At 40.1% G+C, this 131010-nt stretch overlaps 1 protein-coding gene across 1 annotated transcript; it reads left to right on the top strand.

Moving 5' to 3' along the window:
* Positions 1 to 63405: 63405 nt before the first annotated feature.
* LOC127570793 (cytoplasmic dynein 1 light intermediate chain 1-like) lies at positions 63406 to 122386 on the top strand. The gene is made up of 13 exons (XM_052016625.1): positions 63406 to 63802; positions 63895 to 63968; positions 76887 to 77003; positions 77819 to 78049; positions 87462 to 87631; positions 92287 to 92380; positions 94895 to 95030; positions 97757 to 97868; positions 98614 to 98673; positions 100106 to 100150; positions 101668 to 101788; positions 105137 to 105247; positions 121504 to 122386. Exons 1-13 carry the CDS (start codon positions 63639 to 63641, stop codon positions 121611 to 121613), a joined length of 1545 nt encoding a protein of 514 aa, XP_051872585.1. The 5' UTR covers positions 63406 to 63638; the 3' UTR covers positions 121614 to 122386.
* The last annotated feature ends 8624 nt before the right edge of the window (positions 122387 to 131010 follow it).

The following is a 131010-nucleotide window of genomic DNA, read 5'->3' as shown; positions in this document are numbered from 1 at the left end:
AAAAGGCCACCCTAACCTTTCTGCCAAATGATTATGGAGCCTTTCATAGACCATAGAACAGTACAGCACAGGAACAGGCCCTTTGGCCCATGATGTTGTGCCAAACTAATTAAACTAGTAATTAAATGCCTAATTAAATTAAGCCCTTCTGCTTTATGCAATGTTTATATCCCTCCATTCTCTGCAAATTCATGTGCCTATTAAACACCTCTATCGTATTTGCCTCCACTACCCCCCCAGGCAGCGCATTCCAGGCACCCACCACTCTCTGTGTAAAAAAACTTGCCCTGCACACCATTTTCAACTTGCCCCCCTCACCTTAAATTCCACGCCCTCTAGTATCAGACATTTTGACCCTGGAAAAATATACCGGCTGTCTACTCTATCTATGCCTCTCATAATCTATAAACTTCTGTCTCCCCTCAGGCCTCCACCTCACCAGAGAAAATAACCCAAGTTTATCTAACTTCTCCTCATTGCACATGCCTCTGATCTAAGCAGCACCCTGGTAAACCTCCTCTGCACCCTCTCTAAAGCCTCCAAATCCTTCCTATAATGGGGTGGCCAGAACTGAATGCAATACTTCAGATGCGGCTCTTAACCAGAGTTTTATAAAGCGGCAACATAACTTCCCGACTCTTGAACTCAGTGCCTCGACTATTAAAGGCAAGCATGCCACTATGCCTTCTTCTACCACCTTTTCAATCTGTGCAGCCACTTACAGGCAGCTAGGGACTTGGACCCTAGGTACCTCCATACATCAACACTATTAAGGGTCTTGCCATTAACAGTGTACTGTCCCTTTACATTTGATCTCCCAAAATGCAACATCTCACATTTGGCCAGATTAAGCTCCATCTGCCCATATCTGCAATTGATCTTCCTCCCATTGTATTCTTTGGCAACCCTCTACGCTATCCACAACACCACTGATCTTTGTATCATCTGCGAACTTACTAACCCATCCATCTATTTATATATATCACAAACAGCAGAGGTCCCAGTACAGATCCCTGTGGAACACCACAGACCTCCAGACAGAATAAGTCCCATCGACCACTATCCTCTGTTTGCTATGGGTAAGCCAATTCTAAATCCAACGGCCAAGGGGATCCCATGCATTTTAATCTTCTGGATGAGCCTACCATGGTAGACCTTGTCAAACGCCTTACTAAAATCCATGTAGACAACATCCACAGCTCTACCTTCATCAATCACCTTCATCACCTCCTCGATAAACTCAATCAAGTTAGTAAGATACAATTTACCCCACATAAAGCCACGATGACTGTCCCTAATTAGGCCCATAGTTTTCCAAATGCTCATAAACCCCTTCATCATGTGCATGCCCTTAGCCCCAGCATCTTCTCCCAAGACTTATGCGGTTGTTCAAAGTGAGGGCATGGAAGCTGCAAATATCAAAGCAGGGACTCCTCACACAGGGCCCCATCTCCAGCCTTACATTTATGGCTCTGTGGGGCTGTTGAATGCTCCATCATCAAAGGCTGTCCTGGAAATGTTTGGTAAAGGTTGGACCCATATCCAAGTTTGTGGATATTTGACAGATTCATGCAAATGTATGGTAAGATTACCAAAGTCATTATATTTTCAGAAATGATTTTATCTGAACACAGGTGTAAAAGATCACTGTCCTAACTCTCAGCATCATCAGTTTTCAAGATTTATGGCGGCCATTATATGACCTTCACCAGGATCAAATCATTTACATTTTTGTACTTGACAGATCAAAAAAAGGTGGATTAAGTGATAAGTCAAATATTAATAAAGCTTGAGAATGACAAAGAAGGCAAACAGCAAAGCGAAGGCAAACCTGGTCAACTTAAGCTTAATTAAAAATTCTTCAATTAACATTATATTTCTTTCTTCTAATTTCACAGTTCTAATTGAACTCACGTTTCCTTGTCCAAATTCAAACAATGGTTCGCAGGTAGGAAGTGACAGTCAGGTGCCAAACAATCAGGAGTAACACTAGAGAAATGATAATAATATGATGGCTGGAGGTTTCATGCTCATGGAAGTAAGCACCTGGTCCAGGAAATCTTGCACAAATGATCTTCAAAGGAAATGGGGCCTAAACTAGTCAAGATTTAAACTACATTTTTATAAATTCACTAAATTCAATAAAGATTCATGAAGAATTGGAAATGACAAATATAGACTATTATCTCAGGGATGCAGCTATAAGTGGAGACCAGCAATTAAATAGAGATTATACCAATGCCATTAGCAAACACAACCCACGTAGTGGATCATGTCATAAATCAAATGTCAGTGCAGTCAAACAGATATGCCCACTCATTGTGAATTGCTATGGAAACAGCAAGAAATCATTGAAATTCCAGTGAAGAGACAAGTTAAGTATTAATTCCAATATAGACTCATTCTTGGTGCTATATGATTGTCTGTGACTGAAATTACAAAAGCAACATTTTTTGTCAACTCATGGGCTTTGAAATTTTACTCCTTTCTGTTACACTCGTAATCTGTAATAGAATACAAAATTGAATACCAAAATATCTGCTATGCTATATCGAATAATTATGCAGAACGGCCAATGCAATTTTGTCCTTATGTCATCATACCTCAACTGGCATCAGTAAAAAGGTCTCTAACTTTGCAAGTTCTCTCCTACTTTTGATCCTACTCTCGCATACTATACCTGGCCCATTACAATCAATTTATTCCAGAACTTTCTGAAGTGTTGTGGCACATGGTTCTACACAATGGCTTCTCTGCAAGTAAAGGCTTAAACGCAGTTGGGCTTGCGATCATCTTTGCTGCATTTGCTGTTCTCACTGTGGCTATTCTACTGATCATGGAAGGTCTTTCTGCATTTCTGCATGCCTTACGTCTACACTGGTGGGTACATAAGGAAAATTGTTAAAATGTGGAAAATAATCAGAAAGGTTTTGACCGGATTATGCGATTTGTATTTAATTCCTGTTCATAGATTAAGTAACAACTAAAATGTCGGTTATTATTGCAGGGTATACATTTACATTTCAACAATCCAATCCCTGCAAATTAAAACCAGATTACATGAGGGAGTATTTATGAAATAGACAATTAATTCTGACAAATAGTTGTTTAAATGTGAACCAGTGAAATAGTTGAGGATTTGACTACTAGGGCAGAACAATTGATTTAAACATTTATTATATAAAGTTTGATATATCACAATTATTGCAGAAAAAAGCTGAACTTCCTCAGCATTTTAGCAGCATCTGTAGAGGGAGAAACAGCATTAATGTTTAGGTCAATGACTTATCTTCAGTATTTTTCATTATTATTTCAGATTTCTAGCATTGCATGCTTTTCTTTGGAATGCACCTACGTATTTTTGTAAAAGTCATTCCTTTCCCATCATGCTTTTTCTGTTATGGCAAATGTAATGCCTTCCTCTCATTGTTAAAGCATATGCAACTTCCAAGGCAGTTGGGTCTGCCAGCATTGTCTTCTCTAGCTCCATCTACCACACACCTTTTAAAGTGAGGGAGGAGCCACCCCAATGTCTCCTGTCATTGTCTCTTGCATATGCTCCTTTTACCACAAATTGACCTTGATGAGTCCTGTCTGAAGCTTTCATTTTCTTTGTCTTTGCTCTGGTCCTAACATATTACAATCTGGTCTGATTATCCACAAACTATATTGCAAAAAAAACCTCTTTTATGGAATTAATCAGGAATGGGCTAGTAAATTGGTTTTAATTTTCCAATATTCCTTAGATTTTGGGAAAGATTCCCCTAGGTGGAAAATAGCAAGGGAGAGAATAAGTTGGAAACTGTGGGACAGATACTTTAACATCTGTCATAGAGAAAATATTTGGAGTTTTTAGAAAATAGAAACAGAAAAACTACAGCACAATCAGGCCTTCGGCCCACAAAGCTGTGCCGAACATGTCCCTACCCTAGAAATTACTAGGCTTACCCATAGCCCTCTATTTTTATTCAGCTCCATGTACCTATCTAACAGTCTCATCTTCTCTATGTCTACTCCCCAGCACCTTAAACCTATGTCCTCTTGTGGCCACCATTTCAGCCCTGGGGAAAAGCCTCTGACTATCTACCTGATCAATACCTCTCATCATCTTATACACCTCTGTCAGGTCCCCCCTCATCCTCCGTCTCTCCAAGGAGAAAGGCCGAGTCCCCTCAACCTGGTTTCATAAGGCATGCTCCTGCATTCCAGGCAGCATCCCTTGTAAATCTCCTCTGCACCCTCTCTATGGCTTCCACATCTTTCCTGTAGTGAGGCGACCAGAACTGAGCACAATACTCCAAGTGGGGTCTGACCAGGGACCTATATAGCTGCAACAATACCTCTCAGCTCCTAAGTTCAATTCCTCGATTGATGAAGGACAATACACCATATGCCTTCTTTGACCGCATGAGTCAACCTGCGCAGCCACTTTGAGCTGTCCTATGGACTCGGACCCAAGATCCCTCTGATCCTCTACACTGCCAAGAGTCCTACCATTAATACTATATTCCGCCAGCATATTGACCTACCAAAATGAACCACTTCACACTTATCTGGGGTTGAACTGCATCTGCCACTTCTCAGCCCAACTTTGCATCCTATCTATGTCCCGCTGTAACCTCTGACAGCCCTCCAAACGATCCACAACATCCCCAACCTTCGTGTCATCCACAAACTTACTAACCCACCCCTCCCACTTCCTCATCCAGGTCACTTATAAAAATCACAAGAGCAAGGGTCCCAGTACAGACCCCTGAGGTACACCACTGGTCACCGACCTCCACTCAGAATACGACCCTTCAACAACCACTCTTTTGCCTTCCTGTGGGCCAGTTAGTTCTGGATCCACACTGCAATGTCCCCTTGCATCCCAATGTCTCCTCACCTTCTCCATAAGCCTTTGCATGGGGTACCTTATCAAATGCCTTGCTGAAATCCATATACACTACATCTACTGCTTCTCCCTTCATCGATGTGCTTAATCACATCCTCAAAAATTCAATCAGGCTCGTAAGGCAGGACCTGCCCTTGACAAAGCCATGCTGACTATTCCTAATCATATTATACCTCTCCAAATGTTCATAAGTCCTGCCTCTCAGGATCTTCTCCATCAGCTTACCAGTCTATAATTCCCTGGGCTATCTCTACTCCCCTTCTTGAATAAGGGAACAACATCCACAACCCTCCAATCTTCTGGAACCTCTCCCGTCTCCATCAACGACGCAAAGATCATCGTCAGAGGGTCTGCAGTCTCCTCCCTCGCCTCCCACAACAACCTGGGGTACATCCCATCCGGTCCCGGCGACTATCTAACTTGATGCTTTCCAAAGGTTTCAGCACCACCTCTTTTCTAATATCTCCATGCTCAAGCTTTTCAGGCCGTTGCATGTCCCCACTACAATCCCCAAGATCCTTTTCCGTAGTGAATACTGATGTAAAGTATTCATTAAGTACCTCCGCTATTTCTTCTGGATCCATATACACTTCCCACTGCTGCACTTGATAGGCCCTATCCTTTCGCATCTCATCTTCTTACTATTCACATACTTGTAGAACGCCTTGGGGTTTTCCTTAATCCTGCCCGCCAAGGCCTTCTCATGTCCCCTTCTGGCTCTCCTAATCTCTTTTTTAAGTTCCTTCCTTTTAGTCTTGTACTCTTCCAGATCTCTAACATTACCTAGCTCTCTGTACCTTTTGTATGCTTTTCTTTCCTTTTGACTAGGTTTATTATAGCCTTCGTACACCATGGTTCCTGTATCCTCTTGTGACTCCCCTGTCTCATTGGAACATGTCTATGCAGAACTCCACACAAATACCCCCTGAATATTTGCCACATATCTTCCGTACTTTTCCCAGAGAACATCTGTTCCCAATTTAATCTTCCAATTTCCTGCCTGAGAGCATCATAATTCCCTTTACTCCAAGTAACTTATTTAGCAAATACGTCCTAGCAGCGTACTTAGAAAAATCTAGGTTATCAGGCGACAGGGTTTTGTGAAAGGGGAACAGCTTTGATAATTTATTGGAGTTCTTGGAAGAAGTAACATGCGTTGTGAATAAAGGGAACTTGTGGATGTGCTATAATTAGATATCCTGAAGGCCTTTAATAAGTGCTGCATCAAAAATTATTGCAGAAAATAAAAGCTCATGGCATGGTAGATAAGATATAGGCATGGACAGAAGATATAAAACAGAAAGTAGGCATAAGTGAGTCTTTTTGACACAATATAAACAAATGATGTGCCACAGGGATCAGTGCTGGGTCTCAACCTTTCACAATTTATATAACTGACTTTCATGAAGGCACCAAAGGTAAGGTTGCTGGATTTTGCTGATGACATAAAGATGTGGCAAGATAAAAAGGTATGAAAAGGACATAAGGAGGCTACAAAGCATAGAGTTAAGTTAAGTGAGTGGGCAAAGCATCATGCAATGGAATATAATGTGTGAAAATGTAACATTTGGCAGGAAAGATAATGAAAAGCACATTATTTAAATGGTGAGATTTGCAGAGCATTAAGATGCAGAGGGATCTGGTTGTCATAGACCACCATTCGCAAAAGGCTAGTTGGAAACTCCAGCAAGTTATCAGAAAGTTCGCAGAATGTTATTGTTTATTGGTGATGAATGAATACAAAAAGAGGGAGATTATGCTTCAGTTATATCGGGTACTGCAGCAGAGCAGAGAATACCCTGTACCCTGTGTAGAGTATTGTTCTTCTTAGTCAAGAAAGGACACATTAATGCCATTGGAAGCAATTTAGAGAAGGGTTTACTAGACTAATATCAAAAATGGGCTGATTGACTTATGAAGATTGACTGAACAGACTGGGCTTGTAATCCACTGGAGTTTGAAAATGGGAGGGATTAATTGAAACATGAAGGATTTTAAAGGGTCCCTGCCAGAGTGGATGTGGAGGTGATACTTCCTCTTCTAGGAGAACCTAGAACTAGAGGTCACTGTTTAAAAATAAGGGGATTGCCAGTTTAAGACCCTCAGAGGATCACAAGTCTTGGAACTCTCTTCCTGAAAGGGTGCTAGAATAGTTTTACAGCAGAAGTAGATAGATACTTGATAAGTGAGGCATTGAAAGATTACTGTAGGTAGATGGGAATTCTGAGCTGAGGTTACAATCAAATCAGCCATGTTAGTGGACCAGGCTTAAGAGGCCAAGTGGTCTACTCTTAATTTGTCTGGGCTTTAACTTGTTCAGGAAGTCACTGCACTATTACAATCATGGTATTACCATTACCATCCATTGTTCCATACATATGAACAGGGAAAACATTTGGTGTTGAACAACAGACAGTGATTGTTAGTTTTGTTAAATTTAATAAGCACCAGTGACTCACCACATCCACTCCAAGCAGTCATGTCTTCACAATTTTGTTCCACAACTTACACTCTACATTCACTGATCCCTCTGCTCAGAGACTTTTCTCCAGGCACTTTTCAACCATCTATCCTCTGCTTCACAAAAATCTCACCTCGTCCCTTCTATCCCAGCAACTATTCCCTCATTTCCAAGCTCCCCTCCTTTTCTTGAATGTGTTGTTGCCTTCTGAACCTGCCCTCATTTGTCCAGGCTCATATTAGATTCTCTCCAATAAAGTTTGCATCCTTCTTAGAGTACAAAGCAGCCCTAGCAAAAGTCATGGAAGACATTTGGTATTTACTTCAACCACAATTTATTATTTCTTTCTTCAACCTATGACACAGTCAGCCACAGAATCATTCTCCAATATCTGTTACCCTAGTTGGTGAAATTTCCTTAATTTAAATTTATTCAACCTATTTGATCAGAACAAGTGTTTCTTCTCTTCCAAACGTCACACCATTGCATCTCAATTCTCCCAAGGGTCAATTTCCACATGCATGCCACAAACATTCAGTACTTCCTCTCCTTCAAGATCTCACTTGATCTTGCCACAGTTTTGCCAGGGTACTTCTCTGATACTCAAGCTTAGATGAGCTGCAATTTCATCCATCTAAGCCTCTGAAAGCCTGAAATCACCAGCCTCACCCCAAACTATCTAACCTTGCCAAAAACTCCATCTCCTCTCAGGCTATTGTCAAATGTTGAAGTCAACTGCAAACTGAACAAGTTTGACCCTCTGTGACCTCGAGCTGAGATTTTGATTCCACATTCTCTCCACCATAAAGACATTTTATTTTTGCCTCTGTACCATAACACAGTTTTGTCCCTTCCTCAGCCAATCTGGCATTGAGACCCTCAACCATGCTTCTTTCATCCCTGGACTTAGCTATTCCAATGCTTTTCTTTGTGAGCTTCCCATCTTCCATCCACCTTAAACCCCATACCATCCAAAACTTTGCTGCTTACCTTCTATTATCCTGCATCCCATAACAAATCCCCAAAGGCCTGTGCATACTGATCTATATTCCTCTTATCCCTCTACATTTCCTTTGCTTCAGTGACTGTCCTTTTTAACTGAAGCTTCTGCAAGCAGCAAAACATTTTCCTTCATTAAAAGCACTATCTAAATCACAATCTAAAGTTGCAATTGCTAAAATTGCTATACTGTTATATGACAAGCATTGCCAGCTTAGGAGTTATATTCTCTGCTAAAAGAATGTCTTCTGAGGGAAGCAGATGTCTCTATAGATGCAACCCTGACTATTTTACATTCATCAGCGCAATGAATTGGACAACTTGGAATAGTATTGAAATAGTTTAGATTCTATAGTTTCTGCATTTATATTGTCCTTGAACATTGGCAGCAGAAACTAAACCCAGTAGGTATATCCTCCCCTTTCAATATATGTGAGCTCAAAAATGTGTTAAATCAATAAGTCTCTGCTCTGAAGCTGCAACTCACAGTTGAACCAAAGGAGGTGGGAGAGTACAAGGGAAAAGAGAGAACTCTTGGCTTCATGCCAAGGACAAATCTTTTAGCTTTCAACAAACAACAATGTGTGCAGTGATTCTGCCTAATCACCTGGAATTTTATCTTCAATTGCAGCAGCAATACTTGTTATAGCGAAGGTGACAGTCTCAATTAATTTCTGCCACAGGCTCTTTCAGGAACCCCAAAGGGAATATGGCAGCATTGCACAAAATTGACAACTTATAATTGTACTGAGGAGATGACAGATGCTCTGTCTTTAAAAATAGTGAGATGCCTCCAGTTACCCAAATCACTAAAGCTGTGACTTGCCTTCAGCAAGAATGTTACAACATTGCTGGATTTCTCTATTTTTCTTGTACTGCATTTACTATTATCAAAACAGCATCAAGGTACAAACTGGCCACATGCATCTCTGCTTCATTGTGTAGAAAGGCTGCAGTTTCAAACATGAAACCCTGCAATGATTGGCAAATTCCCTTGCCTGAACTCACAATGTTTTTATGTTGTATCAGTCAGCATTGTCAAAGCTTCTAGAAAGAAGTTTTGAAAAATGGTACCCAGATGAATAATGTTTTAGTCAAAAAATGCAGTTCATTGCAACACTGTGTTAACCGAATGTATGTATGAACCATTCACTGAGATAAATATGAAAGCAACTCCAGGACAAAAGACATGCTGTCTCAGACACATGTCATCATAACAATGTGTACTGAGTACAAGCTTAATATGGTGGATCTCAACAAAAGCAAAACAAGAATATAGAAATAAAATGAAGATAACTCTTATAAGCCTTTATATAAATGCATTCACATGAGGGAGCATTTTCAAAAATTTCCATTTTATATATTCTTCTCCTTCAACCTCAATATGGAAAGTATCAGAAAGAATATAGCACCGACTACTGATAACAGGAATAACTGCAGCTTAACAACATTTTCATTTTACAGAGGAAATCCTACTACTGGTCAACATTTCATTCCACAGAAAATATTTTATGTTGTCATTCCCTTTACTGGATTTGTATCAAGTTGCCTTCTTTTTTTTCTTGCAGGGTGGAATTTCAAAACAAATTTTACAAAGGAACAGGCTATAAATTTATCCCATTCTCTTTTTCAGACATATGTAAAACATAAATTAGCAATTAATGACAACTTTGTCCGGTACTTCTTACAATGTATGGTTATTGAAATGCTATAACTAGAAAGAATATTATTGCCCTATATTCAGAAATATTACAAACTACACATTTAGTAGTGTCCAACAGAATATAAAAGCATAACTGGTAGATGCAAGTACAGGTCATATTACCCTTCTGCATTCTTCAAGATCAAAGCTGAAAGATCCACTTTCCCACCCAATTCCCAAATGCTTGATGCCTTAGAGACTAAAAGTTTATCAATCCCAATTTAAATGTGCTCAAACAATTATTTGTTGCTGAGAATTCAGAGAAAATTATGTACTGTAAAAATTGTTGATAATGTATCTCATTGAAAATGCATTGTAGTCAAGTGCTTTAAAATGAAAGTATTCAGAATAATGTTAATTGTGATTATTATAAATTTTCTGTCCTGTTTAATAATGCAAGTACGCTAATTAGAAATGTCAGTCCTTATGATTACCTTCATGAATTGCTAACCTCTTTGTGAGAACTGTTTTCTATTCTTCAGGATATACAGTATATGGCAGTCACAACAGTTACTCTGTACCAGGACCTTAATAAACACAGTAACAACTAAGGCTTATTTAATGCTCCACACATATAACATTCAAAGTGATATATGTAAAATTATAGATTTTTATAACATGCGAGGTCATTAAATTCATTTTTTCTCTGCTTGATCTACGTTGAATTATTTGTTTAGTCCAATTTTCCTGCCATTCTCTACATCCTTTAAATCTATGTTGCCAGTGGTTACCTACTTCTATCTTAAAAGCTATTATGGATTCAGTTTCCAGCTCTCAGGATATTAGGACATTTTTGTCTAGAGCATCCAAAAGGGTGCATCAGGACACTTCAGGCACAGTTGAATGAGTGTTGCATATTTTCTTAATCCAATATGTGCCAACCCTGGTTGTCATTCCTCAGGCATTTGGACTTATGTTGTGATTGGGTGTATAAGGACATAAGAAACAGAAGCATGAATAGTGTATCTGTCTCCTCTCCCTGTTCTGCAATTCAATAAGATTATGGTTAATCTCTTACCTCAGTGCTACGAACCTGTACCAATCCCATATCCCTTGATTACTTTTATATGTAAAAAATCTATCCATCTTGGTCTTAAATAATCTCAGTGACCAGCCCTCCACATCCCTCTTCGGCAGAGGATTCCAAAGTTTCATCCACTGATGGATGAAGAAATTTCTGTTCATCCCTGTGCTGAATGATTACTCTTTGTTTTGAGACAGTGACCCGTGATTATAGACACCAACCAGGGAAACATTAACTTTACATCTACCCTGTCAAGCATCACAAGAATTTTGAATATTCCAATGAGATCTCATTCCTTTAAACATAAAATAAGTATGGGTCAACTCTGCTTAATCTGTCTTCATACAATAAACTCATCATCCCAGGAATCAATCTAGAGAACCTTTACTGGGCTCATTCTGTCCCAAGTACATGCTTCCATGGATAGGCAGATTAGACCTGTTAATCCAGATACAGTTGCTCCACAACAATATATAATTGGAGTAAGGCACCTTGACTCATGTGCTGAAATCCTCTTGCAATAAAAGTCAACATACTATTTGCCTTCCTAATTGCTTGCTGTACATACATGTTAACTTCCAATAATTTAGAAGTTAACATGCTCAAGTCACTCAAGTCCCAACACCTTTCCATCTCCCACCACTCAATTTTTTTCTAACAAAGGAGATGGTTTCACATTTTTTCACATTATATTTCATCTACCATATCCTTGCCCCATCAATTAACTTGTTTATATCCCCTCGAAGCTTCTTTGAATCTTACTCACAGTTCATACTGCCCTCTAGCTTTATATCATCAGTAGTCATGGATAAATTACTTTTGATTCCTTTATCCAAATCATTGATATTGATGGTGAAAAACTGGGGTCCCACCACTGACCCTCTGGCACCCCTCTATTCACTGCCTCCCAAACTGAACTGCTTATTCCTACTCTTTGTTCTAGATCTGTTCACCAATCTTCAGTGCACCACAGTATATTATCCCAAAATAAAGTGTGCTCTAATTTTGAGTAATAATCATCTGCGTGGCACCTTATTGAAGGCCTTCTGAAAGTCCACACACCTCTGTTTCTGTTTCTTATCATTTGCCTTTATTTATTCTACTAATTGCAACTTCAAAAAGCTCAAACAAATTTGTCAAACTTGCTTTTCTTTCCTAACTCCTTGTCAACTCTGCCCAAGCCTATTAGACTTACTTTCTAAGCGCTCTGTTGCCACTTCCTTAATAACAGATTCCAGCAATTTCCATCCTGCTGATATCAGGCTTACTGGTCTATAGTTCCCTGTTTTCTCTCTCCCTCCTTTCTTACATAATGAGGTTAGATTTGATGTGTTCAAACTATGAAAACCACTCTAGAATTAATGGAACTTTACATGATTACAGCAAGTGCATATTTCAATAGCCAACTGCTTCAAACCCCTAAGATGCAGGTCATTCTGCCCCAGAATATTGCCTTTCAATCCCACTAATTCCTCCTATGCTAATATTTTACTAATACTAATTCTTTCAACTCCTCATTCATTTCTATCTGTAGTTCTCCATCATTTCCAGGATGCTTTCTGCATCTTCATCTGTATCTTCTTTCATAAAGACTGACATAAAACATGTTTAATTTCTCTGCCATTTTGTCATTCCCCATATAATTTCTCCTGTAAGAGACTCACATTGATTTTTTCCAATCCTTTCCTTTATCCCACTCTTTAATATCAGGGATAGCCCACCTCTTCTTCCACTTTGCTTGTCTGTGGCTATTGAAAGCCCAAACTATGGTGCTAAAGGAGTATCTGAGCCTAGATTTTACCATGCTAAGTGCAGGAATTGGAATCGGTGACCTGCTTCTTGAGTCAGGGTGCAGGAGGATCAAGGATTTTGTCCCTTGAGGCAGAAGGGAGATGCATCTTGGTTACTTGGAGCTGAGGCAAAGAGAGATCAAGAAACTTGTTCCTTGACTCAAGAAAGAAGAGGAGTCATCATGAGGACTGAATCAGCAAATGAGGAAAGTTGAGTGGGGAGAGGGATGTGAGAGATGGAGAGAGATTCCTCCACCGTGGGCCTGGGCAAATCTCTTGATTCCAGGATTAGGAGGTTGGGCCTGGGCCTTGGTGGTTCAAAGGATCAGGAAAATGGAGGAATAGGGACCTCAGGTATGAAGGGCTCTCATGCCTTGAAGTGCCCAGTCAAATCTCCAAAGTGTCCCAAAACCAACCAGGAATAGATTTAATTAATTTTCCATTATTGAGAAAAAAAATTACAATTGCATAATTAAGTAGCATTATGGTACTGAATTTCCAGGCATCTGTATGGTAACAAAGATCAACAGATACTTAGATATTAAAGGAATTAAAGGGAGATGGGATTACCACAGGTAGGTGTTGATGAGCTATAAATTCTGTCATGATCTTACTGAATGAGGGAGCAGACAGAATAAGCCAAATGGCCTATCCTTGCTTGAAGTGCTTATGTTTCTATGAAAAATATCCCCCAACTGTCTGGTCCCTCATCATAATTAAATTATTTTCATTCCTGGTATCATTCAAATTAATTCCTTCCATACCTTTTCCATGCAGATGCCATCTTTCCTCAAGAGGCAATGTCCAAAACTGAGCACATTACTCTAAGAATAAGGTTGTACGGGTTTAGCATTACTTCTTTTCATTCATTCAGTGGCTTATTTCTCGTATCTTATACTTATAACAACGTAGAAAGAGGCCAATCAGCTCATTAAGTCCAGACCGGTCCCCAGGGGAAACTTAAAACTGCAGATGCCTCTTTTATTGATTATTCTTACATTAAGGAAGACAGTTAGTGTATCAAGGAGGAGTTCTAAAAGCAAGAGCAAGGAGTTCTCATGGACAGCATAGTGACTGAACTTTGTTCATGTGAGTGCCAATTTAATTTAGTTGGTAGTACTCTTGCCTCTCAGGTTCAAGCCTCACTATGGACTTAATCACCTAACCTAGGCTGATACACTGGTACTGAAATGAACTGTCAGAGGAGTCACCTCTCAGACAAGACACCAAAAATTGTCTGCCTGCTCATGTAGATGTAAAAGATGCATGGCACTATCTGAAGTAGAGCAGAGCATTCTCTTGATTGGTTCATCAACATTCAACCTTCAATTAAATCTAAAGGCAAATTAGTTTTTTACTGATTGAGAGGTTTTTTTTCTAAGCATGGACTGACTGCCATTTTTTGGGCACATTGCAACAGTGGCTTAAACTCAGCTTTTCCATTTTTTATAATCTGAGAATAATGACAAAAAGTTTTTTTTTAAAAAACTCAAAGATACTTACTGATACCCACTGAGATATTTCACCCCATTGAGCACAAAAATTCTGCAAAATTAATAGGAAACACTAGCTATGTGGTACATTTCAATACCAACATGAGGCAATACAAAATATAGCAATGTAAACTCAAATCAGCACTAAATTGAAGTTTTAACCTCCACTGCAATGCTGTGAAGAGGGGCTCAATAGAGATCAGGTAACTTCTCACAGAAAGAAGAGAGAAAATCTAGATGCTGATTCTTTGGCAAGTTTTGCACTTCTTAATTAGTCCCAATGGGATTAGTGAGAGGAAAAGAACCTAACACTGTCATACTGTTCCAAGAAGTAGCAAAGGGTAGAAAATATAATGTTAATGATAATGTTGCTTTCAGAAGTTCCAGGTTATTTTAATGTACAACTTTTTGTGGCAAATGCTTGTAAGAATGATTAAGGATTTTAATCTATTTATGTTAATCATAGACAATAAAATAACTACAGAGAAGCCTGAAATAACTGTGTTCTTATATGGGAAGGGTTATTTTTGTTTTCACTGTCATACATTTATTGATTTACTTCATTATTTAAGACTACAGTATTTATGATCCTTGTTCATTTTTAATGGTGATATTTCAAAGTATTTATTGTACTATTTAATCAGTTTATTTAGTATTTTGAGAGAAAACGTTAAAAAACAAACCTAAACAAAACAGACTGCTGGAGGAACTCAGCGGATCAAGCAGCATCTGTGGAGGCAAGGGCATGGTTGCCGTTTTGAGTCAAGATTTTGCATTCGGACTGGGACTGTAGAGGGAAGATAGCCAGTACAAAGAAGCAGGAGAGAGGAGTAAGGCAGGGACTGGCAGGTGAGGAGATGATGGACAGATGGAGCCAGTTGGGGGAGGGAATAGGATGTGTAGGCCAAGGGAGAAGAAACCCAGTGGATAGGTGTGTGGGTGATGGGCAGATGGAACCAGGCAGGGGAGTGTGACTAATCCAGGTAATTGGGAGATGGGGGAAGGGAAGAAGTGAAAAGAGAACCTAAGTGGCTGGTTGGAGTGGCAAAGAAACACAGGGGTTACGGGTTACCTGAAATTGGAAAATTCGATGTTCATACTAAATCCAATGTTTATAGGCTACCCAAGTGGCATATGAGGTGTTGTTCTTCTAGATGGCGCTTGGTCTCATTGTGGCAGTGGAGAAGATCAGGGACAACCAGGTTGGCGTGGGAATGAAGAAAGGAATTGAAACGCCATACGACCTGAAGTTCAAGATGGTCATTGTGGACAGAGCACAAGTGCAAGCGTGGAGCAGTAACACTAACCGACTTTTGGGGAAGAATAAATTCCCATCAAGGTTTTCTCAGTGACAACTCTCAGGTTTGCAGCAGTGGAACTGATGAGATGTGGATATCTAGTTGTGATTTCCCATACACAGAAAGCTCCTCACACCACTTTGAGCAGTTGTCAGATGCAATATTCAGTCGCATAACACTCCTTTTTCTAGACAGGGTTCGTCAGTCTCTCCATCTGTTGAATCTTACACCTCATTCATTTCATCAGTGTGTACAGGAGGGTCACATGGTTGGCTTTCACACACTGATGTCCCAGTGTTAAAGGCACACTACCCCAAAACTGTTTTTTTTCAAGTCCATCACAAGCAACGCCTATATCTGACAGGTTTTTCATTGCACATGAATAGTATGCACACATTAACAGAATAAGTATAGTTGCACAATAGTAAAGTTACAAATGACTTGCTGATAGATTGACTTGACAGTTTAGTGTCAAAACTGATTTCCATAGAAAGACAAGGAGCAATTTATTTCAGCTGAATGTCAGCAAAGGGATATTTTACTGTTGAAGTTATTAGACACAGGGAATGGAATTAAACTGGTTGTAGGAGACTCTAAAGGCATTTCAGGGATCTGCTCCCAATGTGGGCTGGAGTACTTTGGATAGTCTATGATCTTGACTGAAGAGAGCCTATAATGCCAAAAGGCTGAAAAAGCCCAAGCTCAGACTAAAGTGCACCTTTCTGATCTTCAGTGCAAGATATAAGATATAAAATACATCTATTCAAACTGGAGTTTAACACCTAGATTCTTTCATAAAACAGCTCAACAGAAAATCTTTTCTTTAACTTTAAAGAGAATGATAATAGAAATGGAATATTTAAGGTGCAAGGAATTATTTCACAAAACCAGTGCAGGAAATGCTATAATTATTGTGCCTTTAATGCACACAAGCTCTTGCAGAGTTAACACTAACCAATTTTTTGGGGAAGAATCAATTCCCAACAAGGTCTTCTCAGTGCCAACTCTCAGGTTTGCAGTGATGAGATGTGGATACCCAGTTGTGATTTCCCATACACTGTAAAGTCCTCACACCACTTTGTGCAGTTGTCAAATGCAAGCCATGGAACCTCCACAGGGATCATTAAAAAAGGACCAATAGCCTCATTTCAATGGCTTATTTCACATGCTCTGTTGATGTGCCTGGTCAAGAAGCGGGTAGGTCTCTCCCACCAGGATCCTCATCCTCCCAGATACCCTCTCCCATGCCTTATCTCACCCACAGCGGAAACACAAACTCACAAGCTCTGACAGTTATTCTTAGGTTACCATTAATTTAATGGATGGGAGGGGAAAGGGGGAGGGTGGGGTTGAATGGGAGTGGGGGTGGTTAGTATGGAGGGAGTGTGAGGTGCTGAGGGTATTAAAGGGGAGGGGGAGGGGGCGAGTGTCCTCAGGAATTATCCACCTACAGCTGCCCCTCCAACTAGCACAACATCCTAATGTGGAATCACCATTCCTTCAGTGATCCTGGAATTCCCTCCCCAACAACACTAAGGGAGTGTCTTCACCAGAAGGACAGCAATAGAGTCATATAGAGTACCACAGCACAGAAACAGACCCTTTGGCCCATCTAGTCCATGCTGACCTGATATTCTGCCTAGTCCCATCTACCTGCACCTGGACCATATCCCTCCAAACCCCTCACGTCCATATACCTATCCAAACTTCTCTTAAATGTTACAATTGAACCCAATCTACCACTTCCACTAGCAGCTCGTTCCACACTCACACTACCATCTGAGTGAAGAAGTTTCCCATCAGATTCCCCTTAAATAGTTCACCTTTCACCCTAAACCTATGTCCTCTAGTTCTAGTCTCATCCAACCTTAGGGGAAAAAGCCTGCATGCATTCATCCTATCTATACCCCTCATAATTTTGTGTACCTCTATAAGATCTCCTCTCATTCTCATGCACTCCAGGGAATAAAGTCCTAACCTATTCAACATTTCCCTATAACTCAGGTCCTCAAGTCCTGGCAACATCCTTGTAAATTTTATCTGTGCTCTTTCAAGCTTATTGATATCTTTCCTGTAGGAAAGTGACCAGAACTGCACACAATACTCTAAATTCGGCCTCACCAACACCTTGTCCAAATTCAACATAACATCCCAACTCCTGTACTCAAATGCCCTGATTGATGAAGGCCAATGTGCCAAAGCTCTCTATCAACCCTATCTACCTGCGATGCCACTTTCAAGGAACTATGGACCTGTATTCCCAGGTCCCTTTGTTCTACCACACAACTCAGAGCCCTACCATTAATTGTGTAAGTCTTACCCTGGGTTGTCCTCTCAAAGTGCAACACTTCACACCTGTCTGCATTAAATTCCATCTGCCATTTCTCAGCCTATTTTCCAATCAATGATTCAGGAACGTGTCTCACCATCACCTTCGTGGACAATTAGTGACAGGCAATAAAGGCTGGCCTTCCCACATCTTGAAAATGAATTTTGAAAGAACAAAACAAGCCTTGTAAAATATTGTTCTCCACCCAGAACCCCTCACTACACTAGTCCCTAAGTCCCAGACTGAAAGAGATCCTGTTTTTTTCTCCGGTGGGCATTCTGACACAGTCCTTCCGCTACCCTGGAGCACTGAAAAATCATGGCAGATCACTGGCAGGGGAGGTCAACCCTCCTCCCCCCACCGACCCCCTGCCTCACTACCTCACAGACACACACACACACACACACACACACACACACACACACACACACACACACACAGACAAAGGCAGGAAGATTCCATGACCAGCTTCCTGAAACTGCTGGACAGATGTTCTGGCCTATTGCAAGGGAAATTAGACCAAAGCTGTCCCAGCACAAACTGCTGTTGGGCTCTCCACAGCTAACTATGTTTTAATACTGCAGCAATACACAAAAAGTGCTGGAGGAACTCAACAGGTCAGGCAGCATCCAGGGAGGGAAATAAACAGTCAACGTTTGGGGCCGAGACTCTTCATCAGGACTGGAAAGGAAGAGGGCAGAAGCCAGAATAAGAAGGTGGGGGGAGGGGGAGGAGCACACGCAGGCAGGTGATAGGCGAGTCCAGGTGATAGGTGAGTCCAGGTGAGGGGGGAATGTAGTGGGTGGGGGAGGGGGAGAAGATGTAATAAGCTGAGAGGTGATAAAGGTAGAAAAGGCCAAGGGCTGAAGAAGAAGGAATCTGGTAAAACAGGTCAGTGTGACCATGGAATAAAGGATGGGGGAGGGGAGGAGAGGAGTTGGGCAGGTCATCAAGGCGGGGGAAGGGAGCCACAGGAATAAGGGAAGACTAAGGAGTGGGGGTGGGGGTGGGGGGGGAAGAAAAAGGAGGGGTGGGTTTACCAGAAGTTAGAGAAATTGATGTTAAGGCCATCAGGTTGGAGACTCCCAAGGCAGAATATGAGGTGTTGTTCCTCCAACCTGGCCTGGCCTCAACGTGGCAGTAGAGGAGGCCATGGTTAGACATGTCAGTGTGGGAATGGGATGTGGAATTGAAGTGGGTGGCCACCAGGAGGTGCACTGGATTGGTAGCTCTGCAAGTTCCATATTTAATTTTGACCTACAGATCAGCCGAATTACACATGACAACGATGCCTATCCCATCCCCTGATCTCATTCCCAATCCCCCAAGGCCGAGGTTTTGGGGGTGAAGAGAGGATTATGGATACTGAGAAAGTGGGGGCAATGGCTTTGGATGATCAGTGAGTTGAGCATCAGGGCCTGAGCCTTGTGTGTTTGGAACCATCAGGAACTGGATCATCAGGGTGCCTGGAACATTGTGGGATTGGGTCCCAACAATTTCTTAAGTCCCAGGATATAGGTCCTATTCTCCACTCCTTATCACCCACATTCCCAAGCCACTTCCCTGATCATCATCTCCAACCCCAGGCCCAAATCTCCTCAGAGATATCCCTCCTGGTTAGGACCAAGAGGGGTATCTCGGAGATAGCAATGTTTTTATCCAGACTGTGAACATCAGAAACAAAAGTCCTGGACAGATATATCACTTGATGAGAGATTAATTTAATCCTGCGGCAAACACTTTGATAGATTCAAATACAGTTCCTTCTACATTATTTTGTTGCGAGTATTAATATGACTATTCTGAATTGTTAATAGCTGAATTCAAATAGAACCAGAAGATACAAATGTATTAGCCAGTGCACTAGAAAAAGACACATAATAAATGGAATCCCTAACAAGCCATGTTAATGACTTATCACAAACATTGTGAGAAGTGAGCCTTTAAGGGTCAGTGTTAGAGATACCCAACAGATACATCCTAGCACTACATTCCCATGCAACTTTAATGGTTCTTGGAGCTTTTAATTTTTAGGTTTACTAATTAATGAATAAACAATTGATGTAACAGTAGATGTCTAACATCCAAACATGAAAATATTATCAAAGGCTCAAAGGGTTATACTGTGCAATGTATTATACTTAATTTTTGTCCATATGGTTGTTTATATTTTCAAAACTGTGAAAACATCTGATTCTTGTTAGAAGCTCCAGTCTACCTGCAACATTTCCAGGAGCTGATGGAGTTTGAAAGCAGTCTTCTAAATTCAGAGGAATTCTTAACCAACCACGTATCCACATCAATCACACAGTATTTTATTTATTCCATGGCTTGGATTGTCATCTTAACAACCCTGAGAAGAGCACTGTTGCAATCTTGAAAATCACATTAATGCATATAACCATTCCACTCTGTGTGAAAATCTTGCCCCTCAGGTAGCCTTTAAATTTCTCCCCTCTCACCTTGAACCAATGTGCTCTAATTTTAGACTCCCCCACACTGGGGGGGCGGGGGGGGGGGTGTGGAACTGATGGGAATGTGGTGAGAAGAAAATGGGAGAAGTGTTTGATTAAGACTAGATGAGTGGTTGATTGTTGAAGTGGACTCAGTGGGCTGAAGGGCCTGTTTCTGTGCTGTATCTCTCTATGACCCACTGACATGGCATCATTTTTAGTATCTGTCAGTGTAATCACTAAATGAAACTCAGGGCAGCACAATAGTGTAGCGGTTAGCGTAACGTTACTACAGCGCCAGCAATCGGGGTTCAATTGCCACCGCTGTCTGTAAGGAGTTTGTACGTTCTCCCCGTGACTGCTTGGGTTTCCTCCAGGTGCCCCGGTTTCCTCCCACATTCCAAGGACATACGGGTTAGTAGGTTAACATGGGTGTAATTGGGCAGCATGGGCTCGCTGGGCCGAAATGGCCTGTTACCATGCTGTATAAATAAAAGGTTAAAAGTTTAAAAATTTTAAATTATCAAATTTCCTAAGACATATAGCTGACAAGCTATTAGTTCTAAAAATGGGAATTAGTTCTCAGTAGAAACAAATTAGTTCATCATGGCATCACTCTGGACCTGCCTCTGCAGGAATGATGTTGTAGCCCTGGAACTGGTTGAGTGAGTATCTGGCAACTGGAGAGTGGGAAGAGCAGAGGAACAGGAGTGAGGGAGAGGAGGGGGCTCTAGTAGGAAAGAAAGGGTAAAATGGGAGGGAGCTGAAAGGCGAGTGAAGGAAGAAACTGGGTTGAAATGGAGGAAGGTGAGTGAGGCAGAAAGGGATTAAGAAGGAGAGTGAGGCAAAGGGAGGGTGATTGAAGGAGAGAAAGCTGAGACTATAGAGAGAGCTGAGAAGAAGGGTAGACAGAGAAAGGGAGGGAGACTAATGAAGGGGTTGGGGATGAGTAGCTTGTCTGTGGCTTGTATGTGTGTATGCCCTAAGTCCACGCTAAGCCTGGCCTGGCCCTAAATCATCTTGAACCTCCTTACCACTGGATCAAGACCTCACTCTATTAAGATCATGAGGTAGCTGTGTGCAACAGCCACCCGTTAAACAAAATCATGCACAAGTATCTACCAGCCCTCAAAACTGAAGTAAAAGCAAGTCTTTGCCAACCCTGAGGGATTCTCTAAGAAGGAGGATATTTAGGAGAAGAAAACAGAAGAAGAAGCAGTACCATGAATTGTCCCTGAGGTTAGGAAACTTAATAATCTCCTTTGATTCAACGAAGTATTTTGATAGCAACAGAAATAGTCATTGTTTCATTTGATCAAGAAAGGCACTCATAAACCTCATTTGAAATTGCATTATAAGCCTTTGAATCAACTGCAGAAATCCAATTTTATTGCTATTATAAAGCTGTTAGGAAGTCTGACAGTGGCTGGCTTCCACTGGCAGCAGTAATTTCTCTCTGAGGTCAAATCATAACGTAGCCTGGGTAACTTCATTTGGTTGCATGACATGCCACCCAGGCAAGCTCCACAAAGCTAAGCTCAATGCCCTCTTCTTTCGTGTGAAGGTTATCCCAGGAATGGACATGTATCACAGAAGAAAAGGACTTCATGTTCATAACGATAAGAAGCAAGTTGCATCCATGTATATAGGCATTCATCTTGGTGATTTGAAGTGACAGCTTTATCAATGGACCAAATCAGGTTAAGGAACTGAGAGATGAAAAGCTTGAACAGAATCTGTAGTCAATTTTATCAAATGGCTTCATTCAACCCTGATGCAGGGTTTTGGCCCAAAAACACCAACAGTTCCTCCCCCTCCCCCTCCCCCTCCCCCCCTCCCACCCTGCCACAGATGCTTTTCGACCTGTTGAGTTCCTCCAGCAGATTGTTTGTCACTCAGATTGAACTGGACAAATAGAACGACAACAAAAAGTACAAAATACTTGGGTGAAAAGGAAACATGCAGAAAAACAGAATCAAAATCTACTCAGCATGAGTATCTCATAGATTCTGTGCTTTCAACACAGGTTTGGAAACCCTGCATTCTGTAACACAGTGCCCCCATGTGGCTGCTGCTGGTTGCTGGGAGGCTGGCTCTGGACTTGTCACTGAGAGTTGGCTATCCTCTCAGAGTATTCACAATGACATTGTGCCCTTCGTGGCCTGGCTTCAGAACACGATCTACCACCTGGCATGCCTGCAGTCTGGGGAAGCAGGATGAACACAAGAAAACAAGAACAGGAGTAGGCTACTAGGCCCCTCAAGCCTGCCCCTACAATTCAGTATGATCATGGCTGATTTATACTGGCCTCAACTTCTCTTCTGTGCCAGTTCCCCATAACCCTCATTCCCTCGATCTGTCAAATATATATCTATCTCCTCCTGGTATATCTAATGATCTGGCCTCCACCACCCTCGGAGGCAGAGAATTTCACAACCCTCTTAGGCACAGTGTGTAAGAGCTGGCAACTGCAGAAGGAAAAAAGTGCAGGTTAGTCAGCATCTGTGAAAAGAGAAACCGAGGTAATGTTTCAGATCTGAGACATTTTGTCTGACTCAGAAGGAGGGAAAATAGGTTAAATTACACAAAAGGTAGGGGATGAGTGGATAGGACAAAGGGAATATACCTGATAAAGCAAGGCCAGGGTTGCTGTAAGATAAGCTGCAAATGAGGTCACGTGACTGCAATGTGCACAGGCAGAAGATGAGGTTCTGTTCCTCAAGTTTACATTGGGCCTTGTTGGAACAGTGCAAGAGGCTACACACAGATAGGAGAATTAAAATGGCAGGCAACAGAAGGCTCAGGGTCATCCCTCCAAACTGAACATAGGTGTTATTCCAACCAGTCACGCAGTCTGTGTCTGGTTTGTCTTAGATAAGACAACATAGTGAACACTGAATACGGTACACCACATTGGAAGAAGTGCAAGTGAATCACTGTTTCACCTGGAAAGACTGTATGGGTCCCTGGAGAGTAAGAAGAGATTAAAGGACAGATATTGCATCTCCTGTGGTTGCATGGGAAAGGGCTAGACATAGGGTTGTAGTTGGTAGAGATGGAAGAGCAAACCAGGAAGTCCTGAAGGGAATGGTCCCTTCACAATGTGATTGGGTGGTGGAAGCTTGTTGAAGGTATCAGAAATTGCGAAGGAATTTCACTTGTACTTGTTGGGCTGCCATTCAGAGATATATGTGGTAAGGGCTATCTTTGTCTTTGGCTAATATGCAAATATTATGGTCTACGGATGTGTGAAGGCTCCATTAATTAAGAGTGGTTGGAAATGAGTTCTCCTGGTCATAGATCAGCTGCTCTAATATATAGTGAAATCATAATCGACAGATTTCAGACAAGCACTGCTTTTCCTGGTGCCTGGGCTCACCTGCCCCTGCACCCGCCAGGTCCAGCACACTCTCCTTCACATCTGACAACTTGCCGCACTGAAGAGGCACTTGTTGTCTAGAGCACTTGGTACCAGTCCTGGTGATTTTCCTCTACACCAAAGAACCACTGTGAGTGTGATTGAGCAGACATATCATTGTGGCCTTCTGGGATGATAGTATAGAATATGGATGTAGGTGTCTCATTGGAGTCAGGGGCGAAGTGTATTGCTGAGTCAGCGAGTTAGTGAATGAACTGATAGTCCTAGAGAGAAGGAAAGAGAGAGGCAGAGGAGCAGAGAATCGGAAAGTGAGAGAAATGGGAACAAAGAGCAGAGGTTAAGAGAGGCATGGAGAGCAGCAGGCAAAGGGAGAGAAAGAGAGAGGCCCAGCGCAGCAAGATCATGACAAGGGAGAGACGCAGAAGGAAGTGGCAAGAGAGGAGAGAAAGGAAGCAGAAGCCTGTGTGTGTAAATGAGAGTGTGAATTGAAATGAAGTTGAGCTGCAGATATGATGAAAAAGTCTTACATTGTGTGGCAATGATATTTTTTTCTACAGTGGTAGCAGAGACCATCCTGCAAACCTCCTATCACAGTTGCCTGCAGGGAGCCTTGTTATGTACAATTCTTCCTTCCTGTGGACGATGTGATTTACAAGCCTTTCTGCGTCCCTGTCTCTAAACTTGGGAGTATGTTCCCTGCCCTCAGAAATCACTAGGAGCAGCCATGATGAGAAAATACATGCAGCTGAACAAGTGTGGGTGATGTGTGGTGTGCCTTCAAGGGTTGGTTGATGAGGTTTCAGCTCTATGTCTGTGCACTGGCAGCTGTGAAAAATTCAAAAAGAATTTTCAGAAGCTCCCACTATTTCTGAAAAAGCACGGCAATACACAAGGGTGCCCGACATTGTTGCTTCTAAAACAGCGCTAATGAACTCCCCAAATTTTTTAGAGTTCTTTTAAACAGCGTTTGGGAGATATGCAATGATGGTTTAATGCTGAAAAAAGTCACAGACAAATACTTAGGCCATGATATCAATTTAGACTGGAAAAAAGTGCCTGGAAAACCTATTGTTTTTATTTAGCTGTATGGGATTACAAGGAACCAAGCTAACTGCTGGGCAGAAATTAATCATTTTTCCCACAGCACCTTACCCCACTTTCAATCTATGAAGAGTTACCTGTTGTATCTCATACTAATGCCTTTGCACTGATAATCATAAGCATCATTCCATTTCACTTCCAGTGTGCTCTTCTATTTTCACTGGGCTCTGAATATGAGGATCGACATCTGTTGCAGGCAATATTTCATCATTTGTTCAGCAGATGAAATCTTGGGTCCAAAGCTCTGCTGGGATCATCCAGGGATCATTAATGGGTACCATATGAACATACAATTTAGGTAGAGAAGTAGACTTTGGGCCCTGAAACCTATTCTTCTAATCAAGAAGACATGGCTGATCTAAGTTTAACCTAAACTTTGCATTCCTGTCTGAGTTGCACTGACCTTTCACCTACTTTTTTGGTTATCTATCTCTGCCTTAAACATATTCAAAAAGTTTAGGATGTTTTGAGTGCCATAATAAGCAAGATATTTATAGAATATCACTGTCTGACGCAGCAGGGTGGAAAGTGCTTGTGATATTGCTTGCAAGATTGAAGTGGCATGACCTGAGATTTGTTTAGAGCTTACAAATCTGTTTTGACTTCCAGCAGCAGCTACAATTCCATCTGAGTGGGTGAAATGATATCAATTGAAATATATTGTTCAAAGGATCTGTAATTGAGTTATTATTCAACCAAAAGCATATAGGAGCTCAAACTATCTGCACCATCTTCGGGCAGTCATTATTGTTTTCAAAAGCATGGCAAAATATATATTTCATTTAACCATATTCCATTTTTAAAAATCTACAATTGCTGGACACCTGAAATAAAACAGAAAATGCTGGAAACACCCAACAGTTCAGGCAGCATCTATGAAGTAAGAAACAGCATTAACTTTCAGATCAAAGGCCCTTTATCAGAAATCATTCCATTGTGTTTCCTTCTATAAGAGCAATTCCCTCTGAGACTCCTATCAATGACCAAAATGTGAAATTTTCTCCAGTTCGTTCTGAGACTATTGACCTTATATATTAACCATGCGGTTTTTCTCAGTTTCTGAGGAAGACATCCTTTTGCCTTAGTGACCAGGAATGAATTCAGTGCTCGGGTTTATGAAAGCATGCTGCCCCCTGAGCTCACTTCCACTTTATAGATTCCAATTTATAGGTGCACTTTACCCATTTAACTCCAATAAGTTCGGAGAACTTAGATAAGACAAGATATCTTTATTAGTCACATGTACATCGAAACACACAGTGAAATGCATCTTTTTGCATAGAATGTTCTGGGGACAGCCTGCAAGTATCGCCACGCTTCCAGCGGCAACATAGCATGCCCACAACTTTCTAACCCGTACGTCTTTGGAATGTGGGAGGAAACCGGAGCACCCAGAGGAAACCCACACAGACGTGGGGAAGACGCACAAACTCCTTACAGACAGCGGTGAATTGAACCCGGGTCACTGGCATCATAATAGTATTACGCTAATTGCTACACTACCATTACCAGCAAAGTGAAAAACTGCAAATGTGACTTCATTGTTTAAGAAGGGAGGAAGACCAAACGTGGGTAGCTATAGGCTTAAGGTTAACATATATAAATTAAAGCTTAACATCTGTTGTTAGCAAGATGCTGGAATTAATAATCAAATAACAAATAGCCAGTCATTTAGCAAAGATTATTAGCAAGTTAACATGCGTTTATGAAAAGTAAATCGTGCTTAACATAAGTGCTAAAGTTCTTTGAGGGTGTAACAAGCAGAGTGGATAAAGGGGAAGTTGTCGACATAGTACATTTGGATTTCCAGAAGGCTTTTGACAAGGTGCCACATAAAAGGCTGATAAACAAGATAAGAGCTCACGGTATTGTGTTAGCATAGACTGAAGATTGGTTATCACATAGAAGATATTGTCAGAATAAATGGGTCTTTTTCAGGCCAGAAGAATGGAACTATTGAAGTGCTTAAAGGATCAGTTCTTGGCTCTCAATTATTTACAATTTATATTAGTGACCGGAAGAGGGATCCAAGTTTGGCAATAGTACAAAAATAGGTGGGAAGGCACATTACAATGAAGATATTTGGACTCTGCAAAAGAAAATAGATAGATTACATTAGTGGGTGAAATCTTGGCATATGAAGTTTACTGTGGGCAAGTGTGAGGTCATGCACTTCAGTAAGAGGAATCTAAAGGCAGACTATTATCTAAATAGAGAAAGACTGCAGATGTGCAAAATATAGAGATATCTAGGTGTTCTAGGAATTGCAAGAAGTTAGCAGGCATGTGCAGCAGGTGGTCAGGAAAGGAAATTATATAATGACCTTTATTGCTAGAGGATTAGGATTCAGAAATAGGGAAGTATTGTTTCAATTGTACAGGGAATTGGTGAAGTAACTTCAGCAGGCCTGTGAACAGTTTAGATCCTATTTAAAAAATGATGTACTGGAATTGGAGGCAGTCCAAAAGAGGTTCACTAGGCTAATTCCTGGGATGAGAAGGTTGTCTTCTTTGGAGTTTAAAAGAATGAGGGGTGATTTTATTGAAACATAAGATCCTGAGGGGACACGTCAAGATGTTTCCACAAGTGGCAGAATCTCAAATGAGGGAACATAAGTACAGGATTAGGGGCCATTCATTTAAAACTAAGGTGGCTAGGAACTTCTTGCAAAGGGTGGTGAATCATTGGAATAATATACCCTGGTGGGTAGTGAAGGCTAGATTATTGGGGGTATTTAAAGAGGAAGTAGATAATTTTTGAAAGATCAGGGAATTGAGTACTATGGAGAAGTGGCACAGAAGAGGAGATAAAGCCTGGGTCAGTTCAGCCTTTATTATATTGTATGGTGGGACAGGTTTGAGGGGCAGAGTGGCCTACTCTGCCCCTTAAACTTGTCCCACTATACAATATAATAATTCATACCCAACGTTGGCTCCTTCTCTCCAGCATCAGACTCCATACTGTGAAAAAAAAGTGATTTATTGCAAGACCAAAAATACACACTCTCTACACATAGCTGGATCCCAGATTGAAGAAACAGTGTTGAGGTTGAGTTGCAGTTCACTTTGGCACTTAAAAAATCATTAATCACAGCAATATTGCAATGTCCTAGCAAGATTTCTCATAACAGATTGGCTGTTGCAGATTCCCATGAGATATAACTTCATCCATTATATCACTGGTGGAATCAAGTGGCTAGTGGTTAGGAAACCTTCTTGGAAAGCTGCATATAGTTGGCAAATTGAAGTTTTCTCAGTTAATTTAGCCAGAGTTTTTGCTTCCTTTCACTTTTGTGCTACTGAACTGTATTCCCTCCTTCCCTTCAGCTACTTAGGATATTTCAGATATGTTGCAAGGACTAGGAATTTGTTCTGAGCTGTTGCAAGGAAATTCCTGCTCCAGCTCCAAAATATAAATGTAACAATTATTCATCTGTGGCACCATTGCCCATAAGATTTAACAAAAATCTAGATGAGCACTTGAATCCTCAGTGCATAGAAGATTATGTACCAAGTGCTGATAAACAGGATAGTATACAAGGGTACTTGGTAATCAGCATGGACATAGTGGGCGGAAGGGGCTGCTTTTGTGCTGTATGACTCTATAACTCCAGTATCACATGCTGTAAGCACAGATCTGTACAGTGGTTTAAGTTGGCAGTGTATTGTAATGCATCTGATTATTAATCTACCAATCTTAAATGGCTAATTGGACTATGAAGTGCACTATCTACTACAAATAGCACTCTGATATGTATTTCCAGCATACAATTGTACAAAAAAGTGGGGAAAGATTTTGATATCAAATGGAAGGATTTTTACTGAAAATATAACGTGTGGAATTTTTGCAGCAAGTTGTATGCCTGCCCACGCATACGATATTACTGTCCATGAAACAGAGATATTTCCTTGACTCATCTTGTTACTGAGTCCTATGCAGCCTGCAGCCTAGTAAAGCATGTGATGGCTGAGGCTATTTACAGCATAACTTGTGGCTTTACTTAGTGATTACAAATTTGTTTTTCTGCACCGACTATGTATAGCACTCTCTCTGAATTCAGTAAAGTAAAAGAAAGGGTGGGGATAGGTTGGCAGATGCCAGTATCATTGTGGCAGTTTAATTTGAATTTAGTTTGCAGCAAATGAAGGAAGAAAATGGGGCTTGCATTTTCAAAATCCAAAATATATTATCTATCAAAATGTTACATGAAATTCTGTAACATCCATTAATGGTCAAACATCATATCTTAAAAAATTGGTTGGGCAGACTGGGACATTATTCCTTGGAGCATAAGAAACTGAGGGCTGATCTTATAGAGGTGTATAAGATCATGAGGGGCATAGGTAGGGTGAATGCACAGTCTTTTTCCCAGGGTCTGGGAATCAAGAACTAGAGGGTATAGGTTTAAGGTGAGAGGGGAAAGAGTCAATAGGAACCTAGGGGGCAACTTTCTCACACAGAGGGCGGCACATGTATGGAATGAGCTGCTGGAGGAATTCATTGATGGAGGTACAATACAACATTTAAAAGACATTTAGAAAGGTACATGGATAAGGAAATGTTTAGAGGAATATGAATCAAACACAGGCAAATGGGAATTGCTTAGATGGGTATTTTGGTTGGCATGGACAAGTTGGGCTGAAGGGTCTGTTTCCATGCTGTATGACTCTATGACTCTATAACTCTGGAACTCCAATGATAACAACCTACCATTCATACCAACATTTATTTCCTGCCACTATGTGAATTCTGTATCCAATTTACTACTCTCTCTTGGAATCCATGTTTTTTTTGACCAGACTGCCATGTAGGACTAAAGTACATGTTGCCCACATCAAACACAGCCCTCATTGCCCTCCTTGTTACCTTCTCACAAAACCCAATCAAGTTATTCAGACAGGATCTTCCTATGGCACATTTATGACAACTGTCCTTGATTAATCTGTGCCTTCCTAAATTAAAATTTATATTCTTCCTTAGAACTGATTCCAATAATTTGCTCACCATCAAGGTTAAAATACAATTACTCAGTTCATCCCTTCTTCCCTTCTTAACCAATTTTTCTCCAGTCTTCTGGCACCACTCCTGTAGCCATGGAGGATTGAAAATTGATGGCCAAACTTTACAATTTTCTCACTTACTTCTTTTAATTACTGGGTTATTTATCTGGGACCGGTGATTTATTCACTTTCAAAGATGCTAAGCTTTTTAATACTTCCTATGGTTATCCCATCCAATATTTTACAGTTTTCCTTCTTAATTACAACGCCAGCACTGCATTCCCCTTTTGTCAAGATAGCTGCAAAGTATTCATCAAGAATTTTACCCATACTATTCTGCCTGGATTAGAGAGTATGGATTATGAGGAGAGACTAAAGGAGCTAGGGCTTTACTCATTGGAGAGAAGGACGATGAGGGGAGACATGATAGAGGTATACAAAATATTAAGGGGAATAGATAGAGTGGACAGCCAGCGCCTCTTTCCCAGGGCACTAATGCCCAATACGAGAGGGTATGGCTTTAAGGTAATGGGTGGGAAGTTCAAGGGAGACATCAGAGGGAGGTTTTTCACCCAGAGAGTGGTTGGTGCATGGAATGCGCTGCCTGGGGTGGTGGTGGAGGCTGATACGTTGGTCAAGTTCAAGAGATTGTTAGATAAGCATATGGAGGAATTTAAGATAGAGGGATATGTGGGAGGAAGGGGTTAGATAGTCTTAGGAGTGGTTTGAAGGTCGGCACAACATGGTGGGCTGAAGGGCCTGTATTGTGCTGTATTATTCTATGGTTCTATGGTTCCTCTACCTCCACTCATAACTTACCTTTTTGTTCTCAAATAAGCACTGTTCTTTGTAATCCTATTGATCTTCATATATGTAATTATAAAACATCCTTGGAATTTCATTGATTTTAATTGCCAGTGTTTTTACTGAGTTCCAAATTTCCCTTTCAATTATGCCACTGTATTTCTTCTATTCCTCCAAACTTTTAGTGGTAGCTGCAATGTCTGACAAAAGCTTCAATGTACTCCCTTATTCTACCCTCAATTCACCTTTTCATCTAAGGGTTCCTAGACCTGGCAGCCCCATGCTTTTTCTTTGTGGGAAATGTTTATCCTGATCCTCTTGAATCTTCTTGAATACCTATCATTTCTCTAGCTTTGATTACCTTCAAGTAACTGCTTACAGCCCACATTTGCTAAATCACTACTAAGTCTAATAAAATTGGCCTTCTGCCAACTTAGAACATTTACTCCTATTTTATGTTGCCTCTTCCATAACTATATAAAATCTCACTGAATTATGATCGCTACTACAAAAATGTTCTCCCACAGATACACCTCTATCCTGCCCAACATCATTCCATAAAAATAAATCTAGAATATCCCTAACCCTTCTGCCCTCATGTTGGGCTTTCTACAGACGGGTTAGAAAAGTTCTCCTGAATGCAGTTTAGGAATTCTCTGCCCTCTATATATTTCACACTACCTGTAGGTTCATTTTCAATACCACAGAAGTTTATTGGCACTTAACAAAATTTAATACATCATTAAGAAGATATTTACATTTGTAGCTGTAAGATGTGATTTTCTGTGCATGTTTAGATGTTAATTACCACATAAATTATAGCAACTTCATGCTTTTCATTTCTACGGTGAGATTAAAGGCAAGAAGATATTTTTGTAGAGGTGATGGCATAGTGTTGAACCTGGTTATCAACTTTTTGGTGCTTACATTTGACCTCACATCTGGCTCTTATCAGAATTTGCAATGCAAGATGTAGATAAGTAATGGTCACTGTTATTCTGAGAGCAAAATATGAGCCAATAACAGATCCTTATATTTCAAAATTGATTTTAAAGTTGATTGTACCTAGAGAACGTTGAGGATTTTCTCTCCTCCAAGTGACATTGCCATATCTCAGTTGTAATTATAGGGTTTCAGTCTCTTATCTCCTCTGGTCTCTAGACATGGTAATGACATTTCAAAGTGTAATCAATCTGGCCTGAATCTACACTCTTGCCTATCTGGGCTATGAATTAGGTTACTCAAACCTTTTAATTATTCAAGCACAATATTTGGACACATTATTACTACACAAACTATTCCATTTTGGGCTTTGGATGTTGTACATGACAATATACTGATGCTCTGCGCACCATGGCCTTTCAGGGTACACATTGATCAAGTTACAGCTGGAGTAATAATATGCTTACATTAATCCAAGGGCACGCTATAAATGTTAAACAGGCACAAGCATTGGACATTTCAGTATCCTCAGTGTTGATAATTGATATCCCTGATATTCACTCAAGTGTTCTCTGGTGATTAAACTGTAACAGACCAAGGCCACTAATGACCTTTTGTAGAAACTGTGCAGCATCTGTTAATATTCACAACCCTTTGCAATTTATTGATCACATAAAACTTTAGTAATATAGCAAAATTCATATTATAAACAATGCATATCCATAAATATATTTCTGTCTAAAACAGTCACGGGAGTACTGTTGGAAACCTGACTATATTGTTTACATCAACTATCTGGCAGGCAGTTGTCCTCCCATAGTACTGACACCAAAAAGGATACAGTACTTTTGCAGTCTGAGGCATGATAAATTTATTAGCCCATAAAAAGATGTTCTAAAATGGGATTGCACAGGGGACCCTCCAATTTATTCAGCTGTCAATAGTGCACAATTTTCATTCCCATACTTATGGAAGTATTGTGCATGTTGGATGCACCAGCCTCAATCATTTTACCTTTACTGCATTGTAGTGAAAAGTAATTTCAGGAGTCTCAGCATCTGCTGAAACTCTTCTAGCCGCCAAATCAGCACAAGCATAGGATGATTACCTCATTTCACAGATGCAGAGCTCAGTGGAAGAGGTGGACATATGGAGAGAGGCCTTTCACACTGGTGGGCTTAAAAAGGAATTAAGAGCTGAAATGAAGATGGTCCTTAATGAAGTCCTACTTTGATGTGTGTTTTTGTAGGCTATTGAATTTCTTGAATTGCCCGTTTCAGCCTTCCATGATGTGTGCATCAGGAGAAAATGAGATGATTAGAATCAAGAATGGTATCATGAGAAAATGCATTACTATGATGATATGGGTTTCTCTTTATTGCTATTACTTCAGCGTATTTGAAATCATTGGGCTATTAGTATTTGTTGCTTATTGCTATGAGCCACTGTGGATATCTTCCCATTGCAGTGCTTGAGGGAAAAATCAGCTCAATGTTGGGAGATTAGGCCCTCCACCATTGCAACCATCTGTGGTACTTGTAACTATATTACTCTTTGCAGGCTCTAATATGAAAATTTCTTATGCTGTAGCTCATGTTTCAGAAAAAAGGGGATTTTTTAAATACACTTAACTACCTGCTTACTAAATGTTGAATTCTTTATAAAACTTTATTGTAAGTGGAAGCTGCTGTCAAGGCCATAGTTTACAGTATATATAGTTTTTCAAGTGTGCTGTGAGGAATTTTATCTCTTTTAAACCAGGAGTGCATGCTTTATCATCCACAGACCAAAATTTGAGTTTATAAACCTTGTAGTCAGTAACTACACTGAGAGAAATAAAAACAGAAAGTGTCAGGTCAACCATCATAAACGGAGTGAGAAATAAAGCTAATGTTTTGGGGTGTTGACCTTCATCAGAATCTCAGTGACTTGAAACATTAATTCTTTACTTATCCACAGAATGTTGTCTTACTTGCAGAGTTTTTCTAACATTTTCTGCTTTGTTTCAGATTTCAGGATCCTCGCTATTTTCCTTTTGTACCTACTCCAAAAAACCTACAGCAATGATTAGATATCTGCCTCTATTTCTCCATACAGCTTGGACCTGGGTGTTTTGTTTCCAGTGCCATGGTCTAAGCTTTCAAATTCAGATGAGTTCAGTTTAGGTCAAGCAGAATCCACTTTGTGTGCACTTAATCTAGCTGAGAGGCAGGGAATAAACCAGCTATATTGAATGCACTATTGAATATCAATAGTAAAATATTACAAGCACTCTATTTCTGTATTCTCTACTTGTTTCGGTGGAAGATTACAGGCAGATGAGTTTCAAAGTGGGGAATCCCAAAATGCAGTATTGTCCTTTATGATAGGGACAAACTTTTTTTGTGGAGGTTATCAGCAAATCTTCATTGTTTGTGGACGTCTACAAGATCAGTATGAAATTGAATATGGCTACTTTCATTGTGATGAAAGTAGCTCACTGTTAGTTTGTTCTTGACATTTAAAACAAAAACATTTGTCACAGTCTTTGGTTATTTTATTGTGTAAAATGCACATAAAGAATTACCTAATGTGTTATTTGTTATTAGATATTTAGGGGAAGGAGGGAGTGGTGGTTGGGGAAATCTCCCACAGCAACTTAAGACACATGACAACTGGGACCAACTCAACCTGGGCCAGTGGTTTCAGATGTGTTATTGACCACAGCATATGTAGATACAAGGTTCAAGTTTTAAGTGGCAAGCTTAGAACAAGAATTTCTTCTTTAAAGAGAAGGTCAAATTCTGAAATCACTTTATACAATAGGTGTACAGAACCTGGATATCGGATCGTTTAAGATACAATTAGATACTGGAATGGCAATGCTATGTATGATTTTTATGTCGAAGAATGTGATCAAATGGGATAAATCTTCAACCACTCAAATCCAATTTTGTGTTGTACATATGACATTATCACATTTGGCTTATGAGACAATTCCCAGATCATGTCAAAAGATAATTGTTGGTGACAGAAATGAAAAAAAAACAATAAATCAATAAGTATGGATGCATTTCATAGGCTCATTCTTAGTCACATTTTAAAATGAAGATGTTAACAAGCTGTACACCATCCCTGAGAGGGGTGACATTAAAGGTTATTTAATTACCTTTCGTAGAGGGAGCTCATTAGTCTCTTCAGAATGCCTTAATTTCCTCAGAGACAAGTTTAGACAATTTTTGAACTATTCATATAATAAGCAAATATGAATTATCCTTCAATAAAGAAGATCTATGATTAGATTCCTTCACATTGTTATAAATATAAGCATCAAAACTGCTGATGAGAAAACACCTTCTGTTTTGCTTTCTACAATCCTGGTAGTCTCATAATGCAATGGTATGGATTTGTTGGTTAATCAATCTCTCGCAATTATACTACAAAAGAACTAGAAATAACACAGGGAAAGTTTCTCTGGTGGAGAACTTTGCAACCCATAGGCCCAAAGTCACCTTTTCCTCAAGTGTGGTAACTTAAAACATATCAGCCAAGAAAGTCAATCGCATAATGCATGTTCACTAGGCATGACTCAACTGATTTCTAGAGTAAAACTGACCACCCCGGATGCATTGAGCATTATGAAGCATATGGTGTGCAAGGCAATGTCAATCCATATCCACTACTTAATTGCGTAATGTAGGCAAATAGGCTCTCTGGGATTGCAAGAGGTTCAGGGAATGGAAGATTGCACTCATGTGGTTCTATGGCTTCAAATGAATCTGGACTTTCTCGTGAATCACACAGGCTGTCAGAGGTAAAGGAGAAGTCTTCTCCAGCTCTGAAGAATGTACTCTGCTTGCTCTATATGTGCAGCATTGATATCTTCCTAATTGAGACTACCTTCATACAGACAGACACTGAACAACATTCAGCTGCATTCAATACAAAGCAGCCTAGTGCATTGCCAATCCCTTGAACCACCCTAACCACACTGTAGTCCAATATTTGCATGACTCCTTCAGTATATGCCATTTTCCAACAATATACCAGAAGCATATAGAAGTTTCCAGTCTAAAGGGGGTGGGGGCTAAAGGGTGATAAGCAGTGACACAAAGGCTACAAGTGCTGTAACCTGATAAGTAAATATGATAATGGGAACCATTAATGGAGAGATGATGGGAAAGATGGAACCAGATGGGAGAGAGGATACGGTGAGTGAAGTATGTGGGTAGTAGGTGGATGGAAGCAGGAAGGGGAGGGGGACTAAAATAGGTGATGGGGGGGGCTGGAGGTGGGTATGAAAAAGCAATCAAAAATGGGAGGACTGGAGCTAGATTGGAAGGGGGGGGGGCAAACACAGGAGGTAAGGATTACCTGAAATTGGAAAATTCAACATTCATACCATTGGGCTGTAGACTACCCAGGTGGAAAATGAGGAGTTATTTTTCTTGTTTGCACTGGGTCTCACCATGGCAGTGGAGAAGAAGAATTGAAATGGCATGCAACCGGGAGCTTGGGATGGCCACTATGGACAGAGCACAGGGGCTCTGCACACCGATCACCTAGTCTGTGCATGGTCTCAACAATGTAGAGGTCAGGATTAAAGAGGTTGGGACTTTTTTTAAGAGAAGACTGAGTGGGGATTTGATTGAAGTATATAAGGTGATGAAGACCATAAGATATAGGAGCAGAATTAGGCCATTCAGCCCAATGAAGGTCTGGACTGAGTGGATAGTGTGAGGCTGCTCCCATTAGTGGAGAGATTGAGGACTAGAGCTCACAGGTATTAAAAAAAGGAAAGAGAATCACGTCAACATGAGGACTTCTTTTAAAGTAGCCTGTGCTTGGAAATAAGAATATTCAGCCTGCAGACATGACAGTGGCAAGTTCCATTGTGGCCTTTAAGAGGGAATTGTATGAAGAAAAATTTGCAAGGCTATGGAGAAAGAGTAGGGTGACAGAAATAATGTGCTGCTCTGGTTGCAAACTGGCTTGGATATGATGGCCAGAATTGCCTCCTCTGTATTGCAAGCATTCTATTCTATAAGAAAGGAAAACTTCCCTTGTGCTTTTCCAACATTTTATTGACCTGTCCCGCTACCTTTAAGAATCTGTGAAAATGCACTCCAAGGTCCTTTCTCCCTTCATGCCTCCCAATAAACTACCATTTATTCTATGTTTTCTTGTCTTGTTGCACCTGCTCAAGTGTATTAATCCACACCTCTGGATTAAATTAATTTACTAATTTCCGGCCTAACTGACTAGTCCATCTGTACCTTCCTGCAGTCGATGGCTTTCCTTCTCACTGTCAACCGCACTTTTGTATCATTTGCAAACTTCTTTATCATGCCCTCTAGGCAAAATTATATTGCAATAAACAATAGACAAAGTACTAGTTCCTGTGGAACTCCACAAGTTAACAGCCTTTCAATTGCAAAAACATACTCAAGCATTACCCTTTACTTTCTGTCATCTTTGGACCTAATTTGTTATTCTCCCTTGGATTCCATGGCTTTTACTTTTTTAACCAGTCTCCCATGTGGGATCTTGACAATTCCTTGCTAAAATCCATGTTGACCACACAGCCACCATGGACCCTCCCTATTATCTCTTCAAAGAATTCAATCTAGTTGATCAGACAGAACTTCCCCATAACATGGCCACAATATCACTGATTAATCTGTATCTTTCTAAATGAAGGTTTATTCTGCACCTTATAGTGAATTCAAATCAATTGTCCACCACTGACATTAAACTATCTAGCCTTTGAATACTTAGTTTATCCTTTCCTCCCTTTCTAAACAATGGTGCATTGTTAGTAGTCCTCCCCTCTTCTGCATAAGTACCGTAACAGGACATGATAGAAAAATTGCATTCAGAGTCTCCATACTTACCTCTCCTACTTAGTTTAGCAGCCTGGGATATACGGTATATCATCTGAACCTAGCTTTTATCCATTTTCAGAGAGGCCCAAACTCTTAAAAGTTCCATCTTTACCAGGATTATCCCATTCAAAATTCCACTCTCATTTGACTTAACCATGACATCGGCATCATTCCCCTCTTTTGTGAAGACAGCCACAAAATAAATATTAAGAACCTCATCCACATCCACCGCCTCCATACTCCGGTTACCTATTTGGTTCCTAATTGGCCCCACACCTTCCTTAATTATTTTCTTGTTCTTTATGTATTTATTTTGTTTGCCAATATTTTTCCTTACCTTCTTTTTGCTTTCCTAATTTTCCATTTGTTTTAAATTCACACTTACATTTTCTATAATCTTCCTTCTATAATAAAGCCCTGCAAATTTGAAAGGAGAAACAGGATTGCCCATTTGCCCTCCTCATAATCTCACCTTCTTTAAAATGGGGTAAAACCTCAAAAGAATAATATTTCATTCCATATTCTGGCCTTTGTAGGCATGCCACTGGGATTGCTCACTAGACTTGATTGCAATGTGTCCAAGGTTGGCATTTAATATATTATATTTAGTGTTTAACATATAATATGTAAAGGCCACACATGCTGTTAATGTCAATCTAATCTGCCAACATTATTTATACCTGATATATATAAATTTTGCTGTGTATTTGAAAGGAACTGAAGAAAGACCAAAAATTAACTGATCCAATTTCAGTAAATATATCTGAATTTCAGTTTCAGCTTGTGATTGTAATAAAAACAGAAATTGCAAAAAACATTCACAGGTTAGTCAGCATTTGCGGAAAGAGAAACAGGATTAATCTTTAACTCTACTTTGGCAGATACCATCTAAGTTGCTCAGTGTTTCTAGCATTTTCTGTTAATATTTCAGATTCACAACATCTAAGTTATTATCAACTGTTGTAATTGTAATAGTTTTCCATGCTTCCTACAGAAAATCCTGCATTCAACCTGAATACTACAACTCCTTATTTTAAAATTTCAATTGCATAAAATTGCTGTTTTTTAAACACTATATAATGAAGATTTATCTTTCCAGGAGCAAAACACACTATCAAGCATTTCCAGTTCATTTTGCATCACGTAAAAATTTGACCAGACACTTCCAGTCACTCTTGTGACTGCATCACAATTCTGTATCAGTTCCACACTTAATGATGTCATTCTCCATGCAAATTTTCTTTGCAGGAGAACTTGGACCACATTATGCTGGGGTGTCCTTTGTATCCCAGTACAACTAGGTTTTATTCCTACAGCAATGGCCTGGAGGTTTGCAGGTAAGTAAAATGTTTACCTACATCTTGACCTATCTACACCAAATGTACCACTGTGGCAGCCCACACACGTGGGACTCGAACCGCCATCGGGAGCCGCGGGCGGACGCGCGGTAGCGCGTTTTAAACTACCCATTTGGGGTGGACCTTCCGGGAACAGTCGGACATCACATCTGCCCCGCGGGTTGCAGTTGCCCATGGGTAGAGAGTTTCACGCGCTTTTCTGTTCTTGGAGTAAAGAGTCTTGAGTTCAGCACCCTCTGCCTCCGTGTGTTTCTTCAGTAGCACGTTGCATATGGCCTTAATACCTGCTGATCTCCAAGCAGTCTCCCAATCCCCTTATCTGTGTTCTATGCCCCACCCGACAAAGCCCAAAATTTGAATCTGTATGGCCTGCTTGTTGATTAAATTTAAATTGTATGAATTAAAATAACACTTTTTATACAAGCTTGAATATCACTATGCTCTGCCTTTTAACATTTTATCAGTCCTTCCCTAACCGCTACTTTTTGTGCCCTGAGGGATTGTAGTTTATTGCATTTCAGATAAAAGGTTTGCAAGTCCTTGTCAAAAATGTAACTTTTGCAAACCAACTCTCAAAGCAATTACTTGAGTTGTGACAACCTATCCACAATAATTTGTGCGGGAACACTCGCCCTCTCCATCATACCTGGCTAGTCTCAAATGACCTTTAAAATGAGAAACTGTTATCAGCTCTGGTCCAATCAAAATATCCACAGGTGCAAAGGTAGCATCTCCCATTGTGTATATCTGAGGGCATTTCTTTAGAGAAGCAACTGAGACATTAATTTCGTGAGTGACAGTTAATTTTCTAAATCCAGCAAGACTTCTCTTGTAGTTTTAGTTCTGTTAACGTTTAGTTTTTAAACTGATAAAATAATGATGACAACCATGAGAACTGACCACAAGCTGCAAAAAAATAAAGCATAGCCCTTACAAAGGTGGCAATTCACGAATGAACCTGAGTACAGGCAAATGCATGGTGTTATATGGACTTTGTAACTTAACAAACTTGTAACTTAGCTGTGTTGAATGAGAAAAAACATCACAAAAATATATGAAAGCTTGAAGGGACAGAAATGATAGTACATTTCTAGGGGATTTGGGAGCTTGCTAATTTACATACTAGTCAATTTTAAGTAATTTTAATACTTTACAACTAAATATATGAACTAAAAGGAAAAGCAATTTCCCTTTGAATTTTCAAAGATTAGTCAGATTGTAACTTTACCAAAAGTCATACACAAAGACAAATCTCTCAATCCTACCCCAGAGTGCCACAGAGAAACCCAACCCTATCCAGACAAAGTTAGACATAGAAGAATTGTGTGGGAAGACACTACTCTGGTTAAATGGAGAAGAGATCATTCAAAAACAATGAGAATATTATGCCAAGCCTAGATCTATGGACAGTAAGTTTGCAGTAGTAAGAAGGAAGAATTGGGACTAGAAATTCATTTGCACAATGCCAACAAAAATTGTGAGTAAAATTCAAAAATCGCATTGATGCAATTTTGTGCATTATTCTGCATATCTTTGCACTAGTAACTGCATTGTTTTTGGCTAAGATTTTCTGGTTCACCCGTATTGTTTTTCCAAAATCATGCTCAACCAAATGACATCAACAGTAGAACAACAGCCAAAATCCATCACCACAAGATCGGTAAATTGGTTTATTATTGTCACATGTACCGAGGTACAGTGAAAAACTTTGTTTCGCATGCCATCCATACAGATCATTTCATTACAACAGTGCATTGAGATAGTACAAGGGAAAACAATAACAGAATGCAGAATAAAGTGTTACAGTTACAAAGAAAGTGCACTGCAGGCAGACAATAAACTGCAAGGCCATAACGAGGTAGATTGTGAGGTCAAAAGTCCATTTTATAGTACTAGGAGACCATTCAATAGTCTTATAACAGTGGGATAGAAGCTGTCCTTGAGCCTGGTGTTATGTGCTTTCAGGCTTTTGTACCTTCTGCCTGACGGGAGAGGGGAGAAGAGAGAATGTCTAGGGTAGGTGGAGTCTTCGATTATGTTGGCAGCCTTACCGAGGCAGCAAGAAGTGAGCCATGTATGTCTAAATAACAACAGTCACTGTTCACTTACAGAAGAATCAGGTTATACTGACACTGAGGGCTCAAAAGCATTGTTACTTAAAGGGTGAATAAGAAATGCCTGTATTCATAGCTAAACTGCTACATTTGCTCTCGCTGAAGACTGACACTTCCTTGCACCTCCTAACACAGTGGTGCAAGAGAAACTAATTTACAGTGTCCTTTTGATTAGAACAGCCCTCTTCATAGATGACATGGGGGTTGAAAAGATGCATCCCAGCCCCCACTGGCATTCATGGGGACTATGTTGCAGGAGGTACCAAACACCCTATCCAGTTAGATATGAAAATGCTTTCATCAGTCCTTCCCAGAGCAGCAATGTCTATACAAGTTATCTTCCACAAAGTAGTCCTCACTCACATGTGTGACTTCATAAAACCTCAAGCACAAGCTCACAAATGTGACTGCACCGCTCTCAATATCACCCTCACTCATAATTTCATAGTCTTAGGACCATTCTGGCCCATGCATGTTGACATATGTCACATGTCAAAATTGATCTAAAACTGGCTTACCAATAGGAGTCAAAGGATGATGGTAGAGGTCCTTTTTTGTGATTGGCTGCTTGTGACTGGTGAGGTTCTGTAGGGATCAGCATTTCAACCCTTGCTGTATGTAGCATACGTGATGTGGATGTGGAGCCACAATCAGTAAGTCTGCAGAATGAGAGGCTAGGTTGTTTTCATTGGAGCAGAGGAGGATAAGAAGGGATATGATTGAGGTATAGAAAATTATGAGGGGTGCAGATAGGTTGGACTGCAGGAAGCTTTTCCGCTTATAAAAGGTGAATAAAACTAGAGGACGTAGGGTAAGGGCTAAGAGATTTAGAAGGGATCTAAGGGAGACCTTTCTCCCCCCGAGAGTGGTGAATACCTGGACTACATTTCCAGAGGGAGAGGCCAAAGCAGAGTCACTGACAGCATTTAAGAAGTGTCCAGGTGAGCACTTGAATCACTTGAGGCATAGAAGGCTATGGCCCAAGTGCTGGAAAATGGGATTAATACAGATTGGTGCCCCCTGGTCGACATGGACATGGTGGGCTGAATGGCCTGTTTTCCATGCTGTATGACCTTCTGTGACTCTATATCACAACTTGCTAATCACAGCTGCTTCAGGAAGATTATTGATACCTTCTAATCCAGAGGACAAGACCTCATCGATTTCTCCATCAGCTCACAAGGTAGACTGGCCAGACATTTGCCGCCATTGCTAAACTGTAGCCATTTATAGATTGTAATTATGAGAATGGCAAGTCCATCCTGGCACTGTCCTGCAGACAGCATTTGGCCATGGCCTTGGAGGATTGCTTTGACTCTCTTAAACAGAGGACGTATCTCCTGTGATTCACTAGCCTCTCTAGGTTCCTGTTAGTAAACCTGTGAGCATGCTCCCTCCCCTCAGGATTCACTGGAACTGCCAGCTACAACTAAACATCAGTAACCGGAAGAGTGCTAGCAGTGTTGTGCAAGTGTGCCTTTAAGGGCTAGCTGATCAATTCTCAGCTGTGTGTCTAAATGCTCGATGCTGTGAGAAATTCAAACAGAGCTTTCTAGTTACACCTGCTGTTTCTGAAACAGCATGGCACTACACAAGGGAGCTCAACAAAGCTGTTCTTTAAATAGTGTTGTTGAACATGACAATCTTTTGAGAGCTTCTTAAAACAGCAATAGGGAGATATATAATGACAGCTTAAGAGCAAAACAAACAGCACATATGAATTTCTAAGCTTTGGTCTTTTCACAAGAACAGCATTTGTGTGTGGTTATTGAATTACACAAATTAGAAATATAAACCTGGAACAGTAACAACCTTTCAATTACTTTTTTTAATGTGAGTAAGTGCATTTCAAAACTGGGTTGAGAAAGACACCCTTTTTAATATGGCTGAACAATATCATTTTGGCATTATACCTTAATAAATTCTATCTATTGATGGTTGTAGTATCCTAAGGGGAGAAAATTCAAAGTACAGAAGTACAAAGGGACTTGGGGGTACTCGTGCAGGATACCCTTAAGGTTAACCACCAGGTTGGATCAGCAGTAAGGAAAGTGAATGCTATGTTGGCATTCATTTTGAGAGGTATAGTGTATAAAAGTAGGGAGGTGTTGATGAAGCTCTACGGGGCACTAGTGAGGCCTCATTTGGAATACTGTGTGCAGTTTTGGGCCCCATATCTTAGGAAGGATGTGCTGATGTTGGAGAGGGTTCAGAGGAGATTTACGAGGATGATTCCCGGAATGAAAGGGCTTACGTATGAGGAGCGTTTGTCGGCTCTTGGACTGTACTCACTGGAGTACAGAAGAATGAGAGGGCACCTCATAGAAACACTTAGAATGTTGAAAGGACTGGACAGAGTAGATGTGGCCAAGCTGTTTCCCTTGGTGGGTGAGTCCAGGACCAGAGAGCACAATCTTAGAATTAGAGGGTACAGGTTTAAAACAGAGATGAGGAGAAATTTCTTTAGCCAGAGGGTAGTGAATTTATGGAATTCTTTACCACATACAGTAGTAGAGGTCCGAACATTGGAGGCGCTTAAGGAGGATATAGATAGTTGTCTAATTAGTCAAGGTATCAAGGGATATGGGGATAAGGCCGGAAATTGGGGCTAGAAAGGAGCAGTGTTTTTTTTTCTTTTTTCCCTTTAGCTCATGGAGCAGACTTTTCCCCCCCATTTCCCATTTCTTTTTTCTTTTTCCCTTCCTTTTTTCTTTTTCCCTTTCTTTCCCTTGGAGCAGACTCGAAGGGCCGAATGGCCTACTTCTGCTCCCTTGTCTTGTGATCTTGTGACATTTTGCTGCAGAGGTGACATAACTGTGTCATATTGCAGGGAGCTGAAAGTAAATATCATGGTCAGAACGCACGCCAATGAGTAACCAACAATGAAGCTTAATAATGCCCATTGGGATGTTATACCCCAGCTAAACAAGCACCTTATCTTCTGTAATTATAGGTAGCCAGGGATAAAAAGGAAACATCTGCTTTCTGTGTCCATTGCACAAAGCTTTTGGCACTTTGCTGTATAACTATACAAATACCTACAGAAAATTATCCTCTTAAATGTCTAAACCATTCCTGGTGGCGTGTGCAACAAACTCTGTCCCATCTATCCCCTTTACACTAAGGAGGTGCCAATCAATATTAGGGAGGTTGGAATCACCCATGACAACAACCCTGTTATTTTTGCACCTCTCCAAAATCTGCCTCCTGATCTGCTCCTCAGCGTCTCTGCTGCTATTGGGGGGGTCTGTAGAATACTCCCAATAGAGTGATCGCTCCCTTCCTGTTTCTGACTTCCACCCACACTGATTCAGTAGACAATCCCTCCAGGACATCCTCCCTTTCTACAGCTGTGACACTGTCTCTGATCAGCAAAGCCATTCCCCCACCTCTTTTACCTCCATCCCTGTCCCTTTTGAAACATCTAAACCCTGGAATCTCCAGTAGCCATTCCTGCCCTTGCGACATCCAAGTCTCTGTAATGGCCACCATGTCATAGTTCCATGTACTTACACTCTGAGTTCATCAGCCTTGTTCCTGATACTTATCGCATTAAAGTAGACACACTTCAGCCCACCCAACTGACTGCAATTTTGCCCTTTCAACTGCCTATCCTTCCTCACAGTCTTTCTACACTCTGCATCTACTTGTACACTGAATGCACCAACCTCTGACCTATCACTCTGGTTCCCATCCCCCTGCCAAACTAGTTTAAACCCTCCCTAACAGTTCTAGCAAACCTGCCCGCAAGAATATTGGTCCCCCTCAGTTCAGGTGTAACCCGTCCCTTTTGTGCAGGTCGTACCTTCCCCAGAAGAGATCCTAATGATCAACAAATCTGAAACCCTGCCCCCTGCACCAATTTCTCAGCCACGCATTCATCTGCCAAATCATTCTATTCTTACCCTCACTGGCACGTGGCACAGGCAGCAATCCAGAGATTACTACCTTCCTTTCATTTCCTAAAATCTTTCATAAGTACCTGCAATTGATCAGTGACTTACAATGTACTTTTTTAACAAAAGCTTTGTATTACATGTTCCTAGATGTATTTAAGAGTGATAAGTAGGTGCTGTTTGGCTAATACAGCTAAAAGTGGACTTATCACAAAAAAGTAAACGTTCTAATCAATTTCTGGTTCACCATAATGAACTCCAAATAAACTACAAAAAACTATACAGTATAGGTTCTTGGAGTATTGAAATACAGTAGTGTGTGTCTTAATAAATCTTGAAAGATATAAATGCAAATGCTTCTAATAAATGTTTGTTAATGCCCTTGTGCCCAAAAAGTTCTTGACTTCCCAAAAGAGCTGTAAATAAGTATAATTGACATAAACTCACCATGGTGATTAATTCAATCTGGTCACCTTGTATATGGACAGCTTCCTACATTATTCTCTGAATAAATGCACAAGACTCTGGAAATCTATTTGAGGTAGACATATCTGTGCTTGCAATTCTACAAATAGATTTGGTCAAATCTGCAGCAAAACAGCCAGTGAAATCAAATGAAAACCTCAAGCCATGAAATATGGGAGAAAAATTCCAATAACACTGTTTATGGATGCAAATTTGCTTTACCTTACATGATTTTTATCACTATTACTAGCTATTCAACTGCCTTTGTCAATTTTTATGGTATAGGAGTTCATAATATTTAATTGCAACATCTATTATGAATGTATCATTTGGAAAATGATAACTGCATCAAAATGCAAATGATCTGCCATTCTATATGTGAATTCACGTCTGTTTCTACTTTATATTAAGGAGACAAGCAATTGTCAATACCCTTGGAAAAATAATCTTTGGGCATTTTGATTACTGGACTGCTTGATGGATGTACTGAGTTTCTTATGTGTTTAGGGAAGGGAGAAAGGAAAAATTCTGGACAACTCATTGTCATTTGAGCTGTTGGTATTTTAATGCAATTAATTCTGTCAGCTATATACCGCACATTATCTCCTGAATTGACAGAAAATGTTAATTCTTAGAATAATCTTTCATTATCTTTTGCCTGGATCTAAAATGTACCTTTATTTGGTGACCTAAATGAGTTCAATTGTCTTGGGGGGGAGGGGGGACCCTCAAAAAACTATGAAATTGGGAAAATTTATATTACTGCATAAAACAAGGCTTGTTCAATTTCTTAGGAATCATGAAAAGTGAGTTGGAGGCTTAAAGAAGCAATTCCCATGATATCCTTTTCTACAGCTGCATTGGCTGCCATGGAAATCAAAAGGAAAAAAGGAGAAGGAGAGACTTGCTGTTTCCGTGTATGGCAACAACCTCCCACCCCCAACCCTCACATATCATGTCCCATGCCCTGAGGGGCCCCAAGCCACTATAAGGCAGGGCTTTTCACTCAGCAGCGATCACTGCATGCATCTCTTCTGGGCATAGCTGCAATAGTTATAGTGAGACACAGCAATGATGTGTGAAATATGCAGAGCATTAAAAACCCAGGCAGGCAGACACAGACAGCACATACTGACATCCCAGTGGGGAGCTTTTAATTCACACCTTGCTAACTTGCAGAAGTGTTTGCTCCAACAAACAATCTATTGTAAGAATTCAGTGGGTCAAGCAGCATCTGCGGGAGGAAAGGAATTGTCAACGTTTCGGGTCAAAACCCTGCTCCTTGCATTGCTCAGAGTTATAAACAAATAACATAAGTCGAGAGTTATTGCTCTAACTTCCATCGGTAGAATTGAGCATTGCAAACCCTGATGACATTATACCAGAATGATAACAGATAACTGTTGCTGCTCTGAGATGAATTCCACCCAGGAGTGTCCAGTCCAGTTTTGTGGTGGTCTGGATTTCAATAGTAAATGGTCACAAACCCATTAAAGGATATGTTAAATGGCTTTTATGTGTGATTTTTGCAATAAAAAGGGGGCAAATAGGTCCAATTTCCAGGCATTTGCTTTTCCAAGTTCTGCCATTTTCATTTATAACACCGCAGCCTGAATTATCAGTTATTTCTACCCAATTTTCCTTTGCTTTTCCTTAAAATAGGGAGTCATACTAGTCATATTCAGGCATAGCCCCATCTCCCTCTCCCTCTCATGCAAATGGTATTCTTTGTACATGTATCTGTATAATCATATGGTGCATCACAGTCATTCATGATTTTCTAACAGAGTCTGATGGATAACTATTAGGAGTGAAAACCCTAGCTAATATGGCTTTCTGCTTGGCTCCAATGGCAGAGTCTAACTGCAGAGACCTTAATTCTCTTTATATTGACATAAGATTACTTGACACAATTCGGAATTGAACCTGCCATACCTTGGCTTCATATAGCAAAGTAACAGAGAGTGCATTTCTCTACACTCAAAGGGAGATCAATGTTTCTGTTGTCCTTATCTTTCTATTGCTTCACTTAAGCAAAAATAGTCAATTTACAGCAAACATTTGTGACAAACCCTCTCCCCAACCTAGTATAGACATAGCTAGAAAACAGACCTTCAAATAATTTCATCCTGCTGCCTGCTCTATCTCCGAAGTCCAGTCTGCAGCAGTGGGTGGCTCAATCAGCAGATCTGCTGTTCAAAGCTCTCTCTACTTATGACTCTGGATGCAGGATCAGAGTCACGCAATGGAGATGGCCAAAAGCATTCCACAGATACCAACCAACTCATAGAACCAACACACTTACCTCCGAATAGTCTTCGTAGTGGCAGTTTCAGCAGAGCTACTGGTTATAAAATCATTATAGAAGTTGCTCATTTCACATTAGCAATTCTTGAAAATCCTTGCAAATAATGCAAGGGTGGATCGTAAGAAATATCATAGGATCATAAAAAATTATGGTGCAGAAGCAGCCATTCAGCCCATCGGGTCAATGCTGTCCAAAAGTTAGCTATGCAGCCTAATTCAGTTTTCCAAATCTAGGTCTTTAGCTTTGCAGGTCACAATTCTTTAAGTACATTTTCAAGTACTTTATTAAAGTGAAGAGGTTATCTGCTTCTACCACCTGTTCAGGCACTGTGTTGCAAACACCTGCCCTCTGGGTGAAAACTATTTTCCACATCTCCCTTTTAATCCTTCTACCAATTACTTTAAATTGATGCCCCTTGCTTTTTGATTCTCTCCTAAGGGCAATGGGCCCTTTTTATATTTACTCAGAGCCTCTCATAGTTTTATACACCTCAATTCAGTCTCCATTCCATCTTCCCCATTCCAAGGAAAACAACACCATCCTTTCCAATCTTTCCTCACAGGTAACATTTTCCAGTCACAGCAACATCCTTGTTAATCTCCTTTGCAATAACATCTTTTGTGCGATTAGTTAAACAGAACTTGAGTTGTGACCTAAAATGTGTTGTATACAATTCTCAATAATCTTCCTTCCTCTTGTATTGTATGGCTTAGTTAATGAAGGAAAGCATCCCACATACATTTTTAACCACACTTACAATATACCACAATGCCAGAAAGGATTTGTGGATACACACTCCTCCATATGTCTCAGAATCCTCCCAGTTATTCTATTCCTCTTTATTCTGTTGTACCTCTCCAAATGCAAGGAAATTAAGGTTCTGTCATACTGCTGTCCCTTTGTGTATTGCAGAAATGTGTGTGAAGATCTATTTATCTACTTGATGTGAGCAGTAAAGCAGTAAAACCTGACCCAACCATAGCCAATCCACATCGGAATAGAGTCTGAGGATTTATACTTTTTTTTAGCACATTATGCAAAGCAAGTAGTCAAATCTAGTTGGACTCCGACTGAGTAGCCGGGGTCTGCTGAATGGTGGTGGAAAAGCAAATAAATTGCAAATGATGGAGATCTAAAATAAACATAGAAAATGATGGAGATATTCAGCAGATCAGGCAGAATCTTATTTCTCCTCAGGAGCGCCATGATGGTGTAGTGCTGGGAAAAGCATATTTTATAAAACAAATATGAGCATCATCTTGTGTACACTGCAAGAGTGTAGGGTTTGAGTAGAGATGGATGAACTCCATTCGAGCAATGCAGCAACAGTGAGTTATAAAAATAATCTATGCCACTTGTACTGTAAAGCAATATCTGGTGTCAGACAAATTAAAAATGACACAACCACAGGCATCAGTACACATTCCAAAGGGTGAAATCATCCTTCCCTCAACATAGGGCTGAGTGTCTGCCTGCAGGATCCAGAATCAACTAACAGCGTAACATTCCAACCCAACCTTCTCCATATCCAGGCTTGAGCCAAACAATTGCAGTGTCACCATAATGGTAGCTCAGCAGACCACTGCATCAATCCCCAAACCCTGTGCAGTGAGAATTTCCTGCCACACACAGCCAATCAGAGCTCCCCTTCTGCAGAAAGTGGCTTTGTAAAGCAGATGGAATGTGGCAGAGACAAGCTCTACAGAGATGACAGTGATCACCTTACTGAGGCACTTGTAGCTTTGTTTATACAGCATAAACGAGAATGCAATAATATTAACACAATAACATAAGAACAGGAGTAGGCCATTTGGCCCCTGAGTTTTCTCCACTATGTAGCAAGATTGTGGCTGTTCTACTTCACATACAATTTTCCTGCCTTACCCATTATCTCCTGATTTCCCTAAAATGCAGAGATGTATCCATCTGTTTTGAAAGCTATTGGTGACCAAGCCTCCACACTCCTCTTCATAGTCTTCAAAAATTCATTGTTTTCAGTTCAGTCCTAACACCTGCCTCTTATCTTGAGACTGACTCCTATTTGTAGACTCTTTAGGCAAGAGAAACATACTTCAAGTGGCATTTATCCTGTTGAACCCCCTAAGAATTTTGTACATTTCAATGGGTCACCTCTCATTCTTCTAAACTCTGGAGAACAGAGGCCTAGCCTACTCATATCCTCCCTCCAATGACATACCCACAATCCCAGGAACCAGTCTGGAAAATCTGGACTCCCTCTATATATCTATTTTTAGAAAGGGAGACCAAAATCACACACAATGCTCTCAGTGTGGATTCACCAAGCCCCAGTATAATTCTGGTGAGATATTTTTATTCTTGTATTCAAGTCCTCTTTCAACAAAGACCATTTGTCTTCCTAATTGCCTGTTGTACCAGCATGTTGGCTTTCAATGACTTTTGTACAAGGGCAATTTGAACATCAACTTTTCCCACTCTCTTACTATAAAAAATACTCAGCAAATTTGTTCTAATTGAAGTAGATAACCCAACATTTTCAATATTGTATTCCATCTGCCACATTGTTCCCTACTCACTTAGAATGTCTGCATTTCCTTGAAACCTTTTTGCATCCTTATCGTCACTCACCTTCTCACTTAGTTTCATATCATCAGAGACCTTGAAATATGACATTTAGTCTCCTCATCAATGATTTGGCTATAAACTGTGAACAGTTGGGTCTCGATTTTCCACTGGTCAGCACCTGCAAATCTGACAAGGACCCATTAATTCTTTTTTTTGTTCCCTGTATGTTAACCAACTTTCAATTCATCCTCAATTCCATGTGCTCTAATCTCTTTCACCAACCTCCTGTGGAGACTTTATTGAAGTCTTCAGAAACTCCAACTACAAATACACATCCACTGGTTTCCCTGATCCTCAAAAAACATAACCTGATTTCCCTTTTGTCAATCATACTACTATTTTTGAATTGTCTTGCTATATCATCCTTTACTATAGTTCCTGCAAATCATGCTCATATTAATTAAGAGCCACTTGGACCCAATCTGATCCAATCCAACCCCAAGAATTTATATTTTCTTCAAACCCTACCTGACAGGTTTGGTAGCCAGATTGTAGTTAGCAGGCCTTCCCCCATTGACTCCTGTCTCTCATGTATTGGTGAACTTTCATGATATCAATATTTCCAAACCACTCTGCAATTTGTTGATATTGGAGAGAATATTTTAGGGATGTCAAACAGATTTATCATTCTCAAAATATGTTTGTCACTATCCACTTTGCTCATTTTGCAATTCAATCAATAAATTGAACTGTATCCCCATCTAGTGAACATTTTGAGTAGTGCAGAGGAGTTTTTTGTTCCAGTTTGTAACTATAACTCAATGTCAGCCATGTAATGATTTATGAACTTGTCACACAATAAAGGTTGAAATTATATTACAACATATCAGCTTGATGTTTGTCACATCAAATTTAACAACATCTTAGCTTAAATTGTTTTTCCTATTACAATTGGAATTTCTTTTCACGGTTTCCTCTGCAATCACCATCCTACCTGCCATTGTAGGAGAGTGTCATAAGGCTGAAACAAAAAAGGAAAAGAGATGATAGTTGCTATTTATTAATTAGTATTTTGTTATTCCCTACAGTGTAATTAATCATTATTACACATGTTGGTGCTGTATTTAAGAGAAAGATATCAGATGTAAAATGAAACTATTCCAATAATACAAAACCAGAGTTCTTCAGATCCATAAAAGGCTACAGATGTTGGGATGTGGACCTTCGAAGACTAAGGTGGATATATTTTTATTAGGTAGGAATGCCATAAGACTAGTAAAAGCTTAAGTATGATGTAATGATCTAATTGAATAGCAAAATGACATGAGGTGTTAAGCAAGCTACTGTATTTTCTCCTTTCTGTCTGTGACAAATCAGTCAACTTAAATATAAGTATTTAGATATTCTAGAGCACTCAATGGGATGTACTAAATGGGTTTTGTGATAAAAATAGAGAAACAAAGGACTGCAGATGCTGGAATCTAGATGAAAAACCCTATGATGTTGGAGGAATTCAGCAGGTCAGGCAGCATCCGTGGAGAAAAGCAGGCGGTCAACATTTTGGGTCAGGACCCTTCTTCAGGACTGAAGATAGGAGAATGGGAAGCCCAATATATAGGAGGGAAAGGCAGAGCAGTGATAGGTGGACAAAAGAGGGGAGGCAGGATGGGCACAAGGTGGTGATAGGCAGATGCAGGTAAGAGATGATAATAGGCAGGTGCGGGGTAGGAGGGGAGAGCAGATCCACCGGGGGATGGGTCAAAGGTAAGGAGGAAAAAAGGGGGGTAGAAAAAAGAGAGATAGGCTAGGAAAGGGAAGAAAAGAAGAGGCATAGTGAGTGTGGAGAGGTTGAGGATTACTTAAAGTGGGAGAATTCAATGTTCATGCAGTTAGGCTGCAAGGTTCCAAGATGGAAAAATGAGATGCTGTTCCTCCAGTTTATGCTTGGAATTCTCCTGGCAGTGGAGGAGGCTGAGGACTGATATATCTATGATGGAGTGGGAGGGGGAGTTGAAGTGACTGGCAACGGGGAGATGCAGGTCACGGTTACAGACGGACACAGGTGTTCTACGAAACGGTCACCTAGTCTGTGTTTGGTCTTGACAATGTAGAGGAGGCTATACTTGGAGCACCGAATGCAATAGATGACATTAAGGGAGGTGCAGATAAATCTCGGTCTCACCTGAAAGGACTGTTTGGGTCCCTGGATGGAGGTGATGGAGGTAGTGTAGGGGCAGGTATTGCACCAAGAGCGGGGGCAGTGGAAAGTTCCCAGGGTGGGAGCGGGATGGGTGGGGGAGGAGGAGTGAACTAGGGAGTCACAGAGAGAGCAGTCCCTGCGAAAGGCAGAAAGGGGTGGGGAGGGGAAGATATGCTTGGTGGTGGGGGCCCATTGGAGATGGGGGAAGTGGCAGAGAATGATGTGTTGGATACGTAGGCTGGTAGGATGAAATGTACCACGATCTGCATCTCCCCGTGGCCAATCACTTCAACTCTCCCTCCCACTCCATCACAGATATGTCAGTCCTCGGCCTCCTCCACTGCCAGGAGAATTCCAAGCGCAAACTGGATGAACAGCACCTCATTTTCCATCTTGGAACCTTGCAGCCTAACGGCATGAACATTGAATTCTCCCACTTTAAGTAACCCCCACCCCCTCCACACCCACAATGCCTCTTCTTCCCTTTCCTAACCTATCTCTTTTTTCTACTCTCCTTTTTTCCTCCTATGTATCTCCCAGTGGATCCATCCCCAGGTAGATCTGCTCTCTCCTCCTCCCCTGCACTTGCCTATCACTATCTCTTACCTGCATCTACCTATCACCACCTTATGCCCACCCCGCCTCCCCTCATTTGTCCACCTATCACTGCTCTGCTTTTCCCTCCTATATATTGGGCTTCCCCTTTTCCTGTCTTCAGTCCTGAAGAAGGGTCCTGACCTGAAACGTTGACCGCCTGCTTTTCTCCACGGATGCTGCCTGGCCCACTGAGTTCCTCCAGCAGCATAGTGTTTTTCATCTTTGTGATAAAAATGCTTGGAAATTAATCTAAGCATCTGCATTCTATGTTCCCTAGTTCATAATTCCTCGGCCAATGGAAACAGTTAGACCCTTCCTGATTTTAAATGCTCTGTCTGATCCCGCACAAACTTCAATGTTCCAGTGAGAACAATTCCATCTTCTCCAGCCTATTCATGTAACTAAAGTCCCTCACCTTTTCATCATTCTGGTAAATCTCTTCTGTAGCCTTTTTGACACAATCACATCTTTCCTAAGGTGTGGTGCCTATACTAGACACATATTTCAGTTGTGATCAAACCATTTTTTATACATTCATCATGATTTCCTTTTTTGTGTACTCTTATGCCTCTATTTACAAAGCCTAAGAACCCATATGTTTTTTTAACCACTTTTTCAATCTGCTCTGCCACTTCAACAATTTTCCCTCATATAGCTACAAGATCCCACCTGTTCCTACATCTCTTTATGATTGTGCCTTCTGGTATATAAGCCATCTCCTCATTCTTTCAACCAACACCATTTTGTCCATTTTGCAAGGAGAAAAACATATTATCTAAATAGTGAGAGACTGAAAAGGCCAGAGATGCAGAGGGATCTGGATATCCCAGTGTATGTTTCACAAAAGGCTAGTGTGTGTTTATGGAAAGTAATTGGGATAGCTAAAGAATGTTGTTGTTTATTGCTAGAGGAATTCAATACAGAATTAGGGAAATTATGCTGTAGTTATATAAGGCATTGGTGAGACCAGATCTGGAGTACTCAATACACTATTGGTTTCCTTGTTTAAGAAAATATGTTAATACATTGGAAGCAGTTTGGTGGTTTACTTCGCAAATCCCTGAATGGGTATGTTGCCTTGATGAAAGGTTGGATTAAAGCTAGAATCGTATCTGCTGATGTTTAGAAGAGTGGGGGAAGATTTGATTGAAACAGATGAGGGATACACAGCGGAGAAGGAGAGGCTTTTTTTAATTGTGAGATAATCTAGAACTAGGGGTCACTGTTTAAAAATAAGGGGTCAACCATTTAAAACAGAGATGAGGTGATGAGTTTTTGAAACTCCCTTCCTCATATGGTGGTGGAAGAAGAGTCTTCCACTACTTTTAAGGAAGAAGTAGATAGATGTTTGATAAGCAAGGTGACAGGAATGTGGGGTTGAGGTTACAAACAGGTCAACCATTGTCTTAAAAATGGTGGAACAGGTCTGCTTCTGATTAGTAGACTAATTCCATGTTTTTCTGATTAAATTTCAACTGCATATGTCTTCTCATTCTACCAGCCCATCTTTACCCACATGAATTCTATTGCATTTCACAATACTTCCGAGTTTTGTGCCGTCTGCAAATATGAAAAAGTACACCTGAGTCATTTGCATATATTAAGTAAAGCACAGTCTCAGTATCAATTCCCAGCAGACACCTCTGAACACTTCCCTCCATTCCCCACAACTCCTCATTCAATAGGCTTCAATGTTGATGACAAAACTATTGAGTAACATTTTATCAAACACCTTTTAAAAGACCACATCAAAAGCATTTCCCTTATCAAGATTCTGTTTTACATTGATTAGTCCTATTTCCTGGATACAGAACTTGAAAAAGTCATTATTTTAGCTTTCAATTTCCAAACTGCTCTTATCTTCACTTGGTCCATCCCTGACTCTTCCTCTCCCATTCTGAATCTAGCCACAAACATCCACTACAAGCCTACGGACTCCGGAAGCTCTGTTGACTTACTTCCTCCCACTTATCATCTGTAAGGACTGCATTTCATTCTCCCAGTTCTTCTGCCTCTGTCGCCTTTGTTCAAAAACCTTCCACACCTGTGCCTCTTCCACCATCCTTACCTGTGGCTCCCCACCACCACCACCCACTAACCCTATCCCTAACCCCATTATAATGGGCAGAGTCCTCTTCCATCCCCACCAACTGCTACCTGTTCTATAGCACTGTAACTGCACCAGAGGCAACCTCTATCCTTTCATCTCTTCCCTTCCCACCATCCAGGGACTCAATGAATCTTTCCCGGTAAAACAAGATTCACTGGCACTTCTGCCAACTTAGTGTACTATATTCAATGTGGTCTCTTCTATAATGAAGAAATCAAATATAGGTTGGTTTTCCGCTTTGCGGATCACCTGTATTCAGTCTGTAAGGGTGATCCTGAGCTTCCTGTTGCCCACCACTTTAATTCTCCATCTCTTCCCTATTCTGGCACATTTATCCATGGCTTTTATAAAAGACCTAACACGGGTTCAAGGAACAACACCTCATCTTCCATCTGGGCCTTCCAAATTCAATATGAAATTCTTGAACCTCCCATAACTTGCTCTCCCTGTCCATATCAGAACTGGCATTTTTGCTGGAAGTCATCCACCTGTGATATTGGCTCAGTTTTTTTCTCTCTTCATCATCACACCCTAATCTGTTATTCATAACACATCACACTTCTTTTTCACCCTTGAACTGCCTCATAAACATACACACAGCAACTCAGGCCTCAACCTATTACAGATATTCTTTATCCTATTCCTCCATCCAACCTTCTCTGAAGCTTAAAATTAACATTTTTTCTTTCCCAGTTCAAAGGGTTTTTGACTTGCCTGAAACATAACTCCGTTTCTCTGTGCAGATGCTGCCTCACATGCTAAGTGTCTCCACAATTATTGTGCTTTTCTTTCAGATTTCCAGCATTTGCAGATTTCTTTTCATTTTCAAAAGCTCCCAACAAGTCATTAAACATGATTTGCCTTTAACAAATCCAAGCTGGCTTTCCCTAATCAATCCACAATTGTCCAAGTGTCTACCAATTCTGTCTCTGATTATCCTTTCATCTCCCGGACTGGACTGTAGTAGCTGTGTTTACCCTTACTTTCTTTGCTGAACAAAGGTATTTGATTTGCAGTTTTTCAGTCCATAGGCATTATTCCAGTATCCACACATGTTGCAAAATAAAGCTCAATATCAAGTTCCATGCCACAGCAATCTGGAGTATATCCCATTTTGACTGGGTGATCTATCAATTTTAAGTATAGCTACTCTTCCCACATCAAAATTTAGTCTGCCCAGTATCTCAATTACATCTTCCTCTGCCAAGATTCCACCAGAATTTTATTCTTTGGTAAAGAATGATGCCACACACTGATTTAGTACCTTGGTCATGCATTCTGCTTCCATGAGTAGTTTTTCCTTTGGTCCTCTCCTTTTACAGCCTCATTATTGTTTACGTGCCCTTTTTAACTTTCTATGGTCAGCCTGATGTCTGTCAATCGCCTCTTTATTTCTGCTAAACCTTAGCATCTCTTTTGTTGCCCAGGCAGTTATGGTTTTCAACATAATTCAAATTAACCACAATGCAAACATTTTTAATATACAATTCAGAATTTTCTGGGTCACATTGCATTGAAATGTCCAACTTGTTAAAATTTTGGCCAATGGTGATCTCTTTACACCTACCTCCAGGATATTGATGTTTGGGAAAACACTAATAGGAATGCCAAAGGTATTTGATTAGACTCTCCCTTGTAGATGATGGTCATTGCCTGGAACTTCTGTGGTGCAAATGTTATTTGTCACAAATCAGCCCATGTCCGATTGTTATCCAAGTCACGCTGCATGTAGGCAAGGACTATTTCGTTTTCTGTAGAGTTGCAAAAGTGATATAAAATTGCGTTATCATCAGCAAATATCCCCCTTTGACCTCACAATGTATGGAAATTCTTTGATGAAGCAACAGCACCAGGAACACTGCCCCGAGGAACTCCTGCAGCAAAAAAGATTGATCTCCAGTATCTACCTTCCATTGTGCAAGATTTGACTTCAACTTATACAGTATTTTATCATTAACTTCTGTTTACCAGGATTCCTTGATAAACATTTGGTATGTGTATTTTCATTATCAGAAGGACATAGTGGTTCAATAGGTGATGCTGCAGCACTACCTCTTGAACCAACACCCAGGTTCAACCCTGACTTCCAATACTGCCTGTGTGGAGTATGCATGTTCTCTCTGTGACCATGTGGATTTCTCAAATGCTCAGGTTCCCTTCTGCATCCCAAAGACATGCAGGGTGGGAAGTTAATTGGCCACTGTATATTCTGCTAGTATAGATGGGTGGGAGAATGAATCGGGGGAATCAATGGGCATGTGAGAGAGATTATAAGGGAAATAAGTGGATTGTTCTGAGAGCCAGCTCCGAACCCAATGAGCTGAATGGCCTCCTTCTATGTCATAAGGAAATATGAGAAAAATGAGGACAATTCTTGGTTGCTAGTTTTAGTACAGGGTGTGGGGGACTCCAGGGAATACCAAGCCTATGGAGACATGAGAGACTGCAGATGCTAGACTCTCGAGCAACAAACAATCTACTGGAGCGATGCAGGGTTTTGACCCAAAACGCTGACAATTCCTTTCCTGCCACAGATGCTGCTTGACCCACTGAGTTCCTCCAGCAGATTGCTTGTTGCTGTTAATACCAGGCCTATGATTGCTTAAAGTGGAGAAAGAGCATTCAGGGATGATATTGAGAGCCTTGAGCCCATGCAGCAGAAGCATACAGAATCTCGGTGTAAATAACAGAAAGAACACAGAACTTCACAAACCACCCATCCCACCTAACCTCCCATCTTGCCAAGCATTTACTGCCCCAGCTATGGAAGAGTTTACAATTCCCAGATTGACCCACAGAAATTGATTGGAAGTAAGTCATTCTCAATATCAAGGGACTGTCCAAGAAGATGACCTCATCTGTGTCAGAGCATTTTCTAAGCAGGAACCCACAAAATGATCCAATTGCTATAATCCTCTAGGAGCGTTTGAAGATCTGTCGTTTATTTCAATGCATTGCATCCAAAGTGAGCAAGGTGAAGCTCGTGTTGGAGGAAAGTATACAATTAATGGCATGTCCCTCAACAACATTGATGTCAAAGTCAAATTCGAGTTTATTGTCATATGTACAAGTATATGTACGAACAGGTGCAATGAAAAACTTACTTGTAGCAGCATCAGATACACAACATTCACAAGAGAAACATAAATTATACAACATTTTTAAAATTATACAAAAACTGACTTAGAGGGACCTTGGGGTCCAAGTCCATAGCTCCTGAAAGTGGCCGCACATGTAGATAGGGTGATAAAGGTGGGGTACGGCATGCTTGCCTTCATTAGTCAGGGCATTGAGTATAAGAGCAAGGAAGTCATGCTGCAGCTATGTAAAACTTTGATTAGGCCACATTCCAAATATGGTGTGCAGTTCTGATTGCCCCATTACAGGAAGGATGTAGAGTTTTTGCAAAGGGTACAGAATGCTGTCAGGATGCTGCCTGGGTTAGAGGGTATGAGTTATAAGGAGAGATTGGACAAACTTGGGTTATTTTCTCTGGAACGTGGGAGGCTGAGGGGAGACCTGAAAGAAGTTTATAAAATTATGAGAGGCATAGTTAGGGTAGACAGTCAGAATCTATTTACCAAGGTAGAACTTTCAAAAACTAGGGGACATGCATTTAAGGTAAAAGGGGGAAAAATTAAAGGGGATGTGCAGGACAAGTTTTTTTTACACTGAGAGTGATAGGTGTCCAGAATGGGCTGCCAGCGGTAGTGATAGAAGCAGATATGATAGTGATATTTAAGAGGCTTTCTGATGATCAAATGAATATGCAGGGAATGGAGGGATCATGTGTAGGCAGAAGAGATTTAGTTTAATTTGGCATTGTGTTCGGTACAGACATCATGGAACAAAGGGTCTGTTCCTGTGCTTATGGTTCTTGGGTCTACATTCTATGTTCTGCAAAGGCAGATAGGATCTGGTTGTTTCCTGCCACAAGACTCTTAACACCTGACATGGCAGCACACAAATTTAATTATCCTGAAGATATAATTTTACAAAATTTTACGTGGAGTCTCATTTCCACTGAAGAAATTAATATTGCAGACATTTGGAACATATGAGAATTAATTGAATCAAGCTTTCATAATAGATCACCATTTAACTAAAACAATGCTCCAAATTGAATGAAACAGGGAAAGAAATGGTGAGAAAATGAATCAACAATATTTGAATAATGTTAAAGTAAAAAGTCCTATGTTGAAATGAAATATTTATTAAAAGAAGAATAAATTGACTTTATTTCTTGGTACTTAAAGTTACTATTCTGTCGGCTTTTGAACTGGAAAAGCCAGGCTAGATTCTTGGAAATGCAGACCATTTCTGCTGATGAGGCTGTCCAGGTGTCATCCGCAGTGGAAAAATGCACAAAAAGGGTAAAACAATAAAAGAATATTTATTGATAATCTGGAAAGTTCATTTAGAAAAAGGAAAACAGTAAAAAGGTGGGAATGAAAGTTATATGATACAATTATATATAATAATATATTAACTGATTTCTCCTCCTTTAGAAGTGGGAGGAAAACAAAAAATGAACATTGCAGAAAGTGTTACAATAAATCTTTTTTTTGGACTGGAATAGGATCAATGCATTATGCATTTGCATTGGATTAGGTATGTCCATTGTAGGAAACCAAACAGTTCTTCTACAGGACAAGGAACAAACTTCATCTAAATAGATTCTTGAAACAAAATCAGGGGGAAGCATTACCAACTTGCTGGAAATTATTACTCATTAACAATGGGGCCTCCAGAGTTCAACAGCAATCCAATAGGCACATATCATAAAGCAAACACATTTTAGCCGAAAACATTTCAACTGAAGACTACTAAAATTACTTGTGAACCATGGACAAAAGAGATGAATCCCAGAAGTTAATTGAGAGGGCAGTCCTTGAGATTTAGGTGGCATTTATCAAGAAGATCCTATTAAACTGAAGTTGCAGGGAATTGTTGGAAAAATGCTCTATTGACTAGGGTCATATCTACCACACAGTAAAGGGTTTGTACGTGTTGAAAACATCATAATGCTGCTGGAGCACCTCAGAACAGTGTTCCAAGGAAAACCACTATCAGCCTTTTCATCAATAACCTTTATAAGTGGAAGCAAGACCTGGACAACATTCAGACTTACACTGGTAAGCAACTGGCAGAAATACACATGTGCCAAACCATGAGAATCTTCAAAAAGGTACAGTTGAACCACTTCCCCCAATACTGAATGGCATTAACATCACTAAATCCCTCACCATCAAATTCTGGAGTAGAGTGGGCAGTGGATAGTGACAGTCATAGGTATTAACATCTCTTCCCTCCCTCCCTCCAGCCTACTAGAAGATATAAATGTATCACTGGACTAGACAAGTGGGTAGAAATTAGGCATATGTAGTCCCATTGAGAATAGTATCAGGTTATAAATTTAGGAAATACATTCAAACAAGGCAAGGGAATGCATATCAAGTTGCAGGATGTTGATGTTAAGGGCAGAAAAATCTTGGCAGTGCATGACCATCAATCCCTTAAAGTACTGCAACATATAGAGTAAGTGGCAAAGGCAGCTTATGGGATGCTCTATTGCCCAAGAGCATGTTAGAACAGTATAACACATTGGTTACGCCACAGCACTTAATTCTCCCTGCCACATCACACATAGGATGTGAAGAAATTTTAAAGATTGAATAAGCCTAGTTTTGCAAAAAGACTGCTTACCTGAGGTTGCTTTCTTTAGAAAAAAAGAAAGCTGTAGGAAGATTCAATCGAGATATAAAAAAATTAAGCAAGGCTAGATAGAGTGATGGTAGACCTACAGCCACTTCCTTTATCAGAGGTGTCAATAATTGGGAGGCATAGACTTAAGAAAGTTGGTAGATGGACAAGAGGGGAGTTGAGGATATTTATATCATTCAGAGAATGGCAGGGCTCTGGAACTGCCTGAAAAGGTGATGACAGCAGAGACCTTCATTCCATTTGTAAAGCAACTGGATAAGCACTTGATGTGCCATAACTTACAAAGTTGCAGATGAAGAACTTGGATTTAAAATCTGATTGAATTACCTCCTTTAGTACTGTAAATTTCTGCGATACTGACTAAAACTGACTTTACCCAACCATTTGTTTCTGCATTAAAACTCCCCATTTGAAAGTTAACCTCTGCCACCTGGTATAATACCTTTTATCAGGAATCTACCCTATGATACTTTACCCTCTGTTGTATAGTACTCTTGAATTTATCCAACTTTAGCATCATTGATAGGGTTGCCTTAAGTCTAACTTATAGACTCTGTAATAAAAGTTCAAACAATCCTATTTCTGCTTACATTTATTTGTTGATTTGCCCCTATTCTAAGTGTATGGACCAATATATTCTGCAATATAGATGGGTACTTGATGGAAATGGTGGGCCGAAGGGCCTGCTTCTGTGCTGTATGTCTATATGACTTGGAAGTTCAGAAAGAGCTGTTTTTAGTACTACTATTCAGTGGTAGATGAATCCCAAAAGGAAACACAAGAGTGGAAACATTCTGTCTTTATTTTGTAAAAACCCAAGGTGCTTCACAGAAGCACAGGCAAAAAAAAATTGCCACCAAACTCCATGGCAATAAAAACATAAGAAATAGAAGCCAAGGTAGACCATTCAACCCTTCAAGCCTGCTGCACTGTTCAACTACATCACACTTGACCTTGCACCTCAGCACCATGCCTTATACCCAGATTTCTTGAATTTCTCCAATATGCAGAAAGTTATCAATCTCTGTTTTGTCTGAGCCTCCGTCGTTCTCTGGGGTAGAGAATTCTAAAAATTTACCACTTTCAAAGTGAAGAGATTTTTCCTCATCACAGTCCTAAGTAGACTAGCCCTAACTTTCAGGCACGGTAGTGTAGCGGTTAGCGTAACGCTTTACAGTGCCAGCGACCCGGGTTCAATTCCCAACGCTGTCTGTAAGGAGTTTGTACGTTCTCCCCATGTCTGCATGGGTTTCCTCCGGGTTCTCCGGTTTCCTCCCACATTCCAAAGACGTACAGGTTAGGAAGTTGTGGGCATGCTATGTTGGCGCCAGAAGCGTGGCGACACTTGCGGGCTGCCCCCAGAACACTACGCAAAAAGATGTATTTCACTGTGTTTCAATGTACATGTGACTAATAAAGGTATCTTATCTTATAAAGGTATCTTATAAAACCGTGACTCCTACTTCTATACTTCTCAGCCAGGGGAAACAACCTCCCCATATCTATGCTATTGAGTCCACTAAGAATTTTGTATATCATCCTCTAAACTCTGGAGAAGAGAAGCCTACCCTATTTTAACCCCTCCTCATGTGACAGAGCTAGCTTCTCAGGAAGAGTCCAATGAATCTCCACTACACTTTCACTGTAGCAAGTATATCCTTCCTTAAAATGGAGACCAAAATTAAATACAATATTCTACTATTTACTAAGGCACTATATAATTAGTATGACATCATTAATTTTGTACTCAAATCCTTTTGCATAAAGGCCAACAAAGCAATTGGCTTCATAATTGCCTGCTGCACCTGCACGTTGGCTTTCAGTGACTTGTGTACAAGGACATTAAGATCCTATTGAAAATCAATATTTGTTAATCTCATGATTTATAAAGTACTCAGCATTTTTGTTTTCCTGTCAAGTAGATATCTCACTTTTTCCCCCCACGTGTCATATAGGGAAGTTTTCCACCATCTGTCATACTTTTGTCCACTCATTTAATTTGTCTACATTCCTATGAAATCTTTTTACCTCCTGATTGATCACTATTCGCATTCCCACTTAGTTTCATACCGTCAGCAAACTTGGAAATGTTACATTTGATCCCCGCCAAACTACTAACATACAGGCCTTAGTACAGATGACCAAAGCCTTAAAGGAGGAAAGAAAGACTGAGATTTGGGCAGAGAATGTTAAAGAAAAAGACCTTAATATCAAAACTATAAATGGTAGAGCAATTAATTCCTTAGATACTCAAGCAGCCAAAATCACAGACATCGCTAAGATTTGTGAGGCTGGAGGAGATTCATAACTATTCAAGAGCAAAGCCGTCGAGGGGTTTGAAAACAAGGGTAAAATTTTAAAATTGAAACATTCCTTAGACCCCCCCACACCAACGTTGCAAGGAAGCAGGTGATGGGTGAAGGGGGCTTTGTGCCAGTGAGCACTTCAGGAAGCAGTTTTGGATGATCACAGATTTAGACAACAGAATAAAGGAATCTGCCAGAAGTGCGACGGAACAGACAAGTCTATTGGTAACAAAGGCACGAACCAGTCTTTAAGCAGCATTTGAGCTGAAGCACAATCAGTAAAGAACAACGTGTACCCTTACTGGAGTACAAACCTCGGCTACTGTAGCCTGCACGGCACCTCCCTGACAGGTACAGGGATCCCATGTGTGGACTCCTCCACCCCGGGGTATCCCCTTTATCTGGAGCTGGGGCGGCCTGACCCCGCCCTGTCTGCCGGCTCCTCCTGCCGCTGTCTCTCCATCTTTCTTTCAGTGCGTGAAGATGGCGCCGATTGAGGCCAGCAAATCCCGGAGACGGGCCGCTAACCTCCCGGCAGCGGCGGCGGCGCAGGGCAAGTGTGCGGGCGCCGGGGAGAGTGAGCAGCAGCGGAGGAGGCGAGGGGCGACCGGAGAGGGAGAGGAGGAGGAGGAAGAGAACAACCTGTGGTAAGACAGCTGATGGCAGGGCCCGGCCCGCTCTCCGTGCCCCCTGAGCCGCGCTCTGTCCTGGCCCTACTGACCGCCTCTTGTCTTTGCAGGTCCTCCATCCTGAGTGAAGTGTCCACCCGCTCTCGGTCCAAGTTGCCATCCGGGAAAGCCGTGCTAGTGACGGGTGAGTCCACAGCCCCTTCGCCCCCTTCTCCTTCCCCCCTGGGCTCCTGCTTCTCACGCTGCTTCTCACAACCCTTTGTCGGTGGTGACTCCCTGGGGGAGAGGGAGCCGACCCCTCCCCACCGCTGGGCCTGTGCTCCCGCTCACCGCCTCAGCTCCTTCACGATCACCGAGGGCCATGGGCCTCAAGCGGCGCTGCCGTTTCCGCAGGGTGCCGGGGGGGGGGGGGGGGGCACTCCTCAATGAGCAGCCTGAGGCGCTGCCCGCCCGGAGCACCGAGGCCGGTTCCACCCCTCCCCTCCGCCTGAAAATATAAGGCCTCTGGCCGGAGCCGCGACCTGCACTCAGCCCGTTCATGCCGGCGGCTGCGGGCCCGGCGTTGCCCTGGCAACCAGCCTGATGGGCAAAGAGCCCGGGGCATCCTTCGGCTTTGACTGGCTCTTGGCTTTTGTTTTATTTTTTATTATGACCAAAGAAAGACTTTATAGAATGAATCAGATCGTCGTTTTCGCTACGTCTTGCGCGTCGTTCGATTTGAAGTCAATTAACGTTATTGTTGGGACTGAAATCCTCGGGCATGGATCAAAATATTTGTAGAAATATGATTTTATTTTGGTGGCTTGATCCATTTCTAAATGGACTCCGCGCCTGTTCTTTCACGCTTCTGTGGGGTGTGTTATGAATGGGCGGAAGGAAGTACACAAAATTAAGGGAAATTAGTCTTCAAGTAATTTTGAAAGTGTGGTTTCAAGAACTATTAAGATGGCAAGTGCGAAGCATAGAATATTGCATGTTCAACTGAGTCTTTGCTGCCTCTTTTCAATCGTAATCTACTGAATCCCACTATTTTGCTGCTTCTCATTCCTCTCAATTTTTACTCCTTTTATTATAACCAATTCCCTTTTGAATGTAATTAACTTGTATCCACTACCTTATCAGGAAGATCATTCCAAAAACGAACCATAGGTTGTGCATACAAAAAAACCTTCTTCCTTATGATTCTTTTACAAGTGATCTTAAAATCGGTGGCCTTTTGATTTATTGCCTTGTCAACTGTTGTGCATTTCTTGTAATTACCACTATCTAAACTGCTTACAATTTAATAAAAACTTTCAAATATCTTTTCCAGCCTACCCAGTGTATCTAATCCCCCATCCCCTTAACCACTCTTGATGTTACTCATTGTTAGCTTGTTGATAGAAATGAGGTTCTTACAGGGGGACCTTGTTGCAAAATGAGCCATTTGTAGTTAAGTTTTTTGTTGTTTGTTAGAATACCTCAAATGCTTTAAGATCTTGCGGCACAGTAGCATAGCGGTTAGCTTAATGCTATCACAACGCCAGCGACTTGGGTTCAATTCCTGCTGCTCCCTCTAAGGAGTTTGTACGTTCTCCCCGTGCCTGCGTGGGTTTCCTCCAGGTGCTCCGGTTTCCTCCCACATTCCAAAAGATGTACAGGTTAGGAGCTGTGGGCATGCTATGTTGGCACTGGAAGAGTGGCGACACTTGCAGGCTGCCCCCCAGCACATTCTTAGCAATGCAAAAAGATGTATTTCACTGTGTGTTTCGATGTACATGTGACTAATAAATATCTTATATCTTTTGTTCTATAGGCATTAATGTATATTTTCTCACTTAATTCTGCTGTTAAAGCATAAATTGTTGGAATGTGTATTAAGAAGTTAAGCTTCTACATATTTACCAACAAAGTAATGTTGACAACAAACTTGGGCAGTTTTAAAAATTATGGAGATTATCTTGTATACACTCATGAAAAATCCCTATAATTCTTAATCACAGAATAGAATCCAGTAGCTGCACTGTTTTTATTCTCATTAGGGGATTCATTTAAATGCTATCAAAATTGTGGGGAGGAGGGGGAGAATTGGAAAATGTAGCAACAGCACAGTTAAAAGATCTAAGGTGCTCACAAAAGGAAAAAGGAAACAACTTGACATCAATGTCATGTCAGATGTTGGGACAGATGTCTGAAAGTCTGGTCAAAGCAATTGCTTTAAACAAGTGAGAGATTGGTGGTAGAGGTGAAGCAGCTTAAGGAAGGCCACCAAAAGCAGGGTAATATTGAACTGATTAAGTGCAAGTGGCAAGAATTGGAGGAGAGCACAGATCTGAGGCTCACTTCTTAAAAGCAATTGTTTTGTCCAGACTTTCAAAACTTTGTTCCAATATCTGGAGGAGGTTATTGAGGGTGCCAATTACAGATTTGAAAGTGTAAATTTTAAATACAGTGTATTCAATCTCTGAGCCGTTGTAAATTAGAAAGCACAGTGTTCCTGGATGTGTGGATCTTGGGTCATTTTAGAATATGTATGTATTCTAAAATACCATACAGCAGAAGATTGCATTAGATCAAGTTTATCACAGGTTGTAGATGAAAAGTGAGTATATATTTACTGCAGCAGCTCATGACATTCTGTCAGTGTCAAGGATTCCCAGCAAACACAGAGTGCAGCAAATGTATTCCTCCATTTTAAGGAACCAGCATATATTAGCACAACCTCAGAAAATTATCACATTGGCATTCATATTTTCAATACTATCCTTCAGGATGCATTGATGGATCTCCTCATGTTCCATTTTGCCATGTATTCACAAGAAACTGGATTAGAAGTGCCAAGGATATGTAGCACAGAAATAAGCCATTCAGTCCAACCAATCTGTGCCAGTTTGCTTCACTTGACCCTCCTCCACCCTTTACTCATTTTAAGTCAATCAGCATAATACTTGGTTCCCTTCTTCCTCTTACGATTGTTCAGCATCCCATTGAATGAAATTACTATCTGTACCATTTGTCTGAACCACCCCTGTGGCAGCAAGTTCCACATTCTTGCCTCACTTTGGATAAAGTTTCTTCTCAATCTTCCATTGGATTTCCTGGTGTATATCATATATTTACTGCAGGAGCTCATGACATACAAAAATACAGCATCCATACATAAACTGTATCCTCCCCTTCCAGATTCTAGTGGTTCCACAGTCAGATTCAAAGACCCAATGAACCTGCGTTGACTTATTTGTAATTTTTTAAATCATCCTCAACAGAACCATTATGGTAGGCTCATTCAGAGGATTAGGTGTATGGGATCCACAGTGATTTGGCCGTTTGGATTCTGAACTGGGTTGCCCATGGAAGACACATGGTAGTGGTCGGTGGGACTTACTCTGGCTGGAGGTCCATGACTAGCAGTGTCTGACAGGGATCCATACTGGAACCTCTGCTATTCGTGATATAAACGACTTGGGTGAAAACATGGATGGGTAGGTTAGTAAGATTGGTTGTGTTGTGGATAGTGTAGAAGATTGTCAAAGGATACAGTAGGATATAGATCATTTGCCGATTATAGGTGGAGAAATGGCAGGTGGAGTTTAATCCAGTCAAGCGTGAGGAGTTGCATTTTGGGAGATCAATTGTAAAGGGAAAGTACACAGTTAATGGCAAGACCCTTAACAGAGTTGATGTACAGAGAGATCTTGGGGTCCAATCAATGGCTCCTTGAAAGTGGCTGCACAAGTCAATAGAGTGGTAAAGAAGGCATATGGCTTGCTTGCCTTTATTGGTTGAGGCATTGAGTTCAGGAGTCGGGAATTTATGTTGCAGCTTTATAGCACTCTGCTTAGGCCGCATCTGGAGTATTGCTTTCAATCCTGGTCACCCCCATTGTGGGAAGACTGTAGAGGTTATGGAGAGAATGCAGAAGAGGTTTACCAGGATGTTGCCTAGATTAGAGGGCATGTACTATAAGGAGAGATTGGACAAACTAGGGTTGTTTTCTCTCAAGCAGTGGAGGCTGGAGGGAGACATAGAAGTTTATAAAATTATGAAAGGAATAGATAGAGTAGACAGCAGTTATCTTTTTCCTGGGGATGGAATGTCTAATACTAAACGGCATGCATTTAAGGTGAAAGGGAAAGTTCAAAGCAGATTTATGGGGCAGATTTTTTTATGGCGTGGTGGCTGCCTGGAATGTGCTGCCAGGGGTGGTAGGAGGCCCTTAGGCACATGAATATGCTGAGAATGGAGGGATATGGATCATGTGAAGGTAGATGGTATTGGGTATCATTTGCATAATTAGTTCAGCACAACATTGTAGGCTGAAGGGCCTGTTCCTGTGCTGTCCAGTATTATACTATTCTATGTTCTAATCTCCCAGTGGCAAAGTGCTGTTGCTAAAATTGCAATATACAATTATATCCATCAAAATCTTCGTACATAACAGTTTCAAGAAAAATGCAGGGAGCAGCATAAAGTACTGTTTATAGCTTTTATTAAACCTGCAAAGGTCTTTGACTCTGCTGATGAACAGGGACTGTTTAGAATCATTCTTAATTTTGGCTGCCCTCAGAAATTTGCCTCCATTCTTTGTCATCTACTTGAAGGCATGTAAGCCATGATTCTAACCGATGGGTCCATGATACATCCAATCCCTGTGTACACTGGGGGTCAAACAAATGTATATTATGGCTCATATTCTTCTCAATATTGCACCTTGCCTACAAGAAGTTTTCCACTGGAGTTGAGCTAATCAATGACAAAAGGGAGCAATAAATAATCAGCTGGAAGAACTCAGCAGGTCGCGCAGCATCTGTGGGAGGAAAGGAATTGCTGATGGTGGATCGATGCAGGGTTTCAACCAGAAATGTCAACCATTCCTTTCCTCCCACAGATGCTGCTTGACCTGCTGAGTTCTTCCAGCAGGTTATTTGTTGCTCCAGATTCCAGCATCTGCAGTCTATTATGTCTGCTGTGACAAAAGGGGAGCTGTTGACATTTATCATCTCGACTCTTGAACCAAGACCACTCCAACCTCTATCGCTTAGTTGCAGTACGTGGGTGACAGCTGTCTATGTTCACATTTGGAGGTTGAGCACTGAGTGAGCAACTCATTTACTGAATGGTACAGGAGGATGTTCTCTACACTATATGACCAAGAAACAAAGATCCTCTACCAACCTAACAACACCTCTCAACAGCAAAGGTTAACGCTGAGACCCTGAAAAACACGAGCACTCTTCATATCTTGGCAACCACCTCCCAGCAAAGGCAGGCATTGATAATTCATCACCATTTGCTGTGCACTGGACAGTCTTTGACTGTGAGGAGAAGAATGTTTGAAGTTGAGTTTTATGCTACATCTGAGATTTTTATGGTCTAAATAGCAGTAATCATCCCTGCTCTTCTGTGCGCTTTGGAAACGTGAACTACCGACATCCGATACCTTAAAGCACTGGAGCAGTACCAGTAATGCTGTCTCCAGAAAATCCTCCAGATCAGCTGGTGGTGTTAACCCAGACCAGAATGCCCAATGTTGGGCTCTAATTACATGGCCAGTTCTGATGGGCAAGCCATGATGTCCACATCCCAGTCACCAAACTCCTGAAATGGACACTTGGAGCTATGTCATTACAAGAAGTGGAAAGAGGAAACCATTCACAAATGTTCTCAAGGTGTCCCTGGAACAAAGGAATATGAAATATTCTTACTGACCATTAGGAATCCCTGGCACATGACTGACTGGATAATGAGCATTCAGGAAAGCACTGAACCTTGGCACTTTAGGAACATGTGGAAGCTCAATGAACACCGTGGAAGGAGTGCACCACCTGTCTCACCTTGAAGCAAAATCTGGGGTCCTACATTGGCTTCATCAATCACCTCAGAAGCCACAGAACTGTAGTGGAAGCAAGTCATTCTCAACTCTGACTGCCTAAGAAGAAAAGAATTGGCTTTGCAATAACACTAAAGATGATATATAAATGGAGATTGACTAACATTAGAGGAGCACGTCATGATGTAAAAGTAGATGTGAAATAGATAAACCTATTCAGGAAGCTTTCAGCTAGTTTCAGATTTCTTATACATCTAATCTGCACATCATATCAGATGCGGTATACTTCCATTATTAGAAATGTGTGTTTGGTTAGTTTTTACTTTAGGTTGCAGTGGGAGATTTATAATGTTTTTTAAATAACTGGATTAATGTAGGATTAGTATAAATGGGTAGTTGATGGTTGCTGTGGACTGGGTTGGCTAAAGGGCCTGTTTCAATTCTGTGTCATTCTTTAATCTTTCCAGTTTTTGATCTTTCTTGTCCTGAAGCTGATCTTTTCTCTAGAGGCATCAGTGACCCTTCAGAATATTAACTGAAGCAAAAAAAAACTGCATTACTGGGAAACTAAAACAAAAACAAAAAATGCTGAAAGCACTTCGGGCTTCGGTTCGGAGGACTTCGGAGCAGCTAAGTGTTTTCTCTGTTTATCACTTTTATTCGGGTTTTTGGGTGTAAGGGTTAGTTTTTTTTGTTAGGGTTTTTAGTGTAAGGTTTAGATTTTTTAGTAAGTTTTTTAAGTAGTCGAGTGGGGGCTGGACTGCGCAGGCGTGGCGCGGGCAGCTTAAAAAGGAGAGAAAAAAAACTTCGGAGGACTCGGGCTTCGGTTCGGAGCAGCTAAGTGTTTTCTCTGTTTATCGCTTTTATTCGGGTTTTTGGGTGTAAGGGTTAGTTTTTTTTGTTAGGGTTTTTAGTGTAAGGTTTAGATTTTTTAGTAAGTTTTTTAAGTAGTCGAGTGGGGGCTGGACTGCGCAGGCGTGGCGCGGGCAGCTTAAAAAGGAGAGAAAAAAACTTCGGAGGACTCTGGCTTCGGTTCGGAGGACTTCGGAGCAGCTAAGTGTTTTCTCTGTTTATCACTTTTATTCGGGTTTTTGGGTGTAAGGGTTAGTTTTTTTGTTAGGGTTTTTAGTGTAAGGTTTAGATTTTTTAGTAAGTTTTTTAAGTAGTCGAGTGGGGGCTGGACTGCACAGGCGCGGCGTGGGCAGCTTAAAAAGCAAACAGCCTTGAGAGCGGGCAGCGTCGGAGCGGGCAGCGGAGTGAGTAGCAGCAGAGTGTTCTGGGCTTTGGCTCAAGGGGCTTCGGCACGAAGGGGCAAGGAGGGTAAGTAGCTGGTAAGTAGGTAAAGGCAAGGTTTAGCTTTTGGTCATTATAGATTTGTAGGTGGGACTAACTAGGGAAAAAAAAGGTAGTCAGATGGAGGACATGGTGGTGTGCTGCAGCTGTTTGATGTGGGAACTCGTGGACCTTGCTGCGGTCCAAGATGGCCACATCTGCAGTAAGTGCTTGAGGCTGGACGAACTTCGGCTCAGAGTTGATGAGCTGGAGTCGCAGCTACAAACACTGCGCAGCATAAGGGAGGGAGAGAGATTTGTAGACACGGTGCATCAGGTGACAGTCACCCCCCTTAGGGTAGGTACATCTGAGGTTCAGGAGGCAGATAGAATGGTGACGGTCAGGGGAGGGAAGAGGAAGAAGAAGTCAGGCAGGCAGACAGGACAGAGAGCCCCGGAGGCTGTTCCCCTCAGTAACAAGTTTTCTGCCTTGGAAGCTGTTGAGGGGGATGACCTGCAGGGGCCTAGCTGCAGTTACCAGGTCTCTGGCACTGGGACTGGTACTGCTGCTCAGAAGGGAAGGGTGGGAAAGAGACATGCGGTAGTGATAGGGGACTCGATAGTCAGGGAAACAGACAGGAGGTTCTGTGGCAGTGACCATGAATCCCGGATGGTATGTTGCCTCCCAGGTGCCAGGGTCCGGGATGTCACTGATCGGGTCCACAGAATTCTTGAGTGGGAGGGAGAGCAGCCAGAGGTTGTGGTCCATATTGGCACCAATGACATAGGTAGGAAGGGGGATGAGGTCCTGAAGAGTGAGTTCAGGGAGCTAGGCAGAAAATTGAGGAACAGGACCTCAAGGGTAGCAATCTCGGGATTGCTGCCAGTGCCACGTGATAGTGAAGGTAGGAATAGGAGGAGGTGGCAGATAAATGTGTGGCTGAGAAGTTGGTGCAGGAGGGAGGGTTTTAGATTTCTGGATCATTGGGATCTCTTCTCGGGAAGGTGGGACCTGTACAGAGAGGACGGGTTACACCCGAACCAGAAGGGGGCCAATATCCTTGCGGCGAGATTTGCTAGGGTGGTACAGGAGGGTTTAAACTAGTTTGTGAGGGGGAAGGGAACTGGAGGAGTAGGTCAGAGGAAGAAGGGAATGGGGAAAAGTTAGATCAAACAGGCAGAGAGGCTTTGGGGAAGGAGAAGCAGAATACAGGCTGTAAAAGTAGTAAGATAGATGGACTGAAGTGTGTTTACTTAAATGCAAGAAGTGTCAGGAATAAGGGGGATGAACTGAGGGCTTGGATAAGTATGGGGGACTATGATATCGTGGCTATTACTGAGACGTGGCTGACGTCAGGAGAGGAGTGGATATTGAATATTCCTGGTTTTCGGTGTTTTAAGAGGGATAGGGAAGGGGGGAGAAGAGGGGGAGGGGTGGCGATACTGGTCAGGGACACTGTTACGGCTGTGGAAAAGATGGATGTTGTAGAAGGATCATCTCTAGAGTCCGTATGGGTGGAGTTAAGGAACAAGAAAGGAGCAGTTACTCTACTAGGAGTATTCTATAGGCCCCCCGGTAGCAGTAGAGATATAGAGGAGCAGATTGGCAGGCAGTGTTTGGAGAGAAGCAGAAATAACAGGGTTATTATAATGGGAGACTTCAACTTCCCAAATATAGACTGGAACCTGCTTAGTGCCAAAGGTTTAGATGGGACAGAATTTGTTAAGTGTGTCCAGGAGGGATTCCTGATGCAGTATGTTGACAGGCCGACTAGAGGGAATGCCATGTTAGATCTAGTTTTAGGAAATGAACAGGGACAGGTGAAGGATCTATTGGTGGGTGAGCATTTGGGGGACAGTGACCATTGCTCCATAACCTTTAAAATTGTCATGGACAGGGACAGGTGCAGAGAGGACAAGAGGTTTTTCAATTGGGGAAGGGCTAACTACGAGGCTATAAGGAGAGAACTTGGGAGTGTAAATTGGGATGTCCTTTTTGAAGGAAAATGTACCATGGGGATGTGGTCGATATTCAGGGATCTTATGCAGGATGTTAGAGATAAATATGTCCCGGTGAGGCAGAGAAGGAATGGCAGGGTGAAGGAACCGTGGGTGACGAGAGAGGTGGAACGACTTGTTAGGGAGAAGAAGGTAACATACGTGAGGTATAAGCAGCAAGGTTCAGACAGGGCCCGTGAGGAATATAGGGTAGCGAGGAAGGAACTTAAAGGGCTGAGGAGAGCTAGAAGGGGACATGAAAAGGCTTTGGCTAGTAGGGTTAAGGAAAATCCCAAGACCTTTTTCCAGTACGTGAAGGGTAGGAGGATGGCTAGGGTGAAGGTAGGTCCGATTAAGGACAAAGGTGGGAGAATTTGCCTGGAGGCGGCGGAAGTGGGAGAAGTTCTCAATGAGTACTTCTCTTCGGTATTCACCAGGGAGAGGGGTCTTGATGATGCGGAAGGGAGTGCTGGTAGGGGTAATGTTCTCGAGGTTGTTGATATCAAGAGAGAGGATGTGTTGAAGTTGTTAAATAATATTAAGACAGATAAATCTCTGGGGCCTGACGGGATTTTCCCCAGGCTGCTTCGAGAGGCTAGGGAGGAGATTGCTGAACCGCTGGTAGGGATCTTTGAGTCCTCGTTGTCTACGGGGGTGGTGCCGGAGGATTGGAGGGTTGCGAATGTGGTCCCCTTGTTCAAAAAAGGTAATAGGGATAGGCCAGGGAATTATAGACCGGTGAGTCTCACGTCTGTGGTGGGTAAGCTGTTAGAAAGGATTCTAAGGGATAGGATTTATGAACACCTTGAGAATCATGGACTGATTAGGGACAGCCAGCATGGCTTTGTGAAGGGAAGATCTTGCCTCACAAGCCTGATAGAGTTCTTTGAGGAGATGACCAGGAAGATTGATGAGGGCAGTGTGGTGGATGTGGTTTACATGGATTTTAGTAAGGCGTTTGATAAGGTTCCTCATGGTAGGCTTCTTCAGAAGGTCAGAGGCCGAGGGATCCAAGGAAGCTTGGCTGTGTGGATTAGGAATTGGCTTGCATGTAGAAAGCAGAGGGTTGTGGTGGAGGGAGTGCCCTCGGATTGGAAGGCAGTGACTAGTGGTGTCCCGCAGGGATCGGTTCTGGGACCTCTACTTTTTGTGATATTTATAGATGACTTAGATGAGGGGGTGGAGGGCTGGGTTAGTAAGTTTGCGGACGACACTAAGATAGGCGGTGTTGTGGATAGTGTGGAGGGCTGTCGGAGCTTACAGAGGGATATTGATAGGATGCAGAGCTGGGCTGACAAGTGGCAGATGGAGTTCAATCCGGAGAAGTGTGAGGTGGTACACTTTGGAAGGACAAACTCCAGGGCAGAGTACAGGGTAAACGGCAAGGTACTTGGCAGTGTGGAGGAGCAGAGGGATCTGGGGATTCATATTCACAGTTCGTTGAAAGTTGCCTCACAGGTGGAAAGAGCAGTTAAGAAGGCCAATGGGATGTTGGCTTTCATAAGTCGCGGGATTGAGTTTAAGAGCTGCGAGGTTATGATGCAGCTTTACAAAACTCTAGTTAGGCCACACTTAGAGTACTGTGTTCAGTTCTGGTCGCCTCATTATAGGAAGGATGTGGAGGCGTTGGAGAGGGTGCAGAGGAGATTTACCAGGATGGTGCCTGGATTGGAGAGTATTGAATATGAGGAGAGGCTTAAGGTGCTAGGGCTTTATTCACTGGAAAGGAGGAGGATGAGAGGAGACATGATAGAGGTATATAAAATGTTGAGAGGAATAGATAGAGTAGACAGTCAGCGCCTCCTTCCCAGGGCACCAATGCTCAAGACGAGAGGTCATGGCTTTAAGGTTATGGGTGGGAGGTTCAGGGGAGATGTCAGAGGGAGGTTTTTCACCCAAAGAGTGGTTGGTGCATGGAATGCACTGCCTGGGGTGGTGGTGGAGGCAGATACATTGAACAGGTTCAAGAGCTTGTTGGATAGGCATATGGAGGAACGTGAGATAGAGGGATATGCGGGAGGAAGGGGTTAGGTAGTGTGAGGGTGGTCTGATGGACGGCACGACACGGTGGGCCGAAGGGCCTGTTTTGTGCTGTATGGTTCTATGGTTCACTCAACAGGTCAAGCAGCATCAGTAGGGTGAGAAATAGCACTGATGTTTTGGGTCAAGGACCCCTCATTAGTGTTGGAAAAGTGAGAAAACGAACACAAGTCGTAGAAGAGGAGGGGTGGAGGTAATGGGAGAATATCTGTTATAGGGTTTAGCCAAAATTGTCAAGGTAACAATTACTTTAAAATCTGGTAGATAGCGACGAGATAGAGAAAAACAACTTGAAGCTGCTGTTTGGCCACATCCATATGGAGAGAGCAGGAAAGAAGAAAGAAAGAAATTGAAACCAAGAAATTCAGCCATATATGTGTGGAGAGAGAAGAAAATTCAATATTAAATCTTAAGGGCTTCATGTACCAGGAAGGAAGATGAGGTACTCTTCCTCAAATTTGCATTGAGCATCATTGGAACAATATAGTAGGCCAAAGACAGAGGTCAGAGTGGGGTGAAAAAATAAACGTGTTTCTGAAAGCTCAAGTTGTCCTTGAGGACTGAACAGAGATGTTTTGCAAAATGGTCACCCAGTTGGCATTTGGTTTCTCTGGTATAGAGGAAGCCACATTATGAGCACGAAACACAGTACATTAGAACGGTACTGTGAACAACTATTGGAATTGTTGAAATCTTTTTCATCCTGCAAAATCTGATGGTTAGTTTAAATCAAAATTTGTTGAGTTTCAGTAAAAATTCTGACGTTTTTACACATCAAGCTTGCATACTAAATAAGGAGATACTTTTTGAAGTCTCAAGCTTGCATACTAAATAAGGAGATACTTTTTGAAGTCTCAATGGATTTTGCTTGTTTTAACTTGCATGGAATGGCTTACTTCTTTGAGCGTGTTTTGCGCTGTAATAGAATGAAAGCCAGCTCCTAATATTTCAATTTAAATGTGCTTGATGATATTGATAGCCACCAGGGTATTCACGTATACAGTTGTTTGAATTCAGAACTATCCTAACAGAGTATGTTTACATTTATTTTGTTACTGACAATAAACTGACAGTATTAAAGAAGCTCTTCCACTATCAGCTGAAGCCACAGATGCCAAGAAAAGAAGTGGTTTTCACAGGTGCCTTCAGTGGCAAAAGACCTTTCAGAATCTGCAATGGCTATATTTGGAGGCTGCTGCAGCTGAGTAGCTTAGCTTGGTCATGCATGCCCATACAGAGGACTTGCTAGCTTCTATGGATATTTGACCAATATTAGAGAAGATACGGTGACACGATTGTACACATTTATCCAGAAGGAACACCTGCATTTATATAACCCACAAATTTTAATTGCAGTTTAATATCTAATGCAACCACAACCTATAGCTGTTTTTTTGAAGAACTGCTTCCTGGAACTGTTTCTACAAGATAAATGTGCTACAAATGACCAGTTCTAAACTACTAAGTTAACTTAGACACACAGGAGATTGCAGATGCTGGAATCTGGAGCAACATAAAAAGTGCTGGAGGAACTCAGCAGGTCAGGCAGCATCTATGGAGGGAAGTGGGCAAGCACTGGGTAACGAAGGAGTGACTCTGAACAATAATGGTGTGATCAGCCTTTATATAGGCTGTAAAGAGATTATTAGCTTCCAGACCACAAATGTATAATTTTGGTCTGAAATGCTGACTATCCACTTCTCTCCATGGATGCTGCCTGAACTGCTGAGTTCCTCCAGCACTTTGTGTGCACTCCAGCACACTTTGTGTGTTGCCACTAAATTAACTCTTGTTTAATAACTCCAAATCAGATATACTAATTTGAATATTACAAGGTCTGCAATATGTTATTAACAAAAGGAAAACATGATGTGTTTTTGGTGAGTAAGTAATCTTTTTCTGATCTAGAGAGAGAAGGTATTGGTTATATTTTGACGTGATACTATGCTAATTTTTTGCCCTCAAACTCTTGCTTTATTGCCAGGAGAAGATGGATCTGGTAAAACCACTTTAATAGCAAAACTACAAGGAGTGGAGGACTACAAGAAAGGACGAGGAATGGAGTTCTTGTACCTGGATGTTCATGATGAAGATATTGATGGTGAGTACTGTTCCGTGGTTGGAATTTTTCTTCTATTAATTTTATGTGCTTGGATACTCTTGATGATATTTTTCCTTTTATATATAAAAAAAAATTATACATTTGTGGTCTGGAAGCTAATAATCCCTTTACAGCCTTTATAAAGGCTGATCACACCATTATTGTTCAGAGTCACTCCTTCGTTACCCAGATCAATGGGATTGCCATACTTCAAGTAAAAACATCTTCAGCAATGGCTTCTCCTTCAGGCCTTGAGCGTTACCCTTGGAGTCTGCCACATATCCTCTGTTCACTCTAGTCCTCTATTAAAATACTACCTCTTGGCAATATATTATTGTTTTCACTCAGCCCCTCTCCTTGCCAGCATCCCGGGTTATGAATTTTCTTAAGAATGGAACCCTGTGATAACCTGGGGACTGCCTGTACTAGCCTCCACATATAGTGGCCACCAGCCAAATTGAGCTTGCTTTTGTTTGAGGTACTCGACACAACATCTCCTTGTTTCCTATAATTTTAGGCATTTTATTGTTGGTCTTTTCCAAGCATATCAGATGGACTTGCTTAGGAGATAAGATGTGTTTAGAAGATGTATGCACTTAGTACAATTAACACAAAGTCTGAAATGGGGGGGAAAAATCCAGAAATTGTTGTTAAACTACGGAGTTGATTTATGTTTCTCTTATGAGTTACTGAAAGCTCCTGACAGTTTTCCCTAACAGGATTGAATAGTGAATGATTTTGTGATGAGAGGTTTAGGTAAAAGTGATGTAAATCATTTTTGTTTATTTTCCTCCTTATGGACTCTGTACTAACAGATCACACTCGCTGCAATGTTTGGATCTTGGATGGTGACACTTACCATAAGGGTCTCCTGAAGTTTGCAGTTACCACTGATAATGTAAAAGATACTCTACTTATGCTGGTGGTGGATATGTCTCGGCCTTGGATGGTTATGGATTCATTACAGAAGTGGGCCAATGTTGTTCAAGAACACCTTGACAAATTGAAAATACCACCAGAGGAAATGAAAGAAATGGAACAGAGTTGTAAGTACAGTGCTGAATGGACATGAAGGATGTAAAAATTGATTACTGACATTATAGATCCTCAAGAGCTTTTGTATAACATTTAAAACATATCCATGTAGACCTGTATTTTCTATAATTAGACAAATGTATTGAATGTGATTAACGCAAAGCCTGTGGCAGCAGAATGTATTTTAACGATATTTTAAAACTCTATTTTCTTCCTCCACATAATTAGAATTGGAAACCAGGAAACAAATACAACTTTGTTAATCTCCAGTGGTTCAAAAAATACTGCAGCTGAGGTGGTGAATTTTGCTTCAGTATTTATCTAAGGTGTCAATACTCATGAACTAAAATTGATAGATTGATAGCTGTAAGTTGAGCAAGAAAATTACATTTACTATTTTGGTGACATTACAATATGCATTTTAACTTTGGGCCAGGAAGAGCAAGTCTTAAATTTGTGATATTGAAGTAAGCCATGTTTATTGTACAGCGTCTATAGTATTGACATTGCATAATGAACATTACCTTGATATATGCAATATATCTTTTAACTTTTGAGGAAAAGGGAATTAAGTAGGCTTCTAAGTATGTTAAATTCAAGGTTGTTGTTTTTCAATACGAGGATTTTTTGCAAATGGTCATTACTGCAAACTGCAGGTCAGAGTTTTATCGAACTGATAACTGTCATTCATATTATTTTTGTGCAGCCTACATCAGTGGTTTATAAAAACATGAGGCAACATAGCTTCAGCTATCTCTTCACAGTAGTTAACCATTTTCATCAGGAGCTACAAACTCTTGGATTATTGTAACCTCTGAGTTATTTATACGTATTCTGTAAAAAATAAAAGTCAGAAGTCTGCTGAGTTGAAAATTAAAATGCATATTGGATATCAAACCAGGAACAACGATCAGATGGTTGTTTTATAATAATGATGCTTTAGCCTTTCTATCAATAGTACTAAATACACCTTGCCTAAATAATAAACACAGTATAAAGATGACCTTTGCCATTTCTGAAATTTATCTTTGTAATCTGCCAGCTCTTTCCTAAGGGGAGAAAAATAGTATTTTTTCAAATTATGTCTCTTAAAATTTGTTTAATTAAAACAAAGGTTTCCATTATATATAGATATATTATTTTAAAATTGTACTGTGGCATTTGAGTATCTTGCCTTTTTTTTCATGGTTGCAAAACGTTTACCTCTTGTGAGAAGTTATAGAAGATGAAGGAAGAGGAAAGGCTTGTGGTATATAATCTTCCAAAAATGGATCCTGGATGAATCCTGGAAATTACAGAACAATGAGTCTCGTGTCAGTCATAGAGAAACTAATGGAGAGGATTCTTAGTGATATGATTTATGAGCATTTGGAGAAGCATGGTCTAATTAGGGACAGTCAGCATAGTTTTGTGCAGGCAGGTCATGTCTGACTAATCTCACTGAGTTTTTTGAGAAGGTAACGAAGGTGATTGATGAAGGTAGAGCAGTGAATGTTATATACTTGGATTTTAGTAGGGTATTCGACAAGGTCCCGCATGGTAGGCTCATCCAGAGAATTAGGATGCATGGGATCCATGGTGACTAGGCTGATTGGATCCAAAATTGGCTTGCTATAAGAGAACTAAGGGTAGTGATGGATGGATCTTATTTTGGCTGGAGGTTTGTGACTAGTGGTGTTCCACAGGGATCTGTAGTGGGACAGATATGTTGTTTGCCATGTATATAAATAATTTGGATAAAAATGTGGTAGGGTGGGTGAGTAAGGCATGCTTGCCTTCACTAGTCAAGGCAGTGAGTTCAAGAGCCAGGAAGTTATGTTACAGCTTTATTAAACTCAGGTTAGGCCACATTTAGAGTATTGTGTTCAATTCTGGTGCCTCATTATAGAAAAGATATGGAGGCTTTGGAGAGGGTACAGAGGAGGTTTACCAGGATGCTACCTGGTTTGGAGGACGTGTGCTATGAGGAGAGGTTGGACAAGCTGAGGCTGTTTTCTCTAGAGAAGCTGAGGGGAGATTTTGATAGAGCTTTATAAAATTATGCAAAGTGTAGATAGAGTAGACTGCCAGTATCTTTTCCAGGATTGAAGTGTTTAGTACTAGAGGGCATGTATTTTAGGTTAAGGTGGGGGGGGGGGGGGAAAGTACAAAAGAGATGTGCAAGGCAAGTTTTTTTTTTACACATTGGTGGGGGCCTGGAATACACTGCCAGGGGATGGAGATAGAAGCAGATAGCATAGGAGCATTTAAGAGACTCTTAGATGGGCACATATGATGAGAAGGGAGGGATAAGGTGGATGTGCAGGGAAGAGGGATTCGATTAATTAGGAGTCATTGATTTAATTAGTTTGGCACAACATTGTGGGCCGAAGGGCCTGTCCAGTGCTGTACTGTTCTATGTTCCTTGTACTTGGCAGTTTTCACTTCAAATTGTTTGGCCATGTCTAACCTAAGAGGACTGAATCCAACATATAGCTTCCTTGGGAAGGTCACCTTAATGCTGGTTATAACTGAGTGTGCAAATTTCGGGGCCTCCACGCATTCCACGAAATTAGTCTAGCAACAACCACCGCTGGTCTGCTTTTCTTTTTAGCAGAGCAAAGGGCAAAATCTCCAAACAGTAGTATTAATGCCTTTTGATATTCAGTCATTCTGACACTAGTTCTAGAGGTATCCCAAAGCGCTGTGAGACTAGATGTCGTGGTATTGCAAGTCACCATGTAGCCTGGATTAATAGGAAATACGTAAAGAATATACCTCAAAGTGCTTTACTGTCTTTAGTCTTGGCAACATTCAACACGTAGAAAGAGAGGAAATTTTTAGTGGTATGAACACTATAAAATACAGTACCACCTCTTTGTGCTGCAACTTGGATCTCCAATTTATCATCATTCTCTTGGTTTGTAATTGCCTTTGCTTCAGTTTAAACCTCCATTATTCTGAATGCAAACCCATTTGCAAGAAATTCTAGTTTGTCAATCCAATCCTCCCACAGCTTCCAAGTCATTAAAATATTTGCTTCATAAAATGTGGATGGAACTCTTGAAAATATTTATTTAAAAAATAAGATACCCTGGTAACTTACAGTCATATAGTAGTTCCTGCAATGTTCCATCAAAAAAATTCAGCACATCTTGATCTCAGCCATTACATTTGGCCTAAAATTTGGGGAGTTGGTAGGTGGTGGAGGAAATTGTGATTTGGTGACAATGACAAAGTTGGCCAGAAACTCTATATTTAAAAAAAATAGTTTCTACAGTTTTTTTTTTACATAATAAAAGTTAATGAGTGTTGGTTCCATAGAAATTGACTCCTGGGAATTAATAATGGAAAATATTGAGATGGCAGATGAATTAAATGCATATTTTGCATCCATCTTCACAACAGACGATACAAGTAACATCCTCGGTATTACCAGTAAGTCGAGAATTGGAAGGGAGAAACTTGGGGAAAATTACAATCATCAGGGCAGATGTACTGAGCAAGTTGTTGGAGCTGCAGACTGACAGGTCTCCTGCTCATGATGAATTTCATCTTGGGCTGTTAAAGGAAGTGGCTGGTGTTGAAGTTTGAATGCATTGATTTTAATTTTCCAATATTCATTAGTTTTGGTGAAGATTCCATTAGATTGGAAGGTAGCAGTTGTAATTCCTTTATTCAAAAAGGGAGGGAGACTAAAAGCAGCAAAGTACAAGCCAGTTAGCTTAACATCTGACATTGGAAAAATATTAGAAGCTGTTTTTAAAGTATTACAGCAGGGCACTTACAAACATTCAATGTAAGCAGGTAAGGTTAACGTGGTTTTGTGAAAAAACCAGTTTGAATAACTTACTGCAGTTCTTTGGAAAAAGTAACATGCTATGAAGGTACGATTTTTCTTTTTCTTTTTCTGGTTAACTAGATATGACTAGTGGTGTGCCACAGGTGGTACTGGCACCTTGACTTTTTACATTTGATATGAACAATTTGGATGAAGGCACCGAAGGAACAGCTGCTAAATTTGCCAATGCCAGCAAAGATTGGCAGGGTAGTAAGTTGTGATGAAGACAGAAGGAGGTTACTAAGAGATTGAGAGTAATTAAGTGAGTGGCAAAGATCTGGCAACAGAGTACAAGGAGGGAAAATGTGAAATTATCCATTTTGGAAGGGGGGGGGAATAAAAGCATACGACCTCAATGGCCAGAGATTGCAAAGCTCTGAGATGCAGAGGGATCTGGGTGTTCTAGCGCATGATTCCCATGTTCCCTTTAAACTAACCAGGGCCCCTTTAACTGCACTCCCTGTAAAGTTGCCAGGGCCCTGGTTAAACCTGCTGAGTTTGCTGGAAAATTTATTATACTCTGTTACATTTTTTTAAAACTAAATTTAGTGTGTTGGAGTATTAATTGGAATAACATCCAATAGTTAAATGTCGTGCAGCACAGAAGCAGGCTCTTTGGCCCACCTAGACCATGCCGACCTTTTTGCCCATCTACACTAATCCCCATTTGCCAGCATAAGGACTGGTGGACACAGGGACCACAACTCTTTGCAATATATGTCAATGACTTGGCAGAAGGAAGCAACTGTACAGTGGCCAGATTTGCAGATGACTCAAGTTGTGTGGAAAATACAAATAGTTCACAAATGAAATAAAATGTGAAGTTGAAAAACACTATATGATGCCAGAGGAACTCAGCAGGCCAGGCAGAATCTGTGGAGCAAAGCAGGTGGTCAACGTTTCGCTTGCTTTTCTCCACGGATTCTGCCTGGCCTGCTGAGTTCCTCCAGCCATCATAGTGTTTTTCATCTAGATTCCAGCATCTGCAGTCCTTTGTTTCTCTAAAATGAGAAGTTGTTCATTCTGGAAGGAAGAAAACATTTGAACTTTAGCAAAGCCTTCGATAAGGTCCTGCATAGTAGGCTGGTCTGGAAGGTTAGGTCCCGTGGAATCTGGGGAGAGCTAGTTCGGTGGTTTCAAAATTGTTTTGAAGATAGGAAGCAGATGGTGGTGGTTGAAGGTTGTTTCTCAGAATGGAGGCCGGTGACTAGTGGTGTGCCGCAGGGGTTGGTGTTGAGACCCTTGTTATTCATGTAAATGATTTGGATGCAAATACACAAGGCTTATCAGTAAGTTTGCGGATGACATGAAATTAGGAGATGTTGTTAATAGTGAAGAAGTTTATCGTAGATTACAGGGGGACCTTGATCAGTTAGAGAAGTGGACTGAGGAGTGGCAAATGGATTCCAATACAGATAAGTGTGAGGAGATGCATTTTGGAAAGTCAAACCAGCGTAGGACTTGTACTATGTATGACAGGGCACTAGGGAGTGTAATGGGACGGAGGGACCTAGGAGTACAAGTGTAGTTTGTTGAAAGAGACGTCACAGGTAGACAGGTTGCTGAAAAAGACACTTGGCATGTTGGCCTTCATCAGTCAAGGCATTGAGTATGGGAGTTGGGACATTTTGTTGCAGTTGTATAAGCCATTGGTGAGGCCACACTTGGAGTACCGTATACATTTTGGTCACCCTGTTACAGGAAAGATGTGGTTAAACTGGAAAGAGTGCAGAAAAGATTTACGAGGATGTCGCCAGGACTAGAGGGCCTGAGTTATAGGGAGAAGTTGGCCAGGCTAGGTCTTTATTCCTTGGAACGTAGGAAGAGGGGCAACCTTATAGAAATGTTTTAGATTATGAGAGGTGTAGATAAGGTGGATGGTAACAGTCTTTTCCCCAGGGTAGTGGAGTCCAAAACTAGTGGGCATAGATTTAGGCTGAGAGGGAAAAGATATAAAAGGGACTTGAGGGGCAACTTTTTCAGGCAGAGGGTGGTGAGTGTATAGAACGAGCTGCCAGAGGAAGTGGTTGAGGCAGATACAATAGTATCATTTAAGAAGCACTTGGATAGGTACGTGGAGGGGCGGGGCTTAGAGGGATATGGGCCAAATGCAGGAAATTGGGACTAGGTGGGTGGGCACTGTGGTCAGCATGGACTCGTTGGGCTGAAGGGTCTGTATCCATGCTGTATTACTCTATGACTCTAAAAGAACAGTATTATTCAGATGGAGAAAAATTGCAGAGAGCTGCAACACAAAGGGTTTTGGGGGGGTGGTGGGGAACGTTCTTGTGCATGAACCACAGAACCCTGTATTCTTTAATGCCTTGCCTATTTAAGTGTCTGTCCAAATGCCTCAAAGTCCAAAAGTAGTAATTATATCTGATTCCGCCATCTTTTCTGGTAGTCCCTAAAATTTGCCAGTCTGGGACCATGAAAGTCCTGAGCATGTTGGATTAAGAGAATTTTACTGTACCTGCTGCACCTGTTGTGCTAGTTAGGAGCAAATGTTGGCCACTCAGCCTTCAAGCCTGCTCTGCCATTGAATACAGTCATGGCTGATCCCATATCTTAACACCATATTCCCATTCTTTTCCCTTACCCCTTGATGACTTTTGTTTCTGGAAATCTATCTACTTTCTTAAATGTATTCAGATTCTGCTTGTGGTAGAGAATTTCACAGATGCATCACACTCTGAGTGAAGAACATTCTCATCTCAGTCCTAAATGTCTTATTGCCAATCCTGAGACTGTGACCCTTGTTCTGGAACCCCAGCCAGGGGAAACATCTTCCTGGCATCCAGTCTTTTGAGCCCTGTAAGAACTTCATACATTTCAATGAAATCCCCTGTCATTCTTCTAAATTCTAGTGAATACAGTCAACCCAATTTCCCTCTTCATATGACAGTTGTGCTATCCCAGGAGTCAGTCTGATGAACCTTCACTGCAAATATGGTTCGACAAGGAGACCAAAATTGCACACAGTACTTAAGGTCTGTCTCACCAAGGCCCTGTATAATTCCAGTAAGGCATCCTTGGTCTTGTATACAAAACCTCTTGCACTGAAGACACGTACCATTTGCTGCATCAGTATCCAGAATTGAGGTTACAGTCAGATCAGCCATGGTTTTATTGAATAACAGAAAAATTTTGAGGGGCTGAGTGGCCTACTGCTTTTCTATATTTTTAAAAATAAATCACAACATAATATAGTTGCTTTCTTGTCACCCTTTTTGGAAAGTACCCATGTTTTAGAAGATTGAGATTAGAAGTAACAGATGTCAAACAGTAGGACAACATAAGTCTATTTAAATTTGTTGTCGATGAAAAATAGATGTGATGTTTGCTGTAAGATTCAAATTTCAGCACTTCTTGCCAAGTTCACCACATGATTTCATAGTGCAAGGAGCTTGGTGTTTGCATGTGCTGTTTAAGGTTATAACAGATCAGATCAACAATTAAAGTATAAGAAAATCAACCTCCAAAATTTTCCCAGCCATTGCCCTGATCGCCATTTCTGCCAATAACCCCTTACCACCATTTCCCCCACCAATCTTTTTGAGGCTGGAGATGACAACAAAGTTAATACTTGCACTGCCATTCAGTGAGATCGTGGCTGGTCTTTTATGTCATTGCTAATTTCCTGCACTAGCCCCATAACCCATGATTCTCTTGATGTTTAAAAATCTATCAATCAATGTCTTGAATTTTTTCAATGACTGAGCTCCTTGTTTAGAGAATTCCAAAGACCCACTATTATCTGGGTGAAGAAATTTCTTCTCATCTCTCTCCTGAATGGCCAAGCCTTATTTTGATACTGTGACCCCTGATTATAGACAACCCAATCAGGAAAAACGTCAGCCCTGTCTGGCCCATAAGAAATTTGAAGGATCACCTTTGACATAAACTCCAGAAATTATAGGCCCAGTCTGCTTAATCTCTCCTTGCATGAGAAGCCCACAATTACTATCAAACTGGTGAATCTTTGCTGCACTCCCTCTATTTCAAGTATATCCTTGGTTAGGGAAATCTAACTTAATCCATTGTGTTCCATGTGGCACCAGGGCCTTGTATATTTGAGGCAGGCAATAAAGGCAGATGTACTGTTTGCCTACCTAATTATGCTTGTACATTCACTTGAACTTTTAGTGATTCATATACAGGACACACTGATCCCTCTGAACACAAATACCTTTTCATTTTCAATATTTAGAAAAAATACTCCATCTTTTTGTTTTGCTGCCAAACTACATTCATCAGTCATGTCCTTGTCTGTTCATTTAACCTGTCAGTTACTCCCTGTAGCCTCACTTCACACTCCTATCAGTCCACACTGCCACCCTGATTTGCCGCCACGTCAACAAAACATGGATATGTTGCACAATCCCTTCCTCAGATCGTTGATGTACACTGTGAACAGCTGGACCCTGTTACCGAGCCCTCTGGCACCTTGATATTCAGCGCCTCCCAACTCAAAAATGAACCCTTTATTTGTATTGTTTTCTATCTCTTAGCTGTCTTCTATTCATTCCAGCATATAGCCCCCAATGCTGTGCACTCTTTTTTTTTAACAATCTCATGCATGTCATTTTATTGGAGGCCTTCTCAAAGTCCAGATACACCACATCAACTAGTTTAACACACACAAAATGCTGGAGGAACTCAGCAGATCAGGCAGCATCTATGTGTTGCTCTAGATTCCAGCATCTGCGGAATCTCTTGTGTCCACATCAACTGGTTTGTCCTTATCCTATTCTGCCTATTATGAGCTCAAAAAATTCTGTCAGATTTACCATATTTCCTTTTGTCCAAACCTAATTTTATTTTCTAAATGCCCTGATGTGACATTATTTATTCAGTCATTTTCCCTCCAGCTTGTGTCAGGCTAACTGGACTACGTTTCCCTTTTTTCTCTCTTTTTTAAGTAGTGATTGCATTTGCTGTCTTCCAATGCTTTAGAACTAATATCTGTTGAACTTTGGAAGATGGCAAGTAGTGCACCTATTATCTTCATAGGCACCTCTTTCAATTTCCTGCATGCAAGTCATTGGCTTCTGAGGATTTTTTTGCTTCTCTGATGTGTAGAAAGCTATGTATTGTTATGAAGTATGGTGAAATGTATATAAGGTATTTAAGATACTTATTTATTAGTCAGATGTACATCGAAACACACAGTATATGATAACTGATACATATTGAGAAAATTTGGAGGAAAATATAAAATAATTACAATTTGTGAAATGCTATTTTTAACAAGAGGAACCTTTTTTCACAGCTGCTACTTATTTGGTTTTATTAATGTATTTAAACTACTTGATACTAATAATTTTAACTAGGTAAATGAGTAACTGTATCAACAACACAGAGTTAAGTCACAATTTGAAAGTCTTTCGTGAGCAGCAGAATCAGGGTTGTGTTGATAGCCATGTAGGAGAAGGTGGATTACATGGAACCAAGTAGGGAAATGGGATTGATGGGAATGCTGTGGGAGTTGGCATAGACTTGATGGGCTAAATAGCCTTCTGGGTTGTGTTTTTTAAAAAAGAGAAATAAAATACACTTATTTGGTGCCTGATAATTTATTTAATCTTTTTTCCATTTTACAGTAGTGAGACAGTTTCAAGAATATGAAGAGCCGGATAAAGAAATACCAGTATCTCCACAGCGGAGAAGTACGGTGTCACAAGAAACGAATGAAGAAAGTGTGGTGTTGCCTTTAGGCACTAATACACTTACACATAATCTTGGCATTCCAGTCCTAGTAGTTTGCACTAAGGTATGTATATGAAAACATTAACTTGATGCACATAGCTAGAGTAACTTACAGAGCCTGTCCTTCTTCCTACTGAAACCTTTTATGACTCTGGAGAAAGAACTTGCACATAATGAGTGGTTTAGTTTGGTTATCTGGAGTGAAATGTGAAATGTTGATAATCCAGACTTCTCCGATTATTACAGATTTGGAAAATACTTGGAATTTGCAATTGATAGTTTGTGATCTCACTCTTGTTTTTTAAAAAAACAACTAGCCCATGTCACATAACTGGCCAATTTTTAATACAATCATGGCTAACCAACATAAATTGTGACTTCGTCTGGTTTTCATGGAAAATGATAACATCATTAAGACGTATGTGAAAATAGATAGATCTGAACTTTTCAAGCCTGTTGCAAAACGCAAGATCTTTAGTAACACAAATGTTTTCAAGCTTGAGATGAGTAAGGACCTCTGTAGTTGAGACAGATGTATATCCAGCTTCTAAAAACTTGAATTTTGAACACTTGAATTTTCTGGTGGCCATATATATATATATTAAAAAGGAACGGGAGTAGGCCATTTAGCCCTTCAGGCCCGTTCCATCATTCAACACATTCATGGCTGATCATCCACATCAGTACAATGTTCCTGCCTTCTCTCCATATCCCATGTTCCCTCTAGCATTAAGAAATATACCTAACTCCTTGAATATATTTAATGACTTGGCATCTGTGAGAGAGAATTCCACGGGTTCACCACCATCTGGGTGAAGAACTTTGTCCTGATTTCAGTTCTAAATATCATACCCTCAATCCTGAGATTGTGATCTCTGGTTCTGGACTTTTCAGCCATTGGGAAATACTGTATCTAGTCTGTCTAGTTTGTTAAAATGTTGTATTTTTTTTGATTTCCCTTCCCCCCCGCCTCCAGTTCTAAACTGTATTGAATGTAGGTCTAGCCAACTTAGTTCCTCCTAATAAGTCAGTGCTGTCATCCCAGGAATCAATCTAGTCAGCCTTTGTTGCATTCCCTCCATGGCAAGAACATCCTCAAATAAGGAGACCAAAACTGCAGACACGACTCCAAATGGGGTCTCTCAAGTCTCAGTACAGGTGTAGCAAGATATTCTGGCTCTTGTACTCAAATCTACTTGCAGTCATGTCCACCATACCATTTGCTGCACCTGAATGCATGCTTTCTGCTAATGGTGTATAAGGAAACCCAGATCTAGTTGTAACTTTCCTTTTCCCAGTTTATCACCATTCAAATAATCTGTGTTTTAGAAAAAAGGACTTGTTTATTTTATTTTTATTTATTATGTTTCCTGATCTGTCAACCAATTCATCAGTTTTCAATCCATATCAGTATATTGCCCCAAATTCCACAAACATTAATTTTGCACACTAACCTCATATTGTACCTTATGAAATTCCAAGTGTATCACGTCAACGAACTCTCCCTTATCTATTATATAAGCATACTCACCCCAGTCCCCAAATCAAATCCTTTCAAATATATCTGCACACATGTTCATGTTGAGGATCCAGTCATTATCTAGATAAATACAGTGATTACTTTCCATACCACTTGCATCAAGGAGCTCCCTGCGATGCACTGTTTGAATAAAGAGTGGTCTTCATTTTACCAGATGCATCCTGCTATTTCAAAACCAATCACTGCTTGTAAGTATTTAAATGTTTAATGTGTTTATTAGTATGTGTTAGTGCTTTTCAAATATGATGGGGCATGTTTATGTTTATTTGGTGGTGTATTGAATACAAAGGCGGGGGCCTAAGTGCTGTCCAGATTTTTGTTACCTACAGAAAGTCCGTGCTGATATCCCTCAAATAATGAGGATCTAGTATAATTACATACTCAAAACAAATTCCATTAGATGCCTTAAGCATGATTTCTCTTTCATAAGCCATGCTAGCTTTGCCTAGTCCTATTAGAGCTTTCCAAATGTTCTCTTATGGTGTCTTTTATAATAGATTCTAGAATTTCTCCATACTGATGTTAGGCTTGCTAATCTGTAATTTCCTGCTTTTTTTTCCCCCTTGTTTTTAAAAAAAGTTGGGTCACATTTCCCACCCTCTGTAGGAACTGCAGGACTTAGGAGTATAAAGAATTTTGGAAGATGACCAAAACTATCTTCTCTTCCTAGAGCCACTTCCTTTAGTACTCTGGCCTAAAAATGGCTAGGCCCTAGTGATTTGTCATTCTTTAGACTCACTAATTTCCCTAACACGTTTTTTTACAAGTAGTGATTTCCATCAGTTCTTCCCACTAATATAGTGGGAAGTGATATAGTGATATGTTCCTAACATATCAAGGTGTTATTTGTATCCTGTGTGAGGACCGAGCCAAAGTATGGTTAAATGTTGTGCAATTTCTTTGTTTACAATTTATGATATCCCCCTAGTTCTGACTGAGAACCCAACATTTGTTATTACTTTTTCTTCTCTTCATGTTTTTATAGAAGCTTTTAGAGACGGTTTTTATATTCCCTGCAAGCGTACTCCACCTTTTCCCTCTTATCATGAAGAAATTTGATTTTTTTTGGGGAGGGAAAAACATTTGTGAAATTAGGATTAGAACATAGAACAGTACAGACAGGAACAGGCTCTTTAGCCAAGATGTCTGTGCCAAACACGATGCCAAATTAAACTAAATCTCTTCTGCCTGCACATGATGCATATCCCTCCATTTCTGTGTAAAGTAAAACTTGCTCCAAACATCTCCTTCCAAATTTTGTTGCCAATTAAACCAAATTAAATGCAGCACATGACAAACCACACCGGGCAATGACTTTGCCTGTTAACTATTTTTTAATTGCGATTAGATCAAACAACTCAGAGATTCACTGTGTTGTACCAAAATTAAACTTTATTAACTCTTTTTTTAATTACACAACTCTCTTTTAGCAGTTTCATAACCTTTTTAAAATAAAATAATTAAATCTATTCAGATATTACCTGCCCTAGATGAACCTGGTCAGGGTTCTATGTGGTGAGTTTCTGAGTCAGAGACTTGAGGGTTTACTTCTGCATTTGTTGGTCTTTGGAGTTATTGCTATCAATTATCTCATGAGGCAACTTTTGTATATTTCTTTGTAAATTTTTCAGACATTGCTTTGATTTTACAGCCAATTATATGCCTATAAGTTGACTCCTTTACCATATATGAACTTGTTTGATACTTTCAAATTTTTCTTGGTTCCCATAATCACATTAGCCACCTGGTCTGCAATTATCAGAGTTTAGACTTGTGCAATGCTGCCACTGCTGCATAGTATCTTGTAATTATATGTCTCTTGGAATTAGGAATAGTGGGGAAAAACACAGCACTGTTAAGCTGTCTCAGGTGGAAAATTTCTGCAGCTATGTTCCCACACTGACACTAACCAAATGTTCAAATGTCAACGTGACCCCACTTCAGCTTCATACTGACCAAGTCTCTTTTGTTGTTTTCAGTACTTCCACTTAACTCTTTCTTATCTCCTCGACTACTTTGTTATTCCTTTTTTTTGCACTATACTGCTGCTGCAAAACAACAAATTTCACGACATGCAAGTTAGTGATAATGAACCTGATTGTGATTCTGACTGTCTAAGCATCCCGCCTCTCACATTAAATACATGTCCTCTAGTATTTGACATTTCTACCCTGGGGTAGAAGATTCTGGTTGTTGACCCTATCTATGCCTCTCATAATTTTATAAACTTCTGTCAGGTCTCCCCTCCACTCCAGAGAAAACAACCCAAATTTATCCAATCTTTCCTTGTAGCTAATACCCTCTAATCCAGGCAGCATCCTGGTATACTTCTGTAGCCTTTCCAAAGCCACATCCTTCCTGTAATGGGGCGACCAGAATTGCACAAAGTACTCCAAGTGCAGCTTAACCAAAGTTTTATACAGCTGCAACATGAGTTCCTTCGTCTTGTACTCAATGCCCTTTTTCTGTTATCTGGAGTAATAATTTTCCTTGTGTTGTAGTGGGGACTGTCCTTCATGAATGTTAAAATCCAAATTGGGTTTTCTAGATCCAAATGTTGGATCTTTAAATGCAAATTTATGCAGAAAGTTATCCTGTAAAGGTTACTCTGTTCTTAAATCTGCCTGTTAATTTGAGCACTCCTGGAAAATTCTTCAGTTTGACAAATTAGAATAAATATAGACTTTGCAAAATGCCTTGACATTTATCATTATGCTTGGAACCCAGAAAAGTAGTGAATCAAACATTGTTGACTTGGGATGAGAAAATATTAACTGTAAATAAAACTTCTGCAGTATTTAAAAAATACCTTCCTCCTAGCTTTCATCCTCCTCTTCACTTTTTCATGCAAAGTATTAAATTGATTATCCACTGAGAGTGAGATGCACTAGTAATGGCAGTCAGGATACTTTAGCATTAGCTTATCATTCTTGTGTCATTGTTGTGTGGATGGCCTTCTGGAAAAGTTTACAGCACAGAGTCATTGCCTTTTTGTTTTGTTGGAACTCCGTCCCTTCCAAGGTTGTGAAATAATATGGTAACCAGCTAAGTTTTGTTTTTAATACTAGGAACAGCTAGCTGAATGGGAGGCTCAAATTTAACTCCTTTCTGAATCTATATAAATTAATACTAGCGAGAGCTAGTTTAATGGTTGGATGTGTTTTTTCTCTTATGTGCAGTGTGATGCAATAAGTCTACTGGAAAAGGAACATGATTACAGAGATGAACACTTCGACTTCATTCAGTCACACATTCGAAGGTTTTGCCTTCAGTGTATCCTTTTCGATCTTCATGCCTGAGTGTTATTCAAATGGTATCTGTCTCTCCCATGTCATAATGTATAACAGTGGGGGACAAAAAACATTTTGAACTGGCTTTCATTCAGTAGCATTGTGTATCCTGGAAAGAAATAACCTTCTAGTCCAACATTGTTCTCTTTGAATGGTTTAAAATGTCTTATGGGAACAAAAAATGTACAATGCATACTGAAGATTATTCTCCGAGACAGAGGGGGAACGAATTAAAAATGTATCATAATGTGTATCCCCAAAACTTATTTCATTGGATTTTTCTCTGGAAATATTGAGTGAAAAATGATAGACTGTGCAGTGGGTAGTTTTAAAATGTGGACATTGGTTAAGAAACCATAATTCATTAATATTAAATGAAGAAAGTGAACTAAGGGCTAAGGATGCTATTCTGGGGAATTACTTTAACATAAAACAAGGCTGCAATAATTTGATTTGAAGAACCTGAGCTATTATCTTTTATTATGCCAACCAGGAGAAGTTCTATCTCTTAACCACATCCACAAGGGTATAATTTTACTAGTCATTTATTGGATGTGAACATTGGTTGCTAGGTCAGCATTTAAGGGCCATCTGTTTTTGCTCTTGAAAAGATCATAGTTAGCTGCTGTCTTGGAATACTGCAGTTCTTTTACTGTTGGGATGGATGAGTCATAGAGCTGTACAGCACAGAAACAGGCCCTCAGCCCAACTTGTCCATGCCGACCTTGATGCCTATCCGTGCAAGTCCCATTTGCCTGTGTCCCTCTGCTCCTTTCCTATCTAAATACTTGTCCAAATGCCTTTTTAACATTGTAGTTGTGTCTGCCTCTACCACCTCTCCTGGCAGCTCATTCCATATAACCCTCCGTATGAAAAGCATGCCCCTCAGAATCCTTTAAATTTATCCCCTCTCACCTTGACGCTATGTCCTCTTACTTTTAGACTCGCTTGCCCTGGGAAAAAGACTCTGACTATCTACCCAATGCCTGACATAATATTATCAATCCCATTAAGGTCACCCCCTCAGCCTCCTATGCTTCAATGAGAATAAATCCAGCCCGTCCAATCTCTCCTTGTACATAAATCCCTCCATTCCAGACTACATCCTGATTAATCTTTTCTGCAATCTTTCTAATGCTACCATATCCTTTCTGTAGTGTGGTGACCCGAACTGTACACGATACTTGAAGTGAAGCCTAACCAATGTTTTGTGCGTCTACGACATAACATCCCAACTCTTGCACTCCAAGCTCTGACCTATGAAGGCAAGCATGCCAAATGCTTCTGTACTACCCTACCTGTGTCTCCATTTTCAGGGAACTATGAACTTGCACCACAAGGTCTCTCTGTACATCAATGCCCCTGAGGTCTCTGCAAGTTACTATACATTTCCTGCTAGTATTTGACGTCCCAAAACACACTACATCACACTTGTCTGCCACTGCTCCATCCAGCTTTCCAGCTGATCTATGTCCCTCTGTGCCCTTAGACAACCTTCTTCGCTATCCACGACTCTCCCAATATTCGTGATGTCTGCAAAATTACTAATCAGACCACAAACAACAAAGGTACCAGCACTGATCCCTGTGATGGTGAAAGAATTGGGAAGTATTTCCGAGTAGGGATGCTGTGTGACTTGGAAGGGAATCTCCGGCCAATGGTATTCTCCCACAAACACTGTCCTTCCAGTTTATACAGGTTATGGGTTTGGGAGGGGTTGTTGAAGTGGCTGTAACATGTAACCTCAGTGTGTTTTGTAGATGGCACACACTGCACCCATGATGTGCCAGCTGTAAGAGTTTATTGTGAATTGAGTACCAATCAAGCAGGCAACTTTGTCTGGGACTGTGAACTGATTGAGTATTTGAGCTGCATTTACTCTGCACGTCTGATTATTACATCACATTCATGATTTGGATCTTGTTTATGGTGAAACGGTTTAGGGAGTCAGAAGATGAGTCACTCACCTCAGGATATGCAATCTCCGGCGTGCTTTATGGTTGGTGCATTTGTCTCTTCTTGGTGATGACATCTGGGGTATTGATGATGAGGGTTCAATGATAGTAATGCTGTTGAATGTCAATGGTACATGATTAGATTCTCTTCTGTGAAGATAGTTATTGCCTGGTACATGTGTAGTACAAATGTTACTTACCACTTACCTGGTTGATTCTGATTCTTGTCCAAGTCTTGCTGCCTGCAGGCATAGATCATTTTGCGTTTTTATTTTGAAGAATTGTAAATAGTATTGAATCATTTATGAACATCCCCACCTTAAACCTTGTAACAGACAGAAGGTCATTGATGAAGCAGCCTTGGGACACTGTCCTGAGAAATTCCTACAGTAATGTCTTGAGGCTGGGATAATTGATCTCACCAATCACAAGTATCATGCTGTACTATGTTCTGAGTTACTATTGCAATTCTAAGCTGCCTACCAACATTCAAGTCACTTAATTGCCATATTATGTTACCTTCCTTAATGCAGATATTTTAGATGGTGCTGCACTTATTTATACTTCAATAAAGGAAAATAAAAATATTGATTTAATGTATAAGTACCTTGTCCATAAGTTATATGGATTTCCTTTCCATTCACCAGTACTGGTTGTAGAAAAAGATGCAGTATTTATGTAAGTTCAATTTTTACATTTTTACTCGTATATACATTGTGAATGAAAAGCACTTGTTTGGAAATTGATTTTTTTAAATTCAGTCCCAGGTTCAATTCTTTTAACATTATTTATCCTCTCTATCTCAAGTAGTATAGGCAGTCCCAGGTTAGGTCGGAGCTGAGTTCCTGAGAACATGTTTATAAGCTGAATTTTTTGTTAGTCAGAAATGAACAAGAACAATGTGAGAGAGGATCACTGGAAGAGCAAGCAGGCGTAGGAAGAGCAGCCACCAGCTGGCCTCACTGACTCTGAGTGAGTCTGCTCAACACGCCCAGCCCTGCTCGGTTCAACCCAGCCCCCGATTGTTGTTGCGCAGAGGAAGCATGTAGAAGTGCCCCTTTCCCACCTGGCAGAAGATGCCTGCAGCAAGCAGCAAATCTATCCCCCATCCTGCCGGTCTCCCAAACATTCGTTCGTATGGACTGGCTGCCCATGTTGGGTATTGGTTTATTATTGTCACTTGTACCAAGGTACAGTGGAAAAACTTGTCTTGCATGTTGTTCATACAGATCTATTCATTACACAGTGCATTGATGTAGTACAGGGTAAAGACAATAACAGAATGCAGAGTAAAGTGTCACAGCTACAAGGAGGTGCATTGCAGGTAGACAATAAGGTGCAAGGTCAAACAAGGTAGATTGTGAGGTCAAGAGTCCATCTCATCGTGTAAGGGAACCATTCAAAAGTCTTATCGCCGTGAGATAGAAACTGGCCTTGAGCCTGGTGGTATGTGCCCTCAGACTCCTATATCTTCTGCCTGATGGAAGAGGAGAGAAGAGAAAATGACCCAGGTGGGTGGGGTCTTTGATTATGCTGGCTGCTTCACCAAGGCAGCAAGAAGTATAGACAGTCCATGGAGGGGAGGCTGGTTTCCGTGATGTGCTGGGCTGTGTCCAAAACTATCTCTGTTTCTTGTGGTCCTGGGCAGAGCAGTTGCCATACCAAGCCATGATGCATCCAGATGGTGCATCAATAAAAGTTGGTGAGTGTCAAAGGGGACATGCCAAATTTCTTTAACCTCCTAAGGAAGTAGAGTCGCTGGTGAGCTTTCTTGGCCGTGGCATCTACGTGGTTGGTCCAGGACAGGCTACTGGTGATGTTCACTTCCAGGAACTTGAAGCCCTCAACCCTCTCGACCTCAGCACCATTGATGTAGACAGGTGCATGTACACCGCCCCTTTACTGAAATCAATGACCAGCTCTTTAGTTTTGCTGACATTGAGAGAAAGGTTGTTGTCATGACACAATGTCACTAAGCTCTTTACCTCCTTCCTGTACTCCAACTCATCATTATTTGAGATATGGCCTACCATGGTGGTATCATCTGCAAACCTGTAGTTGGAGTTGGTGCAGAATCTGGCCACGCAGTCGTGAGCATATAAGGGAGTAGAGTAGAGGGCTGAGGACGCAGCCTTGTGGGGAACCAGTGTTGAGAATAATCGTGCTGAAGGTGTTGCTGCCTATCCTCACTGATTGCAGTCTGTTGGTCAGAAAGTCAAGGATCCAGTTGCAGAGGGAGGTGTTGAGTCCCAGGTCTATGAGTTTGGTGTTCGTAACCCAGGGCGAGCCTATATTTCAAATATGCCATCTTGTTTAATTATATTCTAAACACTATCAAAATTTTTGAACTGAACTCGCAGTCGAAGTGCATTTCATTTAATTTTTACTACATGTGTAGAATGGTACAGTATTAATGACTGATCCTGTAAAAATGAGCATTCATCCATATCTGGTGTCCTCTTATCATGCCACTGTTGGGAAACATGTTTGCGCTTCCAAATCAAGGAGCACGAGTTTGCTGTGGTAACTGCTCACTACTTAAGGGAAGAGTTTTTTAAATATATTAGTGTTAATTACTGATTAAATGTTCCCTGTATTTCCAATATATACTTGACAACAGACTTGTTTTCCTTTATTGAAACAAAGAAAATCTGAATGAAAACAGAAAATGCTGGAAATATCAACTTAACTTGAGATGCAGGCTCGGAGTTAATGTTGGAAATTCTAGATCTCAGCTATCTTTTTGATGATGTTTTACTTCATGTTGAATTTGCACTCTAATTGTTTAATCCAGCAAAAATAATTTTGCCAAGAAATTCAACTATTAAGCACCATTGTAGATTCTTCAAATGATAATTGTTTAGAGTTAGATGCATATTATTTTATATATAGCCATGAATTCCTTTAATGAAAGTAGAGAAAATTTTAAAATTGTTTAAAATGAGCAAAGAGTCCATAAAATATGTTGTTGAACAAGTGTATTACAAGGTTTCTCATACAAACTGATCTGTTTTCAAATTCTGCCAAGAAGATATCATAGTTTCCATCATGTTGAAGGTCAGGCCATATAATTATAAAATCGTTGATAGCTTTAGTTGTCCTCGTATCTTAACTACATGGGCTTCAGTTCTAATTTCACCATGAATATTATTGGTTCACATTTTCTTGATTTTCCTTTTGAAGGCTCCAGGAGGAATTTAAACATGTTACCATTAGCAAATCAACTTCACATAGTCGACTTAGCATCAATTTTTATACAAGAAAAGAATATTTAAAGGACTGTTACTTTCATTTAGTGCTATTCATGGTCTCTGTAAGTGTTAACATTTTCTGCAAGTTGTTTTTAGGGGATTGATCATTTTATTGCTTTGGTTATTGTTTGAAATCAAATATATTTTCTATAGTCCTGCAGGATGGGACAATGAAAAGAAAATAGGAATTTTGCATGAAAATTTCCAGTCGTTAAAAGCTGATGACAAATTTGAAGATGGCATTATGAAGCCTCCAGTAAGAAAGGTATCTTTTTTTTCCAGTTTTTATCCTATTACTAAATCACTTCAATGGGGTGCCATACCATTTTATAGATTAACCAGATAACAAGGAACTAGATATAAAGAATTTTGATGATTAGAAGACTTGAGTTTCATTCTTAGCATTTTGAATGTTGTTATCGCATCTATATTACCATTTAAATTAACTTGCAAATCCATCCAATTAGGGTTCATAATTGTACTGCTTTGCCAACTATGAATCATATTTTTAATATTTGAAGATTCCAATTCACTGTTGCAAAATATTGCAGTGACACAGTTCTCTAATAACTGCTGTATCTACATAAGTAGTAATTATTTGCAGTATGCTGTTGAACTTCCATTTCCAATTGGATTGTGGTAAGAGGCAGCATCTTTTCATTTGCCTACCAGTAGAAGACAGACTGTGCAAAGTTCAGGATCTTGCTCAGACCAGCTCATGAACTTTGTGTTGTGTCTATCAATGGAAAGATCTATGACCTTGGATAAAGATGGACAAAGAAAGTGCTTTGAAATGCATAGAAAATCACTACCAAATGATAATGCCCTTTTACAGTCACACAAAAACTTAAAGGTGATGGAATAGAAAATGTTATCATTTCATTTAAGAAAGTCTTTTGGAGTTATTATTGTACTAGATCCCTCCAAGGTGCTTTGTATATCTTAAAAATAATTATCTAGATGCATTATTGTACTGTAAGTCAGTAACCTTAGCCTTTTTTGTCTTGCAGTTTGTACATGAAAAAGAAATTTTATCAGAAGATGATCAAGTCTTTCTTATGAAACAACAGGTAAAATACTTAAAATTCAAAAGTCAAAAGACTACAGATGCTGGAAATCTGAAATAAGAATAGAAAATGCTGGAAATACAACATCAGACCACAGAGAGTCTTGGGTCAATGATGTTTAGTGCTTTGTAGTCATTTCAATAATTTTAATTTCTTTACCTTTTTATTCAAAGATTTCTACGTCCTACGGTTTGGTCAGACTTCAAACCAGCATGTTTTTCTGTTTGGGCAATGGGATTAGCATTTATCAAAATTTGCTAAATAAAAGTGTTACCAAAAAGGAATATTTTGTTTGCCTAAAAGAAAGCATAACAATTTGAAGATGGGTTGTTTTACGAAAATGAGTTACAGACCTACAGTATGTTGGATGATGCAGTAAACATGTGCTGCATTTGTTCTGAGTTTGTGTCCCAGAATGCACTTCAGCTGTCAATAACTATGTACAGGTGACCCCTGCGTTACAGCCATTTGGGTTAGGGAAACTTGCCCTTGCAGAATTCAAAAATCACTATCCAAAAATTTCAGATACAGAATAAAAGTCACACTCAGAATTTATGTTTTTAAAAATAAGTAAATAAATCAAGTCTCATTTCTCGATGCATGTGCAGATGACACAGTTTTTGTGTTGTGGAAAATCGCAATATGGCCTGTTTTCTAGGAACGCAACCCCCACCTCCACCAACACTCCATTATACAAGATCACTTGTAGTTTGTAGCAAGCCCAGCAGTTGAATAGAAAATGCCCATTGAACTTGCTAATTAGATCATAAGCCCAACAGTTATGTAATTTCATTTCTCCTCATCACAGCCAAGAACAAAGTCTGGGTCATAATGTGTATATTATATAGTAATCATAATAAATTAACTGAGTAAACCAGGTTTTACCTGTAAGTAGAAAGAAACCAATACCATAATACATTCAAAACAGGCATACTTAATTTTTGACAAAATATGGATTTTAATTCTGTTTTTGTACAGTAAATTATTTTAAAATAGTATCAGATGCAGTGAGGAAGAATGCACATTTAATGAATTGAGTAAAATAAGAACTATTATGATTGCAAATCAGCACATAAAAACATTGAAGTACCTCTCCTGAGATCATCCAAAATGTCCCCTTATAGCTGTATCAGAAATATCCTATTTTATCCCTGAACATATTCTCTCATGTTGTACATAATGTGGTACAAGACGTTGGAGCTGAACACTGACATAGACCAAATGGGCTGAATGGTCTTGTTTATGTCATGGTGTAAGTAATAGTGCTGTAATATTTGGCTTACTATTTCTACTTGTTATTAAAAAATGTTTGCATGGTAGAAAATAATCTTGAAACACAATCCCCAAAATTACTTGATTTTATTTTAGTAACTGGTGAAAAGTAAAATTTGTGGATTCCTGATGCAATTATAATATGTATTGTTTTAATTTGCAGTCTTTCTTAGCAAAACAGCCACCTCTTTCAACTGGAAGACCACTAGTAAGTATATATCACTTGTGTTTAGCTTTTGATAATCAATGCATCTCCCAGTTACAATTTACTTGCATCTGAAGTATGAATGTGTTTAGTGGTTGTGAGCCCACCCCAAATAATAAAAGTCAAAACATTGTACTTTAATAGAACTTTTCTCTTTAGTCTCAATTTGTAAATACGGTTCAACGTGGTTAGATAATTATGGCCTATTTAACTTTACTAAGAAAGGTGTAGAAAATAGTTTTTGCTTGCATATATGAGTTAAATTTAAAGTTTTGTTGCCTCTGCTGAAAACAGAAGAACTTCTATGAAGGAGCAATTCTTTCATTGGAATTGAATTGTCATGTTTAGATTCAAATAATTTAGTAGAAATCTATATGGCTAACACTGTTAATGGTGCAGTGAATCAATCCAATTCAAATTCCACAGACTACGAACAGAAGGGCGCCATAATAAATCATAGTACTCACAGATTAAGGAAGGAGAATTGGGCGCAATTTGGAATCATTCTGATCGCTATCCAGTGGTTCACTGAATATGCATGGGTATAAATGTCAGTCGATTCCTGAATAGGAATCAATTGTGAGCAGGACACTTCCTTCTCTCCCATTGTCAAGAAGCATAATAACAATAAACAAAATGACTTGGGAGTAAGCCTCTGCCATGGTATCAACATCTTTGGGAGAAGAGAGGAATTTGTAAAAGACTGTCATTGCAAAATTTGAATTGGTCGCAATCATTATTGTGGCGCTGTTCATTTGCCATTTGGGGACTAGAGTATTACTCTATCAGTTTATGCACATTTCTGCCACAAAGTGTGCCCATTACTAGCTTGGTAATGGATAAATAAAGCAATTTTTGTCCATGTCTGTTGCAAATGTTAGTCTTTTTGAATGCAAATAAAGACCTGACGTGTCTCTGCAGCAGCCTTTGTTTCCCCTCTTTTCCTGATTGCCTCTGGGAAAACCAGTTCACAAGTTTTAAAAAAAATTCTTTGCCATGATTGCCATCCCTCCAGGTCCTGAGATCTTTACCCTGAACATCAACTCCAGGTATCAAGCGTTATCCCTGCAGCCCATGATATACCCATTCAGCACATTCCCAAATTCTAACAATACACTCAGTGTTAGTTATATTTCTACCCAATTCTCCAGCAATGATCCCAAGGCCTACATTGTTTCAATTTCTGCTCCCACCACCCCCTCTCCCCCACCAAAGGTCCATTGGTTCCCTCTCAGAACACCCACAGTCCAGTCTGGAAATTAGCAAATTAACCTATACACAATGCTACCACAGTGCTATGTTAAAATGATGCCTAAAATCTGGGGCTTCACAGACCTTCCCATTTGCGTTTGAGCTATAGATATTGTAGGGAAGGCATCTAAAAATGGAAATTTCTGAACTTCAAGGCTAATGTGTTTACCAGAAAAACTGAAAATTATTCCATAGGAGCATTTAGGCAATGGTTCTTTCATCTGTGCAGTTTATTTTACATCCTGAAATCTTACTTTGTTTTTGCTCAGGATTCCTCAACAAGAGTTGCTGGAGGTTCTCCAAGAACACCAAGCCGATCTGGAAGTGCCAATGTTGTTAACGTAACTCCTATTCCCACAGGAAACAAAAAGATTGATCCCAATATAAAAGGTACTTTGTTCCTTAAATGCTTTTGTCATACATTCATGCAGCACAGAAGTTCCTGAAGTCCCTACCATTCAGCACAGAAACTGGCCCCTCAGCCCACTGTGTCCATGCTGTTTTTTTTTGCCCACCTACACTAATCCCATTTGCCTGCACTAGAACCATATCCTTCTATACCTTGCCTGTTTCTATCGGTCTAAATGCCATTTAAAAGTAGTAATTGTATCTGATTACGCTACCTCTTGTGTCAAAGAACTCTCCCCTCAGATCCCCTTTAAAAATCTTTCCTCTCACCTTAACCCTAAGCCCTCTTGTTTTTGATACTCCCTCCTTGGGAAAAAGATTTTGACTACCTTATCTCTGCTGCTCATAATGTTATATACTTCTATCAAGTCACCCCTCATTCTCCTTTGCTCTAGGGAAAACAAACCCAGTCTCTCGACCTGTCTCGATAACTAAAGTCCTCCAATCCAGGCAACATCCTAGTGAATCTCTTCTGCACTCTCGCCAGCACAATCACATCCTTCCTATAGTGTGACCACCAGAATTGCAGACAGTATTCCAAATGTGGCCTAACCTATGTTTTGTAAAGTTGCAACATGATATTCTTTGCCCTGACCTATGAAAGCATATCCACCTGTGTTGTTACTTTCAGGGAACAATGGACTTGGACTGCTTAGTCTCCCTGTTCATCAATATTCCTTAGCACCCTACCATGTACTGTATATGTTGTACCTCGATTTGACTTCCCCAAATACATCACTTTGCACCTCTTGGGATTAAATTCCATCTGCAAGTGCTCCACCCAACTTTCCATCTGACCTATAGCCCTGGACAACCTTCCTCTCTAACCATAACGCCTACGTTCATGTCCAAGTTGTTAATATCTTTCACAAACAGCAAAGGTCCTATGTCCAATCAGAAAAACAAATTTCCAGCATTGCCTCCTATCACCAAGCCAATTTTGGATCCAATTAGCGAGCTCAACTTGGATCCCAGGTGCCTTAATCTCCTGGACCAACCTACCATGCGGAACTTCGTCAAATGCCTGACTAAAGTGCATATAGACAATGTCTACCGCCCTGCTTTCATTAGTTTCCTTTACCTCCTCAAGTAACTCAATCAAATTGGTGAGGCAGGATTTTCCCTGCGCTAAAAGTCATGCTGACTGTCCCTAATCTGTCCCTGCCTTTTCATACTTGTGCTCCTAATATACTTGTAGAATAACTTGGAAGTCTCCTTAATCTTCCCTGCCAAGGCATTTCATGGACTCTTTTTTTTGCCCTCCTAATTTCTTAAGTACTCTCCTATATGTTCCTCAAGGGACTTGCTTGATTGTAGTTTCCTATAGCTGCCATAACCTTTTTTTTCCTGATCAAACCTTGAATAAACTTTTGTCATCCATGGTTCCCTAATCTTGCCATCTTTGCCCTTCACCCATTCTGGAACATCCTGGCTCTGAACTCTTGCAAACTCTTTTAAAAGACTCCCACTTATCAGATGTTTTTACCCGCAAGCATCTGCTCCCAATCTGCTTCACCAAGTCCTCTCTGGTGCTATCAAAACGAGCCTTCCCTTACTTTAGGACCTTAACTTGAGGACCAACCTTATCCCTTTCCATAATCACCTTGAAACTACAGAATTATGCTCATTATTTGCAAAGTGTTCCCCAACCAACACTTCTACCACCTGCATTTCATTTCCAAGTCCAGCCCGTTTTCTGTTAGGACAATCTACATATTGCCTCAAAGACCATCTTGGGCACACTTAAATTCCATCCCATCTAAGCCCTTTGCACTGATTTTTTTTTAGTATCTTTGAGAATGCAAATCTATATAATCCTCATCTATTTGTCACTTTTCTGGGATCAACCTGAACTGAACAAATTAGGTAAGTGGGCAGGACAGTGGTAGATGACATGTGATACAGATAAATGTGAAATATTAGAAATATAATACTCCCAATTCTACATGTCCTCACCTTGTTCACCAGCCTACTGTGCAGGAGTTTATTGAAAACCTTCTTTAAAAAAAAATCACATTCACTTGTTCGTGCTTATCCTGCTAGCCACATCCTCGAAACAAAAATACTCCAGTAGATTAGTCCAACATTTCCTTATTCCCCATTTTAAATTCTTGTGTCCAAAATGTGCTGTTGCTATTCCTTTCCTTTTCACATTCTTATACAAGTTTTTGCAGTACAGTTATTTCCCACCAGTTTACTCTTTTATATTTTTTGTCAATTTCTTGGTCCTCATTTGCTAAATTCTAGAACGTTCCTAATCCTCAGGCATGCAACGGTTCTTCAAAACTTTAAAAACCTCCTTTTTTGGTTTAATACTATCTTCAATCTCTCCTGTCGGCTGTGAACAAACCACCTTTCTTGATGTGTTTTTGTGCCTTAAAGGAGTACATCTTTCTTGTGCCTTGAACATTGGGCTTTCTCACCTGGTCTACTGGAAACTGCATCTTGGTAGACTTTTCCTGAATATCATTGTCTCCCTCTTTGGCTAGAGTCTCTGTCTAAAGTTTGCCACAGTATCAGGAGTACCATCTAGGTTATTCTGGGCCTGGTAATATTTTATTTCATTTGGTTGTGTTCTGAGTGTCTCAGACAGCCTGTTCCCAAGTTGCACATGCCTCCAATGTGCAGAATTTTAAAAGCTCTCAAATTGAGTAATTCTTAAAGCAGCATTTGAGAAATAACGGGTAAGTACCAGCAACGCATCTAGAAAATGAAGAGTAGTGTGAATCATAGAGGTAGATAACAAAAGTGGAATGTCATTTGTGGAATGTGGATGGATATTAACAACATCAAAGAATCAGTGAAATTGAAGCAACAAAATTGCAGCAAGATGCAAATTTTTGTCAATGATGAACTCAGTACTTTTCTAAAAATGATTTTGTAGAATCTTTGGTGTATATAGAGCTGTTAAGTTCCTCAAACTGAATAATTTTAACTTCACTGAAAACTTTCATTCTAAGAAACAGCCAACAGCACTTCGTTGGACAAATTTGTTCACTAAACTTCTGATATAAATTTGTGATTGCTCGTGTCAATAAAATCCTCTAAATTCAAAGCAAAAATAGCATTGCTGGAGATACTCAGGAAGCCAGGTAACATCTGTGAAGAGAAAAACAGTTAACTTTTCCAGTCAAAGACCTTTCATTAGTTCTAAAAGAGTTGACTCTTCAGAGTAAACTGTTTTTCTTTCCATAGATGTTACCTGGTCTCAGTATTTCCAGCATTTTGCGCTCTGAATGATGTTTATATTTCCATAAAATTCTTGAAATGATTTGGCAATTTACCATTCTAATTTAGAATAAGTCCCTCTTTTGTATTTTGCACATACAGGAGCTGCAAGTGAAGGTGTTCTGGCAAATTTCTTCAACAGTCTTCTGAGCAAAAAGACAGTCTCTCCTGGAGGAGGTGCTGGTAATTTACAGGGTTCTGTAAAGAAAGGTGGTAAGCAGTTAATTTTCTCTTTAAGACATCTTAACTGCTGAGGTTTACATAATATGATAACAGTTGCAAAGTATTTTGGATGGTATTTTGATTTTTGACTAATTTGGGCATTTTGTACAATATAAATATTACAAAAGATTTGTGCAAATGCATTAGAGATTAACATACAAAAAGTATTTGTATATAGTATAAGATTGCTAAAATGTTATCCTTTTTGGGATGTTATCTAAATAATATGCTTGGAATTTTTACATTAAAGAAATGGGGAAAGTTTAGGTGATTTACATTTGTTTTAAAATATTCCTGCATTTGAGTCATGCCCTCTGTTCAGTCATAGCAATGGTGCTACTGATCTGGAGATATAAAAGGAGGGTGTGTTTACCACCAAAAATGGGCTTGAGTTGCTGGTGAGGTTGCTGAAGTTTTAAAAGAAAATCTCACTCCCAGTTCTCCTATCAGCTCATCTACTTCTACCTTTGACAGACAAATGATAATCAACCCTCTTCTGAGAATGGGTTGCTCAGTTGAATATTTTATTGAGGATAATGCCTCAGATTTTACTTTAAAATAAAAATACCCTGAGCAGGTTGAAGAAAATAAGCAGGAAATAGAGGCAGGGACTGCCAGAAACAGCAGGCAAGCACCTTCTCAGTACCACTTGTAGGCCAGGCAGACTTGATTGTATCTTCCTTTCCTGGCTCACCTTGCCAACCTTTCCCCACCCCAACTGCATTTCATGCCAGTCGTCTCTATCAGTCCTGGCTTTCCAATTTCTTACCACCAGTCCTTCTCCATCCACATCTCCTACTCCTAGTAACCCTCACTATGTATTACACAATAACCAATATGTTACAACCACAATCCATTCTGTTCAGCTTTCAGAGGTTTTAAAAAAAAAGCTGTACCAAATAAAATACAATCTTTTGTCTATCGTGGGCCTTTGTTTTACAGTTGTTGATTAAATGGCCTGTCTTTGATGTGGTTGTCTCCAAGTAAGCCTTCACTGTCTCCTATTTATCCTGTCCCACTGGTATGGTTCCTGTTTTCCCTTCAAGTTGAGATGTAACAAAGTGACATATCTGACACTGTACTAACTTAGCCAGCTATTATCAGATGTCGTTGGTTGCTGTTGTGTTTGCAACTCATATCTGAATTCCATTTAGACATGAGATAATTTCCTTACCATCCGGAGGTTCTAAGGGTTTAGGCACTCAAATGCACAAAATGCTCACATTTGGAATGAGTTGGTTGTTCAAGTTGCTTTTTAATTAGCAAGTGTGGAGAATGGAAAAATTCTTAGTTTGTTCAGAATGACCTGCTCTAAAGCAGAAAAACACTCAATCACCAATAAGGACATTGCTCATTCCTTTAAATGAAAAAATGATGTTTTAGAGGATTCGATACAGGAGTGGACTGAGATATTAGGCAAAGGATAATTGCTATTATTATTCTTTTAACCTTTTTACAGTTTTGGTGAATGTACTAAGGAATTAAATATGTGTGCATAATGTAATGTTTATTCCTTAGTACATTATGCACATGTATATTTTTTAAAATGGCTAAAGTTTTGAATTAGAACACTATGTAACATATCTGTTTGTGAATTCAATTACGTTTATCATTTTAACAAAATGGCAATTTCACCAATGAGCAGATCACAAAATGATCACGGATAATCACAATACAGGTTGTGAATTCAGTCATCCAAAATTTGTTTTAAATCTAAATTGTACAAGTTGAGCAACTATTCTATTGTGATTTTATTTTGAACAGAATAGGGGGTAAGAATGTTATCTCAAAATTTAGCAATTATTTACTTTAGAGAATAATTAATTACATATATTCAAAATGCAACTTTTACCAGATTGTTAGTTGTGTTTTGGGAATATTGGTTCTATTTCTTTAAATAACAAAAGTGAAATCATGCTGGTGATGTTCTATCCATCCAACTTAACTTTTTCATACTGTGTATGGAACATAACTGTAGAAAATTACAGGAAAGTCTGTTAGTTTCACTTTTCAGTCAAGAATGTTATCTTCCTTTCTGTTCTTCCACAAATTTATCCTTCGGCATTTATTACAAACTTTAAAAAAATCTTGTGATAATTTCACCACAAGAAAATGCTTTACTTTGAACATTGCATTGTTCATTGCTTTTCCTGTGATTGCAGGCATCATGCTAAACCAGTTATTTAGCTTGCAAAATAATCAAAGATTTTTGAATGAGACAAAGAAAATTAGGCTTCACACTTTAATCAAATTGGATACATATCCAGCATAAATCTTCTTCCTCTGCATTGATGAGAACCAGTAAGTTTCAGCTTTAAGTTTTTCAAGTCTGATTCATGGTTTGCAATAAGCAGCAAATTACCTCCAAATTATAAAATTCCCTTGTGAAAATATGATCCCAGACTTGGAATCAAGAATGCAGCATACTCGCTTGCTATTTAATACTCAACCCACTTTACAGGCAATGAATTTTCAGCTGCACATAGCCCTACAGAGATCAACAAAGGAATGGTCAATATGTGAAAGGATCAACTAAGCTATCCAGTGTGTATCGTTTGTGTTGGTAATGTGATGCTGCCACTGTATTTATAACACACCTTCATTTGTGCAATGACCTAGAGTGCAAAAATACAAAGGCTCACGAGCAATGAAAATGTATTGATGGACTTAAAACCCTACTATGACATTTCTTCTCATTTTGGAAATTTAATAAGCCAGAACTTTTTTTCGACACAATATCTGCAGGAGATTTAGAACGCTGTTTTTGCATTGATGTGGGAATGATTGTTTACTCAATGCTAACTCTTTATAAATTGATCTATTTTTCAGAATAGACTAGCTCTGTAGCATTTTTAATCCTCTGTATTGATTGGTTTTGGTTTAAAAATAGGAAAATCTGTTTTGTTACACAACCCACACTCACACAGGAATTGAATGTGCTGTGGTCACCTTGCCACTTGTCAAGTTAATTTGGTGATCAAATGGGAGAATTGGCCATTAGATTAAGAATCTCCAATTACATAGACTTTATCAATTAGTAAGATCACAAGACAAGGAAGCAGAAGTAGGCCATTCAGCCCATCGAGTCTGCTCCAATGAAAAAGGAAAAAAGAAAATGAGAAATGGGGGGGGGAAGGAGAGAAAAAAAACTATTCTAATCCCAATTTCCGGCCTTATCCCCATATCCCTTGATACCCCGACTATTTAAATATCTATCTATCTCTTCCTTAAACACCTCCAAGGATCTGGCCTCCACTGCTGTACCTGGCAAGGAATTCCACAAATTCACCACCCTCTGGCTAAAGAAATTTCTCCTCATCTCTGTTTTAAAACTGTACCCTCTAATTCTAAGATTGTGCCCTCTAGTCCTGGACTCACCCACCAAGGGAAACAGCCTAGCCAAATCTACTCTGTCCAGTCCTTTCAACATTTTAAATGTCTCTATGAGGTCCCCTCTCATTCTTCTGTACTCCAGTGAGTACAGTCCAAGAGCCGACAAACGGTCATCATACGTAAGCCCTTTCATTCCGGGAATCATCCTCGTAAATCTCCTCTGAACCCTCTCCAACATCAGCACATCCTTCCTAAGATATGGGGCCCAAAACTGTGCACAGTATTCCAGGTGAGGCCTCACTAGTGCCCCGTAGAGCCTCATCAACACTTCCTTACTTTTATACACTATACCTCTTGAAATGAATGCCAACGTAGCATTCGCTTTCTTTACCACCGATCCGACCTGGTGGTTAACCTTTAAGGTATCCTGCATGAGTACCCCCAAGTCCCTTTGTACTTCTGTACTTTGAATTTTCTCTCCTTCTAGATAATAATTTGCCCGTTTATTTCTGTTTCCAAAGTGTACAACTGCACATTTCTCAACATTGAATCTCATCTGCCATTTCCTTGCCCATTCTCCTAAACTATCTACGTCTCTCTGCAACCTTCCTGTCTCCTCAATACTCCCTACTCCTTCACCTATCTTGGTGTCATCCGCAAATTTAACCACAAAACCATTTACTCCATCATCCAAATCGTTAATGTACAAGGTAAAAAGAAGCGGCCCCAACACCGACCCCTGCGGAACACCACTAGTAACCGGTAGCCAACCAGAACAGGATACTTTTATTTCCACCCTTTGCTTCCTGTCAACCAGCCAATGCTCCACCCATTCTGTTATCCTACCCGTAATTCCATGACCTCTCATCTTATTAATCAGCCTCTTATGTGGCACCTTGTCGAAGGCCTTTTGAAAGTCTAAATACACAACATCTACCGCCTCTCCCTTATCCACCCTACCTGTGATTTCTTCAAAAAACTCCAATAGGTTGGTCAGGCAGGATCTTCCCTTCACAAAACCATGTTGGCTAGGACCTGTCTTGCCTTGCACCTCTAGGTATTCCGTAACCCCATCCTTGAGGATAGATTCCAATAACTTCCCCAATAACTATAACTATGGTTGCACACCTTTAGTTCCAATGCATATGGGTTTTGCACATCAGTACAATACAAATATTTTCCTTTCCACTAATATCAATGTTTATTGGGTGAATTTAGTTGAGAAATTTCAGATTAGCAATTCACAGTTGTTTTCCTAGGTTGGACCATAGGTTTTCATAGCCTTCAAGGACATGAAAGGAAAGAACTTGCGGTGCTTTTCATGATCTCATGAAGTCCCAAAAAGTGATTACAACAACTAATTACTCTTTTGCAGTTTGGCCACTGTTTTAAAAGAAAGAACAGAACAGCCAAGTTTTCACCAACGTTGCTGGGAGAGTTGACCAGATAAACCTGTTTTAGTCTTGTTGGTTAGGGGTTTGGCATTGAACAAGACATCAGAAATCCCCCACCTTCATTGAATAATGCCATAGAAATTTCTACATCTAGTCAAAGGCACAGATGAAGTTTAATTTTAAAGTTTAATCCCAAAGGTAGCAGACTCAGACCAGTTGTTTTAAATCATCTATAGAATATAGCCATAATCTACTGGGATTCCTTCAAATACTATGTGAAAAAATATCAAGCTGTCCTTGTATTGCTACATATGCTGCATGGCCCCATTTGTGGTGAAGGACATCATATTAGTTGTTGCATGAATTGTTCAGTGATTTTGGGTAATTCCAATAGCACATGCCTTAAAGGTTAGATTTAATGTGCAAATTCTAGAATCTGACATTTTATGTCTAATGCCCAATATATTCTTGTTCTAACTTTCTTCTTGTTCTGTGTGTGGTGACAGTTGCTGCAAGTTGTTGGCCTCGTTAAGGTCAGTGTTTCTGCTTGAGCTTTTGAAATCGTGAAGTTCACACAAATTAATTTCCTTCCACGGTGGCTGAGCATGCCCATTTTCATTTTGCTTTGAGCTTTAATGTCATTCCTGCTTGATATTGCACATAAAGGAAGCCCATTCAAGTCTATTCATAGAAAATTAATGATCCTTATAAATATTGACAAAGATGTATATTACAAAAATACCTATTTCCTAAATAGTAGTTCTTTTTCCAATTGCATGTGAAATTTTATTCTGACTTGATGGAGAAAGTTGTCCCAGAGTTTTTGTAATGTTTACTTTAGCCATTAAAAGGAAGTTATTTTTCTTTGTAGCAGTATATGATTTGAATATTGTCACAGGAGATCAGTGCACATACAGTTAATTGTGTTTTGTGTGAGCTAGAACCATCGCCAGAAGCCAATATTTAATTGCTCCTGGATTAGACATGTACAGGAAGTTAGTTTATTTGGATAAAACATCATATCAAAACATCAAATTTCCTACTCTTATAGTACTAGTAATGGTTCTGTACAGTAAAATTTTGATGAAAGTAATGAAACAAGTGGGCATGATCATAAATGCCATTAATGCTTTCTAAGGCACAAACCAAACAAACTTGAAAGCAGAATTTAGTGTTAAATTTCAGGAACAAAGGCTTTGCAAATAGTGTGAATGGGCAAAAGTTAAGAAAACCCAGGCCCAGAAATTTCTGTGCTGTGTCCTGAAATAGGTGATGTACAGAAGAAAATTGCTTTAATGCAATGTTATGCTCTTTTCAATGAGAATTAATGGCAGTTGTTAATAAGGATGGACATAAGATGCAAAACAAGTTCAGGAACCACTTGTTATTTATCTGCTGCCCATCCCACCCAAATGACATCGATAGTAATGTAATGCTCAGATTTATTTCTAGCAAGATTTTGTTGAAATATATAAAACTCGGGCTTGACAAGGAGATGTGCAGAGTTGATGTTTCCCATGGCTGGTATGTTGAAAATCAGGAGTCACGTTCTCAAAATAAGGGATCAAGATGGAGATGAACAGAAAAGGCCACATCTGGAGTATTGCATTCAGTTCTGGTCACCCCATTACAAGAAGGATATAGAGGCTTTGGAGAGGGTGCAGAAGAGGATTACCAGGGTGCTGCCTGGATTAGAGGGCATGTGCTATAAGGAGAAGTTGGACAAACTTGGGTTGTTTTCTCTGGAGCAGCGGAGGCTGAAGGGAGATCTGATAGAGGTTTATAAGATTATGAAAGGCATAGACAGAGTAGGCAACCAGTATCTTTTTCACAGGGTTGAAATGTCTAATACCAGAAGACATGCATTTAAGGTGAGAAGGGGGTAAGTTCAAAGGAGATGTGCAGGGCAAGTTTTTTTTACACAGAGTGATGGGTGCCTGGAATGTGCTGCCTGCGGTGGTGGTGGAGGCAAATATGGTAGGGGCGTTCAAGAGGCTCTTAGGCACATGAATGTACAGGAAATGTAAGGATATGGATATTTAGGCAGAAGGAATTAGTTTAGTTGGGCATTTGATTACTAATTTAATTAGATTGGAACAACATTATGGGCCGAAGGGCCTGTTCTGTGCTGTACTGTTCTATGTTCTTAAGCAGACTGGCTGATTTCTGGAAATTAAGGAAATCAAGTGATATAGAGTAATTCAGGAAAAAGGTGTCAAAGTAGAAGATTAGCCATGATCTTGATTGATTGCCTGTGCCTGCTCCTGTTTCCTATGTTCTTATGATAATTGTGAGCAGAGAAGATTGGTATTTTCATGATTTGACCAGCCATTTGGATACTTCAACTGCACAGTGGGTATCTCATTCTCCATATTTAAGCATTATATAGGAAGTTGTTATTTCAGCATTAGTTTCCATAACAAAATGCAGTATTTCTTTAACTGTGAAACTATAATATAGTAATGAATTTGTACTTCAATGCAGAAGAGAACCAATGGACTTCTGAAAGATCTTTCCACTGCTCTCATTTATTTTGTAGTATTTTTATATAATAATTATCCTCTCCATTCCTCTTTCAAAAGCTGTTATGGATTCTGTTATCGGTGTCTTTTCAGGTAGCTATTCCCTGGATTTTATAAACGACATAAGCTTTACAAAAGCTTATATTTTGTATACCAGTTGCCAGCTTGCTGTTTAATGCAAATAATTTTTTGATTCATTTTATTTGAATCTATTATTTCTGAATACCTCCTTACTTTAGGGTTTTTATTTTATCATGCTTAAGAACCCTGATTTCTCTTGTCTCTAAAGTGAACCATAATTGTCTCATTTTTTCTACTTTAACTTAATGAGCTTGGGTATTAAGGGTAAAACCCACTGCTCAAATACAATGAAGATTTTGATATAAAAGTTGTAGGTTTGCCTAATTTTCTAAAAAAAAATTTATTTATTACCATTTCTCCATGATTTTGTCTTGACTGAAATCACGTTAAATATTTATTTCAATGAATCTTGACCACAGTGCAACATGAGAAAAAAGCAAGGTTGGCAAGGTTTCCTCACTGATATAGCTTTTATTTAAGGATATGGATTACTTTCCACTTTTTTCTCTTGTAAATTCATCTCACCATGTAGATTTTTACATACTTAATTAAGAAGGATTTTTGTTGAACTTTACTATAAAATGTTACTATAATTTTAAGTTAAGCTTGCTTTTTAAATCTGTAGTGGCCATGTGTTGGGAGCAATAATTAGATCCATGCAAACCTGTAGCAACACTGAGGCATTCTGCTCCACAGCAAAACAGTAGGTTCTGTCCTAGGACATGGAAGACACTGGCAAGGCCTTGGTGAGAGACAGCATATGGACCTTTTCCTTGAAATACTACTGTCCTTTTGGTGATGATATCCCACAATCGTGTTAGATGCAGAATTCCAGGATATTGTGCCAAAGATGATAAAAGGCAGAGGGGGATCGATCTAAGTTGAGATGCAGTGGAGGTTGGTAAAGTTCAATATGATTATGCTTTAATAACACTGCTGCAGTTGACCTTTGGTTGAGGTTGCAGTAAAGCTATGTAGTGTTGTATTGTTGCAGTTCATTCTGTAGCTGTGGTGCATTAGTAGAGAGGATAAATCATAGAATCATACAGCATGGAAACAGACCCTTCGGCCCATCTGGTCCATGCCGACCAAGATTCCCATTTAAGCTAGTCCCATTTGCCTGCGTTTGGCCTATATCCCTCTAAATCTTTCCTATCCATATACCTGAAACATAGCAGTGAGCTTCAGCGGCAGGTAAACCTGCAGAGAGGCTGAAAGATTTGGAGGTGAATCTGAGCTTTTGGAAGAGAAACGAGTGAGTGGCCTGTACCAGCCATTCTCCAAGTGAAGGAGTGGCGGAGAGCTCTGTCTGACTGACTGAAAATGTAACTGACTGACAAAAAAAATGGGCTGAGACCCTTGGCAGTGGAGGACACTCCTGACTAGTACTCTGCAAATGCAGTTATTGAAGATGTGTTGCCTGATGCAGGATGTGTACTGAGAAGTGAAGTGTCCCTGGACATCAGCAGTATTCTGATGTTGTCTTTTTTTTCTTTGTGGACCACATGAATTTCTTGCTGAATCAAGTTGAGGTGAGTCAGTTCCAAAGTAATTGCAGCAACCATTTGTGCACCCTGGATAATGCAGCCACACTCTATTCTGCCTTGTACTTAGTCACCATTGGACATTGTCAGCTGAAGATCCATCCAGTCCGTGACATCAGTTCAACAGCTCCTCCGCGGTCAACCTCTTTCCCTTCGCATGACAAGATTTGTGGGAATTTCTGCAGGCTAGAAGAAAGGAGAAACAACCAAAGGATCAATTTACTTTCCGCTTCAGTTGTCCTCTCCAGCAGCACAGCTGTCGAACTGAAGCAACAAAGCTGCTGTCATTTAGTGACTCTTTGGCGACTCCCTTCTGATGCTTGCAGCCCAATGTGCCAGCTGTTCCCAAGGTGACTGTGGCACTGGAAGCTGCCAGGTTTTTCTTCAGATTGGGAAAGTGATGCAATGGTTATTGGGTCTGACTAATCAGAGATTGCAGGTTTGACTCCTGCCTGGCCTGATGTCCTGTCTGCACCCATTCAATTCAACCTGTCCAGCTTGCTCACATGAGCTGACTGTCACTGCATGTAAGTACAAAGTACCCTGCTTCAGCTCATCAACCAAAAAAGTAAACTCGCTCTCTCCCTCCACCGATGATGCTAACCCACTGGGTAAATGTACTGAGGTGAATTTTGAGCTTGTGCAGGGGAGATGACTGAGGGACCTGTAGAAGACATGCTGAGTGTGAAGGGGCAGCTGAGAGACCAGTAAACATGACAGCCAAGGTTCTTGATATTGGATTGCACTCCTGGATGGTGCTGTGCAAGTGTAAGTTATTCAAGCTGAACTGCCTAACGCAGGCTGCAGACTGAGACCTGAAGAGAACGTAGACAGAAATACTACTATTTTCAATACGATTAAGAATTTGTTGTTATAATTGAACCCTTCCAGCTGAGTAGTAAGAATTCCATCACAGTCCTGGTGAGAGCCTTATAGATGGAGATCTCTGATGGCTCAGGAAATTAGCTGCACTGCCAGGAACTCTGTTAATCCTGTAGCCATGATGTTGATATAGGACTTAAAATCTAGAGGCTATTCACTAAAGACCATCATTATAATCAGAGGTTAAGATACTTCCTGTCTAGCTCGGAAATGAAAGGACATGAGTCAACACTTCCAGGGAGGCTGAAGAGGAGTCAGATCTAGCGAGATAGTTGTCTTATTTAATTCACAGTAATCACTTTTAAAGAGTAAGTTAGCTGACCAGCATGAACATGTGGTAATTTTTGTTTTACCATGTTGCATAAACAAGGCTATCTTTACAATAAACTTTTTTGTTCTTTTTCCTCTGTAAATAAGTCAGCTTATTTACTTGTAAATAATTTGTATTTATGACAGCTTTAATTGATCAATCAGAAGATTGGAAAGCATATATTACATGTAAATTTGGGGTCTAACTTGTACTTTGAGCAATATTATTGACGTGCTGTCTTCCTAGATCATAATTGATACAGATCCATTGTTGAGAAGTTATAGACTTATCAAAATTGAAGGAAGGAGTGGTGATGCTGAACATTTAGGGCAGACCAACAAATTTGTTTTAACTATGCATTAACATATATAAGAGCAAGATTTGTGCCTTGCACTTTTCATCATAAGTTATGTTATTTTCCAGATATCGGTATTTGTCATTAATGCCTTTAACTTATGAAGCATGAAGCATGCAGCCTGCTCTAGCTTTTTTGGGGGGAAAGAAGAAAAAAATGTTTTTTGTGGATGCTTTAATTGCTAGAAAATTGTCTTTAAAAAAATATATGGTTGACTTACTTAGAATACCATTCAAGTTTCTCTGAAACAGATTTTATAGAGTTTGCATAATCTCCTTGTGTTTCCCTTCTTCCGCCCATTGGAAAACACACTGGAACCCCCATTCAGGGGGAGCCTAACTCTGCAGAAAGTGCCTTTGTGATATTTAAAGGATTCATGAAATGCTGGCAATATCACAAATATCACAAATCTCTTGCTTATGGATCCTAGGTTGAACTTTTCTCAGACCTGCACAAAATAGTCCCAGCTGCAGAGGAAAAAGTTCATTTCATGGCAAAAAGAAAGGCCCCTAGAAACAGCTATGCATCAGCTATGAGCCAGAAAGTAATTGTCGCTACCAGTATACACTGTAAATAAATCCCAGTTCATTTTGGCCCCCTCATTCATAGTACATTTGGTAGTTTGATTCTATTTTGTTTCAATTTGGGTTCATTTTGTGTACTGCTATATTAAGCATTTTTGAGAGAGCTCTGAGGCAGCATAACCTGCTGTCGACTGCCATTAATTCACTGCACCATGTTTTTTTTGCCAATTGATATAAATAATTCTTGAATCTCCAAAACATTCTGCATATTGTGAATTGTTCTTAATGTTCTTACTTTTTAAGTGGCACTAAGGAATAGATCTTTAGTGTAATGTCTGTTTTTACTACATTTCCTTATTCATATAGCTCATATTCTAAATTTTTAAAAAAAAATTTTATATTTTATTTACAGCATGGTAACGGGCCCTTCCGGCCCAACGAGTCCACGCCACCCATTTTAAACCCCCAAATTAACCTACCCATATGTCTTTTTTAGAATGTGGGAGGAAACCCACGCAGACACGGGAGAACGCACACACTCCTTACAGACAGCGACGGGAATCGAACCCCGATCGCTGGCACTGTAATAACGTTGCGCTAACCGCTACGCTACCATGCCGCCTTGATTGGCAAATCATGCAAGGTGGAAACTTTTAAACTTGCTTGTTTGAGCCAGTTACTCCCATCTAGGACAACGGTAAAGGAATTCGAATTGGAATCAGCGGAGATGAAAATTCAGCTGCTGGACTAGAAGTGGGTGGCATAGTAGTGCAATTAATAAAGCTACTGTCTTGCAGCTTTAGTGACCCAGGTTCAATCCTGACCACCAGTGCTGTCTTTGCAGAGTTTGCACATTGCCTCTGTAACCTGATGGGTTACCTTGGAGTGCTTCACTTTTCTCCCATGTCCAAAAAATATGCGGGTTGATAGGTTAATCGGCGGCAGTAAATTGTTCCTTGTGTGTAGGTGATTTATAATCTGAGGTGGGGGAGTTGATTTTTAAAAATGTGTGGGAAAAGTAAAATGAGATTGGTGAAGGATTAGTATAAACTGGGTGCTTGATGGTTGTCACAGATTAAGTGGGCCAAATGGCCTCTTTCCTTCCTGTGTGAATCTATGACTATGACTCCAAGATAAATACGTATATAGTGAACAGCATTACCTGTTCTGAAATGTCTTATCTATTGTCTACCAATAATACCAATACTATTCAGGCTAACAAGTGAAGAAAAGCCAGTTGAGGAACCCAATGGCTGCCTGCCCACAGATGACCTTACTCAGAAATGGTGCATTAAAGAAAGGAGTAAAGAAAATAAGTTGTGTGATATTAGATAAGTTGCATCAGACCTTCTACAGAAATTTCTTTGGAATTTTTCCCCAACATGTTCCTTTATTTGGTGGTAGTAAATCCTGCCACATTCCAGAACAAAATTAAATTCCTTTATAGTCCAATTCAACTGTGGGAAACTTATAAAACTTAGTCAATACAGGCAACCCCTGCGTTACAGCTGTCTGAGTTACAGAAATTCGCCCTTACAGAATTCACAAATTGCTATCCAAAATTTTTAAGAAACAGAATAAAATTTGCTCTCATGGAATTTATGTGGGGAAAAAATAAATTAACACTTTTTCTTGGTGGATGCGCACATGACATGGCTTTGCATTGCTGAAAATAGCAATACCCTCCCTCCACCCCACCCCCAGTAATGGGGATCATCTGTATTGTAAAATTTTCATTTTAACACAATAACAATTGAGAGGATTAGAGATTGTTTAATCCTCCTTTATTTATATGTTTGTCTCTTTAATCTTGTCTATCTAAGATTTTGTAGGTTTGATTCAGCTGTGTCATTGAGTGGAGAAATTTAGTTCTGAATGTAAAACATTACATATTTGAAATTGGAAACAGAATGCTGCAAACACATGTCAAGCAGCAAAAGGAGAGAAGTTAGCAAGGCCAGGGCAATAAATGCTCTGTCACTAGAATTGACAAAATATCATTAAAGTGGAAGGTTAATCCTACTTTTCCCTAGCTATTGTTTAATTTACCAAGTGTCCCAAGATGCATTGGTCATTTAAATGGATTATCACTTTGTGTTCCAGTGTTATTGTAATAGTTTACATTACAGAAGACTGCTGTCAAAATTCCTTTGGACCAAGAATATATAGATAAATTTGTAATATAGGATATTGGTTGTTTGAAATGTTTAAATGTTGTTTAGATGTTACATTTTACAAGTAAATAAATGAAACATTTTTTTAAATTGTATTTATTTATCGGATTCAGTAACATTTGTACAAATCTTGAAGAGTTGCTTGATTCATAAAATTCAGATTTTGGATATTTTTTGTCTAAGGAAATGCAGAGATTTATTGTAATAGGAATTGACAATATGTGGTGAAATCAAATGTTATAACAGTACAAATGATTCAAAGATGAAAGCAAAATGTGAAATACTTACATTCAAGGAAGGACATTTTCATAATGTTCATTAAAATTCAGCAACTTGAGTTATTTCATAAAATGCCACTAGTTCATTATACAGTGGGGTCAGATTGACCTGTTTAAAGATGTGTTTGAAACATTTTAACCATAATATGTACATAGTAACTGAATTGCAAGGCACCATGCTGATTTTAGTTGTATTTATCAAGAATCTTGTTACAACAGCATAATAGGACATCTAACACATCATTTCATGCATGGTTGATAATCCAGCTGGATAATCCTGATTTTATTACCCATTGCATCCTCCTCAGCTCCACCTCAATTTTTTACTGTGAATTTGACCTTTATGCAGATGATTTATATGATAAAACAATCTCCACATCAGTGGCTAGTCACAGTAAATATTTCCAGAAGCTAATTAATGGAGGGAAAACTCTTCATAAACTTTCAGTAACAGTTAGTGGTTTCGTGAGTTAATTTCAGATTACTTGCAAAACCATTTAATAATTATAAAATTCTATTAGAAACTCATTGATCTCATTGTTAATGAAGAAAAATGAAATCTTCCTTCCTAACCATCTTGGTAATATTATCCTTTTAATAACTATTATCGTAACTAGATATCGTAATATAGTGAAATTTTTGATTCATAGCTTCTTGAGATGTATCCCTTTGAGATGTATGATATCTAATTAGAATAAACTTCCATAACAAATCCATTAATTTCAATTGTCCTTTAAACTATCATTTGTGCCTTATTGAATTTTAGACAGTAAGGCCACCTATCTAGGAATCTAAAAGTATGTAAAACTTCCTAAAAAGTTGGACAATGATTTTCTTCCCTGATTGTTTGCATGATTAGTACAGGGATTTATAAAATGGTCTAAAGATAATTTTAAAAAAGTCATTGCACTAATGCCAGTTATTGTTGTGTTCCTTTAATCAGCATACATTTGAAAGGTTGGAGCTTTCCCTAATTTAGACAAATTAATTTTTTCAGTTTAGTTGAGCAACTTCCTTTTATTTAAAAAATAAAGATCCCTCAAGTCTTTCAAGCTGCTGCTTCACGTTTCTTAAAGGCATGACATTACTCACTAAAAATGTACTTGGAGTCCCTTACTAGGAAATATTTGAAGCGCATGTTAAATTATAATATCCGTCCTGCTTTAGTTCACGAGACTGGAGATAATTTTCATTTTTAAGCATGCTTGGGATTAAAATGATCCAATTAAAAACTTTCACATCAAGAACTTCAAAACTGTTGTGAAGTAAATCAGAGGACAAGAGACAAATAGGAGAGATTGCCTAATTAAAATAAATCAAAATGTATTATGGTTTCTAAACTATAAATGGTCTTGTCAGTGTCTACAGTTCCATTATTCCTTGATCAGATTCAAACATAATCCTTACTTTGTTGAACAGAAGATTGGAACCAAAGTATCTTAACAGCTGCTATTTTAACTCATTTCTACCTACATTCTGAAAGTGACAGACATTTATGTGCAAATATTTATGCTTTTTTCACCCCTTGGAAACAAATTGAATTCTTAATATATTTTAATCATATGAATTATTATTTATCATTACATTAAATTTTACAAAGTACTAAACCATAGTTTAATTGTGTTCAGCTTTCCAAAAACAGGTAACTAAAAGCTCAAGATAATAACTGACACATTTTTGGTGCCTGCACCCATTACTTGTCTAATACCTTAGCCAATTGCACTTACTTAAATATTCAATGTTATTTAAATGTGCTGTTAGTTTATATGTCCTTTAATTTTCTTTGTATAAAAATCCAGTCTGGCCCAGGACACCACAAATTTTCTTCGTGCTACTATTTCAATTTGAAAATGTCAATATTACTCCTCTCCTAAACCATACTAGATCTGAAGTTGCTGAGATAAGTCATCAGCTTCTATTGCACTGAGAGCAAGTGAATCCAATTTTGAGTAAATGATTCAGCTAGAATATCTGGCGAGATGAGATTTTAAAGATTAATTTTTAGACGTGTCTTAATCGTCTTAAAAGCTTCAATTCTGCTGCATTCCTGTGCCGAGGTTACATGATTGACTACCTGAAGGAAGCCAAATAACATAACTGGACATTGTTCAAGTAGTGCCTTTAAGAAGCCAGTCAACAAGATCATTTACGCTTTCACAGCTGATTTGGTTTCCTTTTTTAAAAACAAAAATGAACATCCCTGACTGATGGCATCCGCAATCTTAATAGTCTCATTTATTATTATCTCACCTTTCACCTGCCTCCTCATAAAACTGCAAATCAGATTGCTTCCAGAGACACGAGATCCTCACAGCATACAAATTTTCAGAGACCCAAACACAAATTTATGTGTCACATGGTACCTGGAATCTAAACCATACTCTAATTGTGAGTTGTGTGGGTGGTTCTGTCCCTACTTTAGAGTTTACATTTTTGATGTGCTGCATTTATGTATTCACTTAGACAAAGGATAATACCATGAAGGTGACAGAGGAAAAAGTAAGATTACGTGCATTTACTACAAAATGCTCTTTAAACATTTTTAGAGCTCAAATGTATGAAATGTGAATAATCCCATAACAGCTGTCCTCTTCCTACTATTTTCAGTGTGAACTTGCATATAATGAGAATTTGGGGATTGACCAAAGATTCACCAGACACAAAGTTTCCATGAATATTACTTATAATAAAAAAACCAAATGCTCAAGGAGATTCTTCAAAATCGCTGCTTGATGATAACTGATAATTACTCATTCTGAAAGTGACTAAATTTAAAACTAAGATTACAGACAGATGTATAATCTGTTTTTCCTGTTGCTTACATAATGTCTCCCCCTTTCCTATTTGTAGGTCATAAACCCGTGTTAACAGATGTACAGGCAGAACTGGACAGAATTGCACGCAAGCCAGAAGCTGTATCTCCCACTCATACATCCATAGCAGAAGATAAAGCATCCTGAAGAAAAGCTATTTGTGCGATTCTTAATACCATATTGTTGGCTTTGCCTTTCCTCTTTCCTTCAGAACATGTAATGAGGATCATAGGCTGTTTTTGAAGTATACTGGACTACTACGTTCGATGAATTTGTTCGTTGTATGTACAGAAACTATTGAGAGGGAGTTTGCTGCAAAAATGATTCTATTTGATGTGTTTTCTGAGGAAAATAATGAGATGAATTTAATTATTGGACTTTGCATCTCTTTGTTCAAATAATGCTAATTTGCAGCCAGTTTTGGCGAGTTATTTATATTTCCCAGGTGTTCAATTGGGAAATGTCAGATTCAAATCGTAACTATGGTGCCTAAAACAAAGTATCTAGATGTTTTGCTGGCTAGAGGCATAGCAGGAATCCAGGCTATTTAAATAAACTTTTCACAAACTTGCATCACAAAAATACTGCCTCAAAAATGAATTGCTGGTGGCCAAATTTAAAAAGTGTGCTGAACAGAAGAACTCTTTAAACAGCCTGAACAATATGGTGAAATGCCTAATTTTTGTATGGTAGCCTGTTAATTGTAAACTGCAGTGTTAAAATTGGAGAAAGGGGGCAGTGGTCAGTCACCCAAGGAATGTACGTTACCTCAACTTGAACTCTTCATCCTGTGTTCCAGTTGTTATATGGTACTTCCTTCACTCAGTTTTCTGTCTGGTTTCTGTATTGTGCTGTTTCTAACTACAGAAAGATGTAAGGATTGTAATCCTTCAATAAAGTTGTATTTATTCTCTTCAACAGATCTAAAAGATGTCAGTCCTTTATTCAGAAAAAGTAACTTGATGTAATTCACAAATTATTGTTGCCAGTTCACAAATTTTGGCTATCCTTTTGGAGGGCATCTTTCCTTCAATGTTCTCTTCCTACAGAAAGGGACATGTGGATGTGTTCCAACCAAGAATTTTTTTGTAGGCCAGCAAGTTTTTTTTTGTCTTACGAAGTATATAGGACTATTTTTTCCCCTATTTAATTATTTTTAAGTGTTGAAGTCACATATAGCAGGCCCAAAAATTGTGAAATTATTTCCAACAATGAAGATGGAAGAACATTGAAAATTATGTGTACATCAGATCAAATGAATGCCAGCAATCACATTCTCCGTAGACTATACCACTTAAATATGATCTTATTTATCTGGGCAATATATGGCTACTTTGTAAATGCTTTTCTTATATATGGAAATTACCAAAACAAACTAGCTATGTCTCATTTTTGATGTGCTTCTATTGTGGCTCAGATAAAACATACGTGCCCATCATGCATATGCCAGCTCTTGGGTGCAAAGTTCCAGTCCCTAATTGTGAATAAAATTAAAGGTCATAGATTTAGGATAAGGGGTAAGAGATTTTGAGGGGGACCTTTCTCACCGAAAGAGGGGCAAGTACCTGGAACACACTGCCAGAGAGATGGTGGAAGTGGAGTCACTGAGAGCATTTAAGAGGTGTCTAGATGAGCACTTGAATTACCTAAGCATAGAAGGCTACTGACCAAGTGCTGGAAGATGGGATTAATGTAGATCGGTGTCCACAGGTCAGTGTGGACTTGGTGGGCCAAATGACCTATTTCCATGCTCTTACTACAGTCAAACTTTGATAATCATCTATGTCGTTGTTCAGAAATCTTAATGGTTCAGCAACTGGCTCATCAAGGCTCCATTTCCTGCCATCCGTTTAAACATACTGGGTCCCATTTTCTGTGGCTCATTTAAACACTGGGTCTCATTTACATAGAACATTACAATACAGTACAGGCCCTTCAGCCCACAATGTTGTGCCAACATTTTATCCTGCTCTAAAATCTATTCAACCCTTCCCTCCCACATAGCCCTCCATTTTCCCATCATTCATGTGTCTATCTAAGAATCTCTTAAATGTCCCTAATGTATCTGCCCCCACAACCTCTGCCGGCAGTGCGTTCCACGCATCTACCACCCTCTGTGTAAAAAAAACTTGCATCTTACATCCCCCCCTTTTCCTTCCTCCAATCACCTTAAAATTATGCCCCCTCGTGTGAGCCATTTTCGCCCTGGGAAATAGTCTCTGACTGTCTACTCGATCTATGCCTCTTATCTTGTACCCCTCTATCGTCACCTCTCATCCTTCGCTCCAAAGAGAAAAGCCCTAGCTCGCTCAACCTATCCTCATAAACTATGATCTCCAATTCAGGCAGCATCCTGGTAAATCTCCTCCGCACCCTCTCTAAAGCTTCCACATCCTTCCTCTAATGAGGCAACCAGAACTGAACACAATACTCCAAGTGTGGTCTAACTAGAGTTTTATAGAACTGCAACATTACTTGGTGGCTCTTGAACTCAATACCTGGACTAATGAAGGCCAACATACCATACGCCTTCTTAACAACCCTATCTACCTGCGCAGCAACCTTGAGGGATCTATGGATGTAGACCCCAAGATCCCTCTGTTCCTCCACACTGCTAAGAGTCCTGCCATTAACCTTTTATTCTGCCTTCAAATTCGATCTTCCAAAGTGTATCACTTCACACTTTTCCAGGTCGAACTCCATCTGCCTGTTGTCCTTTTAAATACATGGGGTGTCATTTCCCCTAGTCCCTTTAAATTCTCTTTCCCGTGCTCCCTTTTGAACACACAGGGCCTTGTTTTCCACACTCCTTTTAAACTTGTAGGGACCCTGCTTCCCTCACTTCCTTTGAATTCACAAAGAACCTGTTTTCCACACTTAACAGTACACCAGGCTTCATCTTACAATTCACAAGGGTCCTGTTTTCCACTCTACCTTCAAACTGACTAGGCCCCATTTCTGATAATCCCTTTAAACTCACTGGGGCCCCATTTCCTGCATTCCTTTTATATTAATTTGGATCTGTATCCTCTGCTCCTTTTAAATACACCGTGACCTGTTTCTGATGCTTCCTTTGAACTCACTGGGGTCCTGTTTCCTGCATTCCCTTTAACTACACCAGGACTCGGTATTTCCAATAGTTCCTTTAAGCTCGCTTGGGTGCCATTTCCCACACCCCCACCATACCCAAATTTCCTACATTTCTTTTAAAATTACCGAGGCTCTGTTTCCTGTGCTCCCTTTCCAGTACTTCCTTTAAACTCCCTTCCCATGCTCCCTTTTGGAAAACTTATTATATTTGTATGTAACACCTCTTCAAAAAAAAGTGTTACTGTTTCACTTGAAGTACATCCAATAGTTAGGAAAATCTGGCAGTCCAGCACCATCAAAGTGAGTTGTCTTAGCAGAGTCTTACTGTAGTCTTGGTCCCCCACTGTTACTCCTTAGCCCTGTTTTTTATTTAGAGTCATACAGCATGGAAATGGGCCCTTTGGCCCAGCTGGTCCATGCTAATCAAGATATCCATCTAAACTAGTCCCATTTGCCTGCATTTGGCCCATATCCCTCTAAACCTTTCCTATCCATGTACCTCTCCAAGTGTCTTTTAAATGATGTTAATGTACCTACTTCAACCACTGCCTCTGGCAATCATTCCATATATGGACCACCCTCTGGGTGAAAAAAGTTGCCCCTCAGGTTCCTAGTAAATCTCTCCCCTCTCATCTTAAACCTATGCCCTCTAGTTCTTGGTTCCCCAACCCTGGGAAAAAGATTGTGTGCATTCACCCTGTCTATGCCCCTCATGATTTTATACACCTCTATAAGATCAGCCCTCATTCTCCTACGCTCCAATGAGTCTGCTCAACCTCTCTCTATAACTCAGTCCCTCAAGTCCTGGCGACATCCTCGAAATTCTTTTCTGCACTCTTTCTAATTTAATGGCATTTTTGCTATAGCAGAGTGACCAAAACTAAACATAATATTCCAAATGTGGTCTCACCAACATCTTGTACAACTGCAACATAACATCCCAACTATTATACTCAGTGCCCTGAATGATGAAGGCCAGCATGCCAAAAGCCTTCTTCACCACCCTGTCTACCTGTTACACTACTTTTGGGGAATCATGTACTTGTAATCCCAGGTCCCTCTGTTCAACAACACTCCCCGGGGCCCTACCATTTACTGTAAAAGTCCTACCCTGATTTGTCTTGCCAAAACGCAATACCTTGCACTTACCTGAATTAATCTCCATTTGCTATTCTTTGGCCCATTTACCTAGTTGATCAGTATACCATACATTTTAGTGTCATCTGCAAACCTACTAACCGTGCCTTGTACTTCTCATCCAAATCATTGATATAGATGACAAATAGCAATGGGCCCAGTACCGACCCCTGAAGCACACCAGGAGTCACGGGCCTCCAGTCCAAAACACAACTTTCTACCATCACCGTCTGCTTCCTACCCTCAAGCCAATTGTGCATCCAATTAGCCAGCTCTCCCTGGATTCCATGTGATCTAACCTTCCAGAGCAGCCTACCATTGTGGAACCTTATTATTAGTGAAGTCCACATAAACCATGTCTACTGCCCTGCCATCATCAACCTTCTTGGTCACATCATCAAAAAACTCTTATCAAGTTTGTATGGCATGATCTCCCATGCACAAAGCTGTCCTGACTATCCCTAATCAACCTCCGTCTTTCCAAGTGTATGTATATCTTATCCCTTAGAATCCCGACCAGTAACTTACCCACCACAGGCTTTGGTTTACTAGTCTATAGTTCCCAGGTTTTTCTTTGCAGCCCTTCTTAAAGAAAGGCACAACATTAGCTACCCTCCAGTCTTCTGGCACTTCACCCGTCGCAAATGATGATGCATATATCTCAGCCAGGGCTCCCGCAATTTTTTCTCTAGAGTCCCACAGTATTCTTGAATATATCTGATCAAGCCCTGGAGATTTACCTACCTTCATATGTTTTAAGACATCCTCTTCCATCAGGTAGAAGATACAGGAGCCTGAGGGCACATACCACCAGGCTTAAGGACAGCTTCTGTCCCACAGTGATAAGACTATTGAACGGTTCCCTTATACAATGAGATGGACTCTGACCTCATGATCTACCTCGTTGTGACCTTGCACCTTATTGCACTGCACTTTGTCTGTAGCTGTGAAACTTTACTCTGTACTGTTATTGCTTTTACCTGTACTACCTCAATGCACTCTGTACTAACTCAATGTAACTGCACTGTGTAATGAATTGACCTGTATGATCGGTATGCAAGACAAGTTTTTCACTGTACCTCGGTACAAGTGACAATAATAAACCAATACCAGTACCAATCCAATACCTTCTCTGCTGTAATGCAGGCTATCCCCACAACGTCATTATTAACTACCTCAAGGTCCGAAGTCTTCATGTCTCTCTCCACTGTAAAACAGAGGAGAAATATTCATTGAGAACTTCGTCCGTCTCCTGCAGCTCCACACATAGACGTCTATGTTGGCCATTGAGGGGTCCCATTATCTCCCTAGTTACTCCTTTTCCCTTGAAGACACAAGAGACTGCAGATGCTGGAACTCAGTGGGTTGAGCAGCATCTATCGGAGAAAAGAAATTGTCGACATTTTGGGTCGAAACCCTGCATCATGACGGAGAGAGGAGAGGCGAGATGGCCAGTCTGGAGAAGGGGAGTGGTGAGACAGGATTCCGAGGCAACTGGTGGACTGAGGAGGGGTGTAAGATGACATACAGGTGGTGCCAGGTAGGGGACGTGAGCAGAGATGGAGTAGGAAGACTGTGTCAGGTGAATGATAGATGGAGGCAGACAAAACCAGAGCGAGGGAAAAGAAAAGAAAAGATGGAGCAAGGTGGGGGAGTGTGAAGATGGGAGACAGCTGCTGCAGGGAGATAAGCAGGAACACAAAGCTGGATTCGGATAAGGAGGTGAGAATGGGAACCATTCGGGCAGAGGTAAACGACAGTTGGAACCAGATGGGGGGTGGGCGGGGGGGAACCTGTGTGTGAAGTGGGTGGAAGAAGCCAGGAGGGGGAAGGGGACGAAGGTGGGCAAAGAGGGGCTGGGGGAGGGTGCGAAGATGGGAGGACCAGAATATCTGAAGGGGAGGGAGAGGGGGTAAAAGGGGGGGGGGGGAGGGAAAAAAAAGGGGAGGGTTTACCTAAAATTTGCATAACTCAATGTTCATGCCATTGGGTTGTAGACTACCCAGACAGAATATAAGGTGTTGCTCCTCCATTTTGCGTTGGGCTTCATCCTGGCAGTAGAGACGGCCAAGGATGGACCGGGCAGTGTGGAAATGGGAAGGGGATTTGAAGTGGTCTGCAACTGGCAGCTTCAGATGGCCATTGCGGACTGAGCGCAGGTGTTCTGCGAAACAGTCGCCATATGTACTCTTTTTCCCTTAATGTTCTTCAGATAATTTATTCAATTATATTTTGAATGTTACTATATTTAATTCCACCATTTTTTTCAGGCAGCACCTACAAGATCACAACAACTTATTGTGAAAAAGAAAACTATGTCTTGGATAACCATTGATTTTTTAAAATTTTGTTTTCAGTTACCTTAAACATATGTTCTTTGGTTTCTGGTCTACCTGCCTCTGGAAACTATTTCTCATTATTTACTCTATCAAGTGTGTTCAGTTTGAACAGCTCTATCAAAATACCACTTGACCTTTGGTAAGAATTTCTGAGCGGTATCTTCAAATTTATCGAGGTATTTTGTCCATTGCTGCAAATGAGGATTTCCATACAATGCAAATTTGCATATGGGACAAATGAACTCTGTGCCAAATTCAAGAATGAAAAACTATTGCACAAAACATTGATATTAAAGAGTCGTTTGATTTTCTAAAGTAAACAACAAAGTCAAACTTATCAACCCCAAAAAAATATGCTTACAATAGAACAAAACCATCAGAGACTTTCAAATTTGTTTCAGTATCATAAACAGGAAAACAAATACATAATTTAAACTCTATTTTCAAAGAAGTTTGTTGAAATTTATCCATTTATTTATTTGGATTAGCATTTTCAAAAAAAGGAACAAATATGATTTCATTACAGAAAGTAGTTAATTTCAATCAAATTATAAAAACAAATTTCTTCATTCTCAGTGTTAATAACATATTGGCTCAACATAATAGGTTTATAGAGTCAGACTGCACAGAAACAGGCCTTCATCCACCGTGTCCATGCCACCAAGTGCCCATTTATACTAATCTCATTTATCAGCACTTGCTCTGTAGTCTATGTGTTGGCGATTCAAGTGCTCATCTAGATATTAAATGCTGTGAGAGTACCTGCCTCCACCAACTTCTTACACAATGTGTTTCAGATTCCAACTACCCTCTAGGTGAAAAAACTCCTCTCAGATTCCCTTTAAACTTCTTCATCGTTACCATAAACCTATGTCCTCTCGTTTTAGACATCTCTGCTATGGAGAAGAGTTTCTTACTATATATCTTATTTTGTACTCATAATTTTGTATATTTCTATCAGGTTCTCCCCTCAGCCTCCTCTGCTCCAAGGAAAACAAATCCAGCCCATCCAGTCTTCTCATAATTGAAACAATCCATCCCAGGCAATCTCCTCTGCACCCTCTCCAGTGCAATCACATCCCTCCTATAGTGTATTGACCAGAAATGCACATAGTGCTCCAGCTGTGGCCTAACCAATGCCTTATAAAGTTGCACCATTACCTCCTTGCTCACATGTTCTACGCACCAACTAATGAAAGCGAGTATCCCTTATGCCTTCTTCACCACCTTATCTACCTGTGCTGTCACCTTCAGGGATACTTGGAGTTGTACACCAAAGTCACTCTGTTCCTCAGTATTCCCTGTGGCCCTACCATTTATTCCTCTTTTGCACTATTTTATTTATTTTTTTGGTAACTTACAGTAATTATGTCTTGCACTGTACTGCTGCTGCAAAACAACAAATTTCATGATTTATGTCGGTGATAATAAACCTGATTCTGATCAATATCATCCTGTAGCCTAAGACTACCTTCCTCACTATCAACAATGCCACTGATTTTAATGTCATCTGCAAACTAACTAATCATACCTCCAACGTTCATATGCAAATAACTGATACTGTATATAATATTCAGTAAGGGTCCCAGCACTGGTCCCTGTATTACATTAATGGTCACAGGCTTCCAATCACAAAACAAGCACCCACCATTATTTTCAACCTCCTTTTTCCAATCCAATTCTGGATCCAATTTGAAAACTTGCCTGGGATCTCCTGGGCACTAACTTTTTGGACCAGTTTACCATGTGAGACCTTGTCAAAGACTTTACTGAAGTCCATTAAGACACATCAACTACATTGCCCTCGTAAATACATTTTGTAAATACTTTTTGAAAAATTCAATCAAACTGGTCAGAGAGGAACTACTTCTAGCAAAGCCGTGTTAGCTTTGATTAATCCCTACCTTTCCAAGTCTAAATTAATCCTGACAGAATTTTTTCCAATAACTTCCCTCCCACTGAAGTTAGACTCACAGGCCTGTAATTACCTGACTTGTCCCTGCTGTCCTTCTTAAGCACATGCTGCCTCCAGTCATCTGGCACCTCACATGTGAAGAATGAAAATTTAAAAATCTCTGTCAGGACCCCACCAATCTCCTCCCTTGTCTTCCATACATTTCATTGGGGATTTATCCACTTTTAAGCCTACTAAGACCTCTAAGGTCTCCATTTTTATTAACACATTCTAGAATTTCATTGTGTACTCCCTGAATTTTCCAACTACAATATCTTTATCTTTAGTGAATACAGATGAGAAATATTCTCCTAAAACCACATTTACATCCTCTAGTTCCATGCACAGATTGCCCCTTTAATCCCTAATGGATCCTGCTCTTTCGCTGGTTACCCTCTTGACCTTAACATACTTATAAAATGCTTTGGGATTTTCCTTAATCTTGTCCACCGGTCATCTTTCATGGCCCCTCTTTGCTCTCCTAATGTCTTTTTTAAGTAGCCCTCTACACTTTCTAAATTCCTGAAGGAACTCCCATTTTCAGTTTTCAACACCTGCCATATGCTACTTTTATACCCTTTATCCCTGAACAACTGGGGTTCCTTGGACTTGCTGTCCTTACCATTCACCTGTATGGGAACTGTTGGCTCTGAACTCTCATTATTGCATTTTTTAATGACTCCCACTTGTTAGATGTAGACTTACCTGCAAGTAGCTGCTCCCAGTCTATTTTTGCCAGTTCCTTTCTTAAGACTTTGAAATCAGCCTTCCCCCCGCTCCCCCCCCCCCCCCAAACTCAGGATCTGAATTTCCAGATCATTCTTATCTTTTCCATAAAACTTTGAAACTTATACAGAGTTATAGTCAGTTTGTCCAAAATGCTCACCCACTGACACTTCAACAACTTGCCTGACTATACTCCCCATGATTAGGTCCAGGACTCCTCATCCCTAATAGGATTATCCACATACTTGCTCAAAAAGCTCTTGTGGATGCACCTTAAAAGTTCCATCCCCTCTAAGCC

The sequence above is a fragment of the Pristis pectinata genome, chromosome 5 (genome assembly GCF_009764475.1).
Source record: "Pristis pectinata isolate sPriPec2 chromosome 5, sPriPec2.1.pri, whole genome shotgun sequence".
NCBI lineage: Eukaryota > Metazoa > Chordata > Chondrichthyes > Rhinopristiformes > Pristidae > Pristis > Pristis pectinata.
The sequence above is the reverse complement of the archived record's forward strand: the minus strand, read 5'-3'. Positions and strand labels throughout refer to the sequence as shown.

Bases quoted from the DNA above. Each gene is read 5' to 3' on its own strand.
- LOC127570793 (XM_052016625.1), top strand. From the start codon at position 63,639: ATGGCGCCGATTGAGGCCAGCAAATCCCGGAGACGGGCCGCTAACCTC. The intron at 63,803-63,894 runs GTAAGACAGCTG...TTGTCTTTGCAG, and splicing joins GAGGAAGAGAACAACCTGTG to GTCCTCCATCCTGAGTGAAG. The intron at 97,869-98,613 runs GTATCTTTTTTT...TTTGTCTTGCAG, and splicing joins TGAAGCCTCCAGTAAGAAAG to TTTGTACATGAAAAAGAAAT.